Consider the following 144179-nt stretch of genomic DNA (forward strand, 5'->3'; position numbering starts at 1 on the left):
AAAAAAAAAAACTTCAGTGGTGTGGAAACATTATGGGTTCGCGGAGTCAGACGTGGATCAAGTAGACACAGTGTGTAAACTTTGCTATGGTGTCGTAGCTGCACCACAGAGCAACACTGCAAAGTTTACATTTTTCATTTATTTCTTTTATTGCAAACATTTGCACTGTTATCAGTATTTGCACACTATTTTATATTATTTTTTAAAGTCATTATTCAATACATTGTTATTGTTAACCCTTTAAAGCCGGTCAGAGCAGCATGCTCGTTTTGTATAACTATTTTTAAATCCCTGTAGAACCTGAACCGCTAAGCTAGCACAATAAATTTTTTTCCATATGAAACCAGAGGAGTTGTACTTACATCTTATGCCATCAGCTTGTCCTAGGTCACGGTTTCCTTCCACATATAGCTTTGCAAAAATTGCATAAAAAGCGCTTGCAGGAACAAAAACATAATATTCCAGAAACACGCTTTGCCGATCCGATCAGCTGTTCTTAACACTTCCCACATTGAAAAAGACGTCAACGCGAACTATCGCAAGTGACATCATTTTCGCGGAAAATGTAGTTTTTTACTTGTAGGCCTTAGAACTCGAATTGCACTGCTGGAAATAGTTTATTTTGATGCACATGCACATTCTTTGCAAATTTGCATCATAGGATTGTTTTTTTGTTTTTCCTGCAGTGTATATAAAAATTGCTGTATCTCCAAAAATAAAACTATGAAGACACTCAAAATAAATTTCCTGTTGTTGTAAACTATTTTTTGCAACTTTTTTGTATTTAAAGTTTTGAGGGATAAGCCTCTTAAATTTCTCCAAGTAGAAATATATGTAAAAAAAACAAAAACGATTTTCAATTTTTTTGTAGTTTATTGCACTTTTTTGCAATTAATGTAGTTACTATGGACTTAATACATACACATTTTTAAAATATGGGCTATAACAGTTGTATTGATGTATAGCAACTTGAAATGCTCCCACAAATGGCACTACAGCATGTAAAAAAAATATTATAAGCTCTGGCGGACTTGGTTCTATGGTAGATCTTAAAGGGTTAAATAAATATCGTCAATTAATCGTGATCTCAATTTCAGTGAAAATAATCGTGATTATCATTTTTGCCATAATCGAGCAGCCCTACTTGTGATGTTATGTTTTAATAATGGATTGCATTTATATAGCGCTTTTCGGGGCCCTCAAAGCGCTTTACAATCCCACTATTCATTCACTCTCACATTCACACACTGGTGGAGGCAGCTACTGTTGTAGCCACAGCTGTCCTGGGGCAGACTGACAGAGGCAAAGCTGCCATATCGCGCTCTGGCCAACACCAGTAGGCGGTAGGTGAAGTGTAATGCCCAAGGACACAACGACCAAGACTGTCCGAGCCGGGGCTCGAACCGGCAACCTTCCGGTTACAAGACGAACTGCCGATTCTTTGAGCCACGACCGTTTTAGCAGCTTTTCTATCCATGAAACTACATTACAGGGATACACTTAACAATGATTGTGAAAATAAAATTTATTTTTTATTCTAGCATTCAAATGTGCATCTACAATGCCTCCCAAATTTGGACACTCTCTCTACACTGCACACACACACACACATGGCACACACACACTCAGGCAGCCTTTCAATTATGTCAGTTCTGATCTGACCTGAGGGGATAGACAAAGAGAAAGAGGAGTCGGGTGGGGGTGAGGTGGCTTCCTCTTCCACAAACATTCCACTTTAATGTTCACACACATACAGATAGGTCCAGATATATTTGGACACTGACACAAGATTTTTTTTTTTTTTTTTACCAGTTTACTGAAACATATTCCAATTATAGTTATAAAATGGGCATGGGAATAATGTGTAGACTCTCAGCTTTTATTTGAGGGTATCCACATTCAAATTGGATGAAGGATTTAGGAGTTTCAGCTCTTTAATATGTGCCACCGTCTTTTTACAGGGGAAAAAATAATTCAACAAGTGACTCAAAGGCTATTTCATGGTCAGGTGTGGGCAGTTCCTTTGCCATGTTATTATCCATTAAACAGATAAAAGGCTGGAGTTGATTTGATATGTGGTGTTTGCATTAGAAAGATTTTGCTTTGAACAGACAACATACGGTCAAAGGAGCTCTTCATGCAGGTGAATCAAGCCATCCTTAAACTGCAAAAACAGAAAAAAAAACATCTGAGAAACTGCTACAATAGTAGGAGTGGCAAAATCTCCAGTTTGGTGCATCCTGAGAAAGAAAGAAAGCACTGTTGAACTCACCAACACAAAATGACCTGGACTTACACAGAAGACAATTGTGCTGGATGATCGCAGAATCATTTCCATGGTGAAGAGAAATCCCTTACCAACAGCCAGCCAAGTGAGCAACACTCCAGGAGACCCAAGTCTACCATAAAGAGAAGAAAATTGAAGTAATACAAAGCATTCACTCTAAGCCCAAAATCACTCACAAACCTCAAGAATACAAAGGCTAGATTGACCTAAAAAAAAAAACATCAAAAGGAGCCAGCACAGCTCTGGGAAAACATTCATTGGACAGATGAAACCAAGATCAACATCTACCAGAATAACGGTAAGAAAAAAGTATGGGGAAGGCATGGAACAGCTCATGAGCCAAAGCATAGCACATCATCTGAAAACACAGCACAGGCAGTGTAATGACTTGGGCGTGCATGGCTGCCAGTGGCACTGGGACACTAGTGATAAAGGACAGAAGCATCCAAGTCTGAGTGTTCAGAGACATACTGTTGGCTCAAATGCAGTCAAATTGATTTATTTATTATTAAATACTGAATAGAGATATAAATAAGAAAAAAGAAACATTTGACTGACCAGAGGTTATATTGTCTCTGATTGGTTGGGTGTGTGTGCTGTGCGGTTGGTGGGAGGTTGAAAGGGGGTTGGGATGGATCCCCCGTAGATGAACAACCACCATCTGCTGGTAAGATGACACCACCAATGGGGTGCAAGTGTCCAGCTGGGAGGGACACGAGAGACCAAAGAGCAGACACACTAGATTTTATCAATAAAATCTGGAGCTCCTTCAGGCATGTGATTTGCTATAATAATTGAAAAGCTAATTACTGGGAGAGTTGATTGTGTGTAGTTTAACTTTGAATTAGTAGTTTTATTACAATGCACAGGTTAAGAAAGATCAGGGCAGATAAACAATGCATACTTTGAGGCGAACCTTGAGGAATTTCTGTATTTTCCTTCATTCACACCAGTTTTAACTGATAGAAATGATCACTTTTAAACAAAATACTGAAAATCTTGGTGACTGTTTCTTCCTTAGAAAAAAATGCATTGATATAATTCATTATAATTTAGTATAAAAACTCTTTGTTGCTTGTTTCTCAGCTTTTTATGCATTAGGATTATATTACACTCATGCATGTGTATTTACTGTAACTTGTTATAAATGCTGATTGTTCCATTGGATCTTTACATGACATATTTCAACATCTGTGACTTAAGAATCTGTCTGTAGCTTATAGTTGTGAAGTGTCTTGTAATTTCACACTATCAGTGTACTGTATAAGTTTTCAGTCGTTTAACAAGCTGAGGTCTAAAGTCACCATCTGTAGTTTTTGAAATATTTTTTTAGAATCATCTTCCAAGCGTTGGCAGTCAGGGTGAAAGGTTCTGAGATAGGTTTGGGGTTATCACTGATGATAACTTAAAACTCAAAAGGTTAAACAAATAGTTAAATATTTTCTCCAATAATATGCTAAGATATGCTGCAAGGTGAGTGGAAGCCTTTGTGTGGACATCTGTTTGTACTCTGATCAAATGAACCAATGCTGCAGTCACACAAGGGAAAACTACTTGGACACCACAGTGGAAGCAAAATTAATACGAGCATGACCTTTGAGATGGTTACTTTGAAGACAGAGACCAGGCCTGTGACCACTCTCAGTTAGTTGCTGCCTTCAAAGTAACTTTGGTGTGTCAGATAACAAGAATAAAGATCAGTCTACCATCAGTTTGTAATTCAAGTTGGTGATTGCATTGCAATTAAATGATATTTAACTATGAAAAATTGGCAAAAAAAAAAAAGAGTTACTCCTCTAAAAATAGTGACATAGTTGTGTAATTAACAGCAACATAATAAAAACACTTAGCAGACTTGCTTTTATATAATCATAGCAAACCCAATTAAGTAGAGTCCTCTTTTGCAAAGGGACACGTCACAGATAAATGGTACTCTCTGGTGCAGACTCAGATGCATTGACTTAGATTTGGAAATAATTTGCATTTAATCATACACTGGGGAAATTCACTTCTTATAGCAGCTTTGTGAAGGTGCAGCAAGAAAAGGTTAATTAAAAATATATAAGAAAAAAATTATAAATAGAAAAAATAGATAACTAAGATAACAGTGTACAAAAAACCCCCAAAACTATGTAAAAGTGAATATATAGAGTAAAATACATCAATACTTTTCTTTTAATATGTACATCATCACCAGTGGGTGTGATAATGATACACCTGTGTTTTTAAACATTGCAGTGTCCTGGCAGTTGGCAGTCCTTTCACGATAACAAAGTTGGATGGCAGTTATGTGGAGAAACCCTCAACCCAGATGACCAATTGGATGCCACAACTACTTGCAACCATTTGCAAAAAGCAGGGAAAAAAACAACCACTGACTGCAAATTCACAACGTACACAACGTATAAAAAACAAAGAAATAAGAAATAAATAGAGATAATTTTTGTGTGCTAAACATATACAATCAAATGCACAGGAGAGACAAACAGACAGACTTAAATGCCAGTCAGTAAAAATAAGTTTTATGGGTAGACTCAGTGGAGGGAACAGATTTGACTCTCCTATGAATTTAAACCTGGAACCTGGAACCAAACCATGAAGGGGCAAACAGGAAGATCTTGAAATTGATTCTGAACCTCACTGGCAGCCAGTGGGGAAAAACTAAAAGAGGTGGGATATGATCTCTTTTTTGGGTGCCTGTGAGGAGCTGGCACCAGTATCTTGGACAAGATGAATATGGGAAAGAGAAGACTGACTGAGTCTGGTGTGAAGTGAACTGCAGTAGTCAAGTGGGAGGAAATTAGAGCATTAATGACAATTTCACGACAACGAGATTGCAATCCTGTTTTTACACTAGTGTGACTGATTCTTTACTCACTGGCATATGCATCCTTCTACTAAATGGACAAGCAAATAGTCATAGAGTAAATAGAAGCAGTAAAATAAGGGTAACTTCTGCTCCATTATGTATGCAGCTCTTGATGTGTCCAGCCATAAGATAGTGGAATCCTGCAATATAGGCAGGTAGTCAAAAGCTAAACACTAGTGAGATTATTGTACAAGAAGAGGAAATAGCTTTGATTGATACTTCTATTTACTATTTACAGAACAATCAGCTGTTCTGCATCAAATTTGATGCCACACAAATTATTTGTGTCACTCCAAAAAATAATTTCTGTCCACTATGAGATAAAGGGGAACAACAGCCTGATACCTTCAGGCCTGACAACAGGAGATGTATCACTCCTGTAACACCTGTAACATTCAGCAGTTGCCTCACTGTTCTGACACACACAACAAAACTATTGACTACACTACACACTAACTACACAAGATTTGCGCTAAACGTGGCAAATCTCTCATCTCAAAACACCGCCGTCACTCCTAAAACTTCCCCCTTTCCTAAACAACTAAATGCCACGTTGCCATGTAATTTTTTGATTAGTCAACATGGTAATTTTTTCGACGAATAGGAAAGGGTGGTGGTGGGGGGGGGGGGGGGGGGTTGGTTTTGTTTTTGCTTACAGGCGGAGAGTGTTTTCGAACGTTTTCCTTATAAAATGCAGTTTTTACCGTTTCTTACCACAGTAAATATAAACAAACATAGCATTCAGGAAAAACAAACATTGCAGATATTTTTATCATAACTCTGGTTTTACGTGGCCTATCAACACAATTTAAAAACTGGTATAAAGTCCACACTTTTTCCGTCAATTGTTCCGTCTGTCCTCCTCACATCTCCAATGGTTGTACACGTTGTCATTAACGTGGCTTCACTCCACATCAGCCACGACGCTTTGCTAGCTAAAACACCGGTGTCGCACATAAGGACGCTGTCATAGCCTGTCAACCACGCTGATTAACTGCTTATATACGAATGTGAATCGCATCATCGGCTGGACTACAGGATAAGGTGGCATCGTTCTAATCCCATACAGGGAGCAGCCAGTCACTTACTGACTACACTGCAAAACAGAATTGTTAAAGTTTTATTTTCAATTCAGGTTAGATTTTTTTTTTTCACAATGCAGTTTTTCCTGTGCGCAGAGACCGAGCCCGCAGTGCGCAACTGCGCATGCGTGCAGCTTAGAGGGAACATTGGTGAATGGTGATGGGATTTCCGGCTCTTTTTAGAGAGCCGGCTCTTTCGGCTCCCAACTGGCTCTTCAGGTTGTCTTGTTGCTTTAATTAATTTATTATTAACAATAATATAAAATTATGCACAAAAGGAATTACTAATGTAAAAAAAGTGGTTTTATTTATATATGTTTATATATAAATATATGCGGTGGCCCCTAGAGACAAAACACGTACAAACTCCAAAACACGAACAAACTCCAAAACACATTTCTAGCATGAACTGAACTTCCAAAACAGAGCTACCTAGATCACTTAAATTACACAATTGAAAGCATGTGTGTATTGTTTGTGTATTTATACACAAGCACTCATATGTATTGAAATATTTTTTAAAAAAAAAGTTCATTTACCTGTTACAACCACACACCAAATCTGGTCGTTGGTACTTGTGTAGCCACTAGGTAACAAAAGCTCAACACTGACACTAGCATCCTGGAGCATTGTGTTTTGTACGTGTTTTGAGTTTTTATGTGCTTCTGAGTTTTTACGTGTTTTGGAGTTTGTACGTGCTTCGGAGTGCGTACGTGTTTGTACGTGCTTTGTCTCTAGGGGCCACCATAAATATACTTTTATTTATTCACTCCACATAAAATCTAATAAATAAATCATATAATACAAAAACCAACTATTCATATTTCAACTTTTAACTATTTAAATTTTCAGCTTTTTCCTTTTAAACAAATTTAAAGTGAAACAGCAGAAAACACTGCAAACCACAACTCAATTAAATATAAATTAAAATATGAAAATAAAAAGAAGATGCATATTCTCTGTCATATGGGCCTGCATGAATAAACTTTCTGAATCCTTTATCATCTGCAAATGAAAATAGTTGTGGATGATTACTATACCTTTCTAATGTGAAGTTGTTGTCCCCTGCTCTCTTTCTCTCTCTCTCCCTCCCGCTCTGTTCCTGTGCTACTGCCAGTGTAACTACGGCCCCTCCCCCCTCTTCCCAGCGCAAAACACAAGGCTTGTGTGCAGAGTGAAGGGGAAAAAAAGTGCGAGAGAGAGGGTGAGAGAAAGAAAGAGAAAAAAACCCCACAGCTCGTGATAAGGAGCCGGCTCGCGTCGTTCACGTCAAAGACCCGGCTCTAAGAGCCATTTCGTTCGCGACCGACACATCACTACTTGCTAGTAGTCCTCACTGCTAACCAGTTTTATTCAACTGGCATAACCTGAGGCAATTTTGGACTTTGCACAACTTTCTTTCTCCTCAGCATGAGTTACCAGAAAGAAGCAAGCTGTAAAATCTCTGACTGTAATGAAATGTTGTTTTTTGTTCAGAATATGGTCTTACTGAGATCTAGTCAGAATAATGTGGTAGATGTGGTGAGCATGATCTGACTTTTGATTAGCGGACAGGAATTCTAGTTTGCTTTGGGGCCATTTTTAGGCTTTGGTGTCATTTTCCTATTGCTGTTTGTTTATATTTCTGTTTGAATCACAAAAAGTACTTGGTTAGAGTTAGAAAAAAAATTAAAACACATCTTTTTACAATGTGAACCACAAATGACAAGCCATATTTGACATACATTACTGCTTCTTTCTGTTAAAGGATACTTGGGGCTATAACACAATATACAATATATATCAGAATATGTTTAAATAACCTCCAAAAACAAATGTAATTTAAACCATATTGTGCCTGAAATTGCACTGGTATACTCATTCAAATCGACCACTCAGTATTTTTTCTACATTTAATACAACAAAATCTGAATTAATAGAAATGTTTTATTTTAACTATTTTAACTCGATGGTTACCATAAAGCTGTTTTAACCATGGTACGCGGCAAAACCTGTCTTACAATTAGTATATTAGATAGGTCGCCCAGTCCTAGTTTGAAACTTTAGTATCCTATAGTAGTTTTGCTTTTGAGACAAGTACTTTATTCACAGCACTGATGTACATATCACACACTGCAGTGTCCTACAGTAAACACTGACAGACAGGGATCTGACATCAAATGTTTTAACATTTGGTAATTATTACTTGGGTTCTCTTAAACAAAGAATGTTTAATAAATGTGCACTTTTCTTAGTGTGAAAGGTGGCGCCAATGCAAAAAAAAAAGCTTAAAACCTAATAGCCAGTGAAGGATGCCACATCTGGTGTCAACAAGCTGGTTGTATGCAAGTTTATGGGAAAATAGCCCTTTGCCTCCCTTATCTATGACCTCAATAAACACATTCCTTATGACTTTATGATCTCAGTCACAAGCTCACACGTCTTATTGAATACAATATGAAGTTTATTTTGGAAATATTACTGTCAAACAGAAGGATAAACAAGATTAGACTTTACCCATTTGATTGAAACACAGCTGAATATTTAGAGCCAGACAGTGTGTTCTACATCCAGTTTCAAAACACCACAAATATGGGACCTTACTAACCAGAGGCTGATGCCCATTGTTACAGTACAGATAGAATAAAGTTGGGCTAGTTTGGTAATGTGTTCCCAGGTTGAAAAAATCTAGGGAAGTAGCAAGAATAGGCTAACTAGTTAATAAAAGACAACGATTTATCTACGCAGAAGTGTGTGGAACAATGGCCACACGATGCTATTTTAGATGCAGAGTTAGTCTGATTGGCTGACCCATGGAAGCAAACATATAAACATCTAATGGCAAACATCAGTGACTGGAAGCAAAGCAGAATATTTCAACAATACAAATCAAACCCATGTAGCAGTAGGTTACATTTGTTATTTCTTTACTTAAATTATCATTAGACTTATATATATATAGACCAATTGTTGTCGTGTTTGCCGTCCTCCAATTTAAAATAACCTTAAGCATTATTAATATTATATCTAATAATAATAATAATAATAATAACAACAACAATAGTTAGTAGAAATAACTTTGTCAGGCTATAGCCTAACAATGTGGTTTCTACATAAAACAAACAAACAAACGAAACTAAACTATAACATCTCTCATACTTGGGTTTTTCGATTGCTATCCCCTCTCTCCTCACTCCCTCGCTCACTCGTTCTCTCTCTCCAGTTCACTCAGAGTCGCTTGACCAACTAGGAAGCGCGCAGTCACAGCTCTGATCCGCGCGCACCGACCTACCAACCGGCTAGCGAGGAGCTCTCTCTCGGACCCCCCTCTTTCTCTCCCGCCTTGCTCCCTCTTTATTCCTCCACATATATTCGGTACCGGGTCTTCCGCGGATAAATGTAATCGGAGCTCACAGTGGGGAGACGCTGTTGTCGCTTTTCCACCATGGAGGACTGTTGTTCCCTGGAAAACGAGAGGATGGAAGCGTGGCTGGACGACCACTTGGAGTTCACCCATTCCTACTTTGTCAGAAAGGCGTCAAGGTAAAAATAAGAAAAAAAAATAACAGTGGAGAGGTCAGTGTACGTTCAGCCGGGTGTATGTGACTTTCCAGGGCTTTTCTCTGCAAATAAACTATTTTATGTGCAGCCGCGCAGGCAATCAGATTCCCTTTGTTAGTTCTGACTGTTTCCATTGTAGGTGTCACTTTACCTCGCTGTTTATTCAGGAAGACTGTAAAACCTGCACTGATCGTATCTTGACACCAATCATCGTGTGCAGTGGAGGTGAGCCTGCTCAGGTGCGCTACCTGCAGTGTTTTGGATGTCACAGAGCTGCTGTGCTGGCGAGCTCCTTTCAGTCTACGACTTTATTTCGTTTCACCGTCCACGTCACAACACCTCTGAGAGTTAGACTGAGCCCTTTAATCATTAACTTTTACTGCTGCCAGTGATTCTGTTTAATTCTCATAGTTTGCTGTTCAGTGATAATTACACTTACCTTCCATATAAAAGAAAGCACTTCATTTGTGTTGTAGCGTTCAGTTTTTGAACCTCAGAGAGTGTGGTTTGGAACAAATTAGCCTTTCAATTTGTTCGGCAAACACAGAATCCAAAGCAGTCTTTCTGGAACTGTAGCGGCTGTGTAAGATTTTTTTACAGCATGCATACCTGGGAATTTCATCAGTGCACTTTATGTCTGTGTTTGCTTTAGTGACAAACCCCTTCAGACCTATTTATTCACTACCACCAAGGTAATGTCACTCAGTGTTTTTTCATCTGTCACAACATCCCAAGTCCATCTTGAAATATTTTCCATTGTCAGAGGACATTTTTTTCTCTCCCTCCTGCGTTTTTTGACCACATTACTAAAGCAAAAAAGTTGATTGGCTTGGAGCAAGAGGTTTGCACACATCAGCCATTCTGCAGTTCTGGTTGAGAGGCATTTCTTAGAGAGGTATTGATTCAGCCACACATCCCCTGGATACATTAGGGTCAGCCCTGTGGGGAGTCAGGCAGCTCAATGGGAGATGGAGGAGGAGAGGACCTCTGAGAAACTGCACATAACGAGCACTTTGTCTCCTACAAAGTTTTACTTGCTTGGATATGCCCAAGATACCACGGACAATTTCACAGCCAGCACTTTTTATCACCTTCTCAAGGTTCTGACCTTCCGTTCAGGTGAACAGAGCTTTGGTGACAGGCATAGAAACAGAATGAGTCACATGACCTTCGGCGCGTTTGAAAACTGGACCTGAAGTGGAGTGCATGCTCGAAATGTGTGTGGGTTGATTAGACAATGTGTTGGCTGATTGGAAAGATTCTCCATAATCACATTCAATTTAATGTTTCTGTTTACACACTAGCATACACTCTGTCTAATACACACACTCATATTTGATTTGTTCCAGTAAATGTCATCATTAGAGGCTTCCAGTGGTTATCTCACACACAAACACACATAAACACATAGCCTTGATAAAAGTATTCTGGCTACTGCTGCATTTACATTCATTCAATTTACATTGTTATCACTGTTTACTGTTATTTAATATCATATAATAATTTCATCTTCTAAGCATGTAAAGAGCACTCTGCTTGCTCAACATTTCATCTCTTTCTCACTCTCACTTGTACATTTATTTCTAAATCTTTTTGCAAGCTTTCTCTTATTAAATTTAAAGGCTAACTCTGAATACTTTCAAGTATTTGAGATTCATTTTGAAGGTGGTCTGGCTGTTTATGAACACAATTTCAGCTGTTTGTGTCCTGAGCCACAGTGAGAGACAGCCTGCTTTTAGTTATTTCTTTTGCATAAAGTTTGTGGTTAATTTTATAATAAGAAATATTGCAGGTTGTATAACTTACTGTATGCTGTTTGTTAGTGTACTTGGAAATAATTGGCAGGTCAGCGTGGGTAGTCTTCTCAGATATATAGGCTCAGATGGGGTTTTGCAAAAGTAGAGCCATGGAGGACTTTGGAATTCAGTGTTTTATCATTGCATTTAAACATCTGTAAACTCCTGACACTTTTATGTCGAGGTGTCTGCTGATACTGAGTTGATGTTGATGTGTGATGTCGTAAATGCAGAGAATAGAATTGAATTTCATAAATCTCCCAGCAGTCATTGAGACCCTGTCCAGCTTTCTTGAGTCAGGATTAGATTGCATCCTTAGAAGTAGACTTAAGAACCAACAGCTTGTTTCTCCAGCAAATTATTGACTCTTTTCTGTCCCACGTGCCCTCATGAATGTTGGTCAGCAAAACTTCCATTCTCCCTAAAGGATAGCATCAGCTTCAGACTTAAAATGCAAGAAGGAATAAGAAGGAATAGTTTTCATGAGTTATTACATTGAATGAAGAGCAGCTGAAGACGCATGTTTGTTTGTACATAATCAACAATTCTTTTGTAACTTTGGTCATTTTTGCACTGTTTTCATTCATTTGAGTTGGATTTCAGTTAGTTGATGTAAACAGGTTTTATGGAACCTCTGTAATTTATGTTCAGTCGATGCTGATCCTGTTCTTTTGGTGTGGAAGCTCTGTGATCCTCATCTCAACTAAGTCCTTTTGAAGTTGAAGCTTGTGAGCTTTGATTAGGTACAAAGAAGAGATTTTTATTAGATTAAAGTGTGTATAATGTGATCATCTGGTTAAATTTTAATGTTCTTCTTCTTTCCACTACACGGGCATGGAACTCATTTCATGATGGAAAAAATTTAAAATTCAGCCTGTAATGAGATGCCTAACAAATGATTTGAATTCGTATCGTTCTCCATTTTTATTCTAATTGCAGAATAAATTTCGGCAAACTGTTCTTGATTAATGTCTGTTTTTGTTTTGATGCAGTAGCAGACAAGAATTTGTGCAGGAGTTTGGCTTTGATTAGCAACACAGCACTACTCACAGTCTACCTGTCAATCAATTTGCCTTGTGCATTTACTCAAAAAGGCTTCATATATAATATAGTATATCTGCAGGTAATCTAACCCTATGAGCCAAAACAGTATGTCTAGTCACAGTTGAAGCAAATTAGACTGATTACCTCCTAACAATAGATCTAACAATGGAGCATATTAAGGTTTGAGATATATGTGTGGGTAAGTAAGACAGTTCTTCTGGTCAATATGTGTACTTGTGCAGGCAAGGCTTATGTGGTCTAAAGCTGTTTTGGTATCATGCCAAGTGCCAACAGCCTTTTAGTTGTGGGTGGTCATAATGTTTTGGAGATATTCTAAAAACTTCTGACGGACATTTTCTTTTTAATTTTGACAGGGAGATGGTGAATGCCTGGTTTGCTGAACGCATCCATTCCTTTCAGCCATCTGTGTCCAAAGAAAGTCCTTCACAGCAGCGAGCCCACCAGCCCACCACTGACCTTGGCCCTTCCTGTGCCTCCACCATCCTCCCACCTACCCTCAGCCACTTGGACAACCGCTGTCCATCCCCAGCTACAGTCTCCAGCCCGGCCCCTGGTACCCCAACTCGCAAAATCTCAGCGTCAGAGTTTGACCGCCCACTCAGACCCATTGTGGTTAAAGACTCAGAGGGCTCGCTGACATTTTTGAGTGACGCTGACCGTGAAATTGTCCCTGTGAGGGGCTTGGTGATGGGTGAGGGTGGTATTGGTGGGGGAGGTGGGAATGGAGGTGGTGGTGGTCTTGAGGGTGACCGCTGTGCCAGGCTGCTGGAGCTGGTGAAGGATGTATCGAGTCATCTGGATGTGACAGCGCTCTGCCATAAGATCTTCCTCCACATCAATGAGCTGATTGCTGCAGACCGCTACTCACTGTTTCTGGTACGTCAGGAAAGAAAGCTACAGTTGTAACTGATTTAACTGTTGCAGAGCACAAAAAGAAGATATGCCTCTTTATATGCTCACTAGTATGTTACAAGAAGCGTATTACATTGCCACCCTCGTTTTATTTAACAGTTTATGTAGAACAACGTAAATCTCCTGTCACTAAGCCTGTCACTGTGCTCCCTAACAAAAAGTTACATGTATGCATGAATGTTATTTCATTTCATAAGTTTATCATTAGCGGTAAGCTTAAAGCAGTAGTTACACATTTAAAAATTTGATTCTGAGCAGTGTTTTTCAGAGTTGGATGGAGCTTTAATACAGGTATCAGGTACTTGTGTTGCAAGCTAGAAGTGATTAGCATGCTTAGCTAAGTTAATTACCCTCTGGCTCTAGCTCTGCACGCAGTTGTTGTTCTTGTCTCATCTTGGAAAGAAAGGAAGTGACTATAGCGCACGGTCATCTGGTAAAAACAAAAGCAGGCTGTGGTTTATTTCATATTTCACAGTTATTGTGATGCTCTCTTAACACTGTGATAAAAAAAGAGTGTAGCAATATTACTTTGCTATAAATGCGATGTTGTAAATGCTAAAAATTCCTCTATATCATTTTTTTATGATTTAGTCTTTTGGAATAAAAAGTTAAACTCTAAATATAAGATGCTAACAGTCACCAAAACTGGAACATGCAAAAAAAAAAAAACACAATTATTTGTGTTTTTGTCATATGTACAGTATTGGCTTATAACTTCTATTTCAGTCATTAGTTTTATTTCAGTTGTGTTGCTACTTTTTGTTTTTGGTCTCAGGTGGGTGAGGATAGCTCAAACAGGAAGTTCTTGGTCAGCCGGCTGTTTGATGTGGCAGAAGGAACCACACTGGAAGAATCTTCCAGTAACTCTATCCGACTGGAGTGGAACAAAGGGATTGTGGGACACGTAGCTTCTACGGGACAACCACTCAATATCAAGAATGCTTACGAGGTGAGCACTTTTAAGTCTTCTTTAAAAACAGAGATCTTTAGCAGCATCAGTTAAAGTATCTTACATGAGCTGATTTGCCGTGTGTATGTGGGTGTTCAAAAACAGACTTACGTATGCTTTAGTTTAGTTTGATCATTCTTGCTGATAGAGCTCAGTGGATATGAGAGGAACCAAAGAGGGTGAGTAGGTCAAAGTGCTCCTCTCGAGTTTCAGCTTTTACCACACATGTGGACGTATGGACGTAATACAAACTAGCGATTTAATTTTTGGGAGGCTTGCAGTGCCTGTTGGCTTTGGTCATGTAATAAAACATACATTGGTTGTGTTTTTTCATATCACTCTGTATAGCCACATGGCAAAACAGCTGCTGACAACAACCAAACAAATAAAAAAGAAATACATACAGTCAGAAAATTATTTAAACCCCTGCTGATTTTGTAAGTTTGGCCACTAACAAAGAAATGATCAGTCTATAATTTCAATGGTAGGTTTGTCTGAACAGCGAGAGACAGAACAATAACCAAAAAATCCAGAAAAAAGTTAATAATTTGCATTTTCATGCAGGAAATAAGTATTTGATCCCTTTGAAAAAAGTGCTTGGTCGCAAAACCGAAGGTCAAACGTGTCTTGTAGTTGGCCACAAATTTTGCACACATCTCAGGGAGGATTTTGTGGCATTCTTCTTTGCAGATCCTATCCTTGTCATTATTGTTTTGTGGCTGATGTTTGGCAGCTTGAACCTTCAGCTGTGGGATTAAGGTCTGGAGACTGACTAGGCCCCTCCAAGACCTTAATATGCTTCTTCTTGAGCCAATCCTTTGTTTCTTTGGCCGCTTGTTTTGGATCATTGTCATGTTGGAATACCCACCCATACCCATTTTCGATGCCCTGTTCGAGGGAAGGATGTTCTCACCCAAGATTTGACGGTACGTGGCCCCATTCATCCTCTCTGTGATGTGGTGCAGTTGTCCTGTCCCGTTGGCAGAAAAACACTCCCACAGCATAATGTTTCCACCTCCATGTTTGACGGTGGGGACAGTGTTCTTGGACTCATAGGCAGTTTTCCTTCTTCTCCTCCAAACACAAGTTGATGCCAAATAGCTTGATTGCGGTCTCATCTGACCACAACACTTTCACCCAGTCCTCCTCTGAATCATTGAGATGTTCAGTGGGAAATCTCAAACAGGCCTGTACATGGGCTTTCTTGAGCAGGGGGACCTTGTGGGCACTGCAGGATTTCAGTCCTTCACGGTATAGTGTGTTACCAACTGTTTTCTTGGTAACTAGCGTTCTGGGCTGGTTCCAGACTGTTCTCATTGTCATTGAAACTCCACGGGGTGAGATCTTGCGTGGAGCTCCGGATTGAGGGAGTTATTTTATGGTTCTTCAATTTGCGAATGTTCGCACCAGCTGATGCCACCTTCTCACCCAGCTGCTTGGCAATGGTCTTGTAGCTCATTCCAGCCTTATGTAGGTCCACAATCTTGTCCCTGACATCCTTAGAAAGCTCTTTGGTCTTGGGCATGGTGAACAGCGTTCTTTTATACAGGTAACTAGTTGAGAAGGCTCCCAGTGTCAGCTTGTTACCTGTATAAAATACACCTAGGATCCAGAAATCTTGCTCACTAATAGGAGATCAAATACTTGTTTCATTCATCAAAATGCAAATTAATTTGTAACCTAATTTATCACTGTTCAAATAAACCTACCATTGAAATTATAGACTGATCATTTCTTTGTTAGTGGGAAAACTTACAAAATCAGCTGGCAGTTCAAATATTTTTTCCCTTACTGTATAATTAGTCTTCTTATTTTTTTGCAAGCTTTATGTAAAGCTTTATGTAATGTAACACAAAGCGACAGGTACTAATAGCATCAGTGTTTGATGAGCATTTATTTACAGATATGAATGACAGCACATTCATTTCTGCACAGTGACCCCAAACTGCCACTGCATTAAAAATTGTTTTGCTAAATATATTTACAAACATAAATTAGGCACCATGTTGTTAAAATATAACAACGTTATATAGAGCATATTTATAAAAATATAAATAACATTTCTTTTAAACAAAAGCTCATTTTGTATAAATGCTGTGTAGATGCTGTGTAAACCAGAAAACATGAATGCCATGTGGAGGTGCTGGATTGTTGAATTCTTGCCAATAGAACCTGTGTTTTGGCACATGAATAATTAGATGCCTGTTTCTACTGTCATGCATAAGCTGCTCTTCTTTTTTGCACCTGTGCACAGATAAAAGGCAAATTAGAGGCCTGATTACAGCTATATAGGACAAAAGCATCCATGTTCTACAGGACAAATCCCGAGTACAGGGGAAGCAAGTACCTGACTGTTAGCATGCTGCTGTTATGCTTGTACTGCATTGGCAGTGTGTTTGGTATCGTTGTCATACTGAAAAATGAGCATGTTGCTAATCACATACTTTCCAGATTGCATTCATAATTTGATCAATTTTGACAAGATGCCCAACACCACTCGCTGAAATTTAGCTATGAGTAGATGCATCTGAAGGGCCAAATGCATCTCCCTGTTGTTGTTTCTCTGTATTTTTTGATTCTGTCAATCTGCTGTAAATACTATACGCCACACACCATGATAAGATATGCCAAGTTTTCAGCTAATAGTTCTTTGATAATAATGTTGTTGGGGTAAAAATGCAGTTTCATGCCTGTCAGACTGTTTTATCTTTGTAATTTTTCAAAGATTCAGCTAAAGAAATTGGAATAACTGTGTTATGTGTTTTTGTGACAGGCTTAATTAATAATCTCTGTTAAGTGTCTCAATAAATATAGAACCATTCCTCTGAAAATAGTCCGGTACAAGGACTAGAGTAAAAAAAAATCCACCAATGCCCAAATAAACCCTTTGAAAGACCTTCCAAAAGCCTGGAATACTGCTGCCCAAGACCACTTTAAAAATTACAAAATGGTCTGGTAGGCTTGAAGCAAAATAAAGAAATGAAGGGAAGCTCAAGACTTTTTGCATGACACTGTAAATCAAAACATGCACAGCAGCAAATAAGATGGACTGGTGTGGTGTGATTCTGTGTGTGCAAAAAAGATTTCCTGCTGGGTACCATCCTCCTTTGATAACACTGTCATCTGGTTGCCTGCCAACCACAAGATGATGATTATGGAGCTGGAAGAGAAAGAGAGAGAGGAACAGATCAAGAATGACTTATGGGATGTGCATGTGTGTGTGTGTGTGTGGGTGTGTGTGTGTGTGTGTGTACCTGCTAAGTGTGCACTTGGGGGTTCAAGTGTTTTTGAGTGTGTCTGTGTGTGAATCAGAATCAGAGTTCTTTATTAATCCCAGAAGAAATTATAATTGTGTATAATTAATGCCTGCATGGATTTGTGTCATGAAATGTAAAAAAAAAAGTGCACATATGAGATTTGTTTTCCAGGTCAGATTTAATTTGTGCTTCTATGGCTGACCTTATTTGCTTTATAGTTCCTCGTATTTGTGTTCAAATATAATAATGCGTAATGTTTGTGTATGCATCGCCTCCCTGCCACAACTGCAGCTGTGTTGGTAAATGCAGTGTGTTAGTCTGACAGTCAGTGTAGATGTGGCAAGCTGTGTGTGTGTGTGTGAACACACATGCCTGTGTGCTGCTGCAGAACCTCGTACTGCTTCCAGGAAGTCTATCGACATCATCTGACGGAGTCCCCAACCCTCTGATTGGATCTTTAACTTCCCATTAGTCTGCACAGGATTACATTGACTTCAGCAGCACAGGCCAAAACAGCTCCACCTCTGCCCGTTTATATTAATACAGCTCTCTGTGGAGTGGACTAAATAATGTGTTTTCGAAATAGCCTGGACCAAACCAATTTACAAAGGAGCTTGTGTGTGTGTGTGGACGGTGATCAGCTTATTAGTGCTGCGTGCTGGATTGCTGAATTAAACTGGGAGCACCTTTTCAGGAATGGAACCAAATGTTTGCCAAAGTGCTGTGTCTCACTGAATGGCCTTTCACTGTGTAGAAAATGAGTCATATAATTTATACTGAAATTAAGGATTTCTGAGAAAATTAAAGCAACAGATTGAGTTTTGAGGTGATAATTCTTTCAAAAAAACTACTGAACAGCTCGAACACATGCTGACAAAAAGCAATACAACCTGTAATACTATTTAATTCAATTTTTTTTAAACTTTTATTTATTGTTTTATTTATATAGCACTAATTCACAACAGTCACCTCTAGGTGCTTTGTATTGTAAGGTAAAGCCTACAATGTTATAGAGAAAGCAGCAGCAATTTAACGAATTCTTCCTTATTAGTATCCCCCTCTTAACACAAAGAGATCCCTGGTAAAATCAGTTGAAGGGAGGAGCAGCGGTGAAGTGAAGAGAGATGAGAAAAAAGGAGCGTATACAGAGATAAGGACTAAACACAAACTATGGGAGAGAAAAGGTAAAAGTTGAGGGCATGCAGTAGTTGTATATAAAACACATGGGTAGCAAAAAGAGGCGAGGGTAGAAGAAGGGTAAAAGAAATCCTAAAAATAGAGGTGTTTGTCTCCAGAACCCAAACTGGGAGGGTCCTGATATCTGACAGCTCTGCCTCCCATTCTACCTTTAGAGAATGCAGTCTGAGACCAAAGTGCTCTGGCGCTCCCTATTATACTTTGTATTGCAGCACTGGACATGAAGCTACTACAGATTGTACATTGTTTGCATGATGCACTGTGTGCCTGTATTGTTTTCATAGTATCAACACACGGCGGTGTGTACACCACTGAGGGCTGAGCCAGTCATATAATCCATTACTTGCTGTGTTAAGAGTGTAACTGTGAAGTCAGTGTAGGACTCCTCTTGTATGTATGTTTTTGTCAACACACAAACACACAAATCTCTTGGGTCTAGAGAATCATAGAAATGGACATAGAAGCCGAGTGTTTAAAGGTCAGCTGGTGGGTGGCAGAGCTGCAAACAGGGGAATAGTTCTCTAAACAAAACATGTCTCCATCCGCGGTCCTAGTATGCTCTTGTTAGCCTCTTTGTCACTGATCCCAAACAATAAGAGTTCTAATGCACGTGAGGTGTTTGTTTTGGAGAAGAGCGAGGCATTTGTTTGCATAATGATTGTAGCTGCAGGTGTTCAGCTACTACAGAGTATCTGCTTCTTTATGCAAATTGGACACCCAGTTGTGGTGAGTACAGGTCACTGAACTGGTTGTTCAACAGATGGGAGTGCCTCACGCCTGCTTGTTCAACAGCTTGTACTTTGATATACTACAAAAACACAAAAAGCTGAGCATTCAGAGATGTTTGAAGCATAAACCTTTTGGCTCACAGGGTTAGGATCACAATATTGCTTTTGCATTTTCATTCAAAAGCTACAGCGCAAAAAACCACAACAGTGTCTATTGAAAGCTAATGTAAGTATCAAAATGTTTGATAGCAGCTCTTTGAAAAGGGTTATATGCATGTTCTTGTTCCCCCAGGACCCCAGGTTTAACGCTGAGGTCGACCACATCACAGGTTACAAAACCCAAAGTATCCTTTGTCTGCCTATCAAGAACCACAGAGACGAGGTGAGATGCCATGATCAATATAATTTGTTATGGTTTGTTTTAAACCTTACTTTACCTTTACATAGATAAGATGTTTAAATTCTAGTGGAGCTTCTTGTCCAGTGTGTGCTGGCTATTACAGCAATCAAATCTGAGATCTCGAATTATCTGCTTGAGAAAGCGTTTCTTTTTTGACAACCTTTTCTTTTTTTTCTCCAGCGTACTAGCAATAAGACTCTCCACACACAGCTTAGCAGTTTGGCAGAGTTTACTGTACTTATTCGTTTAAAAGGCACATTCTTTTATTCTTTTTAATTCTTTTAGAGAAGCCCCTTACTGAGCATGCATCTGGACGATGATTGAGCATGCATCTTTGAGAGAAGCTAAAGATAATTCATGCATTATGACATGACTCGTGATTTGCAGTTGTGTGAGCCTCTGCAGCCATTAAAACATTACATAGATTTGTGCCCCCATTCTCCATTTAAAAAGAACCTTGATACGTCTTATCCAAACCAAACTTTCAGTTTTCCTATTAGTATAACTTTTAATAACATTAATTAGCAGATAATTTAAATGTAATATGAATGAAGTATGCTCACATCAGTGCACATTCAGACTGATGATGTTTCCCTTCTTATTGCAATACTAGTTTAATATGTTATTTTGCTAAGATTTGCTGGTTTTCACTTAACATTTTCTTTTAATTTATCGCAGGTAGTTGGAGTGGCTCAGGCTATAAACAAGAAATGCGGGGACGGTGGAGCCTTCACTGAGCAGGATGAAAAGGTTACATCATGGTTCCACCTAAAATAACACTTTTTTCAATTTAAAAACATTTGAATTTTCACCAAGACATCATCAAAGTGTGTTACTTTGTACTTGTGTTGGACAATATGACTTATATCTGTTAAAATATAACTGCGGATCAGATTTTAAGAAGCCATCCTTTAATAAAATCCTTCTTTCTCCATATTTCCCTGCTCATGTCATCCTCTCGTTGCTCTCTAATTTGCTAATTTATCTTTTTGCGTACATTTTTCCCTTTATTTTTCCTCTCTTTCTGGTACTCAGATGTTGCTCTGTTTCTTTCCAACAGGACTTCTCAGCTTATTTGGCGTTTTCAGGCATCGTACTACACAACGCACAGCTGTATGAGACGTCGCAGCTGGAAAACAGACGCAATCAGGTGTGTGCGAATGTGTTTTTCTGAAGGTTAGCGTGAACATACAGTCACGCTCAGATCCATAAATGATGTTTATGTGTGTGTATGTGTTTGTAGGTGTTGCTGGACCTGGCCAGTCTGATCTTTGAGGAGCAGCAGTGTCTGGAGGTTTTACTGAGAAAGATTGCAGGAACCATCCTGTCCTTCATGCAGGCCCAGGCTTGTACCGTCTTCATCGCTGACGAGGACTCAATGGTCAGCACACACACACTAACACACATGCTCGCAACATGCTAATGTTTCTGTACTTGGTGTGCAAAATCTATTTTCAAAGAATGCAAACTGAGGTGATACGATTTACTGGCTAAATGGATGTTCGATCTGTACGATAGTGGTTGTTTGAATGCAGCGCATTAAGAGCTCAGGGCAGGAAGATTTTGATTTGATGTCATTTAAAGTGAGGTTACAAAAAAGCAGCACCTCAAAGAGTTCATGTGTTTCATTACAAGACATGATTGATATCTTGTAGACAGGTCATATATAATATGTGTAAATTATTTTAGCTGGTTGCATTTTTTATTATAACTGGACATTTTGTGTGTGATAGATTCTGGCAAATATATTGGCTGTGCGTGTCTGACAAAGAAGAAATATCAGATGATATATTGGAATATTGGATTTTTTAAATTCGTTTTAAAAATCCTATTGTAGTTAGACTTTAGAACTTGAGCTATTGGTTTGAGTGATTTGAATCTTTCTAGTGTCAGTTACTAGATCACAGAGATTTCAAAAAAGAAGAGAGAGCAAAACTCCCACATAAAGTGGTGTAGTGTTTAATGATAGATTTATCAGCATGTAAAACTTGCTTCTGGTTTTATGTGTAGTTAAAATAGACATACATTGAACTGATGCTGCAGAATGCCTTCTTATGATATAAATTTAGTGCAATAAAAAGTGTGTTTCATGGTAATTAGAAAACAATTTAGTACATGTCCCATATTTACTGTCAGAGAGAAAATACAATCTGATAAGGCAGGAAAAATTTCATGAATAATTCAGTGGCACAAAGAAAGACAAAGTGAACATTTCTTAGTGCCACTCTGTCCAAACATTAAACTACAGTACACAGCCTCCAGAGAATAAAGTCAAAATTAAAAAATGACAAATGCACCAAACAGGAAAGTGCAGTGAAGCGATTTGGAGGAAGAATACACTTACAGTATAGTGAGATATTAAATAAATAATAAGCTTTACTATCAAGTACAAACACATTGTAAACTTACCTTGTTGTTTGCTATATTCCTTAAAATATTTAAAACATTTTCAGTTGTGCTTTGTCTCTAACTGTAGATGACAAAACAAGTTAAGGTTATAAAACAGCAAAGTGTGATTTTGAGCAGGGCGATATGACCAAAATTATTTATCACGATATACATTTGAAAATTTGCGATAACGATATAACTGACAATATAATTGACACTAGACAAAATACTTTACAACTCCACAACTTTATTAGTGCAAAAAAACCACTTAAACAAGCAGCTGTTTTCTAAGTGCATTAAAGTTATATAAAATTTAACAGTGCAAATGAAAATTCCTTGCTGACAGTTTAACCAAAAGGCATTTCCAGTGGAAATTGGCCGACATATCCTCAGCATAACCATGTATAATATCCACAAATCTTAAAAAGGGGTTATACACACAACACGGTAATATTATGTTGAAGCTTAGCAAAGTCGTACTGAAACATTTGACAGATTTTCGAGCGCCGTGTACATAAAATCGTTTCAAGGTCAGTAAACACAACCAGAGTTCATACATGAGGCACACGGGATTATAACTTTTATAACACTGTCGATTTTCAGAAAAATCAAAGGATTGATTTTAAGTGTGCCGTATTTTCCAAACAACACGGTAATAATGACGGCCCGCTGGCATGCTCTACCAAAAATAGTGCTTTGTTGTGTATCTGACGGACGAAAGCCAACCCAGTTCCACACCACTGAAGCTGCAGCATTTTTACAAACCAGTTCTGGTTCATCTGTTTCATTCAACAATCCGCTTTCGCCCTTCTCATTCTGCGTCGCCGACATGCTTTTTCTGCCATGTGCGTATGAAAACAAAGGCATTGTGCATGTGCGTTTTACCCACATTCTATCACGATATTTCATTTTCTTATCGTTGCCCAACATTATGCCGGTAATTACTGTGAATGGTATGATATGGCAAAGCGCTAATTCTATTTTAATTGTTAATTCCAGCAAGCAGCGTGTCAGAGTAGATTTTAAGAAGGACAAATCATATTTTATATATTTTATATCTTTTTAAAGATATATCTGGTACTAAATAGCTGTTTCAAAATAGTTAGATTTCAAAATTGGCTATTTTGACTTCCTTGTTTTAAAGACTCACAGTGTCAAGCTTTCAAATGGAAATCTGTTGCATTGCATTCTCCATTGTCTTTTTTTTTTGGCTCCTTGTGATCATTCTCGTGTTAGAAATATCTCTTATTACCTTCCATGACCTGGGATTATTAGTTGCTTTACATTTTTTTGTGATCTTTAGACAGATTGGTGCCTTTCTTCAGGATTTTGTCTGTGCACTACTTTGTAGTGTGGTGACTGTTTTATTTTTTCACCTTATTCCCTTACCTTTTCTTCAAAAAAAGATATCCACCTGGTGTAACAAATGCCTGATTACCTGAAGTGTTGCTAAGTCAAGCTTTGACACTATTTCTAAGGGGATTATTGGCACACCTTTAGGGGCACCATGCATATTTACTTTTTGGATATTTACTTGGCTGGTTTACACAAATGAAAAAAGGGTTGCAGTTAGCAACCTTAACATATTGTGTCTATCCATGTCACAAATTATCACTGTCAACCTCAAAGAAAATGCTAATTCTTGTTTAGCACCTTTAAAATTTATTTTATATGTAGTTTTAGGCTCTAGTCATCATCTTTGTGGTTATTTTACCTCCACCAACATGTTTTTAGTAATGCGTGCATGCAAATCATCGTTCTGTCTGTAAACAGAATCGCTCTAAAAGTTTTGGATGAGTTTGGGTAAAACTTTGTATGGTTCTACAGTGTGTTCATTATAGCAATTCATTAAAACTGGCCTTGCAGCACCCAAGGTCTTTAAGGTCAGCTAAATCGTTTATTGGTCAAAAATTAACAAAGAGCCCTAAAACTTACAAACTATGATTCTTACAACTGTGGTGTGTATTGTCAACATATAGAAAGTACCATAAAGATATAAATAAATAATTAAGGATTTCAAATATCATGTCACATTTGACCTCTGACCCCTCCTTCAAGGTCAAATAAGTTAAACCTTTCATAAAATATATTACATTTAGAACTATGCTTAAAATGCCTTTGTTTGTATTGGTAACATTTAGGAAATGATACAGCTATATGGTGACTTTAAATATCACATTATAAGTATCATGTCAACTTTGACCAAATATCTGACATCTGCCTTTCTTTGAAGTTGACCCCAAAACGTGCTATTTTACTGCACTACAAACTTTTAAAGATACATATTAAAAAATAAAACAAAAGTAAAAGCTGCTGTGAGCAGCCTTGGTGGAGGTTTGCACTCGCTGAGTGCTTCTTGTTTATTTTTCTTGTTTGTGTATGTTTTCAGGCAAGTTGTCCTCAAGAAGTGCAATGGATACTCTCTTTTCATATTATGTCTATTTGAACAGGCCCTCTGTCCTTTTGCTTGACCTATCCAAGAGCAGTAATTCATTGAGAAGATTAGAGGTGTGGTATTGCTTCCAAAACATCATGTTACACCCTACATGCTATTTTTATCACCTTTTTTAAAACTATCATGGAGTTCCTTTTATGGTCAGAAATTTTCAAAGCTAACACTACTGACAGACACTTCAGGTAGCTTATATAGGCCTTATGTAAGGTGCTTTATGTTAACATTAGTACAGTGGGGAATGTGGCAGATCAACCTTTGAACAAGAGATATTTTGGGAGATGGAAGAAACTTTTACAAAGCAGGTGCTCCAGGGAAATATTCCACTGCTGAATGAAACACTGCATTAAACAGTGGTTTGTTAGTGTTCCCATTCCTCTGTCTTGAACAAGACCATTCAGTTTTTAGTAAGGCAAAACATGTAAAATATTCTTAAGCAAGAAAAAATAGGCAGTGGAATAATTTTTTTAATTCATTTTTTAATCATAGTGGTGCAAACTTTGGAGAAAATTAGAAGTTTTGATATTTTTTTGTTAGTTTGTTTCCTTTTTCAACTTTTATTTCTGTCCAGCAGTCAAGTGGTAATTTGTTTTTTTTTTGAGCAATGACACCTATTGTTAGAAAGTGAGGAACAAGCTGAATGCACCTCCAGTGCAACTCTAAAGAGATGCATTGATGTCACAGTACATATGCAAGCAGTGACCTATACTGTAATATCAAAAATCACTACATCAGTGTAACTTGTTAATTTGTAGCTATGCTTTTATGAGTAATAGTTATTTTTAAAAATTAGAGTTAATATTACATGACTATGCTACTTAACTAAGATGGCACAGGGTTCTGATGAGTAGAAAATGGCCTTTGGTGCATGACATTCATCTTTATGTCTGTATTTTTAATGTAGAATTAAAGGTTTTAATAGATATATTAGTATATATATCAGTCGAATATATGTGGTAATCACATTGCCACCATCGTCCCTGCCAATGCGCAGCACAGAATGAGACCCTAGGGCTGGAAGATAATCCAAAGATAACACAAGAAAACTTGGAGCAATGAGCATGAGGAAGCAGGCAGGCTGGCAGCTGAGCAAAACACACAGTATTAAACTACAGGGGTTCCAGTGACTGGGCAGGCACAGTGGGATTGTCTATACAAGAAGTCACAGAAGCTTTAGTCACAGGAATATTTACGAAGGATGAATGGTGACCTGTCAATGCGTTACCGGTGTTTGAAAAGAGAGCACTGCCTTTAGCTAAGACACATGGAAAAAGGTGTGGATCTTTATGTGTCTAGGAAGTTTTAAATGGACAGTCACAGGATTAATCTATGAATTAACTTCAAAGGGGCCTACAAAACTCCAAGATTGTTTTCTGGACTAAGCACATAATTGACTGTGGTTACCCATCTTCTGACCAGGACGGTAGACATGAGCAGCAAGCCGGTGCTAATCGTCCAGGCATTTTTTTTTTGTACGTACAGAGGAGAGCCGCCTGTGTGATTCTACATTGATGATGGCAGCGATAGAGGTGGTGTTCTCCTTCTTGCAAGCAGAATAGGGTGGCCAGGTGGTCCATTTCCAGGATGTGGTTTGGAGAGCTAATCACTTCTTATTTGGCACTCAGTTTCCCAAGTAAGAGTTCCCACCACAGACGTTGGTGAAAGGATAGTTTCTGGCTTGGAAGAGGTGTCCTTGGGGGAATATCGAGCATCTGGCTTTACATTTTGTGAACATTGGCGGTAAGTTATTTTGAAATTTAAATGGGTACAGAGCAATGCCCACCTGGCCTAACAAGAATTGAGATGCTTGACTGCTTGGATGTATGCTAGGTCCAGACATTGAATAGTTTTTCTGTACCCTCGAGCCAGTGCCTTGACTCCTCTGATGCCAACTTACTACAGTCAACAGCTCACAATCACCCACACTGTAATTTTTGCTCCTTGGAAGTCAAACAAAAGGAAAAGCAGGCCTAGGGATGCATTTTTGTTATGATGATGTTGACAAGGGAAAGGATCAGGATCAGGTGTAGGACCTGATTTTGGGGTTCCCCTGCCACGATGAACTTGCCCTGGATGTTGGGTTCTGTGAGGACCAGGGCAAAGGAGAACTTGTCCTTCGGGAAGTTAAACGTACGTCGGGCCGTCAGCTCCCACTGAAACAGGGCCTCGGTAGATGTTAAACAGGTAAATGAGGAATATTCACGATGGTCAAATGGTGGCCTGTCAATACATTACAAGTGATAACACGACAAAATGGCATCAACTGGAGAATTTCCACAGCCTTAAGAATGCTGGGAGAAAGGTGAGTGACCTGAGACCAGAGGCCTGCTGCCAGGTGTGTCCAATAAAAGTGGACACAGGGCACAGCAAGGCAGAACCTCCGGAGACAATTAAACAGAGAACCAAAGAGAGAGTGACGGAGTGCGAGACAGAGAGCGAGCAAGGACGAGCAAAAACCACCACACACACCAAAACCCAGAGCCCAGTAGGGCTGCCCAGGAGGACAGAAGAACTTCAATGCTGTGGATTTGGAGTTGGAATAGCTGTCTGTTGTTCTGGATTAGATTAGATTATTTTGGCTTAATTCAAAAAAGGTTGATTAGATGTATTTTACCAAACTTTGAATTGTTTCTTAGCTTTTCTATATCTTGCAATTGGTCACTTGACTAGCCCGGGTTCCATGGTTCCAGAATTTCTGCATCTCAAAAGGTACAAGGACCTCAAATCACAATGTGTGGGTGCACACAAACTGAAATTTTTGTTTTACTATCAGCAGATTCACACAAACATCCAAAGATTAGGGGCTGACGGCCAGTGACCTCCACTGGTCATGGAAAAACAGAGCAGTGAATGTGATTAACCCCTGGTTAATGATCTGACTGGAAGTCAGATCATTACAAGAGCAACATTAAAAGCAGTCACACTGACCAAGAGAACTGTTCTGATTGAAAATGTCAGATCCTTCTGTTTATTATTCCAGGAAAAAGAGGTAGCGTATTTAAAAGTGTTTTCTCCTAATTCAGTTCTGTATTGTGAGAGTGTAGGTAGTACTGTTTTCGCTTTTGTACACATATAAACACACAGATAAGAATGACCATTCCCAAAAAGAGATGTATTTACAAAAATAACTAATAGGCAAGTCTGGAAGCAGAGATGACAGCTTAGCCGCAGCATAACAATGATGTACATGATTTTGACAGTCAGTAATAAAACATAAAGCACAATTATAGTTCTTATTAATCTCTGGCTCTCTTCGACAGCATGTCTTTTATTCCGTCTTTTATTTTATTCCTTCTCTCACTCCAACCAGCAGATGGCCGCCCCTCCCTTAGCCTGGTTCTGCTGGAGGTTTCTTCCTATTAAAAGGGAGTTTTTCCTTCCCACTGTCGCCAAAGTGCTTGCTCATAGGGGGTCATATGACTGTTGGGTATTTCTCTGTATATATTATTGTTGGGTCTTTAACTTACAATATAAAGCGCCTTGAAGCGACTGTTGTTGTGATTTGGCACTGTGTAAATAAAAGTGAATTGCATAGAATTGAATAGACATTATCCAGCTTCTTTATGTGCTGACCAGGTGCATTCCTAAAGAGCAGATCTAATATCACCTTACTCTAGTAAATTTAAAAACAATTGCAGAAAAGAAGTGCTCTTAACCTGAGGTAAGAAAGGGAGTTTTACCTAAGGATGGAAAATTGATAAAAATTCAAAATCCATTACGATATCACTTTGATTCAGTTGTCTCATAATTACCATCTAACATTATATACCTGTAGGCTACAGTTCTAGGCACCAACAAAAATCTCTATGCTAATGAGGACACACAAATAGTCTTTCTCTTAGTATTTATGTATGAACACGAAGCCAACAGCACAAAGCAAAAATAAAAAACAGCACAAAGAGACTTTAAAGTGATCACCACAATGATTCTATGTTACAAACAAGAACAGGTAGAAACAGAGGCTCCAGCCTGACTGCTAATGACTATTTTTTGTTACCTGTTGAAAGTCCAGGTCTGGCTACTGGGCTGTGGTTGGCATTCACTCAGCTCTATCACTCTGGGTTCTTGGCTAGCTTAGCGTTAGCATGAGGTGTGTGGAAGTGCTTGCAAAGAGCCGAGGTTTTGTTATCAGCATAATGCAGATATTTCTGCCTGGATACAGTTTTCAACTTTATCATTGCACTCTTATCTTTGAGTGCAATAAAATATAAATAAAATGTTCATGTCCAGACTGTAGACTGTGCCACTAATTTCTTCCTCCGGAAAACAGCAGCAGATTTGCAATCACAGTTCATCACCATATAATTAGTTACTTGACAGGACTGAATCAGAAATTGATTCCAGACTGACTCCTCCTTTCTACCATCTTTATGCACCAAAGTCAAAGGAGCTTGCAAAGAAAAGCGTCTGGACTTCTTTAAGTTGCTTGAAGACGTTTCACCTCTCATCCGAGAAGCTTCTTCAGTTCTAAGGCGTTAAGGCGCCCACTCACATCCTGGGCCATCTGACCTCAGGAATTCGCATGATAAGGTGGGGCCAGGTTTCACAATGAACGCACCCGAAACTCTGGCTGATTGGGACCCACGCCCAGTTTCCCACCTTGGCTCAGGCGATTAGAGGATCATCAGGGGGTCCTTTTGTCCCTCTGTGGGGGGAAACTCCCACTAGGTTTATATCTGGGACTCTCCACCATTTGACCTTAGAACTGAAGAAGCTTCTCGGATGAGAGGTGAAACGTCTTCAAGCAACTTAAAGAAGTCCAGACGCTTTTCTTTGCAAGCTCCTTTGACTACGATGACCTGGATGACTGAGAACATTCACAGATTTATGCACCAAAGTTGCTATGAAGACAGCAACTGACTGGAAGTGCTCAGAGACCTGGTTCTCTGTCTTCAAAGCAAAGCTTTGTTTCCTTTGAAATAAGGAATCAAGTTCATTGCACGTGGTTGCACTAATTTTGGTCATGTTGCACATGTTCCAACCACTTTTTCCCCCTAGTACCACTGTAGGTTGATGCAGTGAGTGAGTGGACAACAACAAAGATGATGCCAGAAAGAGATGTTACTACAGGGACCACAAGGAGGAATTCTTTGGTAGGAAAGCTGTGATTCAGGGTGATTCAGAGAGGAGAAAATAAAAAGATCTAATTTTGTTGTTGAAAAAATAATCTTTTGGGGCTTAACGTTGTCCAGCAGACGTAAGGCTCATCAGAATAGCTTTTCCATCATTAAATATACCTGGTAGTAATCTATGATATGTTCACTCTATAAAAATACATATTAGCAGCTGCAGGCTAAAAAATAATATAAAATAATATAAACCACATTTAGGCACAACATTCTAACTATTACAATATCTAGTTATTTTATTTAATATTTAATTAATTGCAATATTTTTTTCATTTATGTGTAAAATGAACCCATACTTAGTAATATAACAGCTTTTTAACAGTATGTACTAATGTGTAAACATTATGTGCATGCCTAAATCTGGATAAAGCTGAAACCATTAATACTTTAAATCACTCAAGTCAAGGCAGCACCAATGCAACCTTTAAACAGCCACAACATGATGGATACTCTCATGTGCTCTTCTTATGACCTGTCACCATAATGTCAGAATATATTGTCTTGTTGATATCTGTGATATGTATATACTTTTATATATAGTGAAGTGGATGACGGAGCACCAGATGTGTTGGGTGGACTGCTGGGTTGGGTTTATTTTTCAGGAACGATCCGAGCATGTACAATGTCTTATATTTCTCATTAGAGATATTTTTCAGGAAATAGATTTCAGCATTCATTTATCTTCACTTACCTACATCACTGCACTTGGCTAAGCAGTGCAATTCCAATCTCATTGCCAGTCCCAACATCAACAGATCAGTTTTATATTTCTTTCCATCTGGCTAGTGGGTAACTGTACTGAATGTTGAGTTTTTCTACATATTGGTTTTGTAAAGCATCAACTGCACAGTCAGTTCACTGTTTAATGATTGTGTTTAGGCCTGATTTAACTGGCTTAGGAATGATGAAATGGTTTGCATTAGGTTACAAAACACTGGTGCTTTACTTTGTCTGGTATTTATTGTAACCCAGTTAGCCCAATTAAGATGATTGCTTGTTCTGAATGTTATCCAGACAAAGAAAGCAGCTGTCATAACGATTTCAGAATAACCATTGTATGGAAAATAGTGTAAAGCTATGTCTACCTTGGACTTCACTATGAGGAGTATAATAAAATTACTTTGCACAGAGGGAGAGATTACCCAATAGGTCCCAAACCCTCACTTTGTTTGAGACCTCATGCAGTATGTCCTCTTGCAATTTAAAGGCCAGAAGATAATAAAAATATAATCTTTTACTTACCAGGTTCTGGATTTCTGCTACAAAAGCAGTGAAAAACTAACCTAAGATTCACTAGCTTGTAGAACTATTTTTAGCAGCAGTAATCTGAGTAACTTGAAATAATAATTTTCTGTAAAACTTTCACATCAGTGGGGAGGGATTTTGGTCCAATCTTCTCTATAACATTGCTTCAGTTCGTTGAAGTTTGTGGTCATTTGGGTCTCACTGTGGTGAGACTACAGTCATGTTGAAGGTTGAAAAGCAGAGGGTTTCTCCTTGCAGCCCTTCCAAACAAGCCATTCTTGTTCAGTGTTTTTATAATTCTACTGTCACAAATTTTAACATTGTAACTGAGGCCTGTAGAGTCTGAGGTGCGGCTTTTGGTTTTTTTGGGGGTTTTTTTTGCAGTCATCAACTGACTTTGGGGTGACTTTGCTGGGATGTTGATGCCTTGAAAGACTGGCAACTATCTGTGAATAATCTTTCACAGTGTAAAATGATGGACTTCAGACTACAGACTACAGGACTGTGATTGCAGCCATTACCCAACTCTCTGTGAATGGTACTCATGGCCATTGATCAGTAGGCTTTGATCAGTGGTTGTTGATCAATGGTCATGAGAATTTGCATAATTAAGATTAAGGAACTGACCTCCCAGCCCACTGTTCCTTCAGTGGGCTGTTTTCAGTCATTGTGGTGATCGTGGTTCAAGAGTTAGCAGTTCGTCTTGTAATCGGAAGGTTGCCGGTTCAAGCCCCAGCTTGGACAGTCTCAGTCGTTGTGTCCTTGGGCAAGACACTTCATCTACCTCTTACTGTCAGTCTGCCCCAGGGCAGCTGTGGCTACAACTGTAGCTGCCTCCACCAGTGTGTGAATGTGAGAGTGAATGAATAGTGGGATTGTAAAGCGCTTTGAGGGTCTCGAAAAGCGCTATAGAAATGCAATCCATTATTATTATTATGCAAATGTACTGTTTATAAGATTTGGGGAAACCTGCAGTCAGCTGAGATTGAAGAAGTCACCTGGATGAGTGACGAAACGTTTCTCCCACAAAACGCTACGTCCAAATGAACAGAATCAACTTTTGGAGATTTACTTAGCTGGATGATTGAGCGTGCATCAAGATGGACTTCAGATAGTGTGGAAATGGCTTTATAACCTTACAATGATTAACTGAATTTCAAGGGTTAAAGAGTATCTCAAAGTGATTAATATGTCAAAACCACTTCACCCGCAATTCTCTCAGGTGCTCTCGATGTTTTTGGGTAAAGTGACTCCTTTTTACAAACCACTGCTTAAGTTTGCGTATAGATTCTGGGCATGTGTGTGTGTCTTTGTCCCTCTCCTGACCTCACAAGTTGTCAGACTAGCTGTCTCCCTTTCTTTTATACCAATCCCCCTTTCTCTCTTACCTCTTTCCTTTCTTACTAAACATTTACTCTGAGAAGAGACTTCTTCTAACCTTATCTACAAGACAGCCCTCTGTATACACGTGTCAGTGTTAGATATCTGTACTTTTTCAAGCAGGACACACAAGTCTTTGGATTTTAACATAACATTTTGTCTAGGAAAGGAGCTTTCCTGTAGGAAGTCTACTAAATGAAAGTGCTGTTCTTAAACACTGACTGTACCAACAATAACATGGAACTTTTTAAGATGTGAGCCTGCATTAGCTCACTTCATTTTACTGCAGTACATGGTATCTCTTTGGACACAGTGCTATATATTGTGTGTGTGTGTGTGTGTGTGTGTGTGTGTGTGTGTGTGTGTGTGTGTGTGTGTGTGTGTGTGTGTGTGAGAGAGAGAGAGAGTCTGCTTGTATGTGAGCGCCCATATCTAATATATGGGCTCTCGAATGCATGCACTTGTATGGTGTTTAGCATTTTGCATGTAAATATGTGCACAGTAGATGTTCATAGTGTGGAGATGTGGATGTTTGGCTTGGTGCGGGAGTGTGATAGGGTTTGACATTTGGCACACCACCATAACTATGTTGTTGTTCTGTATAGTTTAGCTCTCCCCAGTAGAAATAAATCTGAAATTGTTTCCTAAAAACATATTACGCCATTAGCGTGAGTGAATTTGTGTGCGTAGAAACCAGCCAATGTTTTAGACTTTCTTTTTATCATTTTCTGATTTTCCCATTTCCGACCGTCTTATTATTTTCCTATCTGAACAACAAAATAGGGCTTTTTATATCAACATAAACCACCACTATGATTTCTTTAATGACTTGTATGTTTAATCTGTTTAATCTATAATCTGCTGTAGTTAACTATTTCTTCGTCTTTCCTTCACATGATGATGCTTCGAATGAATATAAGACAAACCTAATTTATTCCAGTGTTCCCACATGCAGGAAAACATTCCACTATCATGTGTCATCCTGTTATAAACTATTCCACTTGCCAAAGACCCCAATAAATGTCATAACATCGTTTGGTCCTATTTATGTTTAAAACAGCTTTATTACACTCACCTAAAAAGATCAGTTACCCAAGAGCAAAACTATGTGTAAGTATGTACAATAATGGGGGCAATCTTTCCAAATGAAGAAAGATCATTCGTCTTTAACATCCTGTCCCAACCTTTTTAAAATAGAAAAAAAAGTATCCTTTGTGAAGGGTTGGGAGTGCAGATTGAGAGAAACAAGTCCCTATAAGGGGGGAAAGGAGAAAAGAGGACTGGAATGTCAAAATAAACTCTCATTCTGGCAAGGCTTCATAGGTAATAGATCAACATCCCTTTTTCATGCTAGGAAATCTGTTTTAGGCGCTGTGCACAGTACCTCTGTTTAACTTGAGGCATCTGGATGCTGGGTTTTGCTTTAGTAGCTTAACTGAAGGGCAAGAGGAAATCAATATAGCCAGAAAACACACAGTAGACCTGCAGCAAGTCATAGAAATGTTTATGTTTATATTAAACCACAAAATTCTGAATGTTTTTTTTATAATCTTGCTTCTAATAGCAACTTCTACCTCTTGTTATCCCCTACACCTCACCAAACTCCACCATCCAAATTAGTCATGTTTTTGACATCTCAGAGAAGTAAACTGTCTTTCATTCTTTTTGCAGAACACTTTCTCCAGCGTCTTTCACATGGATTATGAGGAACTGGTGAAGGACTTTACTGGTGAAGTCCTAGATGCCCCAAAAAGGTAAGAGGATCACCCTCAGCACAAGCCTGTTAAAATGGCATTCGAGTGTTAATGACTTTATGCCTTCAGGCATACTCTAGCTATTTTCATCAGTATTTTTGCAATGTTGAAAACTGTCCTTTCTCTCTCCCTAAGAGGCCTTTAGATGATGTTTGCATAATGGACACTTGCACAAAGATCTATTATCATCATGTAGAAGGAGATGTTTTGGAAGTAATGAAAGTCTTATTATGCCCCTTCAGTCACACTGAATTGATACAGTGTAGACAAGAACAAGGGGTTCAATACTCTTAAGTTTGCTGAGCTGATTTGCAGCCTGTTGGGATCTTTTTAAGGTAATCCAAATTCTTCACCTGCCATGTTCCTAGATATTCAACTGCAGGATTTCAGTACAAAGCTTTTGGTCCTCATTAGCTGGGCCCTTTTGGCTTCATTGCACTGTCCTTAGGTTAAAGTTGACAGATCTTGGGTTACAACCCATTTACCATGATGATGTGGACGCTTTTACTGACTTGGAGGCCATCTGAAGCCTTTCTCAGACACCATCCATTATGAACATTGTTTTGAGATACATGTGCACTCCTATTACATCTGACAACTCAGGTGGATGATGGAGATTTTGGTTGCTGTTAGTTTGTTGTGTTCCCTGAATTAGCGGTTTTTGTGGCGTTGTAGGGCACATGGTCATATTGGTGGAAACAGCTGCCATTTCCATGAGCTGTGTGCTTGGTCTATAGCTCAGGTGGTAGAGCAGATCACCTACTAACCGGAATGTTAGATGGGAAGCACTTAGGAACAGCATAGAAAAAAGTGCTTGTGCAATTTGGTGTGAATATGTGAATGTACAAGTTGTGTAAAGCGTGTTGAGTGTTCAGATAGAGTAGAAAAGTGACATATAAGAACCAGTCCATTTAACCTGCAACTTTCCAGTTAGTACCATTGATCAATGGGGTTTGATGAGTGGTTGTTGACCAGTGGTCATGATAATTTGCATATTAATGATCGAGGAACTGACCTCACAGCCCATTGTTCATTTAGTGGGCTTGTTTCAGTCATTGTGAAAATATACTGTTGATAAGATTGGGGAAACCTGCAGTCAGCTGAGACTGAAGAAGTCACTTGGATGAGTGGCGAAAAGTTTCTCCTGCTGAAAACGCTGCGTCCAGATGAACAGAATCAACCAGTCCATTTACCATTTAACAGTCATTAGGGGTAGTCACATCCATAGCAGGACATCTCTGTCATGGTCCTGGGTCGTTGATCCAGCATTTTGTGTTCATTATTATTATTATTATTATTATTATTATCATCATATGTTTGGGGGGTTCTGTCTATATGTATTTGGGGTTGGATGTTCTAGGTCTTTGGTTATAGTTTATGCTCCCGGTTAGGTTTCGTCAGTGTATACTTCCTGTTTTACTTTGTATATCCATGTATGACTCCTCTGTGTTCAGTTTTGTGCTCTCCCTGCCTCGTCTGTGTAATTAGGATCAGCTGTGCCTCCCTCCGGTTTGCCATTTTGTGTTCCTCAGCGTGTGCATACATAGTGTCTGGTTACCTGTGTTCCCCGATGGTTCGTCTGTGTTATTCTGCGTCATTGGGTCATCTTTGCGTCTCTCTGCTCCACATTCTGCTCTCCATTTGCAGCTCTCCATCCCCTGTGTACCTCTTTATGTCTTTCCCTGCGTGTGACTTTGTGAGTTATGGTTTCGTGTTTTGTTATTATTAGTGTTCCCCAGTTTAGGTTTATGTTAAGTTCTGCCCTCGCTTTTGTTATTGTGCACTGTAAATAAACTCACTCGCACCTCCGCCGCTGTCGGCAACATTCACTCCACCACACGACTGCTGCCCCAGCCGTGACAATCTCACTCCAACTAAATAAACAATTTCATTCACAGTATTCTCAAACTTGGAGACTTGAAGACGGGTGATTGGTAATAACAGTGTGTCCGGAAGGGATGTGACTGGGAAGGACCTAAACCCAAGTGGCGTTCTTTTATTGGACTTATGTGCTAACCACAGTTTGTCCATTATAAACACCAAATTTAACCATAAGGGTGTTCATAAGTACATGTGGCAAAAGGACAGTTGCAGGTCGACAATCAATTTTGTAAAAGCAGGTTTGCAAGCTATATTCTGGACACTAAGTGTAAACAGGCACTCAATTGTGAACTGATCATCACCTAGTGGTGAGTTGGCTCATGTGGTGAAGGAAAGGCCTGGTGCATCCAGACATATAGTGAGGGTGTACTGGCTTCATCTGGAAGAGGCCCAGTAAGCAAGGTATTCGGTTCCCACTTCCAACATGTTCTGCACCTCCTCCTGTCATGGTCCCATTTCAAATCAGATAGAGGTTGCTGGAGGTGACGGGAGCCATCAAGCTGAAGAAGAGGTTGTATGGGGGCTCGGATTGTCTGTAGAACTCTGGAGGGAGCTGGCAGGCACTGGCAGGCCAAGTGGAGTGCAGTTCTTGCAATAGCTCAAACAAAAACTCGGGTGTGGGAAGAGCTCGGTAAGGTTATGGAACAAGACTTTTGATTGGCCTTGAAATTATTCTGGTAAACCACCAAGCAACTAAGAAGTGAAAAGTAGTGCTTTACTCACACAGTGTATGATGTGCTGCTGACTTCCACTGAGCATGTATTTGGGCAGTGGAAGGAATACTTTCAGGGTCTCCTCAATCCCACTGACACATGTTCTGGAGAGGAAACAGAGTCTGGTGACGAGGGGGGGGGGGGGGGGTGACTCGTCCATGTCAAAAAGCTTCCACTTTGATGGCCTCATCTCTGCTTTTGGTGAATAATGTGGTCCTGTCAGCTTCATTGGTTGGTGCTGACTTACACTTAATTGTCCTGGTCTGTTGGTCATGAGTCAAGGGAGAGAGGAGCAGGTGATTGAGAGATGGATTCATGAAAAAGTAGATTCTATTAATCTGGATGTAGGGTTTTTTAGTGGGAAAACTAAAATTGCTAGATGAACGGAACAAACTTTTTTGGATTTCTTTACCTGGATGATTGAGCATGCATTAAGAAACAGATGGATTTACAACCTCTGAGCAATAACAGAAAGAATTACATTTTGGATACAAAAAGCAAAAATTAGCTTTCTCCAAAGGCTAGCCGTTCCTTAGAGATAGAGTGAAAAGTTCAGTCATTCAGGATGAACTCAGAGTCACTCCTCCTCCTCACTAAAAGGAAGTAACTGAGTTGGTTTGGGCATCTGACTAGGATACCTCTTGGGTGCCTTCTGGGCAAGGTTTTCTGTGCATATCCTACTCATAGGAGTCCCCACGGTGTTAAGTGACGGCTGTGTGCAGACAGGAATAGGACCCAAGGTGCAGACTCCAGAGACAAACTTAAACCGAAACAGCTTTAATGCTGAACTCAAACATAACATAACTGGAAAAAATCAAACTAAACTAACACCGGCGGACTGACAAAACACACAGCAAAATAAATGGTAGATCACGACACGGACACAGCGAAACACAGGGCTTAAATACACAGAGGGAGCAATCAGGGAATGGGTAACAGGAGGGAAACACAGCTGGGGCAAATCAGGCCTAACGAGACAAAGGAAGCAAAACACGAAATTAACATGAGACATGGACTTTCAAAGTAAAACAGGAAACATAACAGAGATGGAACAAAAGACACAGACTCACATGCAGTCACTACAACAGAGGGAACAGAGACGTGGGACCAGGGCAGACACAGACACTGACTGGACACAGGGATATAGCAGACAGGGGAGACAGCAACTAAGGATTACACAGACAGAAAACCAGAACACTAAAACTCTAACCAAACCCCACCCAGAGAACCTTAACTAAGAATAATCCTAAGACCCGTAAAGCAAAGCTAGAATATAATGAAATAACAAAATCAAAGAACCAAAAACACAAAACACTGGGTCAACGACCCAGGGACCCTCACACACGGTAGACCCAGGGAACACTGGGAAAGATTACATCTCTCAGCTGGCCAAGGAATGCCTTGATGTTCCCTCGGATGAGCTGAAACAACTGACAGGGGAACTATTGAACTGTTCTATATATGGTTTTGGTTGCTCATTAAAAGTTTGTGTACATTATGACTACTAGTGCATTCTTATGCTACGTCACTGGTTGCCTGTTAATATGATGCAATTATAATATGTCATGCATAATTAAGGTTTTGTGGGTCTAAATTGGAAGTTATTTTTGTGATATTAAAATTATATTATACATTTATAAGGTCTTACAGGTGCATAAACTTTACAAATAAGCCACTTTAGCAAGTTGTGTATATATTTGCCATGGCAGGAAAAAATTAATGATCAGTAGTTTTTATCTCTGTGTCCTGTTTGTTCTCTAGAAATGATAAAATGTCGCAAATAGTATAATGGTCATTTGTAAGGGAGAAACGGGAAAATAAGAGTCGTGAAATGATTAGAAAGGAAACACAAAGAGGTGAAGACTGAGTTCCCAACACAGGGTTAAATGGTTTTAGTATTTACAGCCAGGATGAGTAGAGGGCCATGGTACAAGGGAAAGGATTTGGGAATCTGCAGTTGTAGACTTGGGTTGCAGCCAAGAGGGGTGAATAAGAACTAATCTGATTTAAGATACAATGAGATAGAGATCCTTCCCCTTTACTCCCTCCCACTCACTCGTCTTTTGGCATGCTGCTCTCTAGGGCGGCCTGACCTCCACAGTTGCTATGTAGCATCTAAAATTCAATCTTAATCTCATCCTAAGCAATACAATTGGATTGCATGTTTGTATTTGTGTGTGTGTTTGTGTGTGCAGTTAAGTGTGCATTCACTACATTTTCTGTGTATCAACATATCCATATATAACCTATGCATATATGTTAGTGCTTTATGTGATTTTGATTAGTCAGTTTGGTTTGCCTGGGGTAAGAAGAAGAAAAAGAGGTATGCTATAGTTTGATGGACTGCATATTTATAGGAGAAGTGAGAATAAGATTTTATACTAATAAGAAGCAGATAAAATTGGATTTTAGTTTCTGATAAGTTTCTAATTAATGACAAGTTTCTGAAAATAAACTCTGCATGAAGTGCAGCCATATCAGCTTGCAGCCATGGATAAGTGTAAAGAGCTCACTGAGATTGAGTGTGGTACTATAACGGGATGCTATTCCTAGATATTGTGCTATCAACTTTCTAAATAGTATTACTGCAAAGTGAAAGTATTTAGGAGGCATAGTACCTCAGACACAAGGCTGAAACCCACATAAAATGACAGAGCATTATTGTCAAGTGCTGAGTCATATAGTGCATAAAATTCACCAACACTCTGCTGCTAAGAGAAGTGTGAAACCCCAAAAGTAGGGATATTACTATTTTCCACCAAAAAACATTAAAAATGTAGCTTTATGAAAATAAATACAATATGACAGAACAAACCAACTCAATAAGTAAAATATTAATACAGAAAAGTTAGGAGCTTAATAAATTAAGATCTAAATATGATTCAATAGGGAGCTTAAAATGAATGCAGGTATTGTGGTAGTAAATATACAGTACATGAACGTAGATAAAACTTTAACCAAACTTTAAAGTAGTTCCTTAACTTTAACGTAACTCTTTAATTCTGTGATATTATTTAGTAATGTGTGTATTTTTTATTGCATATTTCATAAACATTCCTAACTGTAAAATTGCAATATAAGCAAACAAATGAAGCCTGAATATAACATGCTATGTAATGTATTAACACTGCAGTTTGTAGACCCAATTTGAAGCTAATCTACATAAGAAAATATACAGCTCAAGAATCGAGAGGAAAGCTCAAATCACACATGAGATTTTGACTGAAATATTCAAGTTGAAAAATATTTTATGGCGTGGACAACAAATTGATGTGACAACATTACATATATTTCCTACAATATACAAGTTTAAGTTTTTTTTTTTAACAAAGAAGTCAAATTATTTTGAATTCAGCTATGCTACTCCAAATAAAAATCAAAAGGATGTCATGCACTACTCAACGACTCACTACAACGTTTTTGAAAATTAATTTAAAATCTGAACCACATATTTGTGGGTTAATTCCAAATATTAGGAGGGGCCAAAGCTCTTTGTGCTGAGAATCACAACAAGAAAGGCATGTCATAAGATTCTGAGAAATGGAATAACACACTGATTAATGTTCATAGGATTTGGTGACGATAATAATGTAAGTGGTCTTTAAATGTAACCTTAATGCATTTAAAATAAAGAAAACTAAAAATACAGAGAATTCATGGTTTGGTATATTTTTATTTTATTATTATTAAAGATCAGGTAATACATAAAACATGCTTTTGATCAGACTTTAATCACTTTTTCCATTACTTTTCCCATTCTGTGTCTCTTAGCTATATCTTTATAGCTAAGACACAGCTAGGACACAGTAAAGGAAAGTTTGGTGAAACAAATGGACCTGTGAGTTTCAAAACAGAGTTTTAACATCCTTTTCTTGTGTGTGACTGATTTAAACCCAACGCACAGATATTCTTCTTACTAGGTCTTTTATTTTTTAGATATTCTGCTCTCCAGGCCTCCTATTTTTGTGTCTGAAATTGAAATAATTGGTAGATGGACCAGACACAAACCAGACCTTGCCTTGTCTTCTATAGGGTCTCATTTTGTATATCCCACTTTCATTCCAGTTTCTCCTAATCTAATAATTCTGTTTAAATGCTGCTGTGTGTATGTGCTAGATTTCCTCTGGGACAGCTGCGAAATGGCAAAAATGAGCAACTCCATCTGGGCCGATGTGGGAAGGGAGGGAGGAGCAGTGCAGGATGTTAGCTTTGACTGTCTGGAACTGCTGGAGGCTTTTTATAGTGACATTAACTGCCACGGCTGTGGCTTCCCAGTGACACGAAATCTTTTTCGCTAAAGCTGGAAGTTCAGTCATGCTGAACTGATGCTGTAGATACAGCTCACAGGAATGGCAGGCAGATGATTTCAAGCAGACAAAGTGGGACAATGAAGTTTGTGTGGGTCTGGAGCTTGATTGTTGCCCGGAATCAAAACCCAAAATTTTCTGTCATGGTTTACATGATGCCGGCAGGTTTTCTATGACCTTGTTTAAGTCAGTCACAGGGCAAGGGAGAGGAAGGGTGGATTTTAGTGTGGATTTCAGTTTGAGTGATTAAACCCAAACACAAATGCACATAGTCTGCTCCTTTTCCATCTGTGTGTGGGTGTATACTGAGGTCACTTTGGATAGGACACATTGAGGTAATTAGCTTGAAGGATCAAATTTATCCAAATTTAAAGGCCTACCATGCATTAAATCTTGGAAATCAAAGAAAAACACTAAAAGACTCACTTTTACTTGAGTAAACGAATGACTATCAGAGACTTAAACACTCCATTGTGCTACAAATCTGCACACACATACACACTACAAAATTCATGTTTTAATGTTAAATGTTCTATTTTTGCTCTTAATAAAAAACTAGACAAATAATTTAAGTAAGTAACTTCAAGGGCCAAATACATTATATTTCTTTACGTCAATATAGTAGGGGTGTCGTGGACCGTAAGTGGCCCCCGGGCCACGAGTTTGAGACTCCTGCTCTAGTAGAACCAGGCTTAGGGAGAGGCAGACATCTGCTGTGTTGGGAGGAATTTGCCAATAAGTGTACTTCAGGTCTACTTCACTGGATGGTTAAGAGTGTAAAGAGTCTCAGAATCTGTGGGCACAGTTGGCTGGAATCACTTGCCCATAATTTTACCTCTAACCCTAGCCAGCCAATGGAAGAACACCCACTGGTTGAGGAATGTCTTCTCCTGATCCACAGAGATGTTCACTTGCCCTAGTGCCCCATATTAATCATTTGCCAGTAAAGCCTTGCATAATGTATAATGGGCTTCTAAACAGTTCAAAACACAAAATACATCAATATTCAGTTTTTTGTTTTTTATTTATTTATTTATTAATCAATCGTTGTTTTTTGGGTCACGGCCTCCCTGATCTGAACCCGAGCGGTGCTCTGTTATTGGACTTCTGTGCTAACCACAGTTTGGCCATAACGAACACCCTGTTCGAACATAAGAGTGTCCATAAGTGCACGTGGCACCAGGACGCTCTAGGCCGTAGGTCGATGATCGATTTTGTAATTGTATCAGCAGACCTGCGACCATATGTTCTGGACACTCGGGTAAAGAGAGGGGCTGAGCTGTCAACTGATCACCACCTGGTGGTGAGTTGGATCAGGTGGCGGGGGAGGACGCTGGACAGACCTGGTGCACCTAAACGCGTAGTGAGGGTGTGCTGGGAACGTCTAGCAGAGGCCCCAGTCCGCGAGATCTTCAACGCACACCTCCGGCAGAGCTTCGACAGCATTCCGAGGGAGACTGGGGACATTGAGTCCGAATGGACCATGTTCAGAGTCTCCATTGCCGAAGCTGCTGCATTGAGCTGCGGCCGCAAGGTGGTGGGTGCCTGCCGTGGTGGTAATCCCCGAACCAAATGGTGGACACCAGAGGTGAAGGGAGCCACCAGGCTGAAGAAGGAGTCCTATCGGGCTTGGTTAGCCTGTGGGACTCCGGAGGCAGCCGACAGGTATCGACAGGCCAAGCGGAATGCGGCTCGGGCAGTGGCTGAAGCAAAAACTCGGGTGTGGGAGGAGTTCGGAGAGGCCATGGAAAAAGACTTTCGGACTGCCTCGAAGAGATTCTGGCAAACCGTCAGACGTCTCAGGAGGGGAAAGCGGTGCTCTACCTGCACTGTGTATAGTGCTGGCGGAGCGCTGCTGACGTCGACTGAGAAAATTGTCAGGCGGTGGAAGGAATACTTCGAGGACCTCCTTAATCCCACTGACACGTCTTCCGAGGAGGAAGCAGAGTCTGGGGATGAGGGGAATGACCCGCCAATTTCCGGGGGCGAGGTCACTGAGGCAGTTAAACAACTCCTTGGTGGCAGAGCCCCTGGTGTTGATGAGGTCCGCCCCGAGTTCCTGAAGGCTCTGGACATTGTAGGGCTGTCCTGGTTGACACGCCTCTGCAATGTTGCGTGGAGATCAGGGGCAGTACCTGTGGACTGGCAGACCGGGGTGGTGGTCCCCATCTTTAAGAAAGGGGACCGGAGGGTGTGTTCCAACTACAGGGGGATCACACTCCTCAGCCTCCCTGGGAAAGTCTATGCCAGGGTGCTGGAAAGGAGAGTTCGTCCGTTAGTCGAACCTCGGATACAGGAGGAACAATGCGGTTTTCGTCCTGGTCGCGGAACACTGGACCAGCTCTTTATCCTCTCCAGGATACTTGAGGGTGCATGGGAGTTTGCCCAACCAGTCTACATGTGTTTTGTGGACTTGGAGAAGGCATTCGACCGTGTCCCTCGGGGTGTCCTGTGGGAGGTGTTGCGGGAATATGGGGTGTCTGGCCCATTGCTACGGGCCATTCGATCCCTATACAACCGTTGCAAGAGCTTGGTTCGCATTGCCGGCAATAAGTCGGACTCGTTCCCGGTGGGTGATGGGCTTTGCCAGGGCTGCCCTTTGTCTCCGGTTCTGTTCATAATTTTTATGGACAGGATTTCTAGGCGCAGCCAAGTGGCGGCGGGCTTTCGCTTTGGTGGCCTCAGAATCTCATCTCTGATTTTTGCAGATGATGTGGTTCTGTTGGCTTCATCGGGTGAAGGCCTCCAGCTCGCACTGGAACGGTTCGCAGCCGAGTGTGAAGCAGCGGGAATGAGGATCAGCACCTCCAAATCTGAGGCCATGGTTCTCAGCCGGAAAAGGGTGGAGTGCCCACTCCGGGTCGGGGATGAGTTCCTGCCACAAGTGGAGGAGTTCAAGTATCTCGGGGTCTTGTTCGCGAGTGATGGGAGAAGGGAGCCGGAGATCGACAGACGGATTGGGGCTGCAGCTGCAGTAATGCGGACGCTGCACCGGTCCGTCGTGGTGAAGAGGGAGCTGAGTGTAAAAGCGAAGCTCTCAATTTACCGGTCGATCTACGTCCCTACCCTCACCTATGGCCACGAGCTGTGGGTAGTGACCGAAAGAACGAGATCGCGGATACAAGCGGCAGAAATGAGCTTCCTCCGAAGGGTGGCTGGCCTCTCCCTTAGAGATAGGGTGAGAAGTTCGGCCATCCAGGAGGGGCTCAGAGTAGAGCAGCTGCTGCTCCACATCGAAAGGAGCCAGCTGAGGTGGTTCGGGCATCTGACAAGGATGCCCCCTGGGCGCCTCCTGGGTGAGGTGTTCCAGGCATGTCCCACCGGGAGGAGGCCCCGGGGCAGACCCAGGACACGCTGGAGAGATTATATCTCTCGGCTGGCCTGGGAACGCCTTGGTATTCCCCCGGATAAGCTGGAGGAGGTGGCTGGGGAGAGGGAGGTCTGGGCCTCTTTGCTTAGGCTGCTGCCCCCGCGACCCGGCCCCGGACAAAGCGGATGAAGATGGATGGATGGATGGATGTTTTTTGGGTCATCCACAGGATTTTTCTGCTGGATTATTTGAAAGAAAATTGGAAAATTCACAAGTAGGCGTAGATTTCACTGTACTTTGTTGGACATTAATAGCAGATTAACACAACGGATGCAAAGACTATGCAATGCTCTTAAAAGTTAGTTAAAGAACCAAATTCTTTAACTAACTTTTACCACATGAACATGAAACCAGCCAGTGTTTGTGTCCACTTTTTTGACAGTGTTACAGCAAAGAAATAATTTAACACTATAAAGCTATATAGTAATCTACCGGAGATGGAACGGTCTCACCTTACTACACAACAACAGCAACGGGACTTGAGGCTAACCTCAAAACTGCTTTCACCTTGCTGTCTGATCACCCCATTTTTTTCTGCTTCCTTTGAGATTTAAGCTTCTCTCTTGCCAAGGTTGTGGTCTTTGGCAGGGATAGCTCAGTTGAGGCAGGAATAGCTCGGTAAGGAGAGTGGTGGTCCCATGATCGGAACATCGGGGTTTCAAATCTCCTAAACAGCTACTCTGAGGTACCCCTGAGCAAAGTACCTACACGCTGCTCCTCAGGCGCTAGATTCGGTGGCTTCTCACTGCTTTACTGAGTGAATGGGTTAAATGCAGAGAGGAATTTCCCCACAGGGATCAAGAAAGTATACAATTTTTATTTATTTATTTTGAGTTTCTCATTTTAAGGACGTAAGAGATTATATTTCTGTCCTTAACCTGATCCATTTCCTCCCAAGTCTCCCTCTAGTAAACCTCTGACCTGATGGGCAAACAGAAACACAAAAGGTGAAAAACCTGTAGAAACCTGAGGAAACTTACAATAGACAAACAGGAGAAGGTCTACCAGGTCTGTAAAAGGTTTACCTGTACAGTTATGACAGATAGTCTTGTCTGATCATCAACTGATGCTAAATGCTCTGGTCTTGGCACATAACACAAAACCAGAAGCTCTGTATATCTTAACTGGACAAACTGATATGAGCTATCTACACCCATTATAATAGACTACTTCTGCTGTTTCCTTTGGCTGGGTTATGTTTCCCTTGTGTGAAGTAGATAAGTTTGCTAGATCTAGTCTAAGAAAATGAATTACTGAAATACTCCTTGACCCAAATCGTTATCAGCTATTTTGAAACAAAAAAAAGACACTTTTTATCCATAACAAGAACTCCATAAAGCAAATGAACTGTACAATAGAAAATGCAAATGCTATTTATGGTCTCCTCACAACAATGATAAGAAAACTAAACTGGGCCAATATGGCATGTTTGTTAATAGAGGGATACACATGTTAATGTGATCTCTGGTCTCCCACTCAGAGACACAGGACTCCGAGCATCCAGCATTCAGACGGCTACCTGAGGACACTCATGTGAGAGAAAATCTGCTCACACAGATGTGTAGAACCAAATACTGTCAATAAGACAGTATTTGGACAGTTAAACTTGTCAGGTAGTGATTTCCAGCTGGTGAAAATGCAAGCTCCATGAACACGCACATATATGGATTCCAGCTGCTTTGATGTTGCATTAACTGGCATTACCGGGCATTTTGACTAGAGACCGGCCCACCAGGTATTAAAGCCATAAACTCCACCTAAACTTGGTTTATATCTGACCCAGATAGACTGCAGGTCATAACTTCTCACCTGAAGTTCAGTTCACCCGACACTCGGACCGGCGGCTGCCTCGAGTCTCTCCTCTTGCCTCCCCTTTCTCTCATCCACCCGCTGGCCTCCACCACTTGCTAATGTTACTGAATCTGTGGAAGCTACGCCATAGCCACCACCAAACAACTGAGTTGTTTTTACACACCGACCGGCATCTGGCCAATTCACCACCTTTCATTGTTTATACCGTTACAAAAAAATAAATAAAAAAATCATCGGCCCACCGAGCAAGCAGCCTGGTATGCCTGATGGCCAGTCCAGCTATGGCCGTGCCATCAGTTAACCCTTCGCGTGCCACAGGTTGCCGACCCCTGCTTTAGATAGAGCACTCTGAGATACTAGCCTAGGACAAGAGCTTCCATCATCCAAGACCGTTCTCGTCCATGATGCATTCACACTCGGTCTTCACGGAAGGTCTACTTTGCGCAGTCTCCTCTGAACAGTTGATTTAGAGATGTAACTGCTGCTGGAACTCTGTGTGGCATTTATCTGGGCTCTAATCTCAGATGCTGGTGATTTCTGAGGCTGGTGACTGAGATGAACTTCTCAGCAGCAGAGGTGACTCTTGGTCTTCCTTTCGTTTGGTGGTCCTCGTGTGAGCCAGTTTGGTTGTAGTGCTTGATGGTTTTTGCAACTGCACTTGGGGACACATTCAAGTTTAGCAACTTTCCGGACTGACTGACTGTTCCCATCTTCCCATTAAGAAGGCAAAAAATTCCACAAATGAGTCCTGACAAGGCACACCTGTGAAGTGAAAGCCGTTTCAGCTGACTATGTCATGAAGCTCATTGAAAGAGGGCCGAGGGTTTGTAGTGCTGTCAACTAAGGAAAAAAAACATATTTAGGGGCGATCGTGGCTCAAGAGTTGTCAGTTCGTCTTGTAACCGGAAGGTTGCCGGTTCGAGCCCCGGCTTGGATAGTCTCGGTCGTTGTGTCTTTGGGCAAGACACTTCACCTACTGGTGTTGGGCAGAAGGGCTGATGGTGCAATATGGCAGCCTCGCTTCTGTCAGTCTGCCCTAGGGCGGCTGTGGCTACAACTGTAGCTGCCTCCACCAGTGTGTGAATGTGAGAGTGAATGAGTAGTGGAATTGTAAAGCGCTTTGAGGGTCTCGAAAAGCGCTATATAAATGCAATCCATTATTATATTTAGAGTTATTTATCAATTTCTTCTTTGCTACATAATTCCATATATCTTTCCGCATATATTAGATGTCTGTAGTACATATCTACAATGTAGAAAGTAGCTAAAATGAAGAAAAAACATAAATGAAAGAGCACATTAAATGTTTATATACTGTCCAGTATGGTGCAGAAACGTAAATAAAGACTTTCCAGTGATCCACGTTCACTGTTGACTATAAGGAAAAATCTGTAAGGTCCATCCTTGATCATTTTCATAATATAATTGCTAGATTTCATCAAAACATGCTTAACAGTTTGTGTCTCTCATCATGGGGTCCTTTCTGTCATTTGCTAACACATGCTCATATTCCCTCCCAGTCTTACTCACACACCACTTACACCACAGCACTACAGCCAAAATCCATTGGCTTTAACTTTAGCTGACTTTAAGCTTGTGCCATGTTTATATATCCTTTTTCCATCATTTCTCATGCAGTATTATAGCTGGACTCTGTGGTTAAACTTGGAGAGACAAAAGATAACAAACAGGGTTATTAAGTGGTGACAGACATGACTGATGGCTTTAGCTCCCAGGTCTGAGCCAGGGCACACTGAACTCAGGTGCGGCTCTCTAGCTCCCCTAGTTTTTATTAGCCAGCAGCTATTTTATTATTCAGTGCTGTTAGCCTAGAGCAGGGGTCGGCAACCTGCAGCTCTTTAGTCTTTAGACTGCGGCTCCTTGGTTTGAGAAAATAAATTGTAAAAGTATTTAGCTGAAGTGTATTTTATTTGTGTTAGTTCTTTTTATTTATTTATTTTTTATTTAACTTGTAGTTCTAAATTGGAAGATTATCATGATCTTGAAATATAAAGTAGTACTATGTATAAATACATAGTAGTGTGCCACTACTATGTCAAAGTTGATACTATACATACTACTTAACTGCTTGTTGCTAATTTTGGCTGTTGAAAATACTCAGGGCTGCTGTTACTTCTAAAAGTCAAAGTACTGATACAGCACCACAAAGTCCCCCCTAGTAGAATTAATAGAAAAGGTTGCGCATTTTAAGAAAAAAAAAACTATTAATTGAGGAAGCAAAAATACTTAATACACATTATGCATGCATATTATGCCATGACCACCACATAATAAATGTTGCCACCCCATAACCAGTAGCAAAGTATGATAGAAACTGCATACTAGAACTAATAACTGTTATTTCTCTGCCAGAAATATTAAAATTGATACAAGGCAGAATCCATTTTATGTTGTTTATCCCAAATTCTGACCCTCCCTATTGCAACAGAGACTCATCAACCCAGAGAATGTCTTTCCTATCCTCTGTTGCATAATTTTGGTGAGATGCTCTTCTGCATATCTTGAATGTGTTTTGCTTTCCTATAAACTCAAAGTCATCTGGGTATTCTCCTCTGACCTCTGGCATCAATAAGGCATTTTCTCCCGGACAATTGCTTCTTACTGGATATTTTCTATTTTTTTGATCATTCTCTGTATAACTTGGATAGTTGTGTGGGAAAATCCCAGTAGGTCAGTGGTTTCTGAAAAACTCTGGTTAGAACAACCATGCCACATTCAAAATCACTCAAGTCCCCTTCTTTTTCCAATCTGTTGCTTGGGAGATCTTTTGATATCAGCGTCCCTCAATTCATTGAGTTGATTGGCTTATTACGCATTTGTGTTAATAAGTAGATGAACTGGATATACCTAACAAAGTTGCTGGTAAATGTATAAGAAATTATAAGAGTGACCGAAAAATGTGTCTTCTGCTTTCAGTGATATGTGGGCCTATGTGATAAACCGTTCTACCATAGCAGTTTTTGGACAAAGCTGTGTCTGTTAAAAGAAATGCTTTTTTAAAAATGGTCGTCAGGCACATTTACTTAACCGCCCACATCTTGTTTATTTACCTTTTCACAAACAGTAATGTAGAACTTTCAGTTTTTGGTTTTAAGTGCAGTTAAATGGTGTAAATATTTCCTGACAAACACCAGTTTCACCATCTGCCCAACAGGCTGCCAGCAGGGTGGTGGCAAACCTGGCAGGGTAATAAATCCCACTCCACCCCCCAAATGTATTTTTTTAACATCTGTTTTACATTTCATTTGGAGCACTTGAAACCAACAACATTAGTCAGGTTGTTGGTAGCTGTACATTTAAACAGAGCCTTTTAGACGAATCCAGCTCCAACTGGGAGCTAATATGGTCAGTGCATTGCAGTCAGCGACAAAACACAGGCTGCAAAGCCAGTCAAATTAACAGTCACATGGCAGAGATGGTCCCAGTCATGATGGAATTATCATGACTGGGACCATAATGTTTCAGCTCTTTTTTAGTCTTAAACCCTTGAAATGCAAATGTTTTAACATTTTATACAGTTGTTGCACAATGTTTGTATTTATTTCCGCTTCTTGGAAAATGTCTTCATTTTGGGGGAATATTATGCCTTTTCTCTTTTGTGTTTTATGTTTGGTTTTGAGGATAGCCCTTCTATGGTATCATAGTGTCCACAAGGGTTCAATGGATTATTCCAAGTGAGCTTGATACTAAATGCTTAGTTGTGAAGCTCTTTCTCTTTGTGTGTTTCTTCTCAGGGGCCACGATAACAGCCAGATTAACTATATGTACGCCCAGTATGTTAAAAACACCATGCAGCCTCTGAACATTGCCGATGTCACCAAGGACCAGCGCTTTCCTTGGACGGTCTGTACTCTTTTCTTTTCTTTTTTCTCTCTTTTTTTCCTTTTCCAAAAGTGAGTAATTATCCATCTTTTTCTCACAGAGTGAAAACCCATCTCACTCCAGCAATCAGATAAAGAGTTTGCTCTGCACTCCCATCAGGAATGGCAAGAAGGACAAAGTCATTGGTAGGCTTTGCTTTGTTGCCCGAATACAATGTTAGCATTGAAAGCATTAGCAGTTAGAAAGTAATATTGTGTTCTATGTCCAGATACATAAAAGGGAATATTAATTGTATATATTTTTTTGATAATGTAATCAGGAAAAGATTTTTGCATTACAGCATGTACTGTAGACAAAGTGGCTTATCACTGTCTTCAATTAATACCTTAGTTTTGTTTTTCTTTAAAAGTAATATAAATTATTTCTGTTTTGTGAAGCTATAGCATTAGCTAACCTTAGATTTTATGAGTTGCACCCTGAGTCAGTTGCATGCATGCAAGGAGAATACTAATGGCCTTACAATTAGTGTAGACTTTGACCATTATCCTACTCAAAACAAATGAAAGCATAAAGTTAAATTGAAAGCTTTGAAATAACTGACTAACTGGTAGCATTGTAGAAGTGCTTGTGTTTTGTGCTTGCAGGGACATTCTCCTGGTACTATGGTTTCCATTTTAAAACATGCTTGTTTGTTTTTTATTAATTACATAACACAGAATGATAATAAGATTTGGACAGTACAGATCCTGCATTAATATGGAAGCAATCCCTAAGAAATTCTGATCAGAGAGGGTTTTTTTCTCAGCAAGTTTTTCTCAAGATCGTTCTTACCTAAATTATTAGCTAGTTGTTTGTTAGTTGGTACAAACCATCATGAGATGGGATAACTATGGGCAAACTCATGACCCTGAGTCAGATGTTAGGTATTTACAGATTTTGTTGGACGTTGTTCATTGACTCCAATTCTGGAAGAATGAACTGATCCAATGACAAGATAAAATTGTTGTTATTCTAAAGCTCATAATCTTACCTGAAGGTTTGCTCAACTAACCTTTATATTAAGGCCTATTTAAAGTGAAGTGTTCTATACTAGACATTACCAAATATAAACAGTAATGTGTTTGTGTTTGCATGTAGGTGTTTGTCAGTTGGTGAACAAAATAGATGAAGTGTCAGGCAGCGTCAAGGCATTCAACAGAAATGATGACCAGTTCCTGGAGGCGTTTGCCATTTTCTGTGGTCTCGGCATCCAAAACACACAGATGTATGAAACCGTAGAGAGAGCTATGGCCAAGCAAGAGGTCACGCTGGAGGTGAGTCAAGCATAAACTAGGGCTGCTACAAACGATTGTTTTGATAGTTGACTAGTCACGGATTATTTTTGTGATTAGTTGGCTAATCAGATCATGCATCCATTGGACGTAAAATGTACAGCTTATTGCACCAGCAGCATCTGCTCTTATATAACTATTATTAGCTTACAGCTTTAAGTGTTTAAGGTATGTGCTAACTAAAAATAAAGACAAGATGATAATTTATTAAATTTTAATGAAATTTGCAGATTGTTTCAGTGGAGTTTAATAAACTCAGCCGTATGCTCCTTGCTATCTAACATATAACAGGACACCGGAGTATATTCTCGAGCATCTCACACTTCTGATAATCAGTTGTCTGCTTGACGTTTATTCAGCTGTGTGAAAACTTAATGTAATAACTTTAATCTCAGCCAAACCGATTTACTCAGGAGCAAATAAATTACTGAAAAAAGCCAAACAATAACATTTCTAAGTTATCTAAGTGTATTATATATCATGTTTAACCTGAGTAGCGAAAAACGGCGGTGGGTTTGAAAACGATTTCCCGGGAGTCCGGTGTTCTCACCGGCTCTAGTGAGCCTTGAACCCCAGCTAGCATCAAGCTGGTGGGTAACAGACGTCTCCGAAAACGTTGGAGCGCTTTTGAAAATATGTGGTGTCTTGATAAACTGAGCAGATATTTGAAGTTTACACAGCTACATTCTTGCCTGAAAGAATAATAAGAGTAATATTAAAACTAAGGAGCTGCCGCCATTGTTGGAAACTGAGCAGGACTGCGCTATGAAGGATGGGCCACGAAGTATATACCCGACCCATCCTTCAGATCTGGGGAAATGAAGGGCGCATTTGTCGGCCGCATTTGTCGGAGTCTTCGAATGTGGACAGTCTTCGTCGTGTCGCTGTAACATAAACGCCCTACTAATGCGGGCACAGGAGGATGCGGTTCCTTAATTTGGACACAGCTACGATACCGGACACTGCTTCTTCTTCTTCGGGGTTTAACGGCAGCTGGCATCCTTGTACATGCAGTGTTGCCATCTTCTGTTTCAGTCCGTTATTACACTCTTAAATCCTTCTACTTATTCCTGCGTCTTTTGGGATCTTAGAAAGCTTCAAACCACGCGCCGACTATTGAATTAGTCATCGACGATTTTGACTAGTCGACTCATCGTGGCAGCCCTAGCATAAACACACATATTGTACAAGTCTGTTTCTCCTCCTTTCCAACTCTTAGAAGGATATTGTAGATTTTCTTATTGTTAGCAGCCTCGCATTTGCATTTGCAAGGCCATTGTTTCAACTAGTGGTTTGAAAGGACGTTACAAAAAAATAAAGGAACGAAAAAAAGGAATTTTAAGCCCCATTTTCACTAAAATGAATCTTTGTAGAACTTTAATTCACATGAATACTTTTCAGGGGGAAAAAAGTCTTTCACACTACATTCTCTAGATGAGTAAAGATAATTTGTTTGAAAAAACTGAATTTCATCTTGCTATCAAAAGGGATGACAACCATTACCTATATATAAATATTGTATAGTGTTCTGAGATTTCCCTTCATTTTTTTAGTGAAGTGAAACCCTGAGGTATCTTCTCATCTCTCTGTTGGAGACACAAGTATCTAAGCTGATGTTAATTTTGGTGAACTGCATTTATCGATGGCTGTCAGCCCCTTAGTTCACTGCAGAATCACAGAAACTGCATCTGAAATCTCTTACATTCCACTTTTTTTGGAGCACTAGAATTATCTTAATTTGTTCTGCATCTAAAGACTGCAATCAGATCTTCTTCTTTATGCCCAAAATCACACGATGTAATGTGGATCATTTTTCAGATGTTGGTATTTGACTCAGCAGCTGGTTGGCTGGTGATGACAGTTAGTTACCAGTGAACTTTGAACTGTAAACATGAGTTAAAACCACACAAGTATTAGACAGCTGTAGCCTTAAAATGTTGAAAAATATTACATTTTAAATGCAACAAACAGGAGATGAAATCATTTCAAATTAGTCAAAATTGTCCACAAATCCAAAATGAACACTGGTCATTTGGACTCTGAGTCAGGACGCCAGTCAGTTGCTGTAGATGGCACAGCAGTGAGCTGTGTTGATGAGGAGGTGAGCAGATTAATCTTTTGTGACATTTAACTGTCGGCTCTGTCCTAAAACACAAGCAATCACAGCATGTTTTCTGGACTTCAAAGACATGATTTAATATTTAATATCTCTTCCACATAGAGAGGATCAATGAGCACTTCTACTAGAACAAACATTTTTGTCCAAGTTCCAGTGTCAGCAATCACGTGACATCAGACACACTTTTGATTCTAAAGGAGATCACTGTCACAGTGGGGAGGCTTTGATGACACAACAACACATTTATGTGGACAGTTCTGAAAGCATATGAAAGGCAGCCACTGGATTACAGGCAGGGAGAAATAATAAGTTTTGCAATGTTTGCTGCAGGGCATGAGTAGGAACAAAATGGATAACCCTGTTCCATGTCCTTCATCATGTTCTCACTGAGCCATTAATCACACTATTTTATGTTTTTAAGCTTGAACAAAACAAAGGAGCTCTTCTTATTTTTAGGAGAATGCCATTGTGTTTTCACATATGTGAATATGTGATAATATATGTGAGACAATGACATTTTCATAAAAATGCACTTCCATTCTGAGCTAAGAAGCTACAGTGAAAGATCTTTATTTGTAAATTTGTATCAGTTATAACAGTGACAGCCAGTGCATGTTATGTTTACGGGCAAAAGAAGGAACAACACGTCTACATGGCTTCTGTAATAAAACAGCAGTCAATGAATTTGCTCCAATTAAAGCCACATGATACTGAAATATTACAAAAAAACATGTCTAATTAAAAGCTGATGAGCTCTGAGAAATTCACCTGTATTGTCATGTAGCGAGCGGCAGATAAAACTAGAAACCACAGCTTTATTGCTGGCACAAAAGGCAATGGGGAAAAAAGCTAAACTATAACAGAGCATGGAAGGATCTAGCTGACTGACTACAGACCAACAACAAGCTGAATTGACAAACAAACTGAATTCACACACACAATGAGGGAGAATGTGATGATGAACAGAGGGAGATGCAAACAATATACACACGGAGGGTGATTAAGGAAAGCGGACACACCTGGAGAACACAGCTTAAAAGAATCATAACTAACAAGACAGGGGAAGCAAAACAGAACATGACAAGACACGAGACTCAAAAGAAAACAGGAAGTAACACTGACACAGACACACACACACAGACACTCAAGACTAAGACGTGACGTTGACACTGGGACTGGGAACATACACAGAGACGTTTACAAACTGGGGAGACAAAGGGACGAAACACAAAGAGATGAACATGGGAACAGGAAGGGAGAAAACACAGGGCCAGGACTACAAAGGTATTCACAGAGACAGAACACAGAGAGACCAGGTAGAAACAGGGACATGACTGGGGAGAAAGGAAGTAAACAAACACAGGGACACTGATGACAGGATACTGAGATGAGACAGAGATAGATTGGAAACGAATGGGAAGAAAGATAAAACAAGAACCAAGAGTTTAAAATAACAAACTTGCAACACTAGTGAAATACAGAACTCAAACCTAATACAAAATTTGAATATAAACAATTAATACATTTAAAAGAATGAATAAAGAGTCCAGAACAACCTTAAAAACTGGGTCGAAGACCCAAGACAATGACACGTATCAGAAGATGTTCTCTGATCTTCTTTAGGGTCCTAGATCCAGTATCAACAAAAAGAAGAGCTGTAATGTGTATGGATCCAAAATTAACAAGACAACATGCATGCATCAAGTGCAAGAAACACACAGCAAAATGAAATGTTATGACTATGATTTCTGTCCCCTAAAGGAGAGAAATGAGTTGTCGTTGCCCCCACACTTGGGGGCTGACCCTTATAAATTTCACCTCTCAAATGGTAAACAGCCACCACAGTTCTGGGTGGATCATCCCTCTTCCCACCTGAGAGAGGAGGTCCCTGTAGAGACTGATTATCTCTGCATATCATGGCCACTGACAAGCCTTTAGAATCAGAAAACAGCTCCGCTGACACACTCTCCTTTGAATTGGTGGTATCATTTACACTGGGGGAAATGCACACAGCAGAGAGTGATACAGCTTTAACAGGGAAAGGCGTACTTACTGAAGCTGCTATGAGTCCTATCATGCAGAAAGGCTAAGGTGCTCCTCTCTCAGTGAGGAATTAATGCTATCTTCGTAAAGATGTAGGGAGCAATAAGATAACTTCACCAGGCAGCAGCACCAGGAATTTGTAGGATTATGCTGTTGAATGCATATGCACATATCAGCAAGTGTTTGCGGTCTGGATCTATGGCCACTTGAAAGGAAGTATCTGTTAGATCAATTGCTTTATACCAATCCCCTGGTCCAACTGCTGTTGGACTTGGAAGGAGCTTCCTACACTCAGAAGGGAGAAGGTCCACCCGACCGACAAGCACTGCACAAAACACTGATTGTATTTTCATCTGTTGGTAACTAAAAATAGTAAACACAAGATTTAGTCGCTGTGTTTGACAGTGCACTCCTCTTCATAAAGGATTCTTTTTTATTTTGGATTTGACTGACATCTGGTTGATGAGTAGTGCCACTTTTCTTTTTTATAGCCTGTCAAAAGCCTGTTGAGCTGTCCGTTTCATTTTGACAGCCTGCAAGTATCAGAGCCCACTTTTTTTTCTTTATAATTTCCAAAAGTCTCTGAACATGGCATGTTTACATCTTGTCTTTTATACTGATGTCTATTAACATGCACTGTGCCTGCTAAATAAAAGAAAGGTCATGCAGAATGTCCAGTCAGTCAGACATATTTGTATTTGGTGAAATAATTACTTGTGCAATAATCATATCTTTTTTTTCTGCAAAACTCATCTTTTTTAAATACATGTGTTGCAGGTCTTGTCGTATCATGCCTCTGCTGCAGATGAAGAATCACGGGAACTCCAGGTAGCTGAAGTAAATTGAAATGCATTAATTTAACATTATACACTTAGCATGGAAAGAGAGAAACACAGGCAGGTGATGTTGTTAAGAGAAAGAAGGCTTCGTGTAGAAATAACATCTTTGGCTGAATCAGTAAGAAAGTATGGGAACTACATGGGCCCAAAGATATTTGGCATGTAGACTGAAGCAGACGGGGATCAAACCACCAGCCTTCCAGTTAGTAGGTGATCTGCTCTACCACCTGAGCTACAGCCATCCATGACTGAGTATCTCAGAGATAAGCTGAGATACTCAGTCATTTGGGAGAGGCTTAAAGTAGAGTGGCTACTCTTCCACATCAAAAACAGCCACTTTTGATGGTTCTGGCATATCCTGGATTCCTCTTAGGTGACATGTTTTGGATATGCTAAGGATATGCTGGATAGATTATCTATCTATCAGTGGGATTTGTAATGCCACAGTTAGGGATGGGTATTGATAAGATTTTCACGATTCCGATTCCATTTTCGATTCTGTTTAACGATTCGATTCTTTATCGATTCTCTTATCGATTCTTATTTTTAAAAAAGGAGAACACTAAGGTCGATTAGCTTAGAACTTTGTTTTATATCTTCTCTTTGAACAAGACAGACATTTAGGAGTAACATGGCCTTACAAACCCAACAGTGAGATCTTAAGAGATCCACAGCCTACGGCTCTTTAATGGGGTGTCACAGGGTCCCCAGGAAAAAAATTGTAAATGTAAAATAATAAAATAAATATTCTTCTGTAGCAATAACAAAGTATAGCATAAATTATTCTGTAGCAATTACACAAGAATATCCAGTAATGTCCCTGCCTACAATTAAACACATTCACTTACTGAAAATCGGGGGCATCTGCTGTGGCAAAGCCTTTTATCACAAACTTAGTCACTGCTCGGTGACATTCGTCTATCCTGCCTGAAAGGAGACGCTACCGGTAGACTGCAGCGAGAACTGCCAGCATCTGAGCCAGCCAGACTCTGTCTGTCTCTCTCATCATGGTCACTAAATGCACAGTAATGGCAGGTTTGTAATAAGGCAGATCTCACTAACATAATATGCACTGTTAGTTGATTATTTATCTGCCACATTAACGGGAGAGGACGTGCAAACGTTACCGCTGCTGCTGGGTTGAGATTTACGAGTCCGGAGCGGAATTAAAAACACGACATTCATTTAAGGTTATCACGTGTTTTGTGAGCAAATGGTTTTGCATATTCGTAGTGTTTCCTCCCTTAAATGAAATATTTACTTTGCAAGTATTGCAAGTTGCCCTGTTGTCATCCGTTCTCGTAAAGTATAATCAAACTTTTGAGCGTTGAGCTTAGGCGCCGTGTTTCCTGTCAGGTAAATGACGCTCCGCAACGACTGGAATCGATAAGGGAATCGTTTGCAAAAATGGCAAACAATTCCAAGGAATTGACAGTGGGAACCGGTTCTCAACAAGAACCGGGTTTCGATACCCATCCCTAGCCACAGTATCCCCCTGGAACACATGGAGGAGAATGAATTGATGGACGGATGGAGTTTTGAATCCATGTGTCTTGTTTATGGGGACATTAGCACTTAATTTGATAATGTTGGTGGTAATATATCTGGTGATAATATATACTTCTCTTCATTGGGATTGGATCATTAATATGATTCTTTCTACTATTAGTATTTTGTGTCTAATTTAAATATTTTTGAGCAAATCGTGTATGAATGAACCCCACAAATCAACCAAAAAAAGAATAAAGGATATTCCAAGTGATTTTGAGTAGCTCATTTGTAGCATCTAACTGGCTCATTGACTTCAAGGTACCTCTTAAAATATGAACCAATTAGAGCAACCCATCTTCCCCACCAGCACTAACAGTGGCACTGCTTGACCATCTGAAAGGATCCTGCTCTCTTCCTCTCTCCTTATAGCAAACTGGCTGAACTAATAGCGTAGTGTCCTCCCTTGGGCACAAGAGAGAGGATGTGTCACTTGGTAACTAGGACACAGAATTGATTATTTTGGTAGTCTCTACTCAAGAGGTAGCTACATACTGTATATTTGGCACATTGCACACCTCATAACTGCATTTTAAATTAAAGTTGCTTCTGTAACAGCAACAGAATTAAGAATTGAGATTTGAATCTGATTAATATTTAATCATTAGTCTTTAGTTCAACTATATAATGCAGAATTTCTGAATTTGAAGCCTGTTGTTTTTCCTGCTGTTTGCATGTATATATTCTGTGTGTGTTTGAAGTTAGCAACCATTCCATCAGCCCAGTCGCTCCATCTTCTGGACTTCAGCTTCAGTGACTTTGACTTGTCAGATAGTGAAACCACGCTGGCTACTGTGCGGATGTTTGTTGACCTCCACCTGGTCCAAAACTTTCAGATGAAGTACACGGTAAGAACTGACCTGGGATTTTACACAAACAGGTTAGACTTAACATGTGCTCCATTAAAATCCATGAGAACTGCAAACTTGCTTTAAAAATACCACTCAGGCCTTTGTTTCAGAGGTGATGCTCTGTTCCCACTGCTCTTCTGCATAGGCCTCAACCACCTAAGCCAGCTCATCACTAAGAATGAATACAGATATAGATTCAGTACTGATTTAGGTCAAGCTGAGTGACCACTAGTTACCTCCTGTACAAGCTCTATGCCAGTAAGACTTACTGATTCACCTCACCAGCCAAATGTTTGCAAAAAGAAGAAAGGGGATCCGGATTGAAGGGATGAAATTCTCAGAAGGGAGAATAGCAGATGTAGAGGACAGCTTCAACTACCTGGGTATCCCACAGGCCAACAGGAACCATGATGAATATGCACTAAGTTAAGCCACAGCCAAATAAGGTAAGACAGGTGCTGAGAAGCCAGTTGAGTGTTCGGAATAAGAATCTGAGCCATCAGTACATACATCCTACCAGTCATCAGATACCCTGCAATAATAAGCTGCCAAAAGGAGGTTATTACTATGTCAACGCACAAGAATTCCCCACAGTGCATGGTAGTCTTCAAGCAACAAGCAACGGAAGATGTCCAAGCTACAATTCAGGATGAAACACTGATCATGCACAAATAAATCAGGAAGATGACACCCTGAGTTGAGCTGCTACAAAATGCCTCAGGCAGCTTAAGACAGAGAGTGACAGGACGTGGAACAGAATAAAAACAGAGTTGGTCTAGTGTTCCACGACCGGGATGAAAACCGCATTGTTCCTCCTGTATCCGAGGTTTGACTAACTGACGGACTCTCCCTTCCAGCATCCTGGCATAGACTTTCCTGAGCAGGCTGAGGAGTGTGATCCCCCTATATTTGGAGCACACCCTCTGGTCCCCCTTCTTGAACATGGAAACCACCACCTCACTCTGCCAATCCAGAGGTACCGCCCCAGATCTCCTCAAGACATTGCAAAGGCATGTTAACCAAGACAGCCCTACAACATCATGCAATGGAGGCGCTCAACATGCTCCATTCGGACTCAGTGTCCCCAGTCTCCCTCAGAATGTTGCCGAAGCTCTAACAGAGGTGAGAGTTGAAGCTCTTGTGGACCAGGGCTTCAGCTAGGCATTCCCCATCTGAGGTGGATCAGTGAGTCTTGCTCAATACTGGCATACAGCTTGTACAGGAGGTGACTTGGTGCTCATTCAACTTGACCTACGATTTAAATAGAGCTAAAGCGTTTTGGGTTTTTTTGGGTTTTTTTTAAAGGCTCAGCTACTGTACATGCACTGCAAGCCAAACCATTCATAATCTTAAGAGAACTAGCCTTAAAGTAGCTCTTATTGTGCAACAACAGATATTTTACTCAGAGTAGAAGGTTTGACTTTAAAAGGGCAGCACAGAAACAACCAATATCTTCAGTGTATATGATGAACTGTTGCAAAAAAAACAACCTCCTTTTTGTCAGCAACATTAAACCATTACATTATGAGCAAATGTGTCGGAGGACAAATAAATGCATTTACAGCTGAAGAAGTATCATCACACAACAGTATCACACAACAGTATCATGCACATAAAACAATACCCCTCCAAAAGTCACCGACACGAGACTGTGTCGGTGACTCTGTCATCGCTGTCTGTTAAACCCAATTCTCTGCTCATCTGACTTTTAATTGGCGCCAGCATCAGCAGATCATTGGCAGGATTGGCTCTCCACCTTTAGGTGCTCTTGGTGGCTGACCCCTGGGTGCCTGCGGGGAGAGGCCTCACAAAAAGAAACTTTGACTGGAGGAAGTTATGGCCCTCCAGCAGTGCAGGCTGTCAGTTTAACTGTCACACCAATAGCTGACAAACTGGCCATCCCAGAGCATCACACCCTGGAAGCTGAACTGCACACCAAGTCATGATTTGATTGCAATCCTAACATGTTATACAGACACTCATTCAAGTCTGAGATCAAATTATAATGTTTCCTATAGAGAAAATGAGCCCCGATTTGATTAGATGAATAATAATTTGGATTCTCGTGGTGCCTCAGATTGGAATTAGTTTTATTCACAGTGTGGTCATGACGAGCGTGCAGCTTAGCACCCTGCCAGCAGATCAGGGCTCTCTGCTTTGTTCCTGCTAAGTGTTCACTTTCGGAAATGGCAAAGAAAATGACCCTGTGCTTGTCACATTTGCCTTTACTTTCAATTGCTAAAATTGTACCCCACTTACAATGTACTGCTTTAGTTTGTTTTTCATTTTCATTTTGGTCCCATTGTAATAACAATAATAATATTTAATATTTATAACAAGGTGCAATAATAACAGTGTGCGATACACATACACTTATTCTTCTTTTTTATACTAAGTTAATATACTGTGTTGTGTTGTTTGTTGCGTTGTGATGTTTCATATCGTGTCATGTTGTCTTATATGTAGTGCCGATGTAGGACAGTTTTCCAATTTCATTGTACTACTGTACTATGTATGACTGTGCAATGACAATAAAGAGTTATCTTATCTTATCGTATCTTATCTTGTACGTGTTGTGTTCTTGAAAAAACATTGTTCCTCTAGCATAAATTCTGTAGAGAATAATTTAACTTTAATTTATAATTCATTATTATTTTCTTAACTTAAATTAGTTTGTACTAGTATTAGTTCGTAAAGACATGATGGCTTGGCTGTCTGTGTCAGACATCTTCTAAGTGCTCAGCACATTAAAACCACACTGACTGTAGTAAGATCTTATTGACATAACATGGACATAAATGTCAACCCTTTTTATTTTAACCTGTGTCACAGTTTGTATCTCAGTGGACACAAATTTAAAAATTATCCCTGGTTGCTGTTGCTGTGGCCTTAGCCTTTTTCACCCCTTAGAAATGTGTCCCTTGTTGTAGGAAACTTACTTTCAGACAGATAGAAGCAGGGTAGTATTCTGCATACAAATAGCAGTCAATTTAGAATGATTGTCTCTACAATCAGGCGATGCAAAGAACAAAACCAAATTAAATTTTGTATATGCTTTTACTTTGCAACATTTTTATAACACTGGCTCTCTTCTGCAGAGTTTATGTCAGTGGATTATGAGTGTTAAGAAGAACTACAGGAAGAATGTGGCCTATCATAACTGGAGACATGCCTTCAACACAGCCCAGTGCATGTTTGTTGTCCTCAAGTCAGGGCACTTACAGGTAAGTGCAGTCAAAAAATATAGTCATTGATTCCCAGAGCATTCTCATTCCCAATAAGTAACATACCGAGGATTTTCCAAGGCATCTCACAGTAACAGTAATCTTGCTGCAAAGGGCAACCACTTTTTTTCTAAGTAATCCAACATGTTTTATTGACATTTTACATAGTTACAGTTTGTCAGAGCCACTTGCTACTACATTTGAAAGCAAAGTGTACCTTTTTAAAATTAATTTTTAATGTGTAGTAATGCAATGTGACACTAGTCAAATGTCCTCTTGTACAGAACTTGTACTGAGGTAAAGAAAAATGATAGAGAATATTTTAGCAGATGCAAGAACTTTGCTGTTTCAGATAGTTAATAAAGCCGTGAATGGTTGTTTTTAACCCAAACCATTCTTTTTTCTGACCATGCATTAAGTGCTTCTGGTGCTAAAATGTAAAAAGTACCGGTAGTCGTTGCCTGACAAATTCAAATCAAACCTCACCAAACTTAATATGAAATCAAAGTCCAAAACAAAAGTCTAAAACTTAAAATGAAGTAAAATGCTAACACCCCCTCATTCACCTTTTTTCAGTTATTTGTGCGTTTTTGGCTCTTTTTGAGGTGAGGTGAGACATAAAAACCAGCTCTCTTAAAAAGAGCCTAAATTCCAATTAAGAATCCTTGGCAAGGACTCCAGAATACCAATATCAAATAATTTTTGATTCGGGAATAATTCACATTATAAAAACTAGTGATTTTTGTGTGCAAATTTGGCAGCTGGCTGCATAAAAGCTTTTGTGTCATATGCAGAACCAGCTTTGATGTCCACTCCAGGGTGCATGCTGAGCACACACACTGCCAAAAGTGTATTATAACAGCATTGTGTACACAACTGTATTTTTTGGTTTGGTTGTGGAGGCAGTATGTCATCTGTTAACCTGCTGCCATTTTTCCCGCCTTCCTTCCTTGCCTTAATGTACTTATTCATCTCCTAACAGAGCTATATGAGTGATTTGGAGGTGCTGGCTCTAATGATTGCAACACTCTGCCACGACCTGGACCACAGAGGAGTCAATAACTCCTACATACAGAGGTACATCAGAGAGCATGAGTCACAGAGGTGTGTGCATGATCATATATGCATGCGTGGGAGCACACTATTCACCCTCGGTTTCTTCTTCTCCAGGAGTGACCACCCACTGGCCCAGCTCTACTGCCACTCCACCATGGAGCATCACCACTTCGATCAGTGCCTCATGATCCTCAACAGCCATGTAAGCACACTCACTTGCTCACTCACACACGCGCTCATATGTAGGAAGCCTTCTAGTCAGACTATCATTCTTCTCTCTACTCTATCCCTCTACTTGCCACCTGTGTAATTACATAAAACATTAGTACAGAATGGCTTCTTACTTTGTCTAATAAGCAGCAGACAACTTATATTGTGGGCTTTTTACATCCCTTCAGAAAGGCCTTCAGGAATAAAGATGTGGTGTGGTTCAACCATTGCCTCACAATACAATTCTCACACTGCATCCACAAATGCTAATTAAAAATTTCCCAAAATAAACGTAAAATCCATCCATCCATCCATTCGCTTCCGCTTATCCTTTTCAGGGTCGCGGGGGGCGCTGGAGCCTATCCCAGCTGTCATAGGGCGAGAGGCAGGGTACACCCTGGACAGGTCGCCAGTCTGTCGCAGGGCCAACACACAGGGACAGACAACCATTCGCACTCTCATTCATTCGCACATTCACACCTAGTGACAATTTGGATTATCCGATTAACCTATCCCCACAAGCTGCATGTCTTTGGACGGTGGGAGGAAGCCGGAGTACCCGGAAGGAACCGACGCAAACACGGGGAGAACATGCAAACTCCACACAGAAAGACCCCGGCCTGATGGTGGAATTGAACTCAGGACCTTCTTGCTGTACGGCAACAGTGCTAACCACGGTGCCACCGTGCTGTCCTAAACGTAAAATATATAGAAAGAAAAAAGAAAAAAAATCCAGAAACACATTTTTTGGTGCCAGGAATGTAGACATTTGGATATTTGGTCATGGACACAAACAGCTGGAGACCTGACAGCCGAGTAGTCAGTCCTGTTATCCCGTCGTTAAGTGATGACGCAACGAATCCTACTTCCGGGTCTAAAGTAGTCTGCGTTTAATGTGGCTTTTGTGTTGTTAACATGTTTAATGTTATGTATTTTCTTCTATTTAATCTCAAAAAGCTCCTAAAACAGTCAGTGATCACTGTTGACCTCCCTCTGCTTTTATTACCGCTAATCATTTATTTAAGCTCAGTTTTTAAAACCTTAGGATGTAACTACAGCCCAGCCCATGCAGCAGTATATGAATGACTAACCTCGTATTGTGGATGGATTATCTCAGTTGTTCTCCTGACTGAAGTTTGGTCCTTTTACAGCATCCTGCCATGCGATTACATTTGTTCCTGACCACCGAGAACACTCACGTTAACTTTTATCGAGTGGAAAAAAAGTTAGCTTGTTTATATTATGCTAACATAGCTGTGTCGCTAGCGGTCACGTAGCACATCATTATATACCAGCTAGCCCAACTTCAGTAACCCTACAAATGTCACTGCTGTTTAGTTTTCTGTCTTCATTTATGTTGGAAGTGATAACAGAGCTGTACGTTTTAATTTGTTTCCAAAACCCCGCAGTCAGGACATGGTATATTGTATTTAGATAGAAGCTAGCGAGCTAACTTCCTGCTAACTTCTAACTCCGTTAAATGTCATAAATTCCGTTTTCATGGATGCCTGGATGTTAAACTCAATTGTTACACCTGGTAGAGCAGAACGCTGATCATTTTATTAAAGATGAAAGACTTTAGACAGTTTTTCAACTCTCAGTAATGCCATAGTGATCGTTTGATATATGGACCTGCAGCGGAGTTTAGGTCCAGACACGGCTAGTAGTGACGTCAGACTGAACAACCGGATACTTTTTTTGAAGTCCGCTACTTTGGGTGCAAGCATAGTTGGTGCACTGTGATCTAAATTCTTCACATACAAGTCTCTATGGTCACAAAAATAGGCAGGCATCTCGACCTCCTCACAGACCCTTGTGCTTACTATCTGATTAAACTTATGTAGTTTAAACTTATATGGAATATTTCATAGCAAGGAAATTTCATACCGACTGGGATCCTATCCTATGGTACAACGCTGGAATTCACAGAGCTCCTGAGACTGACCCATTCCTTCACAAATGTTTGTAGAAGCACTCTGCATCGCTTGATTTTAGACACCTGTGGCCATGGAAGTGATTTGGATGGATGAGTAAATACAGGGAGTGCAGAATTATTAGGCAAATGAGTATTTTGTCCACATCATCCTCTTCATGCATGTTGTCTTACTCCAAGCTGTATAGGCTCGAAAGCCTACTACCAATTAAGCATATTAGGGGATGTGCATCTCTGTAATGAGAAGGGGTGTGGTCTAATGACATCAACACCCTATATCAGGTGTGCATAATTATTAGGCAACGTCCTTTCCTTTGGCAAAATGGGTCAAAAGAAGGACTTGACAGGCTCAGAAAAGTCAAAAATAGTGGGATATCTTGCAGAGGGATGCAGCAGTCTCAAAATTGCAAAGCTTCTGAAGCGTGATCATCGAACAATCAAGCGTTTCATTCAAAATAGTCAACAGGGTCGCAAGAAGCGTGTGGAAAAACCAAGGCGCAAAATAACTGCCCATGAACTGAGAAAAGTCAAGCGTGCAGCTGCCAAGATGCCACTTGCCACCAGTTTGGCCATATTTCAGAGCTGCAACATCACTGGAGTGCCCAAAAGCACAAGGTGTGCAATACTCAGAGACGTGGCCAAGGTAAGAAAGGCTGAAAGACGACCACCACTGAACAAGACACACAAGCTGAAACGTCAAGACTGGGCCAAGAAATATCTCAAGACTGGTTTTTCTAAGGTTTTATGGACTGATGAAATGAGAGTGAGTCTTGATGGGCCAGATGGATGGGCCCGTGGCTGGATTGGTTAAGGGCAGAGAGCTCCAGTCCGACTCAGACGCCAGCAAGGTGGAGGTGGAGTACTGGTTTGGGCTGGTATCATCAAAGATGAGCTTGTGGGGCCTTTTCGGGTTGAGGATGGAGTCAAGCTCAACTCCCAGTCCTACTGCCAGTTTCTGGAAGACACCTTCTTCAAGCAGTGGTACAGGAAGAAGTCTGCATCCTTCAAGAAAAACATGATTTTCATGCAGGACAATGCTCCATCACACGCGTCCAAGTACTCCACAGCGTGACTGGCAAGAAAGGGTATAAAAGAAGAAAAACTAATGACATGGCCTCCTTGTTCACCTGATCTGAACCCCATTGAGAACCTGTGGTCCATCATCAAATGTGAGATTTACAAGGAGGGAAAACAGTACACCTCTCTGAACAGTGTCTGGGAGGCTGTGGTTGCTGCTGCACGCAATGTTGATGGTGAACAGATCAAAACACTGACAGAATCCATGGATGGCAGGCTTTTGAGTGTCCTTGCAAAGAAAGGTGGCTATATTGGTCGCTGAGTTGTTTTTGTTTTGTTTTTGAATGTCAGTAATGTATATTTGTGAATGTGGAGATGTTATATTGGTTTCACTGGTAAAAATAAATAATTGAAATGGGTATATATTTGTTTTTTGTTAAGTTGCCTAATAATTATGCACAGTTGTCACGGCTGCTGAGACGAGCCGTGTGGTATTGAAGGGAAAAAGGACCCAAAACACAGGCAGTAGATGATAACGCTGGTGATGATTTATTTACACAGTGGTGAGAAGGCAAAACAGGCAAGAGGGAAGACAAAACTAAAGACCTGAACTGGGAAAGCTAAATGACAAACCTGAGAAGATACAAAAAGGGATGAGAGGCAGAGACACGAGCAGGACACCGAGTAACACAGACTGACACGGAGGAACACAGACAAACCGGTAACAGGCAGGTGAACACACAGGGCTTAAATACACACACCAGTAATCAGGGGATGAGAGACAGGAGGGCAACACAGCTGGGAGGAATCTGGGCTGACGGGACAGGGGAAACGTAAACTGATCACACTCACATACGACACGGACCTTCACAATAAAACAGGAAACTCAGACACATGTAACCAGACAAGACATTGAACTAAACAGACAGATTCACAAACAGATGGGGTGACACCATAGACAGACAGATACAGACGCAGACTCAGAGGCAGACCGAATATAACACAGAACTTAAACAATCATCATCTAGAAAATGATAACAAACTAAAAGCGCTGGGTCACCGACCCAGGACCATGACAATAGTAATAGTCACCTGCACACGCAGATATCCCCTTAAAATAGCTAAAACAAAAACAAACTAAAAACTACTTCCACAAACATTCAGCTTTGATATTAATAAGTTTTTTGGGTTCATTGAGAACATGGTTGTTGTTCAATAATAAAATTGTTTCTCAAAAATACAACTTGCCTAATAATTCTGCACTCCCTGTACTTCTAAAGCCCTTGTTAACGTGTACCATCTTCTACTGTATTGTTGTGTTTTATAGCCCATTTAGATAATCAGACATTCATCAACTCCCACAGGCAGCAGAACCAGCATTAACAAAAGAAGCCTACAAATTTGTTCTTTGGTACTAAACGCTAGCTATTCTGCCTACACCTGAATGCCTCCTCTTTTAAACTGCACTGCATACTGATAGATGGAAATACAGACTGTAGCTAGCATCACTAATACAAGAGCAATACTAGGAAGACAGAGGGAGCAAATCTAGATCTTTTTCCACACCCAGATTTTAACCCCAATACTGTTATGTAAAACATGGCTTTAGCTGGCCTTTCACAGCTGCAGCTCATTCTTTATGCAGCAGCTGAGCTCTTGGCAGACTCAGTCCAGAGAATCCATCTCCACCCTCTGGTGTTCCCACATGGCTCCCTGCCAGCAGAAATAATTTCAAACTTTATAATCTACAAGGTTCTGTGTTATGTCCCACAAGATCAGGATGTCCAAAGTCTCCCATTTATGTTCTTTTGTGGAACACTGAAAAAAATTGCCAAAAAGTCACAGAAGAAAATGATAATTTAATAACTACCTCCTGGTAATGCAATAGCATGCCCATAATCCAATAAAAATACTGAGCATATAAAGTAATACATTTTTATGTGTAATGCAATAAGCATAATGTGTGTCTTCACTGAAAAAATTTAGCACAAGGAAACATTCATCTAGGCTCATTTCCTTAACTGGCGAAAGTTCCTAGTGTAAAAACAGGATATTATCTCTAACTGGCTTCCCACCCTCCACCTACAAACCCTGGCCAGGTTTTATGACTTCCTGCCAAAGACTAAAGTCAACTCTTGTGAGTCCTGTGAATTTTGATCTGTGTTTCATGTGAGGCCTGATTTAGATTTCTGGTAGGAAACATTGTAGAGCCTACGATGTAAGCTATGTAAGTGGCCGACGCTATTGCATTTATGGTTGTGAGTGGTGTATTATGTGTTAATTATCAAGTGTTTTACATGCGGTGCTGCCTCATAGAAACAAATAAGATGCTGGGACCTTTGCCACCCTTGTGCCCACTCTTTGTTTCTGAAATAAATTGCTGATATTTGTGAGTCCTTATATTGATGCTATGATTAGTATTCTCATATTGAGGCAATGATTGTTATTCTCTCACTGATAAATTTAAAAATTGTGAAAAAGTACCCAGAAATAGACAGAAGGAATCAACTGAATAGTGTAATCACTATAGTTTCGGGCTGCGTTGATCCAATGCGTAGTTATCTTTCTTGGGAGTTTTACATTAGGTTGTCCTGTAGGTTATGTACCGATAAGCCCAAAGTAGAGATGTTTGACAATAATGCACAGTGCCACATTTGGTAAATATAGCATAAACATGTCATACCAACTGCCTAGCACAGTGGTGGAAGGGTAATGATTTGAACTTTGCAGTCATTAAATCAGCTTTATTCTAGAGTCAAATATGACGCTAGTTGTCTGACAGCTAAAGATTGGGCAAAACTCGGGCATGCAAGCGAACAGTGATCCCAGCACACCAGCAAATATACAACAAAAGGGTTAGAAATAAAAGAATTAAGGTGTTGCAGTGGCTCAAAATCGAGACCTCAACCTGATTGAAATGCTGTGGTGACACCTTAAGAAACCTACTGTATATGTAATCAAATACCCACAAACCTCAATGAACTGAGGCAATGTTGTAAAGAAGACTGGGGGAAAATTCCTCCACAACTATGTGACAGACAGATAAAGTCATAATCTTTAACTTATTGCTATAGGTGGTTTTACAGGCTATTGAATCTTGAGGTATATTTATCTTATCAGAGAACTGAATATATATTTCAGTTTTACATGACTGTTTCACCCTGAATGTGTAGAGAACAATAGGAGATAGCATTATCCTAACAAACTCCATATCCTGAAAAATCTCAAAGTGTAAACTCCCCTCGCTCAGGGTTAAGTCAGACACTGGGATGAAGACATAGATACCAAATCAAAATCTTAAATGGGGTTCTTTATCTTGCTCAAGAATACTTTGGCATGCAGAGTGTCACAATCTGGTTGTAGGAATTCAGGCGCAGAGCGGTTAGACGTCTCCAAAAAACAGTTTATTTACAGCACCAGTGCACAGTATATACAGTGAAGGGAATCCAAAACTCCAGGGAATCACAGGGTAGCTCTCTCACACTCGCTCACGTCTTCTTGCCCGCACTCACACATGTTCACACGGCAGGGAGGTCAAAGGTCCGGGGAGAAAGGTCTGAAGCAGAAGAGAAGGGAAGTCACAAACTAATCACGAATCTCAAATTACTAAGCACAAGTCTACAGGAGCTGCGAGAAACACTAACGTCAGTAGTACAATCATCCAGCGACGAGAGGATCTGTGTTCCAGCCTCAAATAGTGCTCCCGGTGATGACAGGTGATTGTTGTCAGGTGTGTGGGCCAAGGGCGGGAGCCCACAGTGAGCTCAGCCCAGGCAGAGAGGGAGAGAGAGAGAGAGAGAGAGAGAACCAAAACAGCACATGTAGCCTTGTGGGGCCAGCCGGGCAGGCACGGAGACCATGGATCAAACCACCAACCTTCTAATTGGTGGAAGACCTGTTCAACCTCCTTAGCAACAGCTTTCCTTATTGAGATACCTAGATGTTCCACAAACTTTTGCCCATGCTCATAGCGTAATTCAGTGAAGCTCAGACACATATACATTTACCATTTCACTGCTGCACCTGTTGGGAGGAAAATCATTTTAAAGTTCTTGCAATGAACTTTGTTTATTATGCGAGAATCACTGCACAGTACTACAGAGTACTACAGTTTTTTAATATTTTAAAAATCTTTTTGGAAATCAAATGTGCAGCAGGTGCTAACTTGCCTGAGAATATTACAAATGGTACTGTGTATTACTGCGGCTAACTATTTATTAGCTGTAGAACTGCAGCTTCACTACTTTCAGTCTTTTCTCAGAAAATTGCATTGAACACAGTATCATTTAATTTTAATAATTACGCAGAGAATCAGACAGAATCAGACAGCTAACCCTACCCTGACCTTTAACAAAAGATTTACACTGTAGACCCAGTTGCTTGATAGTGGATAGCTATTTTAATGCCATTGCCCTCTTCTGCTGAATATCCCCATTTTATTTATTACGCGTATTATTCCGGTCATTTTTGAGCTGCTAGCCTACCACATATATTTCAAATGGTCCAATAAAATGCAGAGAAGTACACCCTGCTCTGATTTCTATGGCCTCAAAGCAAACTCTAAATGCACTCCCAACTTCACAAACACCACTTAAGGCCACTGCTGCTGCACACATAAACACAGATGGAGGGATACAGACACCTTATCATATGTAGTGTGATAAGCCGTAATGCAAGTAATCACTAAACAGTGCTCAGCATTGAAGGGACATGTAATGATGTGTCAACATTTGCATATAAACACTCTGTTTATAGTTTTTGTGCAATCATTGCAATTGCCACAGTAAAACCTTAGTAGTGAAACCTGCAGTTAGCTCTGTTGCTACCTTACTGCGAGGACATGAAAATTAAACTCCCATCCAGCAACTCAGTATGAGTATAACTCATGATATAGCATGCAGAGCTTTTCCTGCACTTACACTGTTTTCTCTCTGTCCCTCTCTCTCCAGGGAAACCAGATCCTGAGCGGCCTTTCTCTGGACGAGTACAAGGCCACTCTGAAGATGATTGAAAGGGCTATTCTGGCCACCGACCTCGCCCTGTACATGAAGTAAGTACTAAACATCAAGCCTCAATGGAGACTGAATGAGAGGAAAAGAACGGAAGAAGAAAAGCAGTATTTTAAAGGTTTTTAATCAGTGCAAAATTGAGTACAATTGAGATTACACTCACCTTGTGACTGTTAAAGCCTTCATTACTTAAGTTCTACTCACTCCTTATAGTAATTCTGTAGGTCTAGATACAAGTTTAGTGTTTAAAAGTTGTGTCTTTCTTCTGGTGAGTGTGCATTTGTGTGTGGGTGTGGTGGTGTGGGTGGGTGGATGGAAAGGGGGTATTTTCTTTCTTTGTAATATAATTGGCTTAGAACTCACGTATGTCTACAGCCCCAGAGCAGCTAAAAGTTAAAATGAAAATAAAATACAGACTGTATAAGTACTCAAGCAATTTACCTGCCAAGTACATTTGAACTGGTGGGATTTTAAGGGTGGCTCCACAGAAAATTTATAGTTTTTCAGTCTTCACAGTGTTGGTTGTTATACCCAGTCTTCTGAAAAGAGGGGTGACAATTTTTTACTACATCTTAATGCATTCATGTTTTTTCTTAACTCCCTCCTACTACCTCAGTGACTTCAGCTCTTATCTTAGCCCACTTTTAGTCTAGACAGTGGGTGGTTTGGGGGCTAAGTGGGTTATATATGAGGATAATTACCTGCTGTGACATTGTTCATGTGGGTGTGTGCTGTCAGGAGGCGAGGGGAGTTCTTTGAGCTGACCAAGAACAACCAGTTTGTTTGGGAGGATGAACACCACAGAGACCTGCTGAGGTGAGTATAGAGTCTCAGATGCCTGCATTAACATTTACATCAACATAAGATAAATGTTCGTGAGGGACAGGCCACCTGCTGTGCAAAGTCTGAAAAGTAAAAAAGCATCATGACAGCGTGATGATTAACACTTCTATTGATCAACATATAGTTGTAAAAGTTATGTGTTGAAACCATTTCTTCAAGAAAAATGGTTTAGCCATCAATGCAGGCATTCTTTGCATTATAGGTTGCCAGATATGGGTTAAGACCAAAGTTTTAGGTTTTGCTATACAAACCTTATATTCAAACCTGGCAATACCATGGTAACAAGTCCAGAGTTTCTACTGCTATGAGAAACTAGTGTGTCTGTGGAAATTTAATGTCTGTAACTTTGTCACCCCCTTCAGGTCAATGCTGATGACCGCATGTGACATCTCTGCCATCACTAAGCCCTGGCCAGTACAAAAAAGGGTAAAAAACAAACAAACAAACAAACAAACAAACAGAAAACCCCGCAACCTTTACCTGTCTGTATGTTGGTACGCTGCTTTTCTGTGTATTTATGTTTTTACTGTGGTATACACACACATCCCCTCATTTCTGTTTTCTATAGTTACATAGTGTTTCTATGAGATATAAAAAAAAACAGCTGAAACTACTCACTTTACATATAAAGGGAAAATGGCAATGAGTAAAATATTAAAATGTATTTAAAAAATATAAAAATGTATCAAAAACTCAAAATGAAGCAAACAAACCAAATTTTAAAAATAGATTATAACTGCTAGTTAATTTGTTTAATGTAATTTAAAATCTTAGTTAAATTGATGATACAAAAATAATTAAGTTCCTTAGTATCAAGACAGTTAACACTTCTGCTTTGCAGAAGATGAGAGAAACTCAGGGAAAGAGAGTTAACTTCAACTCTGTGTCAGTTACTGGGGTAACAGAGTCTGAACTAAATTTTTGTCTCTGACTCCTCCCCTTCTGAGCTGGCTGTGTGACATCCTGATTCATTCATTCATTCATTAGATTACAGTTTTTTCTGATTGCTTAAGCACATTTTTTGTAACTATTGGCTAATTTTGCAAAACTCTTCACACAAATAAGAAAACCTGTCACCCAATAATCAAAACATTGTAGTTCTCTTGCAAAAGCAAACACAGCTAGATTAACTCTTCACACCTTCGTAAAAATGGTGTTTCCGTATCGAACAGTACACACAAGCCATCATCTACTAAGCACACAATGCGCCAACTGCACACCGATGGTATGAATACAAAACACATCTGGCGTTTGCCTTCCCTGTGCACAAGGTAGGCTATGTCAGTTTGAGCTCATACTTCTGTCATAGATCCATAAGCATGGAGGGATCCAAACTTCAAGTACTGGTGTTTAGTCAAACACATCAAAACAAACACAAGTGTTTATTTCCAAGTATAGGATTATTTGCAATCGCCATAATGACTATATGGGTTACGTGGTCTGCAGTGAACATGCTTCCTCTGCCCCCTCCTCGTCTTCCTCTTGCTCCTCCTTGTCCTTGTCGTCCTCTTCATCCTACTTCTTCACCTCCACGTCCTCTTCCTCGGCCTCCTCTACTTCTCACTCTTTCTGCTCCCACCATTGTACTCCGCACACACAGCTTACCTGTATTATAGTGCTTAGGCTGATTGCAAAGTGAACTAATTATCTAAAAAAGTTTTCACATGTGAAAGTGTGCCAGACAGTTGGCAAATTAGTGTTAATGATAGCCATACATGTGTATACTTTTGCTAGGAGTGTGTTGGAAATTTGGAAATTGAGTGTTGTGCAGTGAATTGTGCCTACAGTCTTGCAAAGTGTGTGTTACAAAATTGCAAACTGAGTGCAAAGCAGTTTTTGTGCTTTTAGTTTTGCAAACTCAGTGAGTGGTTTTGCTATAAGTCTGAATAGTTTTAGAGATTGTGCTACAGGATTCACAGTTAGTGTTTAGGCATTCGGTAAAAACTGTAATAATAACTAATGATTAAATGAAATGAAATCTAAAAAGGTGAGTAAAGAAGAAACAGGAAGTACATCACGAGAAACTCCCAGCAGCCTAGACCTATTGAAGTGTAACTAACTGAGGATTCAGGGTCACCTGATCCATACTTAACTATGAGCTTTATCAAAAAGAAAAGTTTCAAGTTTTATCTTAAATGTAGAAATCCAGGCCTGGAAGCTGAAAGCTTTATATCAGTATAAATGGTTAAACTGGGCAACATTAAAGCAGAGTTTTTCTCTAAATCTCATGGAGCACTTTCATTCAGTAAGTACAATTCTGTCAAAGGATGGAAGGAACACATTTCTTACATTTTTACTGATTAATTATTGGAACAAGAAAATAATCAGACTCATAAAAGCTGATTCGAGGGTGGATCTTCAGGTTTTATCTTCAGTTTCTGTCACCTGCATTTTGTCTCAATTGAATCATTACATTTAACAAATCAAACATAAAGAAACAGAATTCCAGCTTCATCTTATGAAAATTCAAGTTGGGTAAATGATAACAGCAGACACCATAAAAAAAAAAAATTATATTATATTATATTATATTATATTATATTATATTATATTATATTATATTATATTATATTATATTATATAACAAGCTTCCTGGAATAGAGCCCTGCTGACTGTGACCTGAGGTGCAACGTGCCTTAAAATGTATTCTTTGTTATTCATATCTGATCCTACAATTTCTTACTCTAATTACCTTTCAGAGCTCCTCCTTGTTTTCTCTTTTTTTCTTAATCACTGACCTACTACACACACACACGCACGTGAGCGTGCACTATATTCAATGCTGTAGTGTGCCTGCTGTCCCCCAGTGACCTTCATTAGTCTGTGTCTTGTTAGGAAACTCAGGCCCAGAGGAATTGTTATACAGATAAACATTCTGTGTGTGTGTATGAGAGTGCTGATAAATGAGAGCTTGTTAATAAAAACAGCTGGGCCCTGTCCTCAGATGACAACTCTAAAAAAAAACATTCAGGGCAGCAAACAAGTACATACGTTCCCTGGCTTACACACACTCTGGCAAATCACCTGCTCCTCATTAACAGATTGCGCTAAACCCATACCCCTCCTTCCCTGGTCTGTTTTACTTTCACAGCCTCCATCCATAGACTTTATATAAAGATTAACATATTCACTGTGACGTCACCCAATGGTTTTGGATTCTGGACTGATTCTAATGGTGTTTTCCTAGCATTTAGGCTGATCTGCCATATTGTTTTTGTTTTTTAGACTAGCTCTAAATCTGAAACTTCCAGTCATACTTTTTTCAGTCAGGTAAAGTCATTATAATCATTTAAGGTTATCACTGAGGCTTAACAACATAAAATATCATAACGAAAAAGTTGTATTTAAAAAATGCAGTAAAGTCACCACGATTTACAAATATAGCATTCTTTAATATCATGCCATGTTTTTTACTTAAGAAATACATTCTGGTTGGTTTCCACTTTTGATTTTGAAGACCTTAAATAAGTGTCAGTGTTGATGGTATATTTGCACATAAACCACTACATTGGACACTGATGTGTCACTCCATACTCTGCCACACACTCCAAAAGTGATGTTGTTCACCTAAGTGGACAAGTAAAAAACTATTTAAAAAGTACCTGTTTAAAAAAATTTATTTCAAAAATCTTTTTTTCATGCCTAAACAAAAATACTTTAACAATAAAGTATAATCCTGATTGAGGTTGTCGTGATTCATGCATGAAAGGGTTAAAGAAATGATATGAGTTTGTGAAAGTAACCTCCATAAGCACTGCTAAAATATTTTCATAGATCATGGAGGAAGTAAAGGCAAAGCTTCTTAGTCTCAACAATTAACAACTGCATCATAGTACTTACGTTCCTTGCAGCACCACCGACTCAATCAAGAGCTGAAGACGGCTTCAGCAACACGTTCACACAGAGTGATGTTGATTGATCTTCTTTATCTCTTTGTTAAAAACTTGAGAACACTAACTTTGTGTGGCGCTTTTGGGAGAGCTCTTGCTATTCACTTGTTTCATTTTCCTTCTTCCTTCCAGCTGTCACACAGGCTGTCAGTCTGTCTGGGTCATTCCCAGTCATTTCCTCAAGATTAATGTTCTAACGATGCTGCCTCCAGCAGCAGTATAAGCATTTTGTTATTTCCATGTAGGAGACCTCTTTCTTATTACTCAAACTGCCACAATATGCCACAAAGTTTCCAAGGTTGCAATGACACTATGACTTGCATAGTATACAATTCACCCAACTTAGTCTTCTGTCCAACAATAAATGAGGATTTAAAATTGATGCTTTCAGAGCAAATTATAAATGGATTGATTCTTATAGACCTGTATATATATATATATATATATATATATATATATATATATATATATATATATATATAAGCGCTATATAAATACAGTATTCAAAAACGGTCATTCATCCCTTCACACAAGCACTTTTTCTTTACTTTCTATTTAATTCATACACATTTACACTCCAATGAACATATCAGAGAGCAGCTTTGCATTCGCTATTTTGCCTAAGGATACTTTGGCTCACAGACTAGAGCAGCTAGGGATCCAATCACCAACGTTCCAATTAGTAGATGCCCTGCTCTAACTCCTGAGCTACAGCCACCCCATCGTAAAAGCTTACTTTGCTTCTATCTTTGGTTTTACATTTAGTGTTATAAAATTTGCCTTTTAAGAACTAAAAGCTCATAAAATGTTTCAATGTTTCTGCATTTGGTTTCTGATGCAGATAGCAGAGCTGGTGGCCACTGAGTTTTTCGAGCAGGGGGATAAGGAGAGGCAAGAGCTGAACATTGAACCAATTGTAAGTAATTTCAGGGTTCATTTGAATGATATTGGATAAATCCTTCTCAACAGTGCAACATTTGCCATCGAGTGCCCGGGAATCTGTTCTGAATCCTCTGGTATTTCATCCTACTGCATTTAAATATATTCCCTTTCAAATCATGAAGTATCACAACACATTTTCAAGAACTGTGCTGATGTTACAGCCATGTGAAAAGAATGTTTTCTTAGGACTTTATGCAGTCTGTATTGGAAGATCTTTGTCCTACAGTATAAAGTGCCCTGGGATCACTGTTATTGTTATTTGACACTATTTAAACAAACATTTGCATTTACAGTCATGATTAGTTAATCAATTGCATTTGATAAGCAGCACCTGGCCTCTACTCACTCTTTTAATTACCTTTTTAATTCCTATTGAAGCAGTGGGAGGGTACTCATTCTTCACAGACGGTGCATTTATGTGACAAATTTCTTTTTTACATGACTATAAATACCTGTGTCTTTAATTGTCTCAGTTATTTTGTTTGTAAAATGATGTTGGACACACATAAATTTAACTAATTGTCATATTTTGTGGTAATCTCTCTCTCCCTCGCTCTATATATATTCTCTCTATATCTATCTATATATAGATATAGAGAGAGTGAGAGATAGCTATATATAGCAATATATATATGTATGTATGTGTATGTGTATGTGTATGTGTACACACATATATATATATATATATATATATATATATATATATATATATATATATATATATATATATATATATACATATATATATATATATATATGGCACTTTATATGCCATAACCAAGTGGCCGGCATAGTGTACAGGAACATCTGTGCCGAGTATAACCTGGAAGTCCCAAGGTCAAAATGGGAGATGCCCCCAAGGGTGGTGGAGAATGACCGAGCTAAGATCCTGTGGGACTTCCAGATACAGACGGACAAAATGGTGGTGGCTAACCAACCGGACATAGTGGTGGTAGACAAACAGAAGAAGACGGCCGTAGTGATCGATGTAGCGGTTCCCAATGACAGCAATATCAGGAAGAAGGAACACGAGAAGCTGGAGAAATACCAAGGGCTCAGAGAAGAGCTCGAGAGGATGTGGAGGGTGAAGGTAACGGTGGTCCCCGTGGTAATCGGAGCACTAGGTGCGGTGACTCCCAAGCTAGGCGAGTGGCTCCAGCAGATCCCGGGAAAAACATCGGAGATCTCTGTCCAGAAGAGCGCAGTCCTGGGAACAGCTAAGATACTGCGCAGGACCCTCAAGCTCCCAGGCCTCTGGTAGAGGACCCGAGCTTGAAGGATAAACCGCCCGCAGGGGCGTGCTGGGTGTTTTTTTTTATATATATATATTTATATATATATATATATACATTTTCTCATAGATTTGTCTGTTTTGGGGATAAACAGTTAACTTATATAAAGTTTACATCTCATTTTTTCAATCCTTTCACAGGACCTGATGAATCGTGAGAAAAGGGATAAGATACCAAGCATGCAGGTGTCCTTCATTGATGCCATTTGCATTCAGTTGTATGAGGTAATTCAGCCCTTGCTATTTTTGCTGACCAGTGTAGCTGATGAATAGCAATTCTTCCTGCATTCAGTTCTGCCTCTGATTTCCCATGCTGAATTGTCTTTATCACTGTCACAGACCTTGGCTGGCTTATCGGAGTATTGCTCCCCGTTGTTGGAAGGATGTCAGAAAAACCGGCAGCAGTGGAAGTGTTTAGCCGAGGAGTGTGAGAAGGGGCTTGTCAACGGCTTGGTGTGATCCAAACACCAGTTTGGTTTTCATCCAACTCAGATTTCCAGAGTTCTACATTTTCAACCTAGTCTCATTAAAATTATCTAATAGCGTATTGTGTGGACTGACAGTGAGGTAGAAAAGTAATTTTCCTATCATGAAATAAAACACTAGCTATGGTCTGATAATAGAAGAGGTCACCTGCCTTGAGCAGTCTTAATACTTTAAGACTTAATCTATTACGGTTGAGGTGCCGCAGTCAGGTTTCACAGCTTGTCTTTCTTTTCCTTGTTGTAATCTGGAGTTTACTCACCCGGCAAAGCGTTTGCTCAGATATAGGAAAATTACAAACGATCATGCATAGCCATGCCAATGAGTACAAGTTAAAAAATAAAGTAAGATAGAAAAACAACTGTAAAAACATCTACAAGTCAGTGAGTTGACTTGTTGGTAATCTGCATAGACTTGTCAGCACTTTTCCTGTCTCCCGGAGTATCAGTAATTCTTGTGAGTACTTTTCACAACAGATAAAAATAGATAAACTATGAAATAACATCAAAGTTGTACCTTTCCACCCCCACTATCAAACATTCGTTAAAAAGTTGTATGCTAGTTTTACTAGCTGTACCATGAACAGAAAGGAATGAAATGTGTCCATAACAAGAAATCATGGTCATTTTATCCTGTCACCACCATTTTTTCTCACTCACCAGAGATAATAACAAAGTCAGCACTAAGCTATATTTATTACCATAGACATTGTTATTTTTGCATAGAGTGGCTTTCATATTGATGGTCTCACCTACACTATCTGTGAAAGGTAGTGAACTTTAGGGAACACTGAATGGTTAAGCTGCATACACTGGAAGCTCTACATATTTACTTCCAGTTCATATGTATTCTTTATTCCTATTGGCAGTTGCTTCGGTTAAAAAAAAACAAAAAACTTCCCTTAGCAAATAGGAAATGGTAAACGGACTGATTCTTATTTAGCACTTTTCTACTCTGCCTGAACATTCAAAGAATTTGCCTGTGGTTATTTCATCTGTAATCACTTGAAGTTGTGGGATGTGATTCACTTTGAATGGTCTGTATTCAGTATGTCGCTTCCAGTGTTCATGGAGCTTTAGCACCATTAGCACCATTCTAGTGGGATGAAAACAATGCAACTACTATATACTTAGTAGTATACTAGTGTCACCATAATCTTATAGACTTGTTATATGTCTTCACGGCACACACACACACACGACGTGGGTTTGAGTCTTTCGTACATTTTATTCACTGTCTTAACTATTGCATATTTATTTTTGTTTTATATATTTATTAGAGTCTATATTGTAAGGTCATTCTTTTGTCAAAGCACACAATTATCTAGAAAATGTTTTCATATGTGGAAAAAAAATCCCGTCTTTTTTTTTAGGCCCTTTCTTAGGAACAACTGCTTCTTCTGATGACATTTGGAAATGTACTGTATTGTGTTATTTGGAATTTAGATTTTCTATTTTTCCAGCTGTAGGAAGAGCCAAAGATTAGATCTGTGATTTCAAAGGAAAATGGATCTAGATGTTGCCACTGCCTTGTTGCGATAAAGTAGACAATTCAGTTTTACAGAACCACTTATTTTTATTTATCCATGTCCAGTAATGCTGTTTATGCATACCAATTTTACAAACTGAACGACGGAGTAATATCTACAGAATATAAAGTATGATTTACTCACCGAGGGTGGCATCTAGCTCTGATACATTGTGACGGTGTATAATTTCTATTTCTGTAAACCTGATTCTCTGATGGGTAAATGTAAAAATCTGTTCAAACAAGATATTTGCTACAAGGGGGCAAAAAGGATTCTTTAACATTTAGAGCAGTTTCTGTTGCACTACAAAGACTGACTAAACAACAGAATTTGGCAGAAAATTTCAGTGTGTAACCCAGAATGTATCCAGGAGCAACTTTTTCATTAGATAAGATATTAAGTGTTTCAGCGTTTTGATGTGTTTGGGTTCACTGCTGTCCACCCTTTAGAGGCAGAGGTTTTCAGTCTGTAGTCAGAGGCGAGGTGTCATCACCAACACATTTAAAAGAACAATCTGGTACCTTTGGACCTTGTGAAATGCAGGTTTTTGTTGATCCTGCAAGAGGGAACAATTACTCCTCAATAAAAGTGATTTCAGCATGTCCACACTAGGAATAAATAGAAAATGCAACATTACTATGACATTTTTCTCTACACCTAGAATGTTTGTTAATATCTAGTTTTGAAGGATGCTACTGTTACCCTTCAGAACTTCTTTTTTTTTTTTTATGCAGAAAAGAAAAAGTTCTGAAATGTTTTGGTAAATGAAACTGCTGAATCAGCAGAACTGGTAAAACAGTTAATTGTCCAGCCAATAAACTGTTGATGAGGAGCCACATAGGTGCATTTAATGAACAGCTTACTAATGGACATGACAGACTCATTTAAACTCAAGCACTTTTGTAGATGTACATGCTCAGAAAGTTAATTTGTGTCCGTGGTTGTCATTTGTACATTGAATAAGTCTCCAGGACTATTTTACTTGTGCCTGTAGCTTAGCCTCTGTGCTCTCTGGAGAAAAAAAAAAAAAACCCTCACTGCTTGGTTGTCAGTTTTTTCTTTTGCATGTATATGAGAGGGCATTACACGACAGATGGATGGATTTTTTTAGGTAAGAGAATTGTGGGTTTTCTTTTGCAAAATGTAATATGCTGATACGGTACTATGATGGTGTTACACATCTGCAACTGTCGACACCTTTCAACACTGTGAGCGAAGTGAATAGTATGTCCCATTAAATAATACTTATTTACTATGTCTGTGTGCTGTCTATAATTTCTCAAATGTACTAAACAAGCAATGAATGGATGGATGGATGTCAGTGTGCTTTCCAGTTATTAAAACACATTACAAAAAGAGTGCATTCCAAACCAACTTCTCTTTCTTGACCTTGATGAAAAGATCAGCTTATACTATTGAAATGCACCCCAAGACGGCATCGTCTCAAGGCTCCAAAAACCATGTGATCTCTTTTATATAATGCTCCAAAATAAATAACACGATGAAAAACCTTGGCACCTCCTGAACAAAAGAAAACCACAGAATCACTTCTTTGGGAAAAAGCAAAATGCATTTATTTATGTCATTTTATAAAAGTTCAACATATATACCACTATCTTCTAAAACAGACTGAAAGAATGAAAGAAAGCAAAAGACTAAAGAAAAGACAGTTGTTTTCTACAGACAAATGCCACGTGGCAGAAATATTTACATCAATGTAGAAAGAACACATTTCCTTCATGTCCTTATCATATTGACAAATAAGACACAGTGAAGCTCAACAAAGGAAAACAGGTCCTCGTTGTCCAGTCACGCACAGGCAGTGAACAAAGACACGGCAGTGTTAGATCTACTGGTTTCTATGAGAATCAGTGGTCGGTGCTGTAACAGCTCATGTGGTTTAGAAGTTTAAGCTGACTCAGTCTTCTTGTACGCCACCATGCTGTTCACCTTGTGGATCGAAGTGGTGAAGGAATGCAAACGCACCTCCTCTGGCTGGTCAATGGTCTGCGGCCCTGATTCTTCCCATTTATCTGGAACCACCAGGTCCTTGTCTGTATAAACCAAGAGGTCAAAAGCACCTGAGGGGAGGAGTTGAAATTATTACCCAACCACCACATCAAAGGCTCAAATGTCAAAAGTCTCATTACTCACATGGCGTCTCCAGCAGGGGCAAGAAAGTAACAGTGGCTGTTATCTGTCTGATAACTGAGCGGATCTCATGCTGAATTGTCTTAATGGACTTCTCTCTGGGTGCACTGGGAGACACATGAGAACTCAGTTAACATGCATTATTTATTAGTCAAACAATAGTCAGTTGAGTGTAATGACAGATGCTCATTTAACCAAATTACATAATCTGTTGTAAAGACTCTTCTAAAGTACAAATTTCATGTCATTTTATTGCAAAAAACCAAAACAAAAAAACTAATCCACTGCAAACATACAAATTCACATCTGTGTTGACAAATCCGCCAACCAACCCAAAGTCTGCACCATTCAACTCCTGTCAATAAGTGTAAGTAAACAGATCTGTCCAGATGCCTTAGAGCAGGGGTAGGCAACCTTTCTGATGATGAGTGCATCTAAAATGTCCTCAGAAGTCAGTGTGCCATATGATTGTATTAGCAAGAAATTGAATAACGCTCTATATTAACAGTTACACACTATATAGAACCACTTTATAGTTCGCAGCTTTCAGCTATTTTGAAACAAAAAAATAAAAAGACACTTTATCCATAACAGCAAATGAACTGTACAACAGAAAATACAAATGCTATTTATGGTCTCCTCGCAACAATGATAAGAAAAATAAACTGAGCCAATATGGCATGTTTGTTAATACACTCTGATCTCTGGTCTCTCACTCAGAAACACAGGGCTCCGAGCATCCAGCATTCAGACGGCTACCTGAGGACACTCTTCATGTGAGAGGAAATCTGCTCACACAGATATGTAGAACCAAATACTGTCAATAAGGCCTCTGTAATGTTTTGAAGACAGTTAAACTTGTCAGGTAGTGATGTCCAGCAGGTGAAAATGCAGCTCCATGAACACGCACATATATGGATTCCAGCTGCTTCGACGTTGCATTAACTGGCATTAACTCAGCCAGTTAATGTGAGACAAGTCTAGCTGCTCATTAAAGCTTTCTGGTTTGATCAGAAAATAAAACATTGGTCCAAACACCTGAAAGTCCCAAAAACACATTGTGAATTCTGTCTCAAATCTACAGATGTATCTGTGTATTTCTTCCTTCCCTTATAACTTCCCTTCAGCTCATTCATGTCACCTAAAAGGTAAACCTGTTTCTCCATCACCTGTTCGGCTCTGATGATTCAGTAAGGACATCTCCTGGTTTCATCTTCATGTTTCCCTCTCACCACATATCCAAACCGACACCATGACCAGCAGCTTTTACAGCTGTGGCTCCAGCAAACATCAGCTGATAGTAGAAATTAATATTAAATAAATTCTAACAGCTGATCAAGCTTAAACATGCTGCTGTTGTTTAACGCGACATCCGGCAGTTTCCTCTTTCTGGCGCAAAGTGGGCAATAAAAAACAAACAAGAGAGACGATCAGCTGATCATTGATCAGTTTCATGATTGAAGTAGCAACAGGAGAGGGAGGGGAGCGGATGAGAGAAGAAGAGGCAGCTGTACAGCGTAACGACAGAATAAATCCAGCTTTGTGTGTTTATTTTTTCATTGTAGCTGAAGTACGGGACAAACTGTGCTCCTTTTCAGCTCAATACGAAACGCGTAATATTTTCTCTGAATGCGGGACGATTCTTTTTTTTAACGGGGCGTTTGGCAACTCTACTAACTAACCTTATGAAGAAAATAAAGTTCACTATCAGTAACATCATAGCATCCACCCAGCTGTATAAACTCCGTCATGCTAGCTAGTAGCAGTACGAGTTATACTGATCTAAAAGATCCAGTGCTAATTGAAGAGGTCAGAGGAGAATTACCAAATTGGGTGAAGTTGACAGAACACACCTAATGTTGAGGCTCATGGGATGCAACCTAAGAAGCCAACAATGGATTCTCTCTTGCAAGCCACGGAAATCTGACACTGCAGTGGAAAGGGCTTATATAAAACTGAACACAACCTGGTCAGATTGCTACTGAGGCTGCAGATGACACACAGCATGAGTTCATGCTGCTGCAGGGGTTGACCTTAATTTGCCAAATACCAGTTAAGGTTTTAATATCATTGCTTGAGTAACAACAGCATGAATGTGCATCTAAGAACTGTGCAACACAATCATGTCAAGATATAGCAGATTCTCAAAAACTGTCCTTAAAGAGGAAGACGACTCCAGCAGAACCAGGCTCAGGAAGAGGCAGTCATCTGCTACAACTGATTGGAGAACAGCCTGGCAGCTCCTTCTCATACTGATCACACCAGCATTTGTTGTAAGCCAGCCAGCTTAATTATGTTGATCACTTTGGCACAAACAGCACAAAACTAAACGACAATTGGTTAGACTGTAGGCAGACCATTGCATCCTCCCTACTCCCAAATTCTGGCGGTAGTTTGATAAACCACACTCTTCGGTGGGCTGAGCATTATCATCTTTCATGTCCCAGATTGCCACTGGTTGCAGAATCTCATCTCAATATCTCTCTGTAATGAGACAAGCTAATCACTGTTGCAGAGTCCATGCGCACAGGTACTGCCAATCAGGAACCTGATAGTCCACACCTGGGGTACCTGAAGCTCAAAACAATTTATATAATATATCACTCCACTCAAACTGACGGTGGGGGAAGTACAAGTGCAACATGCCAGGTGTTGGAATTAGAAGACAGCAAATTAATGACCATTAGCATGGAGCCTTTAAAACAAAACAAACAAACAAACAAAAAAGGTAATAGAGGTCCTGACCTGCTCTCTTTAGCCGACTTGTCACACTCAATGTCAAACTGCCATCTCTCGAGCACCTCGTTGGTTTCCAGACACGTGATCACCAACACCAGCTTTTGCACAGTGCACTCAAACAGCCACTCTGCAACACCAAAAGAGCAAGCAACACTTATTAAAGTTTGTTATGCAAAGTGAGAGGTAGTTAAATACCCTAAAAACATAATACAAACATGCACAGAATTTTGTATCCACAATAGTTGTGGATACAAAATATTGATCTCTTGGATATAGTATCCAAGAGATCACAATTTCTGTGAGAAAAATGATGATTGATTTGTATTCTGTAATTTCACTACTCTTAGCATTACACAATTGAGAGCTTGAGTGATTTGACATATGCACCCAAAAATATGAATATTCTGGTACGAATTACATTAAACTTGAACTGACAATTCAGAGATATTTACTCCATTTAGTTTTATTTACATTGCACTAAAAATCACAACAGTTGCTTCAAGAGACTTTATACTTTAAAGTAAAGACCCCACAGGCCTAAAAAGAAAAACAATCAGATGATCCCAGAACAGCAAGCACTAGGCATTGATGGGAATAAAAAAAACTTCTTTTTAACAGGAAGAAACCTGAGGAGGCAGCCATCAACAGTTGCATTGCATTGGATTTAGGAAAAAAATAAAATATTACAATGGCATCACCTTGGACAGAAAAGGGTGCACCGATCTCCTTCCTCATTCACATACATAAGTATTTATGGCAAAATCAAAAATTGGTAAATCAAAAATTAAAAATCTAGCGTTTTTAACCAGAAATAGCTTGTAGTTCACCTGACAAGAGCCTAAGAGTAGCTTAACACAAATTTGTGTAACATGGGAATGGAAACTCACGTGTGCTGCTTTGTATGTTACTTAACATTGATCATAAGATGCCAGGTCATACCAATTAAAATCTCAGGCATGAGTCTCATAGGCATCTGCGTTCATCTTCAACATCATGCTGCTCTGCTGTACGTTAATTGCCCCTTGGGGATAAATAAAGTCTTTCCGATTCTGACTCTGATCTAATTCAACGCAACAAAAAGGGGAGGGGGAAATGCACCACCACGTGGCCCTACTCAGCAATCGCAACTAACAAGTTACTATTTATTGAGTAAAGACGATCACCGAATTAGCAAAATAAATTGACAAAATCATTCATTGTTCACAAACATCATCTTATTTTGTACTTCACTACGGATTTTGCCTTTACTTTGCCTTCTCCATAAAAATCCAAAGTCACTCCCCACCAAGCTGTGAGCTCAGTTCTCACCAATTACGTTTTTTCTTTTCTATCTGGTGTTCAAGGAAATCCACTTAAAGTAAAGTAGACTGAAGTTTTGTTTTTTTTCTTAAGTACAATATGTCCACATTTTTTTCAAGGTCTAAGAGTAAATATGTAAAACGAAGAAAAAAAGCATCTCCATAGTGACCAAAATAACCGTGAGTAAGATTTCTTGCCGTAAGCCAGCAGCCTTGTAGATATAGCTACAGAACTCGAAGCCCAAAACTACAACTGGAGTGCCTTCAGACCGCAGTTGGTTAGCTCACTCAGTTCCACAGTTATTCCACTTTCTCCTTAGTTGTGTCACGAGTGGGGAAGCCCACTATTGAGATACCTTTAAGTTGAGACACCACGTTAGTCAGATAGCTCTTCAGCTTGGGGTCGGTAGTTAGTAGGAGACTCAGGTCATAGTGGGTAACTCTGGTGAATGTCTCTGGAGGATAGATGCCCCGTTGGTACAAGATGCTGTTGATGCCGAAAGCTGTGAATGACAATGGGGAAATCAAAGGCTTCAAATACGCCGGAATTCCAGTATTCGTAAACTTTAGAGGCTTATGATTCAAACTTGAAAGGCACAGAAGATTACAAAAACAACTACACAAGAAAGCGAATAACACGAGAGAAAACTAACTGGGAATCAATTAATATATTAGCTCGGTAGAATAGAAACGATGTATGGTGTACGTTCACGATTCTCAATAGAAGGGCAGACAACAAGACAGTCTTTACAAATTATTCGGTTTGAAGTTGTGAGTTGACGCTTATAGGACACATCAGGCTTAAACACTTTATTTTTCATCAACTGGAGCTATGCTTGCCATGTGAGTGCATACATGCTGCGTTGATGCTAATATGTTATCGGGCACTATGTAGGCCCAATAGCATATTAGCGTTACATGCATGCGTGTCGAAAACGAGCGACTAAAAGACGAAATAACAGAAATACTTACAAAAGAACTCGGCTACTAACTCCGCGCTTCCTTTGAGAGTAATTCCCTTCAACGTGCTTGTCATTTTCTTAACGCTTTGGTCTAGCTCTCAACAGTAAATATATTGTACTCTTTATTTTCTTCTTCTAGGTCTTCCGACTTCAACTACCCGCCACCCAGTTTGAATTTTGTCACCTTCCACACTATTGCGCATGCGTGTGAGATTGCGGCGCGATTTTGATGACGTTTTAGGTTACGCTTACAATTTTTCTACACTAGAGTGCAGTGTAGAATAATTAAAGACCTTTCTACCTTGTAATTGACAGTATATTAATTTATTTTATCTAAAACTTCAGTGCACGGATGCAGGGACAAGCTGACACAGATCGCTGGCACAGGCTGGTTAGTTATTTAATGGTTTCGGCTTAGTTTATTTTATCTAAAACTTAGTGCACGGTCGCAGGGATCAGCTGACACAGATCCCTGGCACAGGCTGGTTAGTTATTTAATGGTTTCGGCTTAGTTATTTAATGTTTCAGCTTAGTTTATTTGATCTAAAACTTCAGTGCACGGTCGCAGGGACCAGCTGACACAGATCGCTGGTACAGGCTGGTTAGTTATTTAGTGGTTTCAGCTTAGTTTATTTGATCTAAAACTTCAGTGCACGGTCGCAGGGACCAGCTGACACAGATCGCTGGCACAGTTTGGTTAGTCATTTAATGCTTTCAGCTTAATTTATTTCATCTAAAACTTAGTGCAGGGTTGCAGGGATCGGCTGACACAGATCGCTGGTACAGGCTGGTTAGTTATTTAATGGTTTCAGCTTAGTTAATCCAGGAAACGGAATACAGTTATCATCTCTTATGTGTTTATTTTTGTTGGATAATTAACACAGAGCACCCTAAACCAAATGTTTCTCTATAATTGCACTCACCTGCAGATGCAGTGAAAGTAAGACATCAGCAATCACATATATACCTCTTATACAGTTTTTTTGTGTCCCCTGCAGTACTCAAACATGGCAGCGTTTTAGTCTTCAGATGATTTCTGCAAACATTCGTCACATGTAGATGCACAAACACATCAGCCGAGGTTTACCAATGCTAACAAGAGCTTAATTTATGATTTAATCACCTCTTCTCTGTGCTTTCTCTCTGCCTCAACACTTCAGTCTGGTGGAATCCTTTTATTTCCCTGAAGACATTACACTGGCTACACATGCTCCCTCGGAAGATTTTAAAAAGAAATCTGTTCTCATTTTCCTGTAAGTCAACCTCAGAGGAGGAAGTGCAGCCTTACAAAACATGTAAGGCTGCACTTCATCCCCGGCTGCCTCCCTCTTCCCGCTCCAACACACCCAACCACAAAAGTAGGGCCTTGGGGTGCAGGTGTGTCACCAGGGTGCAGGGGAGGCATTCCCCCCCCCTCCCCCCTTGGGGGTGGGCACGTTTTAAATCCATGTAGACATTGAGGGTTCTCGGGAGGGGCCGTGCTAACACCTGCTGCTCTCTGGCAGCAGCACCATGCTCTCCCGTGTTTTAAATGCACCTTAGAACAACACGCAGCAACACTACACATCAGCGAGAGGAGGGTGGTTTGGGGTCTTCACACACCCCCTGTTCTCTGCTTGCCATCGGGGCGGGAGGGCTGGGAGGAGGTGTTGGCCGTCTGATTGGGATCTGGGATGCGGGGCCTCCCTGCTGCTGCGGAGCCTGGGGCGGTCTGCTTGCTTCCACCCCGGGGGAAAGTGTAACATCTCCTGGGTCTAGGTGCCGTTTCCCCCTCCAGGGACGAGGGTACCTGGACCTGGGGTATAGAGTTTGTTTGGGGAGTGTGATTATTTGTACATTGTCCATGTATGTCTATCCCTACATTGGGTGAGTGCTGAGTATATTTGTATATGTGTGCATGAGGGTGGGAATGCATGTTTGTGTCTGTGTGTGCCTGTTTGTCTGTGTTTATATGTCAGGTCGGGTCTTACACTCCACCTCTCTGGGAACTCCCAGGCCCTGAAAGGCCTATCTCCCCTCACCACACTGCCTGCCGGTAACTGATGCCCTCAGTGGTCGGTGGGTTGGTGGTTCTTGGTGTCCGGGGCTGGGCGCTCAGGTATGTACCAGCTCACTCCCGGTGACTACTTGGCAGGGCCTGGTGCCTGTTGCTCGGTCAGGCCTCTTCCGGGGCAAATGGGGCCCTCGGGCCTCCGGCCTCTGGGCCTGCGGCTCGGTTCACTCTGGCACAACTGGCTGCCGGCAGAGCCTGCGGGCACGCATATCAACAAAATGATAAAACTCCAGCAGAGGCATGTTTTACTCGCAGCCATCTTCCAGAAAGGCATTATAAATAATTGAGAAAGTAATTTTGTTATGGTTGCTTCACCAGCATTTGCTGCTGGCTGAAAAGACTGTAACTTTTCAAGAATGGAGAAAGGCAGCTTTGTTTGCAGCAAGTAAGGTCAAGGTGTGCAAAGTTCCCTCTGAGCAAGTAAATCCTTCAATTAAAGGAAAAATTTTAAAATCACTCTAATGAGAGGTTAACTAAGAGCAAATGATAATGAGCTGCTTAAAAGGCAAATAATCTTTTAGGCTTAATTACTTGTTGCTTGAAGAAACTATTAAATGAGCAGCTGTGATTTGAAAACTCGCAAAGCAAAAAAGATTTGTCACCAACGTGAGGTTACACTTCCATCGCCAGGGAAGAGACTTCTGTGAACACCACAGCCTCCAGTTTAGAGAACAACTCGGGGTTGCTGTGGTTCAGCAGATCGAGCAAGAAATCTACTAAGCAGGTGGTTAGGGGTTCAATCTCTTGCTGTTCCAGTCTGCATGCTAAAGTGCAAGATACTGAACTACAAGTTGCTCTGTGATGTTTTCAAGTAAGCTGTGTAAAGCACTTTGCACCTTTGAGTAGAAAAGCACTACATAAGAACTTCTCTGTTGTCTTGAGATGATCAACATTTGTTCAATGGCTTGTCTGCAGAACTAAATACACAAATGAGGAGCTGGTTTATTTAAAAAATAATTAGTTCTTCTGTGCATCCCAAGACACCTGATGGGATTTTTGTTGACAGAGATAGAGATAAGAAAGAAGCTGCCACATTTCACTTTTGGTTTTCATCAGGTGTTATTCTGGTCAGAGCTACATTTTCACCCATGGAGGGGCATTTTTACCTTGGAGTCTTTATTGGGTTTGGGAACCTTGTCATGGTTTAGGGTTTGCCTGGATTTCTTCTGTGGGCTTTCAGCTTTCCCCCCTGCAGCTGACTATGGGTGGCTCTTGCTCCGAGCTTCACCCAGTGCTGGAGCCTTCCCTGTTCACGCTTCTTGCTCATCATGCTTGTGGACCATCTGGTGATCAGTGACCATCAGATTTGCATCAATCATCATGGTAATCAGGCTACACTAGCTCTCAGAGATTGCTCGATTGCTATTCCTGCACTAAAATCTTCTTTCTTTGTCTTCATACCCTTGAATTACATGTTGAGCAACTCATCTAAGAGAAAAACTTATCCCAGGATTGACAAGATGGTCTGTATTTAATGAAAAGGGAACTAAGGGAAGTTACCTGCCAGTCGCACCTGCCTGTCCTTCCTCCGGTGCTCCAAGTTATCTGAGGAACCCAGTGCAGTCTCTAGAAAACAGCAAGAAGCATGATTAAAGTTTTCCAATTACACCTCAGAATATTGTGTAAATAAACTTGCTGACAACAGTCTGTCTTGTTGTTGGGTTGTGAATTTAGGGTCCAAAACTTTAGAGCCAACTTAGGCTCATGTCAAGCCTAATGTTTGTGACATCGAGCATTAATACTTGCAGAGCAAAAGCCTTGTAGCTGTTCCTTTAAATGCACTGGAAATTCTAGGAAAAACACTTATTTACTCTTTTCTTGGTGAGAGAGCTAAACGTTGTTATAAATAACAATTTGTCCTCAGTGACTTGCCTGGTTAAAGAAAATAGATTAACCCCAGCAGAGGCTACTTGTGTGAAAACCTCTAAATCACAACACTCATGGCAGGGATTTAATATGTCCTCAACAAGAGCCAACTCAGTGAATATCGCTGTACTAACTAATTAACAAATCTATAAGCCATGTGAGAGGACAATAAGCCACAAAATCCATAAAATCATGAACCTCACTATGTTGTGCAAGAGCACTTTTCAAGTACTGCTCAAAGTACATTTGTGCATGACAGAGAGAGACACCAAATGTGTGAGGACACTGTTACATGCCCACAAAGTCCACAATAGGAAGTCAGTGGCAGGTTTGTCAGTGTGACAATCCAGGTGTGCTTCTAGCTGTATTTGTATAGCAAATGAGGCAGCACGAGGTGGGAATAAAGTAAATATTCTTCACAGTTTAAAAGACAACGCCACCCTGGGGATTTCACCCAGAGAATACTGGATGTAACACTAATCATCAAGAAGGCACTTAGGTTCGCTATACTCAGTACAGAGACAAGGTTCAATGATAAAACAGTTGGACAATTTATTAATAATTATTTAAAACAACATATAAAAGCACAATCATAAATATCAATGTACAAATATGCTTAAAAAAGGGTATTCAGAGCCGAGGCTTACCAGTGGAGGGGCAGGGATGCCACGCACAAACTTAAAAAAAAGAAAACTCACCAAGACACAAGTGCAGCACACTATCACACACTCACACTAATAAACTAAAAAAGGCAGGTGTGTACACTCAAAGGATCCCACCACCAAGGCACCCTCGTCTCCTCCACGTCGGCATTCCGCATCTGGATAAAAGAAACAAAGAAAATTTTAATATATTACAACAAAACTAATATAACCCAACTGCAGGACCACACTGGTGATCTGCAGCTAGAAAAAGGGCCTCCCACCAGTGGCATAACAAAAATCAAAACAACAGAAAAACAACATACAATCTAGATAAAACTTTAAAATATGGAGCAGGCAGAATCGCTGTATTGCTCCAACTTGCCGTCTGCCCGACTATAAGTTAATCATCCAGTCAATCACTATGCACGCCAACCGACTCCCATAACCGGCATGCATATAGCCGCTGTCCACGCCAACGTCCACTTTAAAAAGCTGGCAGCAGCAGGAAAAGTAACCTCGCAACAGGAACAGACAGTAAAAGCAAAGCAGCAGCACTTCGGTTAGCGTAGCGTTCTGTAAAACTAAGGGCCACACTTCCTGCAAAGCATAATAAGTATTTACAATAAAAGAACAATAAAAGGCAGAGATCGTAACAAAACTGAATTACGTACTGAGTAAACAGCGTCATGAATCATGAATGGAGTGGCTCATAGCAGGCTTCTACAGCTATGACCTAAAAACAATACCTGTTTACGACCAAGTAAATGAGTAAACACCTACCAGCCACGATGGAGGCTTCAGAAGGGTAACCTGCAAATGATCTCTGCAACACCAAGGGAAGTCAGGTGACCAAGAAGGAGATCACAGGTAAGCGATCCAGGAATGCTCAAATGGCCATTATTTATACTAGCGCCTCCCTAATGTGCCAGGCCGAAAGTGGGCTGAACCGAGAAATAACATTCATCCTGCCACACAAACATTTATTTAGAACCTGGGACCATTTCGTGGCCTTTCCGTTTTTTAATTCCACGCCATTTCCACTGTGTTTAATGGAGTATAGCCAAATTTTCAAACATGTATTTTTTTCCCATTTTATTTTAAAATTTCAGTCTGAGTTTTTTAAATGAGCTTAAATGGCTGAATAAAAGGCATACATCCACTATCGAACCTCGTGGCCGATTTGTGCCCCATTGAAACCCATTATAAACGCTATTTTTCACTGTACAATTATTACCATTAACGTAGTGGCGATGGCTTAACTTTCACTTTCATTCTGGACTCAGGGCCTTAGAATTGTAATTTTTTATTTGGCCACCGGGTGGCGCCCTTGTTCCACATGTGACGCCTGCTGGAACATACACACCTTCTCCAGCGGCCTGCTCGAGACAGATACCCGGAAAAGGCAGACTAATTTCCCGCGTGCAGCAGCAGCTTGGCCCGCTGCTCGTTCCGGACCATTTTCTGCCCTTAGGATCGTTTGAGGGTGCATTAATTTTTTTTAATCAACAGGAAATGACGTATTTGTTTTCACGTGGTAGCGGAAGTGTGTGCTGCAGACACGGGAACCGAACCATATGCTCCGGCGCTGCGCGAAACACACCCGCGGCAGAGGCACTCCTCCCCTGGGGAGCAGGAGCAGCAGCGCCGCCTGGGGACATTTTCGGCTTCTGCAAAAAAAATTAAAAACGGATCGAAATTAATGTTGGTGCCAATCTTTTGTCCATCTAAAGGCCTAATTATAATAACAATAAAATATTACTTCAAATGTTTTTTTTGGAAAATATTTTATGTTTTATGTTTTATGTTTTTGGGGCAAAAAAAGCAGTGCGCTCATGTGACGAAACCGGGATATAAAGGGTTAAAATCCGCGAAATGTAATTAAAACTTGACATGAATATTTCAAGGAGAAGTAGGTCTAAAAGATTGGCTAATTTAAAGTGGAATAAAATATTAATATATAAATTTTTTATAGCACTTTTTGGGCGTGGTCGATAGTGTGCATTTTATGAAATGCGCTCCTGGAAAAAAAATAAAAGGCGATCGAAATGACTGTTGGTGCCAATCTTTAGTCCATCTAAAGGCCTAATTATAATAACAATAAAATATTACTTCAAATGTTTTTTTTGGAAAATATTTTATGTTTTATGTTTTTGGGGCAAAAAAAGCAGTGCGCTCATGTGACGAAACCGGGATATAAAGGGTTAAAATCCGCGAAATGTAATTAAAACTTGACATGAATATTTCAAGGAGAAGTAGGTCTAAAAGATTGGCTAATTTAAAGTGGAATAAAATATTAATATATAAATTTTTTATAGCACTTTTTGGGCGTGGTCGATAGTGTGCATTTTATGAAATGCGCTCCTGGAAAAAAAATAAAAGGCGATCGAAATGACTGTTGGTGCCAATCTTTAGTCCATCTAAAGGCCTAATTATAATAACAAACAAATATTACTTCAAATGTTTTTTTTGGAAAATATTTAGTTTTTTTGTTTTTTGGGGCTAAAAAAACAGGGCGCTCATGTAATAAAACTGGGATTTAAAGGGTTAAAACAATGAAAATATAATTAAAACTTGACATGGATATTTTAAGCAGAAGTAGTTTTAAAAGATTGACTAATTTAAAGTAGAAAAAAATATTGATATATAACATTTTTAGAGCACTTTTGGGGCGGGACCATTTTTGGTCCCGAGGTTCACGAAAGGATGGGATTTTGAGGTTCTACCAAAGGTTAAACAAATATTAGAACATTTGTATTCTGGGATGATGAACTTGAACAGCAAAGTTTGCAGTGAAAAGAAGAAGTCTGGAAACAAAAGTAAAGATCCCAAAAAGTCCTGCAAGAAGCTCAAACAGTGGCTGCATTAAACAGGCCTCGAGCCTATAGAGGGGTCCTTGATTATCTGGAAATCACCAATCAGTGAGGGAGAGCCTAGCTCGCTGGTGAGTGGTCACTGGGGATGAATCACAGTCACTCTGAAATTAATTGCTAAAGCCCAGTCATGCAGAACTGGAGACCAGTCAGTGACCTCCTTGGAGCCACAGGTCACCAGCAAGAAAACTATATCCCCCAACCTGTTGGTGCAACTTTTACTTTGAAAGCGAGAACAAATGGTGGGGAATATTTAATTTCTTATTGGTCTGTTAGGCCTTTAGAGTCATTGAATGAGTCCATAGTCTCCACTGAGGACTGTGTTGAGGCCTAAAGGAACATAATTAAGGGTGTCAATATTACAGTCATATCTGTGACATTTTGATAATCAAGCTAGCCATGCAGTGTTACAATAAGCTAATAGCCTCCTGCTAGACCCGATTTTCTATATATGGTCATGTCCACAATGCCTAATTCAAGGCTTCAAACTTCAATCAATTAACCACACTGTCAGCATCTCTCTTTTATATGGATTTGTTGCTAATGCTGTTGTTTTTGTTCCAGCATTTAGACATTTAGATAATATTCCCTAGCTTCGGCTAATCGTAAAAATGGCAACGAATAGTTCATTCAGCAACCATAAAAGAAAGCCTTGAGATGTGCCTCTGTCATCTTTTGGTTCCTTCCCACTTCTGTAGCTGATTTAGACATTATACTGTATGATATACTAGCTTATGTCTATAAACTTCTTAAGTTTAAAATCCCCTCCAAGAGCTCCTTGGTGTCCTTTTTGCCTTTGAAGTGTGTACAGAGAAGTCAGTTACATATGTGCTAAAATCTGGCACAGATAGATAATTTGTCAGGAACTGATGTCTTCAGCCGTAATGCAGACTGTCTGATACAAAGAAAGCCTCTAGAAAACAGAGGACATGCAGACAACCCTTGCAACTATTGCTGTCAGAATCCGGTTTCATAAATATGGCCTGCATGCGGGGTATATCACGAAACAGCCTTTGCTGTCCAACAAAAAATACAGTTTGCCCTTGAAGGCAAATAGCACGCTCAGGACAAATGGATCAGTAGAAATATATAGCTGCTTTTTGGGTGAAGAACTGTGAAGCACGGAGGTGAAAATGAAACTGTTTGGGGTGGCTTAGCTACCCGAGGGACTGGCCAGCTAGCAGCCACTGAGTCAGTTATGAATTCTGGATCATGTCAAAGAGTGCTTGAAAATATTGGGAAGCTATCTGTCTGAAAATTGAAGTTGAACCTGAAATGGATCTTTCAACAGGATAACAATGCTAATCATGGTAGCAAATCCAGCAAGGAACAGCTCAGAAAGAAAAAGAAATGTGAAATGTTGTGAAGTATTATTATGGGTGCTACATGCATGTCATACATGTCATTAATATATATATAAATCAACAAAAACCTTTAAAATTTAGGAAAATATTTCAGTTTCTTTAGGATGAACTTTTATTAATACAGGTTAGCCAAATTGATATATGTCATATGGTCAAAAAGTAAAATGTATTTCACAAGGTAAATCTTAAAACCTTAGAATACAATTGAAATTAAAAATGCTTTCTTTTATTATTCATATATATATTCATTTATTAATGAATTGTGTTTAATGAATTTAAACTTGTGTTTAAATGATCTGTGTTTTGAAAGATTCCAAAGTGGGTGAATATTCAATATGCTTCATTTCATTTTCTGCCCACTGTTGAGTGCTTTAATTAAGATATTTCAGCTTGCATCAGAAAACGTAACACTGTAAATTTGAAGTGTTTAATATCGAGCATTTTGCTCATGTGTTCTCCAGTATGTGGTCTTTTACCACATGTTTGGGTAGGCAGGCTATAATCTGAAAACAAACAACTCTTCTTATAATGATGTATAGAATTGCTTGACTTTTGACAGTTTGACTTCATGTTTAAAATTAACACTTGCAGCTTGAAAGAAGAAATGCTAATGTTAAAGTACTGTCAGATTTGCAAACAAGCTAAAAAAAACAACAGCAATCCAGTTAGCAAGTTAGAGGGACTTTTCAAAAAGCGATTCAATTGTAAAAAGTTAAAAAATGAAACACTGTACTTTATTGGCACCATCGAAATTTACTATACACAACACTGGCTTTGCTCATAGGCAGTGTTGGTCAAGTTACTTGAAAAAAGTAATCAGTAACTAATTACTGATTACTTACCCAAAAAAGTAATCCCGTTACTTTACTGATTACTTATTTTCAAAAAAAAAAAAAAAAAGAGAATGGTAGATATTATTGCTTTAAAATAGCTGGCAGTCATCATTTCCAAACTAGTCATCCAGCCCACACACATATTTTTTTTCTTTGCATAAAGATTTGTCTGATAAACTGATTACAGACCATGATTTTTTTCTACCTATCTTTTATATTTCTTTCTCTGGCAGCAAATAGTTTAACATAACATGTTAATAAGCACTTACCAGGCCTGCTCAGATTGTGGATTGGGCCAGTCCAAGCGGCACATGCGGCCCACAGTACCATTATGCCTTGGGAAACACCGGATAGGGCACCATGATTAACAATGACACCACCCAGGTAGCAGCGATGACGCGATAGGCGTGAGATCGGGTCTGCCATGCACGGGATTTCAGTGGGTTACAGATGGCACTGTAACTTTCGATAGCAATGGCCACCAGGCTTAAGTTGGAGATGCTGACAGAGACTCCTGAAAGAGGAAAATAAATCAGACTAAGAAAACATTTGCAAAGCCAGAGAGACACATTGTTGCAAAATATACATTCTACATTCGTACTCCTCAATAGATAAATCATTTGATTATCCTTCAGTTTGGACTCTCCACAAGGTTCTCCGGGTGCCAGCCGGAGATACTGAAAAAAATCTGAACTGAACAAAAACACATAAAGTGAAAAAGTGGAAAAAGAAGGCAGACATATTTGTTCATTCATTTGACTGAAAACATGCTTTGCTCCTGACTTTTAAGTGGCACACCTGGCAAAATCATGTTAAAATTGCATTTAACATTTTGTATTGTTATGCTTAATTGGATTCCCTGTGTCCACAAGAGGAAAACATGAGAAAGAGAATATTACTTGAATTATTTTTTATGACACAACCTATCCCCTTGGATTATCTCACAAACTGTGCCATCACTATTACTCAGTATAACAAATATCAACCTGTTGGCAAGAAACATGTCCATGTACAGATGGCACATTTTGGAAATAGAGCAGTACTAAGCACATACATTTAAGTCTAATATTTGCTCATCTTTTAGTTAACACTAACAAACAAATTGATCAAACTGTTTAAACATGTCAAAAGCAGCTGTGACTATTTACAGAGCAGAAAAGTATGTGAAAGAACACACCCTTGCAATACAAGAGCCTCCCAGTTCAATAAATGTCAGGCTGCTCCATCAACAGTAGCAATGAATGTGGCCTAGTTTTCTATGGACCCAAACTGACTGATGGCAGCAGTTCAGCCACAGATCCAACAGGATACTTTTCAACGCTGTAACTAAGTGCCAAACATCGCCCAGATTAGGTTTAAATGTCTCTGCTATCTGGATATCAGTCAGACTAGAAAGCCAATTCAATTTGTGGGCTTTAAGCACACTTTTAGAGATGTGCATGCACTATGCACTTTAGACGTGAAGCATACAGAGCATAATTTATGCGATAGCAGTGTTAACAGTGTTAACAGTGATGCCATCTTCACTGCCTAGAGAGTGACATCGCTACCCAGACTGCATTCCAATGTAAGCAAGAATTGTAGCTTAGGAATGAAAGGACCTTTACAAGTCTAACAGGTTTTTGGTATGAGTTTTAAATAGCTAGTGTTAAAATCCAGGTTATGGTCACATTTTGTTTTAGACACATGGGAAACAGGAAAAAAGGCTAAAGGATGTTACATTTCAAATGAAGTCTTGTAACGAGTGAGAATCAGCTAAACTCAAACTTTACCACAAAGCCTAACCCAGGTCGCCTCAAGGCGCCTTACATTGCAAGGTAGACCCTTTGACACAACAAAGAAAGGGATGCGACCCCCACGTGGGGGTGTGAGGGAGGCCTCCCATATTCAACGTGCTGGGACCTGATGAGTTTGTTGTTGTTGTTGTGTGTATGTGTGGCTGGCGGCTGAAAAGCTGCAACTGGGAAAAAAAGGGTGTCAAAAGTGTGAACTATGTGGTCGGGTCCGTCCTTACTGCCATAGACACAAACCAAGGCCAAGTTGAATTTGCATGTATTTGTATCCATAATCAGCTGAGGGGGAATGAAGTAACTTGTTGTGTGTCTGTGCTTGAAGTGTGAGTCCAGATGAGACAAATAGCACACGCACATACCTGAGTGTCACAAGCAGGAATAAATTCCCTGCGCTGATCATGTGTCGCTACGAGAGGCAGCAACCTCAGTCCTCCATTTCTCTGTCACGCAGCATATTAATCCCCATTTATTGTTCCTCCAGGACGGAAGAAGATATCCTGCCTAAACCCGGGCTTTACGTTATCACTCATGGGAGGAAGTCATTCTGCATTCTACTGTGAGCACGGTGCAACTCAATTTACAGAAACAATACTAAGCTTTTGAGTGATGGTCAGAAACTGTTTCCCTTCATCCTTTGGTGCAGGCTTTTCCTGCAAACCTGTGATTAAAAAAAATAAAACTGTGTTCCTTTCTATTGTGATAAGCTTTTATCTTATCAATGGTAAAAGATTAAGGATTTAAGTATATGTTGAGTGGAAAATGCAAGAATTGAAACCCCCAGAGGAAAAAAAAGGGGGAACAGCAAGGATAGTTGGTGTTGGATTTGGTGTGGATCTGATGGGAGCAGGGAGGAGCTGTATCTTATTCCTGCGCCACCAGAACAAAGGAGCTGACTGGTAAAGATAATCAAAAACAAAGAGAACATCAGCTGCACAAAAAGACGTCTGAATGCCTTTTCTGTTCCATGAGCTGTAGAAAAAAAGTATTTCAGCTCTTTGCAAGACGGGTAACTTTTTGATCGCTGCTTCACTTGCATGAAACCTGAAGGGATAACAAAGCTGCCCCTTGATAATCAGGCAATCATTAGTCCAACCAAATCAGTAAACCCAGTGCAGTAAAAATGTATTTTTCCCTTCCTGATTTCGTAGTTTCTTGGTATATTGGCGAAGCTCAGCCACAGCACCGGCTTACACTGATTGCAGAGAAAGGGAACACAGAAAGGGAGGAATGTTGTTCATTCATTCTTTCACTGCAAGGCAAAGAAGAGGTATAATCAAATAAACAATGCAATGAGTAGATGGAGAAAAACAAGTATTATTTATAAAGCACATTCAATGATGCATTAGAAAGCAAATATGTGTGTGTGTGTGTGTGTGTGTGTGTGTGTGTGTGTGTGTGTGTGTGTGTGTTATAGTTAAGTTAGAAATGAACACATGGTTGGGGACCCTGCCAACAAACATGGAAGATGCAGGTTTTGGGAATGAATGACTGCAGGAGTGACACTTTCATATGTAGCCTGTAAACTGCATGAGGACTTGGGCTTTCTGAGGACATATTAATGAAGATAAGTAGGTTTATAGGCCTCAGTAATCTGAGGCCTGTAGAGTCACAAATTCACATGAGTGATGATTTTAAACCCTACACTTATAGTAACTGATGGCCGTGAGGCTCTGTAGATCCATTCTGACAGGAAATACACTTTCAGGTGATGTACAGCACCGATCCTTCAGTGATTTAAACTGATGACACTGTTACACAGACAGCACAAGGAAATTCAGACCAGACTAATGTGCTCTTAATCGGAAAGTTTGGCCCTAATCCTTCAACCCTTTCAACATTTCAGAGAAAAAAATATCAGACCATCTGTTTTATTACAGCCACTAGAAGTCAACACTGAGATGAGATCAGCACCATCGATGGACCAATTTATGAAACCTCTAAAAAAAAATTAAACTTAAAATTAAACTCCAACCAATACTGATGGGGTTCTCCCACACAGGCTGCCCAGGTATAATACTGGCCTCTGAGATGTATTTTTCATTTAGCATTTTTCAGGTTTTTGACAGGACAAAGTTACCTACAATGCCCCCTTCTTTCTTATTTTTAAAGTTCAGTCCCTCCTAACCAGGTAGCACTGCTTATTTTGGTTTCGTAATAGCTGGCTTGTTAGCCAGATTTTAGCTGTGCTCGGTATCATTCACTCAGAGACCCTACTTCAAAGAGGATCTGTGCTGTGAGTTGTAGAACCTGCAGCAAATAGCAAAATGGGTAAGCCATGCTCACCAAGGCTAACAAGTAAAACAAGGACTACCAGCTGCAGCCCAAAATAATGGAGTTGAAGCTCTTTACTGTGTCCAAGTCGTCCCCTCAACCATCCCAAAAGAGAATTAGAAAAACTCTCTTTTTTGGCTTATTATGCTTGCTTATTTTAGCCTATGACAGTACTGTTCACAACCAGCCATAACATAAAAACTAATTGACAGCTTGGATTTATAAAACTTGTGTCTTGACATTCATATCATCAGCATTTTATCACCTAAAACTCAACCAGACATTGTTCCAAATTAAGCTCGCCCCCTCACAGCTTTCCACAGCAGGAAAGTATGACCTGCCACACCACAAAAACTGCAACTGCCTCCAAAATTGTTAAAGTCCAATCTGGCCGAGTGTTGGAACAAACCTAATCCACAGGCGTCGAGGTGAGGACAGAGGTGTGTGTACTGGGACTAATGACTCTCTCTCCTCTATATACAGTGATGACAAAAACAGACAGGAGAGGAATGTGAGTCGAGCAGCTAGGGAAGTAAAAGCTCATAGAGTTACCTGTGCTGAAACACAGGAGAAACTGCTGTTCAAGCAAAATAAAAACTTTCACTAGCACAGAAATCCTGTGTGGGTCCTTTGTCAGAAATATGTATGTGCATATATATACACACATCCATCCATCCATCTATCCATCTAGATATATATATATATATATATAGATATATATATAGATATATATATATATATAGATATATATATATATCTATATATATATATATATATATATATATATATATATATATATATATATATATAGATATATAGATATATATATAGATATATATAGATATATATATATATAGATATAGATAGATTTATATATACAGCTTGAAACCTGGATCCCCTGTAGCCGGTTACCAAGATTACGTGAAGTACCCTCAGAAGGTCTGCTAGATGATGTTAATGCAGCACTACGGACTATACCTACAACCACGATTACCGACACTAACAAGCTGATCTACAATACGGCAGCAGTGATCAGTGAGATGCTTGGCTACAAGTTGAACAGCCACAAGGGGCAGTACCCTCCATGGAGAAGGAGGCTAGAGAGCAAAATCAAAGTAGCACGGAGGGAGGTTAGCCAACTAACGGAGTTGCAGAAGGGTGCGGCAAAGAAAGTGCATAAGAAATACAGCAAACTGTCCATACCTGAGGCCTTGGATTGGCAAGAATACCAGAGGTGCAAAACACCAGCTACTGGTAGACAGAACAATCAGCCGAGACTGCAAGACCAGACTGACCAACCTGTGCACTGCCTGGATTGATTACAAGAAGGCCTATGACTCAATGCCCCACAGCTGGATACTGGAATGCCTAGAATTGTACAAGATCAACAGGACCCTAAGAGCCTTCATCAGGAACTCAATGGGTATGTGGCGTACAACACTAGAGGCCAACTCCAAGCCCATAGCACAAGTCACCATCAAGTGCGGGATCTACCAAGGAGATGCTCTGTCCCCACTGCTGTTCTGCATAGGCCTGAACCCCCTCAGTGAGATCATTAACAAGACTGGTTACGGATACCGACTACGGAACGGAGCAGTTGTCAGCCACCTCCTGTACGTGGATGACATCAAGCTGTATGCCAAGAGTGAACAAGACATCGATTCACTGATCCACACTACCAGGCTATACAGCAATGACATTGGAATGTCGTTCGGACTGGAGAAGTGTAGTCGAATGGTAACAAAGAGAGGGAAGGTAGTCAGAACTGAGGGGATTGAACTACCAGAAGGCAACATTGCAGACATAGAGGACAGTTACAAGTACCTGGGGATCCCGCAGGCGAATGGGAACCATGAAGAGGCCGCTAGAAAGGCTGCAACCACCAAGTACCTGCAGAGGGTCAGGCAAGTCCTGAGGAGTCAGCTGAACGGTCAGAACAAGATCCGGGCCATCAACACCTACACCCTGCCCGTGATCAGGTACCCTGCTGGGGTAATAGGCTGGCCAAAGGAGGAGATAGAAGCCACTGACATAAAGACAAGAAAGCTCCTTACCATGCATGGAGGGTTTCACCCCAAGTCCAGCACCCTGAGGCTGTACGCTAAGCGGAAGGAAGGGGGCCGGGGACTGGTGAGTGTCAGCACCACAGTCCAGGATGAGACAACGAACATCCAAGAATACATTGGGAAGATGGCCCCAACTGACCGAGTGCTCAGTGAATACCTCAGGCAGCAGAAACCCAAGAAAGAGGAGGGAGACAAGGAACCATCATGGAAGGACAGGGCCCTGCACTGGCAGATAGAGGAGGTGGCTGATATCCAGAAATCCTACCAGTGGCTGGACAAAGCTGGACTGAAAGACAGCACAGAGGCACTAATCATGGCAGCACGAGAACAAGCTCTGAGTACAAGATCCATAGAGGCTGGGGTCTATCACACCAGGCAAGACCCCAGGTATAGGCTGTGTAAAGATGCCCCAGAGACAATCCAGCACATAACAGCAGGGTGCAAGATGCTAGCAGGCAAGGCATACATGGAACGCCATAACCAAGTGACCGGCATAGTGTACAGGAACATCTGTGCCGAGTATAACCTGGAAGTCCCAAGGTCAAAATGGGAGATGCCCCCAAGGGTGGTGGAGAATGACCAAGCAAAGATCCTGTGAGACTTCCAGATACAGACAGACAAAACGATGGTGGCTAACCAACCGGACATAATGGTGGTAGACAAACAGAAGAAGACGGCTGTAGTGATCGATGTAGCGGTTCCGAATGACAGCAATATCAGGAAGAAGGAACACGAGAAGCTGGAGAAATACCAAGGGCTCAGAGAAGAGCTCGAGAGGATGTGGAGGGTGAAGGTAACAGTGGTCCCCATGGTAATCGGAGCACTAGGTGCGGTGACTCCCAAGCTAGGCGAGTGGCAGATCCCGGGAACAACATCAGAGATCTCTGTCCAGAAGAGCGCAGTCCTAGGAACAGCTAAGATACTGCGCAGGACCCTCAAGCTCCCAGGCCTCTGTTAGAGGACCCGAGCTTGAAGGATAAACCACCCACAGGGGCGTGCTGGGTGTTATATATACACACACACACACACACACACACATACATATATATATATATATATTGTCATGATTCGAGTTTTTGAGGAGGAGACAAAACGACTGCATGGTCTCTCAGTAGATGTCAAAATAGTGATTTTTATTATACATATGTACATATGGGGAAGATGAGCATCACAAGCCTTTTGGAGCCGATCTCCCCCGAACAGTCTCTTCACTAGGTTTTTATTGCAATGATGACGTCAAGTCACATGATAAGTATCAGTCAGTTCTCACTTCTATGTCCTTCTATGGCTAAGAACAACAACATGTTCCAGATGTTTCCACTCCGGGTTTCTGGGAACTTAACCAATAGTGTGTAGAATGTGTAGTTGTGTGAGAGTGTCCATTTCCGGCCAACAAAAGTTCACCGTGTCCTCATATGACTTTACTGGGGCCTGACTGGACCCACAGCTTCTGCTGGTGTTTTCGCCACATCATAGAGTATTACTTCTAGAATAGGTTTTATCCTGCGTGCTCTGAAATAAATGATAAATGATACATGATAAACTGATGATAAGTGATGCAGACTAATGAAGTAATGATGAAATAATGACGGTGCTTTATGCATGATATATAGTGACAGTAAAATAAGATGTTTTTCTCGACAATATTTATATATATATATATATAACAACATCGGAGATCTCTGTCCAGAAGAGCGCAGTCCTAGGAACAGCTAAGATACTGTGCAGGACCCTCAAGCTCCCAGGCCTCTGGTAGAGGACTCGAGCTTGAAAGATTGACCGCCCACAGGGGCGAGCGGGTAAAGAAAAAAAATAAAAAAAAATAAAATTATATATATATATATATATATATATATGTATATAAGATTGACCGCCCGCAGGGGCGAGCGGGGAAAGAAAAAAAAAAAAAAAAAAAAATTATATATATATATATATAATTTTATTTTATTTTTTTTCTTTCCCCGCTCGCCCCTGTGGGCGGTCAATCTTTATATATATATATATATATATATATACACATATATATATATATCTATATATATATAGATATATATATATATATCTACAGGCCTTTGGAGCCGAGGATCGCAAGTTTCATTCCCGCCTGGGATGTCTGTATCCAGTAAGGGTCCTGAGGCTAGACCCCCTATGCTAAGTGAGCCTACTGCAGACATGAGCGAGACAGATTTTTTTTTATAGATATATATAACATATCAGAGGGGCTTTTAATAAGATATATATATTAAAAAAACCCTCTTTACATCTGCTAATGAAAGTGAAAATGAATGAAAATAAAATGCTAGAGAAAGGGCTGTGTGGAGAGCTGTTATAAATGCATGATCTGTTGATCTGTTAGAGTTTAAGTTGAGTTTAAACTACATACATCTTATGTAATACTCAATACAAATACACTATGAACACCTTCATCTTGTTGAATTTAATATGCTGTGTGTATTATATTCTGACAAGATGAAATGTAAATGTAACTGATTTTGTTCAATAATGAGTTTGAGTGGGTTTTATTTCTTTTATGTCATTTTTGATTTCGTTGTTAGTTATTATTTTGTTTTGTTTATGACTTTGAATAAATAAAGTTTGGAGGAAAAAACACCAGTGGTTGTTATCCTGCTGGGATTTGTGGTTCATTAAATACTTGGTGTTGATTTTTAAATTCACTTCTGGAACCTTATGAAGTGGAGTCAGCTTTGGATACCATGGGAACCATTGGTGCATCTCTCAGAGTTCAGTGAAGGCAAGCATTAAGCAGGACCAAAACAAATGTCCCTCACATGCCAAGGGTAAGAAAAAAACTGGTGGTCAGTGGTAGTTTTAGTAAATCAAAGGACATTCAGTGTTTTTTTTTCCTTTTAATTGTGTTATTTTCAATTGAATTCATGTTTCAGGTCCAGTTTATCTTTAAAACTAGGCACAAACACGAGACGGAATGTCTGTAAATTTGTAGTATCTAACTTGATTATCTTTCTTATTGCTACTTTAAAGTATTTAATCATATTTTCAAGCTAAATTTTAAAGGTACATATGTTGTTTTTCATTTATGTGCTTGGATGAGAAGTCTTAACATCATTGTTGTTTTTAAGGCAGTATTTGGATAATTTTTCTCTAAACTTATTATCTTTATGTTTGTCAGAGCTGATTCACTGAGTAACACCAGCAGCCAAATGCTCACAGTGGCAGAGGTAAGTCACTTTAACGTGACACATTAGATAAGGAAGAGACATGGCATTCCAAGTGTAACCCACCTAAAATTGCCTCATGAAAATTAACTGCTGATCCCGAGGAATGCCAGGTAGGTGGCACTATGAGATTATGTAGTGCTTGTGAATTTAAATAGCGAAGGAAAACGACGTTAAGGCTGTATCCCAATTCGGGGTCTGCAGCTTTAAAGTACGCAGCCTTAACGGTCCTCAAGGTCCGCGTACTCAAAGACCGTTAAGGCCGGAAGTGCGAGGCTTGGAAACGTTTCATACAGCTTTGTTTGACAGAAATGAAGGAGAACATATTTTGTACATTTGTTTCTACATGAGCTCTGTGTGATTTGATAAGAATCTGAGGCTGAGACCACAGGACTGTACAAACATGATTGTTGGGCTTCATTTCTGTACTGAACAGTCATTTTAAGATTAGCTAGTAAATAACAATTAGATAGTGTTGTTCATGAGACTAAAATCATCTCACTTTGGTAATGTAACTATAATATGGCCAATATTATAGTTATTATATTAATCATTATTAGTTATTACAGCAGTGAGTTTGAACTCTGTGTCAAATACTGAGCTTCAGTAAAGATTCAAGTTGCAGTTATTTATTTATATCACCTTAAATCTTCACTCAAAGACAAGTATCTGTTACAGTGTATATATAGATGTATCATACATAAGAGACAAATGTTGTTCTTTTAATGTGTTGGCATTACTAAATTTGGCTCAGTGCTTACATATATGTGTAAAAAGAAAATGTACGAGCTGTGATAACTGTTTCTGATAGAATGAAGAGTAGACTTTGCTGCTCTTAACTTTTTACTGTCCACTTTCTGCTGTGAACAAACAAATTTCCTATGTGTGGGACTAATAAAGGTTTATCTTATCTTATCTTATGTGAAGGTGAAAGGTAAACTTCACAGTGACATAAAAATGTTCCCAAAGGGGCCAGGGGAACAGTTAATTTAGCATTTTTGGCATTACAGGTACAGCCAGGATATATTTTTACTTACCTTTCACTAAAATTGCAGTTTCCCTGCTGACTCCAATTATGGAATCAGATGGGGAAGCACAGAGTTTCCGTTGTTGAATAGTGGGTTTGTGTATGCATTTGGTGACGTGTGAACAGGATTACTTTGCTTACTTGTAAATAGCCTGTTTAAGTTACATATAAATGGGTAAAAAACATGTATAATTAATATGCAAAATATTGTTGGGGTAATGAGCATGCTGACTGCATCAAAACATCTTCTGACTACAAACACGTTTTTCATCCCTCACCTGGCGGGAGGAGTTTATGAAAGAAGGACACAACAACTCTTCAGTAATTTCCCATTTCCACTTTTTCACAACACCTCAGTCTTTGTAAGGAGGAAGTCTATCAGATCAAATGGTTGTAGATTGTTGTTACTCTGTCCATCTCTTCTTTCTCTTTATATACAGACCGGGAAAATGCAAAGAAGACCTCACCATAAGAAGGGGGTAGATTCAACTGAAGAACAGCTGGATCTGCGCACAAAAGTTCACACCAAACGATACCTCTGTGAGCAGTGTGGGAAAATGTTCAAAACACTATTAAGTTTGAAGGTCCATCAGCGTCTGCACACTGGACAAAAACCCTATTCTTGTGATCAGTGTGGCCAGAGCTTTGCCCAGTTAGTTCATCTTCAGGTGCATCAGTTTGGGCACAGTGGAAAAAAACCATTCCTCTGTGAAGAGTGTGGAAAGACCTTCACTCACCGAAGTCCTTTGAAAAGACACCAATACACCCACACAGGAGAAAAACCATTCCCCTGTGATGAGTGTGGAAAAAGGTTCTCTCACTTAGGGAACTTGAAAATGCACCAGCGTATTCACACAGGAGAAAAACCATTCCCCTGTAATAACTGTGGAAAACGCTTCGTCCAAGCAATTCATTTACAGAAACACAAGTGCATGCCACAGGTGTAGGAAGCATCCTGCCCTACATCGGCACTTCCACAAATGTTTATCAACCCATTAAAATAATTTGCAAGCATATTAACATGTTGTCATTCTAATTTCATTTTCAAATGAAAGCCAATGACAGGGAGATATTTTCTTTCTTTTCTAAGTGCATGTCTCATGTGTCTTAGTTATTGCTTCTTTTGATAGAGTTTTCAGATGCACTGATCAAAGCTTCACTCTCTGCAACTTGGCAGAATTGTGAGGATTTTGTTTGACTAGAGGATTTTGTGCTGCAATTCTGGATGAGGTGCTGACAAATTAATTATCAGACAACTAACTGAACCAAATGTTTACATTTTCCCCTTGCACTGTCTCTGCTCTGCTCCAAATGAAGATGCTCTAATTCTTTTTTTTTTTCATTAAACCTGACTCGAGTCAACACTCACAGCCTGATAACTGGCTTTTCAAGCTCTGAAGTTTGGTGTTGCAGATCTCTCGGCACACCTCAGCCTGGGAGAAAAGATTTGCATTCCTCAGGTGAAACCATGCGTGTTTATTGTAGTAACACCTAATTTTCTGCTGAAGGATGGCCTCAAGAAGTGCAAAGGTCTTAAAACTGTACCAGTGGAATTAGTGTGTTACAGGTGCCAGATATCCTTACAGCTGTTTCTGTTCAGACGTTTACTGTAAGCCACGAACGTCCCAAACCACAAACATGGATGCCTAAATATGATTGAAGATTGTGCTCGTACATGAAAGCATACTCTCTGAATATTACAACATCAATCTCATAACTGCCATGGAAACAACACAGGGGCTATTATTCGTATGATTACCGAGCTGGAGCAGATCGGTGGATGCTTAGATGAATGGGCAAGTAGAAGGATGCATGGTGTATTATATGTCTAGTGGGTATGTGTTAACAGATGGGATTGCAAAGCTTAGATGAGTCCCTTGAATTGGTTTGTCATAATATCGATAGCTGAGGATAGGCACAGTGATGCTGTTTATTGATTGGTTTTGGCTAGATCAGGGGTCGGCAACCTTTCTATCTGTTAAGAAATATACTCTAAAACACTTCTTCAGTAAAGACTCAGAGAAGAGAAACACACAGAACTTCTTGCTAGCAAGGGCAGTCTCCAGAACAGACTCGCACTGAGAAACTGCCCCGGTCTTTATTTATATGCTTCAGTGGGCGTTTGTTCCATACATTGAAATGTGGAGCTGTACGTGTGTGTGGTGTGTGTAGTGTGTGTGGTGGGTCAGAGTGTGACCCCATAAATGACTTCCCTACACCTGCTGGTCTCGAAGTCCAGCAGTTCATCAAACCAAAAGGCACTTAGACTAAGACAGATATAGCTACGTTAATTCTACCGTAAAACAATAAGACAAGGTACGACCTCTCCCATACTCCTAGGATGTGGGTGTGAACACCCTGGAATGTTACAGACATTCTTTCAATATGCCACCAACTATATACTTCTAAACACAAATGATTACATGCAGTATTCTACCATATGCAAACTTATATCATTAAAAGATTATACTGACTACTAAGTACAATTTTCCTATTGACACGATCTAAAAGCCATCTAAAATTTTCTCAGAAGTCAATGTGCCATATGATGTATTAGCAATAAATTTAATAATGCTTTATATTAACAGTCACACACTATATAAAACAACTTTATAGAACTATATTTGTTCGTAGATGTTGGTGTTACACCCCTGAAAACAGGGGGGAAAGAATTACGAGAGTGATTATGACTTGCGTCTCTCATGCAGTAGTTTATTGCAGTGAGGAGAACGCGCGAAAGCCCTCTAGTGGAGAATAGAGACACTACTAATCGATCCCAGAAAAGGCTTACTAGCCAATCACTGATGTATAGATTGTAGTTCTCTTAAGTAATATGAAAGCAATTAATATAACATGAAAAATAATAAACTCTTAACCATTTTCTTACCATATTTACATTATTTTCGTCCTCATATCAACTGATATGAATTTGTATTAACTGAACAGCATATGCAGTAGTCCTTCAACCTGTCACACTTGCAGCTATCAGCGAATAGTTATCTACGGTGGCCCCTAGAGACAAAGCATGTATAAACTCCAAAACACTTACAAATTCCAAATAGCACGCACAAACTCCTCAACACATACAAAATCCAAAACACATGCAAACTCCAAAACACATGCAAAATCCAAAACACATGCAAAATCCAAAACACATGCAAAATCCAAAACACGTACAAAATCCAAGACACGTACAAGCTCCAAAACACATACAAAATCCAAAACACGTACAAAATACAAAACACGTGCAAAATCCAAAACACGTGCAAACTCCAAAACACGTGCAAACTCCAAAACACGTACAAAATTCAAAACACGTACAAAATTCAAAACACGTACAAAATCCAAAACACGTACAAAATCCAAAACACGTACAAAATTCAAAACACATGCAAACTCCAAAACACATACAAAATCCAAAACACGTACAAAATCCAAAACACGTACAAAATTCAAAACACGTGCAAACTCCAAAACACGTACAAAATCCAAAACACGTACAAAATTCAAAACACGTACAAAATTCAAAACACGTACAAAATTCAAAACACGTACAAAATCCAAAACACATGCAAAATCCAAAACACGTACAAAATCCAAAACACGTGCAAACTCCAAAACACATACAAAATCCAAAACACATACAAAATCCAAAACACATACAAAATCCAAAACACGTACAAAATTCAAAACACATGCAAACTCCAAAACACATACAAAATCCAAAACACGTGCAAAATCCAAAACACGTACAAAATTCAAAACACGTGCAAACTCCAAAACACATACAAAATCCAAAACACGTACAAAATTCAAAACACGTGCAAACTCCAAAACACATACAAAATCCAAAACACGTACAAAATTCAAAACACATGCAAACTCCAAAACACATACAAAATCCAAAACACATGCAAAATCCAAAACACGTACAAAATTCAAAACACATGCAAAATACAAAACACGTACAAAATCCAAAACACGTACAAAATCCAAAACACGTGCAAAATCCAAAACACGTACAAAATTCAAAACACGTACAAAATTCAAAACACATGCAAACTCCAAATCACAACGGAAGTGCTCCAGGACGCTAGGGGCAGTGTTGAGCTCGATTTGTAAAATAAACGGCAAGTTTGTTGCAAACACATGGGCTCTAGTCTCCCTTGCGCTTCCCAGGTTGCCTAGCAACTATGATACTAACAGCTGGAAACGTGTCATACAACTTTTTTTGACAGAAATGAAGGAGAACATATTTTTTTTTCATTTGTTTGTTTGTTTCTACAAGAGCTTTGTGTGATTTGATAAGTATCTGAGGCTGAGACCACAGGACAGTAAAACATGATTTTTGGGCTTCATTTCTGTACTGAACAGTCATTTAAGATTAGCTAGTAAATAACAATTAGCTAATGTTGTTCATGAGACTAAAGTCATATCACTTTGGTAATGTAAATATAATATGGCCAATATTATGGTTATTATATTAGTCATTATTAGGTATTACAGCAGTGAACATGAACTCTTTGTCAAATACTGAGCTTCAGTACAGATTCAAGTTGCAGTTATTTACATGTCTTACCACCTTAAATCTTCACTCAAAGACAAGTATATAGGAATGACTGCCAAATTTATTTGCCACTGAAGCCGAAGGATGGCATCTGAATAAAACCTCTCTTGACATGCCTAGATGACATTAAAGCTTGGTTGGCTCTAAACTTTTTAAATTTGAATGAAAAGAAAACAGATTTGTTGGTGTTTGGACCCAGTGGCCCCTGTGAGTCCTCTTCTTTTCATTTGGAACCCCTGGAGGTTTATTTTAAACCTGTTGTTACTGCCCTTGGTTTTAAGTTGGACCAGTCCATTTTTATCATTTAAGGCGACTGGCAAGAGTGAAATCGTTTCTTTCTAGGCAGCACTTTGAAACCGTGATCCATGCTTTTATTTCTTCCCCTGTGGACTACTGTAACGCACTTTATGTGGGGGTCAGTCAGTTGTTACTCTGACATCTGCAGCTGGTTCAAAATGTATATTGACAGTGCATAGGTGTATCATATATAAGAGACAAATGTTGTTCCTTCAGTATGTTGGCATTACTAAATTTGGCTCAAATGCTTACATACATGTGTAAAAAGAAAATGTACAAGCTGTGAGCTGTTTCAAATCAAATCACTTTTATTGTCACATCACATGTGCAGGTACATTGGTACAGCACATGTGAGTGAAATTCTTGTGTGCGAGCTTCACAAGCAACAGAGTTGTGCAAAATACAATAATGTAAACAAGCAAAATACAAGAATGGCTACTAATAAATATTTGTACAATATATAATAGTATATATATGTTTCTGATAAAATGAAGAGTAGACTGATGTATTAAATATTCCTTTATTGGGTGAGAAAATCAGACCATGTCATAACTGCTTTAAGTCATACAGAATAGATATCAGAGCTTTAAACAGGCTGACGTCTGCTAAATTGGTCAAACTGGGCAGAAAGTATACAAACACATAACATCCTTATAGAATATGATGTAACACTATAGATCAACTTAGCTCAGAATATATAAAGCATATAAACAATTACAGCAATATGATGCAACAAACACAGCAGTGCTACTGATCCAAAATCCTCAAAGCTTCATAGAACTGAAACAAACATTTATTTTTAGCTCCATTCTGCTGCTGATACATACTTTAGGTTTCTGAACATTGAACTTGTTGCTGCCTTTCATAGTGTGTAACTTGAAGGCCCTGAGTACTTTCTCTCACACTGAAAACACTGGGATGATAACATTATTTGAACATTACCTAATAAGACTGATTCAGGACAGACAATTAGTTATTTTAAACTTTTCTAGCAGTCCTTCACAAACAGGGAACAGTCTGTCTATTCTTTCCATCTGTCAGCTGCTGCTGGCTCTTCCTCCTCCTCTTCCTCACATACTGCTGAGATTGTCCTGGTGGATCATCAGGGGTGCAAAGCCTCACAGATGATGTAATGCAGTGGGTCCCTCAGTCTGTCCTCACTCTGGACACTTGCAGGTGTCACACATAGAAATCAAATGTGTGATAAGCTGCAGGATTCAAACACAAGTGTGACTTATAAATACATGTTCATACTTTTATTCCACAATCAGAGAGAAAGAAACAGAGAGAGAGTGCAGGACAGACAGGTGACAGTCTCAGGTGTACACACTGCTACAAAACAGCACCAGAGAAGGAGGATTTAGTGTTTGTGTCATTACGAGTGCTAAACAAGAAGAGTTCCCAGATGGTACAGTGGACACATGTGTGACTCCTGTGATTAAAGCATCTTTCTTTCAGCTTAAGGAGTGAACCGTCAGCTGACTGACATGACTGACTTTAATTACGCATAAAATCATCACATTCTCTGTAAGATTAAAGTCAGCTATTGAACGGCAAATATTTTGAAGTGAAGGCTTTAAAACCAAGTTAGTACAAACGTCGCTAATGTCACATAACTTTCCCGACATGTTGCCAACAGTAATGTTTTAATGTTCTTCATTATAAAAACATTTGCGCATAAATAAGTGACATAATATTCAGTACTTACTTCTGGAAGTTTACTCTTCGTCCGCTCCGCTTCCGCCGTTTTTTTTCGGCAAAATTATCCAAACCACCGCCGCGCTATGAAGTCTGGGATATGTTGGGCCATGAAGGCTACACAGACCCATCCTTAAAATTCAGGGAAATTAAGGACACATTTGAGGGCCGCATTTCGAGCAGCCTTTGAATTGGGACAGTCTTTGTCGTGTCGCTGTGACATAATCAGCCTTAAAATGCGGCCTTTAAGGCTGCAGACCCCAAATCCGGTCATTGGTACTTCCTGGCTTGTGTAGTTACTAGGTAACAAAAGCTCAACACTGCCCCTAGCGTCCTGGAGCACTTCCGTTGTGTTTTGGAGTTTGCGCGTGTTTTGGGGTTTGCGCGTGTTTTGGGGTTTGCACGTGTTTTGGATTTTGCACGTGTTTTGTATTTTGCACGTGTTTTGGATTTTGTACGTGTTTTGTATTTTGCATGTGTTTTGTATTTTGCACGTGTTTTGTATTTTGCATGTGTTTTGGAGTTTGCACGTGTTTTGGATTTTGTACGTGTTTTGGATTTTGCACGCGTTTTGGATTTTGTACGTGTTTTGTATTTTGCATGTGTTTTGGATTTTGTAAGTGTTTTGGAGTTTGCACGTGTTTTGTATTTTGCACGTGTTTTGTATATTGTACGTGTTTTGGATTTTGTACGTGTTTTGTATTTTGCATGTGTTTTGTATTTTGTACGTGTTTTGGAGTTTGCATGTGTTTTGGATTTTGTACGTGTTTTGGAGTTTGCATGTGTTTTGTATTTTGTACGTGTTTTGTCTTTTGCATGTGTTTTTTATTTTGTAAGTGTTTTGGAGTTTGCACGTGTTTTGGATTTTGTAAGTGCTTTGGAGTTTGCACGTGTTTTGTATTTTGTACGTGTTTTGGATTTTGCATGTTTTTTATATTTTGTACGTGTTTTGTCTTTTGCATGTGTTTTTTATTTTGTAAGTGTTTTGGAGCTTGCATGTGTTTTGGATTTTGCACGTGTTTTGGATTTTGTAAGTGTTTTGGAGTTTGTACGTGCTTTGTCTCTAGGGGCCACCGTAGTTATCAGCTATTTTGAAACAAAAAAATACACTTTTTATCCATAACAAGAAATCTATAACAGCAAATGAACTGTACAGCAGAAAATGCAAATGCTATTTATGGTCTCCTCACAATAATGATAAGAAAAATAAACTGGGCCAATATGGCATGTTGGTTAATACAGAGATACACATGTTAATGTGATCTCTGGTCTCCCACTCAGAGACACAGGTCTCCGAGTGTCCAGCATTCAGACGGCTGCCTAAGGACACTCTTCATGTGAGAGAAAATCTGCTCACACAGATATGTAGAGCCAAATACTGTCAATGAGGCCTCTGCAATGTTCTAAAGACAGTTAAGCTTGTCAGGTAGTGATGTCCAGCAGGTGAAAATGCAGCTCCATGAACACACACAGCTGTGGATTCCAGCTGCGTTCGTAGTTCTGCAAACTTCGACCCCCACAGAGTCGAGCTCTTTAGTTCAATCAGCTGCATTTGGATGTCCTCTGTGTCCAGCCAGTTAATGCGGGACAAATCCAGCTGCTCATTAAAGCTTTCTGATGAGAGCATGAGGGTGGGAATGGATGTTTGTGTCTGTGTGTGCCTGTATGTCTGTGTCTATATGTCAGGTTGGGTATCAGACGCCACCTCTCTGGGGACGCCTCAGGCCCTCCAAGGTTTGGAGGCCTATCTCCACCCACCACCACTTCCCCTGCCAGTGGCGGACTCCCTCAGGTGTCGGTGTGTTGGTGGTTCTTTGTGTCTGGGGGTGGGCGTCCGGGTACACACCGGCTCACTCCTTGGCGGCCGCTTGTCGGGGCCTGGGGCCTGGGGCTCGCTCGGGCCCCTTTGGAGGTGGGGTGCCCCCGGCCTCTCGACCTGGGGCTCGGTCACTCAGGCGCAGCTGGGGGCCGGCGGAGCTCACGGGCGCGTCACTGCAACTCCCCCTGACTTCTGCTCCGCGGCTGCTGGGCGAGCCCTCATCTGGGACTCTCCTCAGCTCTTACTGGAACAGTGGCGCGGCTGCCCCTCTGTTGGTCTTCCATGGTCTCTTGTGTTCTGGGGGCCTCTGGATGTCTGGAGTTTTGATCTCCTCCATACCCGCTTCACACCCTGGAGGACGGGGCTGTGGCCCCCCCACACTCCCTAGCAGATCATTACATGGAGAAACCTTTGGAATGCAAGCATGCTGATCCACACAGGTATTGAAGGATACAAAAAAACAACAACAGCAATAGAATAATATTAAACATAAAGTGAACCCGTCTTCCTTCATTAAATAGGTTCTTTTAGATGTTAAGGAGGAATTGACTTAACCAGGCTGGCGGAGAATGAAGACAACCGGACACCTGCGGCAGATGGGGAATCAGTGAACTTTTATTGAGACAGAGACAACCTCTCAACACAGCTCACATCAGGAGATTCCTAAAATTTGCTGTGAGGATGGGTATATATTCTCTAAAACTTACAGGAGGGGGTTGTGAGGAAAGTGCTGCATTAGCAGAAAAAACAACTCCATAAAAGGAAATCGGCCTTGGGTGTTCTAGTCTCTTCGCTTGCAGATATCTTGCACCTGCAGGATGAGGCGATCGCTTCTTATCGCTCTCAAGGCCAAAGTCGTGAGCACATTTTTATTACACAGTTGCACAGTAACTTTAAAGCTGAACAATATTTAAAGCTGAATAATGTTTGATCAGATTATATTTTCTTCAAATCCCCCTTTTGACCCATCTTAAATGGGTCAACACACAAAAATAAGTAACATTCAAAGGAACACAGAGACGTGTCGAAGCCTGGCTCGAAAAACTCCTCGGGTCTTATCATTTGTCTTTATCTGTCATTGCAGATGAGGAGAAAAGAGTCCAGGCACCACCCTGCCCAGGGGTCGGCTGCAAGCAGTCTCGGTTCCCGACGAAAGCAGTAACAGCTGTCCTGCAACCAAGGATACAACGAGTCAGTGCAACCAGGGTAGTGACACAAAATTAACAGTTCCTGTAACCCAGCAACCAAAAAACATAAGTAATGATAAAAATGTGGAGAGTACAGAGTATACTATAATAATGAGAGATATAAACGTGAAAATGTGAAAGAATAAATCAACCGTAAAATAAACCCAGAACGGTAACTACTAAGGACATTCAAAAGTGAATATGGTAAAACGTGAGGAAGGGGTGTGGAAAAAAACAATTTATATCCAGTGGTGGGAGTACACATTCGCTCAGGCTTAAGTCCGGAGACCCTGAGAACATCGCTTAACCCTCACAACCCGACCAGACAGAGTTCAACCAGATATATCCTTCAAGAGGAAGTGGGTGAGGGAAACAATTAATAACAAGCCTAATACAAAACACCACAGAGAAACAACCATTCTAGAAGCATTTAAACAAGAGAAAGACGATAATGTTCGTCACCCTCACGATCAGAGTTTTCATCATCCGTTGGCGAGGAGGTCAAGGCCAGATCCTTTAGGGTAAAAATTAAGCCTGAAAGATCCGGTTTTTTTTGCTATTCTGAGCATATTTTGGTTTCTCCAGTGCAAAGCCTGACCCCTAGAGTGCTTGGACCAATCGAGGTCCGTTTCTGACACTAAACTGGACCACTTCCACTGATGCCAACCTCCCAGGGTTATATACCACACTGAGGAGGAGAGATGTACCGCAAGGTTAAAAAGATCCCCCCCTTGGTCTTTGGTGACGGGAGTGACTGGGAAGCTAGCGAAATCTATTTCGACTACCCAACTTTTATTGTTGGGGACACAGAGAGTAATCATTCTAGTCGTACTTGGGGTACAGGAGGTAACCGTGTCTCGTTTCTTTCTAACTGGATCGGGCGTGGGCAAAACTGGAGAGGAAGTGGTGGGCAAGACCCTAGGGGCTACATTTGTCAGATTGGGACTGTCAGAAGGGGGCGAAGCTTTTGAACTTGAAGGTGTCAGAAGTGTCGGGGGCCCTTCACAGATCAGGATTATGCCAATGGGAATGAGACCCAGGGCCAGGAAGCAAACAAAGACGCAACATCTTTGCCTGCCTGTCATTTCAGGGGGAAAGGGCCAAGACATGTTTACTTAGCTTGAATGTCTTCTAATAGAGGATGATGGGGCACAGAAAGGTGGTCCAGTTCCCCCACCTCGCCAAGGGCGTGTTCTAGGAGTTAAAGAGCAACAAAAAGTATCAGTGACACAACTTTAAATGAGCTTTCAGCGGTTAAAACTATTGCAATGTAAAATGTAAATCTTAAAAACTCAAGCCAATATAAAAGCAAAGTCATAAAAGATGTTAAAAATAGAAAAATAAAAATGTTTAGTTCAGTATGAAGAACACCCCCTTTTGTAACCAGCCGGCTTGTAGGTTGAGTTTTGGCTCCCTCAAGTGGTTGGTGATGCTGTTGCAGCTCCTTCTGACAGGTCCTTCTGCACCTCTCTCAAGGTTCTTCCTGGTTCGGTGGCAGCAGCGCACTGTGTGTAATGAAACCAGGTGTCACCTTTCCCTTCGAGCCTGACAGCGTGGGAGGTCCGCTCTGTTATGCGGTAAGGGCCTGTCCAGCGAGGCTCAGCCCACTTTCTCTTTGTGACTTTCAGGAGGACGTAGTCCATTCCAGGTGTAGCCGCCTCTTTCAGCTCTTGCTGGTTTCTTTCAGCGACCTGTGAGGAATACTGGGCAACAAAACTGCGGAGCATGTTATAATATGTCCTCGGATCGAGGTCTGAATCAGCTTCATCCGACATTAACAGGCGAGAGGAGGGGCCAGGAAAAGGCCTGCCATGCTCCAACTCAAATGGAGTGTAACCAGAGGTTTGATTTACTGAGCATCTTATGGACATTAATGCAAGAGGCAATGCCTTAACCCAATCTAATTTGGTCTGTGCACAGATTTTAGCCAATTTAGTTTTTAGAGTTTGATTCATCCTTTCCACTTTCCCCTGGGATTGGGGGTGGTAAACTGAGCCAAACTTATGTTTCAAACCTAATGCGGCTTCAACCCTCTGCAGATCGTGGTTCCTGAAATGTGAACCATTGTCCGACCTTATGACCTCGGGAAACCCATGCTGTGGTATATAATGATTAATCAGACACTTCACCACAGTTCTACTGTTTTCACTTGCTGTCGGCCAGGCTTCTGGCCAACCTGAAAATGCATCCACAGCCACCAGCAGGTACCTGTAACTACCTACTCTGTCCACCATGTCTGTGTAATCAATGATTATTTCTTTCCCTGGGCAAAGTGGGATGGGGAAGTACCCTGCTATTGGCTTGAAGGCGGGCTTGATTCCAAATTGGTTGCACTCCTTACAGGTTTTAACCATGTATTTTGTCATGTCTTTTAGATAAGGGTGCCACCAGACGGCTAAGTTCCTCATCATTTGTGCAGGTCCCACATGCCCCACTCCATGTGCCTCTTCCATTGCTGTCTGTCTGACCCCTGGCGGTAGAATGGGCCTTCCATCTGGGCCACGCCAAACATCTGTGTTTGTGGCCCCTCTTGTTACCCATAATGATTTTTCCTGGGGGCTGGCTTTGTCCTGTAACTCTCTGATTGTGGCTAGGCCTAGTTGTATGGGTGGTCTTTCTGGAGGGGGTGTGGCTTCTGGGTCCATTACCATAATCAGGGAGGGTAAGTAACCAGCTGTCTGCTTAGCTACTAAGTCGGCCTGTTTGTTACCTAATGCCACTAAGTCCAATCCGGCACTGTGTCCTTTGCATTTTACCACTGCCACCTTAACAGGTAACAACAGTGCTTCCGCTAATTCCCTCATTTCTATCTCATGTTTAATAGGCTTTCCGCTGGCTGTCAAAAAACCAGCTCTTAGCCACTGCTTGAGCTCCACATGCACTGCTCCCACAGCATAAGCTGAATCACTGTATATATTCACTTTCTGTCCCTTTCCCATCCTTAAGGCTTCAATCACCGCTCTCAGTTCAGCTCTCTGTGCAGACTGTTGTCCTGTCAACTGCTCTGCTTTCACTGTTTTCCATCTCATGTCTGTCTGTTCCACTATTGCCCATGCAGCCTTCAACATTCCACTTTCAGTTCTGAAACAACATCCATCTGTGAACCAATCTTTTTCTGCATCCATTAGAGGTTCTGCCTGCAAATCTGGCCTGATTTTCTCCTGTACCTGCACAACCTCTTCACACATATGTGGTTCCCCTGATCCCATGTGATCAGCCATGTTTATGCCTTCATGTGAGTAGGTGATGTGTGGTGCTTCCAAAATGGTACTGAGGCGTCTCTGCCTGAGTGAAGTGAGTGTGAAGGCCTGTGAGGAGACGTAGGCCACCACACTGTGTGATGTCAAAATTTTTAGTGGGTGGTTCATCACTATGTGTGCTGTTTTCTGAATGATTTTTGCAAGTCCAGAAACGTGTTGTGTGCACGGTGGGTGGCGTTTTTCAGTGTTGTCAAGCATTACGCTTACATATGTCAACACTTTTCTCTCTCCCCCTTTTTTCTGGAACAGGATACCATTGATATGGGTTCCAGTTCCAGAAACATCAAGATGAAAAGGCAAAGCATAATCTGGCACAGCAAGGTCAGAGGCGACAGAAAGCTGTTGTTTTAACTTTATAAACGCCTGTTCTGTTTCTGTAGTCCATGAGAGGGGAGCAGAGAGGTTTCTCATGCCTTGTTCATTTACCAAAACGCGCAAAGGGGAAGTAAGGCCAACATAGTCTGGGACATAGGTCCTGCTGTAACCAGTCAGGCCCAAAAATGACAACATGTCTTTTACAGTTAGAGGTTTTGGATGGTGCAAAATGGAGTTCCTGTGTTCTGGGGACAAGGAAATACCGGACTGTGAGACCATGCGGCCTAGAAAAGAAACCTGTTTTCTTGCAATCTGTAGTTTGTTTTTGCTCACTTTAAAACCTGTGTTGGCCAGGTGGTGAAGTACCACTCTGGTGGCCTCCAAACAGATGTCAGCCGTGGGGGCAGACAGCAAAAGGTCATCCACATATTGTATTAACATACAGTCAGATGGTAGTGGGCTGGTTTGTAAAAGTTCTTTCAAACACTGATTAAACAGTCCTGGGGAGAGGGCAAATCCCTGTGGTAAGCGAGTGTAACGCCATTGTCGGCCTCTAAATGTAAATGAGAAAATGTCACGCAGTGACTCACGAAGTGGGAGGCAGAAAAAGGCATTAGCCAAGTCAATGCAGGTGAACCAGGCATGAGATGGTGGGAGGTTGGTCAAGGCAACATAAGGATTAGGCACAGGCAAAGTAGGAGTGCCAAGTAAGGCATTAATCCTTCTCAAATCATGTGCCATTCTGAACTTCCCCGTGCCTTTTTTCTCAACGGGTAGGATGGGCGTGTTCCACTTAGAGCAGGAGGGCTCCAAGACACCGGCAGTGACCAAACCAGAAATTGTTTCTGCAATCCCAGCCTCAGCCTCCGGTTTGTGTGGGTACTGAGGCTGCCACAAAGGGGTAGCAGATGACAGTTGAAAAGAGACTGGCTCCACATCAACTAAACCTACATCTGTGGGTCCAAGGGACCACAAACAATCTGGAAGAGAGTCGAGTAAAGGCGCAGCATCACAGTGGTCTGTGTGTTCTCTTCCATGTGACCCGCTGACCACTCCATGTTGCAGTGTTGAGGAATTAAAGCAATCATTTAAAATTTGGTATGTCTTGGTAGATGGAGAAAACAAAACCTGTGGGAGTTTTGTAGGTGTCCAGTCAGTGGCCGCAAGGGAACGTTTAACCATTCCACCCAGCTCCTTAGCCTGGTGTCCAGGATGTAAGGCCAGTGACACATGGGGAGCTGCCTCATCAGACATCATGTACCACTGTAATTGATCTGTTGTAAAAGTAACCGCTGCTGCCACTCCCTCCGGTGCCGCAAAAATGCACGACATGTTCAGAGACCAAGCCCGCCCCTCACACTGCTTTTGGAACATGTGCTGGTACCAGGTGGTGTCATGCCTGTCATAAAACAGTGTAACATGAGGTGGGTCAGGGGGAGGGACATAAGGATGTAGGAGTGAGAGCCACGGCCGCCATTGCTGAAAAGCAGTCCAAACTCCTGGTTCAGCAGGTGTTTCAACTTCCAATAATGCCCAGTAGATGTCAGCAGAGTCCGCCAAACAGGAGGAGGGTTGCAGCAGAAACTGACCACCTCCCTCTGGCCCATCAGAGCAGGGAAGTACAACCCCAGTAGGGAGAGTCACAGTTAGGCCTTGTGAAGAGCAGAGTATTGTGGCTCCTAATTTAATCAACAAGTCTCTTCCCAGTAAATTCACAGGCGCCTGTTTTGAACAAACATAGCTGTGTAACAAGGTCTGATCTCCAACCGTTGTGGGGAGGGGCACGGTGTAAGGCAGAGTTTTAGGTTCCCCAGATATGCCCACCACTGTAATCACTCTGTCAGTAAGTCTTTCACGAGCAACATCCTTAATGGTGGAGTACGTAGCTCCAGTGTCCACTAAAAAGCTGCTTCTTCTTCTATCTACAGTTATGGACAGCATAGGGTCCGCCGTTGTCCCTTCACCGTCCTGGGCAGTCTGTGGGGTGTCCTATAGCTGGGGACCACCCTCGTAGTACTCCCACCCCATCACAGGCATCTGTGGGGCCACTCCAACTACAGCACCACGAGGTCCACCTCTGTGGCCAGGATGCTGATAGGGCCCACCACGGGCTCCCCTGCCTCTTCCAGCAGCCGGGTTCAAAGGGCACGCTTTAGCCCAGTGTCCAGGTTGTCCACACCGGAAACAAACATACATCTGGCCTCCCCTACCACCTCCCATCTGACCCCTTCCCCTGAAACCACCTCTGTTTCCTCCAAATGGGGAACCTCTCTGCCCATAAGGGGCCGGGGAGTGATAAGCACCATACTGGGGGGGCTGTGGATCAGTTGGCCATGGGTTCGGATACAAATCAGGGGCAACTGGACCAGGAGGGGGAGCCGCAGCGGCCACAAGCTGCTTTTTAGGCTTGTCACCTTTTCCACCCAGGTCGTTTTTAGCTTTCTGCAGCTGAACCTTCAACAGTTGCAACTGTAAATCTTCGACGCTCTCCGCTTTATCATCAGACTTAATCTGCACTTTGTTAAGATTAAAAATCAAATGTTTCTTCCAGATTGCAAAGTCACAGTCCTGCAAATCAGGATTATCCTCCATTTTCTGGCTTACTGACTCCGGAATGCCCCTCAGCACCGCCCTTCTAAACCACATGCTCTGTGAACAAGTCCTACTGGGGTGATGACCTGTATGGTTCACCCAGTCTTCAACAGCCTGATTTAGATAATGGGTGGGATTTTGCTTTCCCTCCCATTTAAATTTCTGTAAGGTGCCTTGATTTTTGGGTGGGAATTGTTTGCGCAGGGCCGGTCCAATAAACCTCAAGGCCTGCATTAGTGGCACCTCGTTCTCATGCATGGTAGTACCCGCATTTTGTTCCAGGTCCGCTGCCTGAGATCGGGATGTGCACCTAGTTATAATAGCTCTAAAATCTCCCAGTGCGAGGTCCTGTCCAGCTGTGTATTTATCCAAACCAGCCAACCAGGCATTCCCTCCCTCCGTTATGTCAGGGAGTTTGTCCACTAGGGCCTGGACATCTCCGAATGAATAAGGTTGATACACTGGTCTACGTTGCGCTTTAGTCTGGACCAGGGGAAATATGCCTGGAGGCTGAGGCACAGGGCCCTTAGATCTAGTCTGATATCCTAAACTGGGAGGGGTAGAGGGGGGTGTATTGTTAAGGTCACTGAGTTCATCATCAGTATCCTCAGTTTCTTCCCCGCCTGGTGGGGTAGCAGTGTCAGCAAAAACGTGGGCTAAACTCATCTGTGTTTCCGGATCCTGACGGCCCACCAAAGACATGGTAACTGTGACATTTGGTGAAGTGCCAGGCTCAGTTTTTGCAGTAGCGGTCAGATCTCCTTTAACAGCGACAGGAGTGCTGGCAAAGGGGTTGGACCGGGAAAGAGGGGCTGACGCAACACGATTATTCACCTGGACCACTGACCTATGTTCATTTAAGCAGCTGCGTAATGCTGCTTCTTGATCAGTTAATTGTTGTTCAGTGGGTTCCTGTCTGTTCATTCGAACCGCAAATGGTGCGCTCGCAGGGGGGTCAGTTAGGCCCTCAGATCCGGTTCCAAAACAATGGGACATAGAAGAGGGGGCTCTACTACTAGCTGAGGATGTCGCCGACAGAGAGGAGCTTCCTGGGCAAAAATGCTTGGTATCTATGGGAGTTGGAGCTACGGGCGGTTCTTCTCCAATAGTCATTATTCCACCAGAGATATTAAGTACCGGATATATGCCTGCTGAGGGAGGAGTTGAGGCAGAATAGGGAGGTGGCTGAGACCTATTTTTCTTCATGTGTGGTTTTGCAGTTTCCCATAAACACACCCAGTGATTAAATTTAGCTTTGCGGCCTGCGTGCTTATCTGCTTCCTTTCTGTGTCTCACCCCGCTCATCACACCTGCACCTGCTGCTGCTGAGTTGGCTTCTTCCTCTTTCTCTTTTGCCTGCATAGCCTTATTCTGCCAAATTATTCCCCAGTTACCACTACTCCCCTCGTCCTTTCCCTTTTCTTTCATTAACCTTTCAGCTGTTTTCCTCAATGACTCTTTCTGCTTTTTTGCTTCTTTAGGCTGGTGTGTGGAGTTGATGACTGTCTCAACACATGTTAATTGTTCTCCCAATGTGCTAAGAATAACACCGGGACCCCAACCATCATCATTAATTTCTCGATCTAATTCTCCATCCATTTTACTGTCAATGGAGGAGTGTTCTTTTATTGATTTTAAAGGAGAATTTGGGCCAGCTGGGTTTCTGCCTCTGTTAGGCACTAACAGCTGGGGCGCTGCTTTAAAGGTGAGTCAGCACTGAAATATCCCTTCAGGTGTTACCAAGCTTCTACCAAACCGGAGTCTGGCGGGTAACCTTGCCTAGAGCTTCCTGATAGGGGTGCTAGTTGGTTGTCACCTTGTTCACACGTCTCATTCACACTTCATACATTACCTGCAGTCACTCATTACCCTCCTTATGTATGTAATAAATGTGTAAAAAAAAATTCTATGTGTGGTGTATTATTTTAACCAAAAGAGGAACCTAGTTCCTTTAATTGTGTAATCTGTGAACAACGGAGAACCAAACTGTCCTGCCCAGTGTTCCACAGCAAGCATTCAGCGTGTATTTATGTGTGTCCAATATCAAACAGAACATCAAAACATTTAAAACACTAAAATCATCGGGGTTTTAAGAAGAGATCCGTTTTCTCCTATTGATCAAAGGGACCCCTCCTTTGGACTCCAACCAGTACTTCTCCTTTTTAAGTTTTAGAGGATCTTTTCTAATAAAGTCCTCTGGGCCTTCCTAACCCTTCTGTAGTTTAGAGAATATTACTAAAAAATATTCTCAAGGCCTTTAACCTTTTAATTTGTTTAGAAAGGCGTTACTAATAAACCCTTTCAAGGTCCCAGACCTGCACTGAGGTATGTATCCGACACCGGAGAGCAACCCGTCGGCTGCAACCGTGGTCAGACCTCAGTTCACTCTTATCTTTATTCACTTATTCACTTATTTCTTATTCACTTATCTCTTATTCACTTATTTCTTATTCACTTGTCTGATTCTCAACAAGCCTTAAGTAAGCCAGACAATTTTGGTTATGAATTACTAGGAGTTTGGACACTAAGTATTTTTATAATGTTCAATATAGCAGAAATAAAAGGTCTGCTTACCTTGTTTTTGTGTGCACACAGCTTTTGTCCAAACTCCGTTCACTCAGACCACGGCCGAAGTCCTCCCATCCGTTCCAGTTGACCTGGAGCGGATCCTGTTCGTGACGCCAATTGAAGGATACAAAAAAACAACAACAGCAATAGAATAATATTAAACATAAAGTGAACCCGTCTTCCTTCATTAAATAGGTTCTTTTAGATGTTAAGGAGGAATTGACTTAACCAGGCTGGCGGAGAATGAAGACAACCGGACACCTGCGGCAGATGGGGAATCAGTGAACTTTTATTGAGACAGAGACAACCTCTCAACACAGCTCACATCAGGAGATTCCTAAAATTTGCTGTGAGGATGGGTATATATTCTCTAAAACTTACAGGAGGGGGTTGTGAGGAAAGTGCTGCATTAGCAGAAAAAACAACTCCATAAAAGGAAATCGGCCTTGGGTGTTCTAGTCTCTTCGCTTGCAGATATCTTGCACCTGCAGGATGAGGCGATCGCTTCTTATCGCTCTCAAGGCCAAAGTCGTGAGCACATTTTTATTACACAGTTGCACAGTAACTTTAAAGCTGAACAATATTTAAAGCTGAATAATGTTTGATCAGATTATATTTTCTTCAGTATGCACACATGGGTATTCACAGACGCGGACTAAAGCTTTCTTGGCTGCTACCTCAAAGCACACTGTGCGCTGTCTATCTTGCGTGCTGCACAATATCGTTTATTATTTAGTAAATATTGATATCTATGGCTAGCTAGTTTATTGTGATGGTGCTTTGTTTTCTCTATTATTATGTTGCTCTTTGTTGTTTGCTGTCTCCTCTGTTTGTTTTTTTTGTTTGTTTTTTTTTTTCTCCATACAGGTGACCCAGGAGTTCTTTTTTTTTTTTTTTTTTCTTCTCTCTCTTCCCCCCCCTTCTCACCGTCTCTTCTCCCCTTTGGTTTTCTTTCTTTCTCTCCCCCTCTTTCTCTCATTCATTCCCCCTGTCCTATTTATTAAAATCACGTAATGTCGCATACTGCTGTTTCTGATGTCATTTAAAAGAAAAAAAAAAAAAAAGCTTTCTGATGTGATTTGAGAAGAAAACATTGGTCCATACACCTGAAAGTCCCGAAAACACATTTTGAATTCTGTCTCGAGTCTACAGATGTATCCGTGTATTTCCGTGGTGCTGATGCTGCACTGAGCTGAAAGCTCCTGAAGCATTTGAAGTGTCGGAATGTGGAAATTTCAACATTGCTTGAAAAAACTGCCAGCTAGCAACGTCCCTCTTATTTTTAGCCAATTACAAGTTGAATCTGGTAGTTGGGCTTGTTAGCTAAGATACTGTCATTAAGAAGCGGCACAACTAATGTGTCTATGCGAGCTAATTTGCGATGTGCACCGCTGGCCCGGCCATTTATTTTTTAATGCACCTTCTCAGATTACTTCACTGCGTGTCGTGCCCAGGGCTGGACTGGGACAAAAAAAATCGGCCCTGGCATTTTGACTAGAGACCGGCCCACCAGGTATTAAAGCTATAAAGCCTTTGAATGAAAACAAACGCTGTTGTGACAGTGATGTACAGTCTTGTTGGTATATGTATATATCTATACATTTTACATTAGATAAAAACTGCGATTTGATTATCTTAAGATAATTATTTATTAAAAGCTAGACATTTTAAATGAGAATAAGAAAAAAAAAGTATTTCTTTGTGCCCCCCTTTCCCTGTTAATGCCCTACCTGGCCCCCTGGCAACACTTTGCTAGACCCGCCCCTGTACACATAGCCGTCAGCTACGTACAAAATGTATTACCCTGCTAAAAGAGTTCCCTCATCATCTTTTAAGACAGAGCTTCCCAAAGTGTGGGGACCGCCCCCTAGGGGGGGGGGGGCGCAGAGCCATGGCAGGGGGGGCGCGGTATGAAAAGGAAAAAGCAAAAACAAAGAAACAATGCTTGTACACTGCTAGCACGGGGCGCCCACACAAACGCAAATCAGGAGATGAAGCATCGCTGAATATGTTTCCAAACCAACTTCATTCTAAGCCAAAGACTAGAAAGCATATCTTCCCTTTGGCTTCACCTGCACAAGTGCCAAGGTAGGTCTCCCCTGCTTAATTGGTTTTACCTTCGTCGTGAGCACGCGCTGGGCTCTCCAAATTATGGACAAACAGTATCCCACATTCTTGATTTTTAGTTCACAAACACTTCTTGTAATGACTAACTACTCCTGACATTTTGGAGATGTTAGCTCTTTATACAGTAAAGTTACAGTGGGATAGTCAGATTAACAGTAACAGTATTTTGTCATTCTGTCTGCCATTCTATCTGCCATTCTGCAATTCATCTCATGTAAACAATAACGTACCGCACAGCGTGACGTGAAAAAAGGCACATACCTTTGACGTTGAGTGACGAACTCTGTATTCCTCGTCCACACGTAAACGCAAAAAAGGAGTTTAAAAAAAAAAATCTCCGTTTTAGGTGATTCCAAATGCCATTTAGGTGTGGACGAAACAGCTGCATTTTCAAAAATACCTGTATAGGTGTTGTTTGTCGTTCAATAATGACTCAGGGTTCGTGAATATCATCGAGCATCATTTACTTCGAAACAAAGCAACCATTACACGTTAATCATTCCATTCCCGGGGGCGGGTTCCCTCCTCTTGCTTCCCGTCTCACTGCGTGCATGCGCAGCATACTAATACGGAACAGGTATATTAAAGCAGCATTAATGAACAACATTGGTCAGATGTTCTACATCCCCTCTCTTTAGCTTATGGCTGTATAAACTGCTAACAACACCTTTAGCAATAACACGTTAACAACATGTCCATATCATAACATTCTAGCCTAAACATTAACAAATTACTTCACACCTTGAACTGTGTCATTGGTAAGGACACGGAGAGCATTTAACTTTGCTGACATCACATCACTTGTACTGTCCACTTTTTTTTTTCTTTTTTGTGTTACTGTCCATCTCTAATGCCTTAGTGTTCATACTTGGGGTTTGGTTTGCAGACCCTCCCAGATCGTGTGATGTAAGCATCACGTGCCGGGCGACAGGGGGACTGGACTGGGGCTTGTGTGAAGTGTTGCGTGTGGCTATGTGTTTGTTCGTCGGTTTGTGTCACGGGTTCTTGGATGTGCTGTGGGGAGTCAGTGGTAGGTGGTTGGGCTGCGGTGTAATCATCACGGGAATCTCCGTGTGGTGGTGGCGGTTCAGAGACTGGGAGGATATGTCTGCGGTTTCGCCTGTACTCTCCAGCTCCTGACTGGACGATGTACGATCTGGGCTCTTCGCGGGCTTCCTTGATGGTTCCTAAGGAGTCATGTCCTTGACGCGTTTGCATCCGCACAACCTCACCTGGCATGAGGGGGCGGAGGGGTCTGCTGGACTTGTCATAGTATCTCTTTTGTGCCTGGCGCTTGTGAAGTAGGTTTGTTTTAACTGTTCTGTTGCTTTTGGGGCTGGGAACGAGCAGACGTCTACACACGGGTAGGGTCGTGCGCGTCTGTCTTGACATCAGCCTTTCAGCTGGGGAACCTAATGTGTTGTCTCGTGGCACGTTGCGGAGATTGAGTAGGTTAAGGAAGACATCCGTTCCATCTCTCTTTGATCTTTCCATCAACTGCTTTGCACTGCGAACCGCACGTTCAGCCAATCCATTGGCCTGCGGGTATTCTGGGCTACTTGTCACATGAACAAAGTCCCATGCTGAAGCAAAGTCTGCAAAGCGTTGGCTGGTGAACTGAGTGCCGTTTTCTGATATTACTTTGTGCGGGCTGCCATGGACAGAAAAGTGTCTTTTGAGCTTTGTGATGACAGTGTTGGCGGTTAGGTCTGGAAGCAGGTCTACTTCGAACCAACCTGAGTAAGAGTCGACTACAACCAGGTGATGTTGTCCGTTCCACTCGAAGATGTCGGTGGCGACGGTTGACCAGGGTAGGTCCGGCACTGGATGTAGCTTTAACGGCTCTTTCTGTTGATGTGGCCTTGTGCTGTTGCACACTGGACACGCAGCTGTTTCTTGCTCAATATCTGCTGTCATTGTGGGCCAAAACACAATGCCACGGGCCCTGCGTTTAGTAGCTTCCATGCCTGGGTGCCCTCTGTGGAGGATGACGATATAATCTTTTTGCAAAGATTTAGGAATCACTGTTTTCAGCCCTTTCATGACAATGCCATCTTCTAGAGTGAGTTCGTCTCGATATGGGTGGTATTGACGAAGTTCTGTGGGCAGCTGAGTTTGTCTGCAAGGCCATCCTCTCATTATGACAGTGCTCAGTTTCTGTAGCTCTGGATCTGAGGCAGTATGTTCCTTTAGCTGCATCAGCCTGTAAGAAGAGATTTGCTGGATCGACATGATCTCGTAGTCAGCTGTTTCATCACTGTTCTGATCCGTCGAGGTTGTGGGAGCACGGGATAAAGTGTCGGCGAGGTACATCTGCGAGCCTTTTTTGTACACTATCTGAAAGTTGTACTTTTGCAGCCTAAGCATCATGCGTTGCAGTCTGGCTGGAGCTGAATGTATTGGCTTGTTCAAGATAGTGACTAATGGCTGATGATCGGTTTCAATTTGGATTTGTTTCCCATAGATGTAATCATTAAACTTGGAACAACCAAATACGACTGCAAGAAGCTCCTTCTCAATCTGCGCATAGCGCGTTTCTGTCTGTGTCAGAGTACGAGATGAGTAGGCAATCGGGGCGCCTTCTTGGAGGCATGCAGCCCCGAGTCCATGCTGCGATGCGTCACACGTTAGCGTGACGGGTTTCTTTACGTCGTAGTATCTGAGGGTAGGAGGACTGATCAGGCTTCGTTTTAAAGCATGGAATGCATCTTGATGCTGCTTGAGCCAACACCACTGTACGTCTTTGCACGTTAGCTCCCGAAGTGGGGCTGAAAGCTCGCTGAAATTAGGAATGAACTTTCCTAGGTAATTAATCATCCCTAAGAAGCGTTGGAGAGCTGTGACGTTTTCAGGTGTGGGCATCTCTTCAATTGCTTTGGTCTTTGCTGGGTCAGGCTTCAAGCCCTCGCTTGTGAAGACGTGGCCAACGTAGCAGGCTTCTTTGAGACTGAATTTGCACTTCAGGGGGTTAAGTCTCAGCTTGACTTCCCTTGCACGGTCGAGTACTTTTCTGAGATTGTGTTCATGCTCTTTCATATCTCTTCCACCGATGAGTATGTCATCGACAATGATAGCACAGGGGTATCCAGCAAAGATCTGCTCCATTGCACGCTGGAACACCTCACTGGCTGAGTTTATTCCATATGGCATTCTTAGAAAGCGGAATCTGCCAAACGGTGAGCTGAAAGTTGTGAGCATGGATGATTGGTGGTCAAGTGTTATCTGCCAAAAGGAGCATTTCCACTTCCTTAGTCACATGGTGGACTTCTTTGTTTAGTGTGATTAATTGTAAGTGAAGTGAGTCTGGTAAGCCAAGTAGGGGTTGTACGTCTCGTTTCACTATGAAGAACTGCAGAGGGTAGTCCTTGCCTGCAGAGTGGCATGAGAGTGTTGCTGTGCCAGCTGTTTGAATTTCCTCTCCCCCATATGCCACCAGTTTAGTGTTTCGTGATGGCATGAGTTTTTCATCATGTCTCAGTTGTTCAAAAAGGTTAGCTGGCATGACATTACATTTGGCGCCAGTGTCCACTTTGAGCTCTAAGGGTTTTCCATTAATATGCACCGTGGTGAAAATGTCATTCTTGTATGGAAAGCAGGGATTTATAGTGTCTATGTCAATTCCATTCACATAGAACATTTCTTCATCGCTGCCGTGCGCCTGCATTTCAATGTGATTTACGGGTCTCTTTTTGAATTGCCGTGTTTGTGATGACTTGCAGCATTTCTGGAAATGATTCCATTTTTGGCACTTATGGCATTGCTGGCCATATGCTGGGCATTTGTCCCTTTTTGCCTCGTGGCAAGGGGGGGCGCAGTTGTTACAGTTTGTGATTGCGTGAGCGAGCCTATGTTCTGGATGCGTTGCACGCCGTTCATTGCCTGTCTTTGTCTTGACTTTGTGTGGATTCTTTTTCTTTATTGTGTGATGCAAAGTGTCGACCTTTGCCGCCATTTGCTTTGGAGCCGCTAGAGCTTTCGTATGTCGATCTGTCTGCTCGAATATCTGGCACATTTCAATTGCTTTACTCAAAGTTAAGTCGCTGTCGCGCAGCAATTGCTTTCTCATGCTGTCGCTGTTTATGCCACAAACGAGTCCATCTCTGATGAGCTCGTCTTTAAGCTGGCCAAATTTACAACTGCCTGCCTTATTTTTTAAGTCACTCACATAAGACTCAATTGTTTCATCTGGCCGTTGGTTTCTGGTGTTAAACTTGTGCCTTTCCATTGTTATGTTTGTTTGGGGATTACAGAGTTCACGAAATTTGCGCTTTAGGCATTCCGGGTCTTCTCTCGATTCTGCTTCGGTCACCAGTCGTCTGTGTTCTCCTTCCCCCGCGTGCACAGCGGGTGCATAAACGAATGCGCGCTCCCGCTCGATGGCTTCAGAGCCGGCTAGGTTTAGCAGGATGAACGCTCTGGTCCGAGGATCCTTATCAGAATGAGCAGCGGCTATAAATATGTCGTATTCCTGCTCGAATATACGCCACTTCTCGGCGATGTTTCCACAAAACACCAATGGGTCTGGTCTACGGAATCCGTCCGACATGGTCGTTGACGTTTAATAGCCTCTTGCTACGATAGCCTAGCAACGCTAGCTGGTTACTTGCTTGCTTCGTCCGTAAAGTGCTGGGAAAACTTTAGTCTTACCACTCCGTCGGCAGTGCTGGAGTAGATGACTGAACCACAACTTCTGACACCATGTTTGTCGTTCAATAATGACTCAGGGTTCGTGAATATCATCGAGCATCATTTACTTCGAAACAAAGCAACCATTACACGTTAGTCATTCCATTCCCGGGGGCGGGTTCCCTCCTCTTGCTTCCCGTCTCACTGCGTGCATGCGCAGCATACTAATACGGAACAGGTATATTAAAGCAGCATTAATGAACAACATTGGTCAGATGTTCTACAGGTGTGGACCTAGCGTAAAAGTGTTGGTAGTTTATTTTCTTACTACCTGTAATTTATTGCAGATTACTTGTATTTGCTTAATTGTTTACTAAATGTTTGCGGTGTGAAATAAACCGCAATGGAGCAAAATATGGGTGTGTGTGGTTGGAGGATGTGTTCGTGCGTGCGTGAGCGCGCAAGGGGGGGCGCGAACATTTTTCTTGTAAAACAAATGGGGGCCCAGCAAAAAAAGTTTGGGAACCACTGGTTTATTTGATGTAAAACTTCAGTGCATGGTCGCAGGGATCAGCTGACACAAATTCCTGTTAAGGCTGGTTAGTTATTTAATGGTTTCGGCTTAGTTTATTTTATCCAAAACTTAAGTGCACAGTCGCTGGGATCAGCTGACACAGATCTCCGGCACAGGCTGGTTAGTTATTTAATGGTTTCGGCTTAGTTTATTTTATCTAAATCAACTCAGTGCAATCAGTGCACTGAAGTTGCAGTTGCAGTTGAAGTTTTAGATCAAATAAACTAAGCTGAAACCATTAAATAACTAACCAGCCTGTGCCAGCGATCTGTGTCAGCTGATCCCTGCAACCGTGCACTGAAGTCTTAGATCAAATAAACTAAGCTGAAACCATTAAATAACTAACCAGCCTGTGCCTGCGATCTGTGTCAGCTGATCCCTGCGAACGTGGACTGAAGTTTTAGATCAAATAAACAAAGTTGAAACCATTAAATAACTAACCAGCCTGTGCAAGGGATCTGTGCCAGCGATCTTTTTCAGCTGATCTTTGCGAACGTGCACTGAAGTCTTACATCAAATAAACTAAGCTGAAACCACTAAATAACTAACCAGCCTGTGCCAGCGATCTGTGTCAGCTAATCCCTGCAACCGTGCACTGAAGTTTTACAGAAAATAAACTAAGTTAAAACCATTAAATAACTAACCAGCCTGTACCAGGGATCTGTGTCAGCTGATCCCTGCAACCGTGCACTGAAGTTTTAGATAAAATTTACTAAGCTGAAACCATTAAATAACTAACCAGCCTGTGCCAGCGATCTGTGTCAGCTGATCCCTGCAACCGTGCACTGAAGTTTTAGATCAAATAAACTAAGCTGAAACCATTAAATAACTAACCAGCCTGTGCCAGCGATCTGTGTCAGCTGATCCCTGCAACCGTGCACTGAAGTTTTAGATAAATTAAACTAAGCTGAAACCATTAAATAACTAACCAGCGATCTGTGTCAGCGGATCCCTGCGACCGTGCACTGAAGTTTTAGATAAACTAAGTTGAAACCATTAAATAACTAACCAGCCTGTGCCAGCGATCTGTGTCAGCTGATCCCTGTAACCGTGCACTGAAGTTTTAGATCAAATAAACTAAGCTGAAACCATTAAATAACTAACCAGCGATCTGTGCCAGCGATCTGTGTCAGCTGATCCCTGCAACCGTGCACTGAAGTTTTAGATAAATTAAACTAAGCTGAAACCATTAAATAACTAACCAGCGATCTGTGTCAGCGGATCCCTGCGACCGTGCACTGAAGTTTTAGATAAACTAAGTTGAAACCATTAAATAACTAACCAGCGATCTTTGTCAGCTGATCCCTGCGAACGTGGACTGAAGTTTTAGATCAAATAAACTAAGCTGAAACCATTAAATAACTAACCAGCGTGTGTCAGGAATCTGTGTTAGCTGATCCCTGCGACCGTGCACTGAAGTTTTAGATAAACTAAGTTGAAACCATTAAATAACTAACCAGCCTGTGCCAGCGATCTGTGTCAGCTGATCCCTGCAACCGTGCACTGAAGTTTTAGAGAAAATAAACTAAGTTAAAACCATTAAATAACTAACCAGCCTGTGCCAGGGATCTGTGTCAGCTGATCCCTGCAACCGTGCACTGAAGTTTTAGATAAACTAAGCTATACCGATATGAATCCGATATAGTGTTTTTTAATCAACAAAACTGTTTTTTAAAATATCTTGCTGCATTTTGCAAGTCTGCAAGTTCATACTCAAGTTTAAAACAACAACTACACTAAAGCTATTCTGTTATACCTGTATACAAAAAAAATATTTCATAGTTCAGCAATACTGATCAATCTAATAAACTTACACCTACACCATCCTCCCTATTCTGGTATTTTAAAGAGTACGTAGCGTAAATATTAAGCAACCTAACTAATAGGGTTCCAACTCCCAGCAACAACAAAAATAAATAAATAAAAAATAGGGAACCACCCCTCACGCTCCACCTCATGATGCTTAATCGACGTAATCAACCTTAATTTGATGCAGTGTGAAAAAAAAATGCACAGAAATCAATTCTTTTTCAAGAAATATTAAATAGATTCAACATCTTTCTTCAACAAAATTGCAGACTGCACAGATGGTACCTTCCCAAAGTAAAAAGTACTATAGCTTACTAGGGTATATATATTAGACTTAATAGTCACTATGTACAGTAATTGACTTCTATTCATTTTACATCAAATTAAAACTTTGGGTGTCAGATAATTATTTATTAAAAGCTCGACATTTTAAATGAGAATAAGAAAGAAAAGTATGTCTTTGTGCCCCCTTTTCCCAGTTAATGCCCTATCGGCCCCCCTGGCTAAACTTTGCTAGATCCGCCCCTGCACAGTTACCAGCGTCAGCTACGTAGAAAAAGATCCTCGAGTAGAAAGTAATATTAAATAAATTGTAACAACAGCTTATCAAGCTTAAACGTGCTGCTGTTGTTCAGCCGCTGGTTTGCTCTTTCTGGCGCAAAGTGGACCAAAAACAAACAAGAGACACAGACTCACGACAGAAAAGCCGATCAGCTGATCATTTAAGCAGTTTCACGATTGAAGTAGCAGCCGGAGAGCGAGAGGCAGTCGCTCGTTAAGCTTAACGTGGGAATGCTTTACAAACATTCAGAGATGGACTTACACACGTGTTTTACTTCTCTCGGGGATAACTTTGTCGGAGATGAAATGCCAGGTTGCTAGCGAAGCTCCAAATGCTATCCAGACCACCGTCCCGCATGCCACAGCCGCTCTATCACGTGACGCATACTGCTCCGACTGCTAACGTTCTGAGGTGAGTTACGGTGTGTTGCAAGTTTTGTGAGGTGCTTTCGTGATATTTAATGGATCGGATTACATTTTTTATTTTTCTCCGATATCCGATCCAGTAATTTAGGTCAGTATCGGACCGATACCGATACGTAATATCGGATCGGTCCATCTCTAGATCAAATAAACTAAGCTGAAACCACTAAATAACTAACCAGCCTGTGCCAGCGATCTGTGTCAGCTGATCCCTGCAACCGTGCACTGAAGTTTTAGAGAAAATAAACTAAGTTGAAACCATTAAATAACTAACCAGCCTGTGCCAGGGATCTGTGTCAGCTGATCTTTGCGACCATGCACTGAAGTCTTAGATCAAATAAACTAACCTGAAACCATTAAATAACTAACCAGCCTGTGCCAGAGATCTGTGTCAGCTGATCCCTGCAACCGTGCACTGAAGTTTTAGATCAAATAAACTAAGCTGAAACCATTAAATAACCAACCAGGCTGTGCCAGAGATCTGTGTCAGCTGATCCCTGCAACCGTGCACTGAAGTTTTAGATCAAATAAACTAAGTTGAAACCATTAAATAACTAACCAGCCTGTGCAAGGGATCTGTGTCAGCTGATCCCTGCAACCGCGCACTGAAGTTTTAGATAAACTTGGCTGAAACCATTAAATAACTAACCAGCCTGTACCAGCGATCTGTTTCAGCTGATCCCTGCAATCGTGCACTGAAGTTTTAGATAAAATAAACTAAGTTAAAACCATTAAATAACTAACCAGCCTGTGCCAACGATCTGTGTCAGCTGATCCCTGCAACCGTGCACTGAAGTTTTAGATAAACTAAGCTGAAACAATTAAATAACTAACCAGCCTGTGCCAGCGATCTGTGTCAGCTGATTCCTGCAACCGTGCACTGAAGTTTTAGATAAACTAAGTTGAAACCATTAAATAACTAACCAGCCTGTGCCAACGATCTGTGTCAGCTGATCCCTGCAACCGTGCACTGAAGTTTTAGATAAACTAAGCTGAAACAATTAAATAACTAACCAGCGACCTGTGCCAGCGATCTGTGTCAGCTGATCCCTGCGAACGTGGACTGAAGTTTTAGATCAAATAAACCAAACCTAAACCATTAAATAACTAACCAGCCTGTGCCAGCGATCTGTGTCAGCTGATCCCTGCAACCGTGCACTGAAGTTTTAGATAAACTAAGCTGAAACCATTAAATAACTAACCAGCCTGTGCCAGCTATCTTTGTCATCTGATCCCTGCAACCGTGCACTGAATTTTTAGAGAAAATAAACTAAGTTGAAACCATTAAATAACTAACCAGCCTGTGCCAGGGATCTGTGTCAGCTGATCCCTGCGAACGTGGACTGAAGTCTTAGATCAAATAAACTAAGCTGAAACCATTAAATAACTAACCAGCCTGTGCCAGCGATCTGTGTCAGCGGATCCCTGCGACCGTGCACTGAAGTTTTAGATAAAATAAACTAAGTTGAAACCATTAAATAACTAACCAGCCTGTGCAAGGGATCTGTGTCAGCTGATCCCTGCAACCGTGCACTGAAGTTTTAGATAAACTTGGCTGAAACCATTAAATAACTAACCAGCCTGTACCAGCGATCTGTTTCAGCTGATCCCTGCAATCGTGCACTGAAGTTTTAGATCAAATAAACTAAGTTAAAACCATTAAATAACCAACCAGGCTGTGCCAGGGATCTGTGTCAGCTGATCCCTGCAACCGTGCACTGAAGTTTTAGATAAACTAAGCTGAAACCATTAAATAACTAACCAGCGATCTGTGTCAGCGGATCCCTGCGACCGTGCACTGAAGTTTAAGATAAAATAAACTAAGTTGAAACCATTAAATTACTAACCAGCCTGTGCAAGGGATCTGTGCCAGCGATCTGTTTCAGCTGATCTTTGCGAACGTGCACTGAAGTCTTAGATCAAATAAACTAACCTGAAACCATTAAATAACCAACCAGGCTGTGCCAGAGATCTGTGTCAGCTGATCCCTGCGAACGTGTACTGAAGTTTTAGATCAAATAAACTAAGCTGAAACCACTAAATAACTAACCAGCCTGTGCCAGCGATCTGTGTCAGCTGATCCCTGCAACCGTGCACTGAAGTTTTAGATCAAATAAACTAAGCTGAAACCATTAAATAACCAACCAGGCTGTGCCAGAGATCTGTGTCAGCTGATCCCTGCGAACGTGGACTGAAGTTTTAGATCAAATAAACTAAGCTGAAACCACTAAACAACTAACCAGCCTGTGCCAGCGATCTGTGTCAGCTGATCCCTGCAACCGTGCACTGAAGTTTTAGAGAAAATAAACTAAGTTGAAACCATTAAATAACTAACCAGCCTGTGCCAGCGATCTGTTTCAGCTGATCTTTGCGAACGTGCACTGAAGTCTTAGATCAAATAAACTAACCTGAAACCATTAAATAACCAACCAGCCTGTGCGAGCGATCTGTGTCAGCTGATCTTTGCGACCATGCACTGAAGTCTTAGATCAAATAAACTAACCTGAAACCATTTAAATAACTAACCAGCCTGTGACAGCGATCTGTGTCAGCTGATCCCTGCAAGCGTGCACTGAAGTTTTAGATCAAATAAACTAAGCTGAAACCATTAAATAACTAACCAGCCTGTGCCAGCGATCTGTGTCAGCGGATCCCTGCGACCGTGCACTGAAGTTTTAGATAAAATAAACTAAGTTGAAACCATTAAATAACTAACCAGCCTGTGCAAGGGATCTGTGTCAGCTGATCCCTGCAACCGTGCACTGAAGTTTTAGATAAACTTGGCTGAAACCATTAAATAACTAACCAGCCTGTACCAGCGATCTGTTTCAGCTGATCCCTGCAATCGTGCACTGAAGTTTTAGATCAAATAAACTAAGTTGAAACCATTAAATAACTAACCAGCCTGTGCCAACGATCTGTGTCAGCTGATCCCTGCAACCGTGCACTGAAGTTTTAGATAAACTAAGCTGAAACAATTAAATAACTAACCAGCCTGTGCCAGCGATCTGTGTCAGCTGATCCCTGCGAACGTGGACTGAAGTTTTAGATCAAATAAACCAAACCTAAACCATTAAATAACTAACCAGCCTGTGCCAGCGATCTGTGTCAGCTGATCCCTGCAACCGTGCACTGAAGTTTTAGATAAACTAAGCTGAAACCATTAAATAACTAACCAGTCTGTACCAGCGATTCTGTGTCAGCTGATCCCTGCAACCGTGCACTGAAGTTTTAGATTAAATAAACCAAACCTAAACCATTAAATAACTAACCAGCCTGTGCCAGCGATCTGTGTCAGCTGATCCCTGCAACCGTGCACTGAAGTTTTAGATAAACTAAGCTGAAACCATTAAATAACTAACCGGCCTGTGACAGCTATCTTTGTCATCTGATCCCTGCAACCGTGCACTGAATTTTTAGAGAAAATAAACTAAGTTGAAACCATTAAATAACTAACCAGCCTGTGCCAGGGATCTGTGTCAGCTGATCCCTGCGAACGTGGACTGAAGTCTTAGATCAAATAAACTAAGCTGAAACCATTAAATAACTAACCAGCCTGTGCCAGCGATCTGTGTCAGCGGATCCCTGCGACCGTGCACTGAAGTTTTAGATAAAATAAACTAAGTTGAAACCATTAAATAACTAACCAGCCTGTGCAAGGGATCTGTGTCAGCTGATCCCTGCAACCGTGCACTGAAGTTTTAGATAAACTTGGCTGAAACCATTAAATAACTAACCAGCCTGTACCAGCGATCTGTTTCAGCTGATCCCTGCAATCGTGCACTGAAGTTTTAGATCAAATAAACTAAGTTAAAACCATTAAATAACTAACCAGGCTGTGCCAGGGATCTGTGTCAGCTGATCCCTGCAACCGTGCACTGAAGTTTTAGATAAACTAAGCTGAAACCATTAAATAACTAACCAGCGATCTGTGTCAGCTGATCCCTGCGACCGTGCACTGAAGTTTTAGAGAAAATAAACTAAGCTGAAACAATTAAATAACTAACCAGCCTGTGCGAGCGATCTGTGTCAGCTGATCCCTGCAACCGTGCACTGAAGTTTTAGATCAAATAAACTAAGCTGAAACCATTAAATAACTAACCAGCCTGTGCGAGCGATCTGTGTCAGCTGATCCCTGCAACCGTGCACTGAAGTTTTAGATCAAATAAACTAAGCTGAAACCATTAAATAACCAACCAGGCTGTGCCAGAGATCTGTGTCAGCTGATCCCTGCAACCGTGCACTGAAGTTTTAGATCAAATAAACTAAGCTGAAACCACTAAATAACTAACCAGCCTGTGCCAGCGATCTGTGTCAGCTGATCCCTGCAACCGTGCACTGAAGTTTTAGAGAAAATAAACTAAGTTGAAACCATTAAATAACTAACCAGCGTGTGTCAGGGATCTGTGTTAGCTGATCCCTGCAAATGTGCACTGAAGTTTTACAGAAAATAAAGTAAGCTGAAACAATTAAATAACTAACCAGCCTGTGCCATGGATCTGTGTCAGCTGATCTTTGCGACCATGCACTGAAGTCTTAGATCAAATAAACTAACCTGAAACCATTAAATAACTAACCAGCCTGTGCGAGCGATCTGTGTCAGCTGATCCCTGCAACCGTGCACTGAAGTTTTAGATCAAATAAACCAAGCTGAAACCATTAAATAACCAACCAGGCTGTGCCAGAGATCTGTGTCAGCTGATCCCTGCAACCGTGCACTGAAGTTTTAGAGAAAATAAACTAAGTTGAAACCATTAAATAACTAACCAGCGTGTGTCAGAGATCTGTGTCAGCTGATCCCTGCGAACGTGGACTGAAGTTGTAGATCAAATAAACTAACCTGAAACCATTTAAATAACTAACCAGCGATCTGTGTCAGCTGATCCCTGCAACCGTGCACTGAAGTTTTAGATAAAATAAACTAAGTTGAAACCATTAAATAACTAACCAGCCTGTGCAAGGGATCTGTGTCAGCTGATCCCTGCAACCGCGCACTGAAGTTTTAGATAAACTTGGCTGAAACCATTAAATAACTAACCAGCCTGTACCAGCGATCTGTTTCAGCTGATCCCTGCAATCGTGCACTGAAGTTTTAGATCAAATAAACTAAGTTGAAACCATTAAATAACTAACCAGCCTGTGCCAGCGATCTGTGTCAGCTGATCCCTGCAACCGTGCACTGAAGTTTTAGATAAACTAAGCTGAAACCATTAAATAACTAACCAGCCTGTGCCAGCGATCTGTTTCATCTGATCCCTGCAACCGTGCACTGAAGTTTTAGATAAACTAAGCTGAAACCATTAAATAACTAACCAGCCTGTGCCAGCGATCTGTGTCAGCTGATCCCTGCAACCGTGCACTGAAGTTTTAGATAAAATAAACCAAACCGAAACCATTAAATAACTAACCAGCCTGTGCCAGGGATCTGTGTCAGCTGATCCCTGCAACCGTGCACTGAAGTTTTAGATAAACTTGGCTGAAACCATTAAATAACTAACCAGCCTGTACCAGCGATCTGTTTCAGCTGATCCCTGCAACCGTGCACTGAAGTTTTAGATAAAATAAACCAAACCGAAACCATTAAATAACTAACCAGCCTGTGCCAGCGATCTGTGTCAGCTGATTCCTGCAACCGTGCACTGAAGTTTTAGATAAACTAAGCTGAAACCATTAAATAACTAGCCAGCCTGTGCCAGGGATCTGTGTCATCTGATCCCTGCAACCGTGCACTGAAGTTTTAGATAAACTAAGCTGAAACCATTAAAAAACTAACCAGCCTGTGCCAGCGATCTGTTTCAGCTGATCCCTGCAACCGTGCACTGAAGTTTTTTATGATAAACTAAGTTGAAACCATTTAAATAACTAACCAGCCTGTGACAGCGATCTGTGTCAGCTGATCCCTGCAACCGTGCACTTACGTCTTAGATCAAATAAACTAAGCTGAAACCATTAAATAACTGACCAGCCTGTGCCAGCGATCTGTGTCAGCTGATCCCTGCAACCGTGCACTGAAGTTTTAGATCAAATAAACTAAGCTGAAACCATTAAATAACTAACCAGCCTGTGCCAGCGATCTGTGTCAGCTGATCCCTGCAACCGTGCACTGAAGTTTTAGATCAAATAAACTAAGCTGAAACCACTAAATAACCAACCAGCCTGTGTCAGAGATCTGGGTCAGCTGATCCCTGCGACCGTGCACTGAAGTTTTAGATAAAATAAACTAAGCTGAAACCATTAAATAACTAACCAGCGATCTGTGTCAGCGGATCCCTGCGACCGTGCACTGAAGTTTAAGATAAAATAAACTAAGTTGAAACCATTAAATAACTAACCAGCCTGTGCAAGGGATCTGTGCCAGCGATCTGTTTCAGCTGATCTTTGCGAACGTGCACTGAAGTCTTAGATCAAATAAACTAACCTGAAATAATTAAATAACCAACCAGCCTGTGCGAGCGATCTGTGTCAGCTGATCCCTGCAACCGTGCACTGAAGTTTTAGATCAAATAAACTAAGCTGAAACCATTAAATAACCAACCAGGCTGTGCCAGAGATCTGTGTCAGCTGATCCCTGCGAACGTGGACTGAAGTTGTAGATCAAATAAACAAAGCTGAAACCATTAAATAACTAACCAGCCTGTGCCAGCGATCTGTGTCAGCTGATCCCTGCAACCGTGCACTGAAGTTTTAGAGAAAATAAACTAAGCTGAAACGACTAAACAACTAACCAGCCTGAGCCAGCGATCTGTGTCAGCTGATCCCTGCAACCGTGCACTGAAGTTTTAGAGAAAATAAACTAAGCTGAAACCACTAAACAACGAACCAGCCTGTGCCAGGAATCTTTGTCAACTGATCCCTGCAACCGTGCACTGAAGTTTTAGATAAACTTGGCTGAAACCATTAAATAACTAACCAGCCTGTGCCAGCGATCTGTGTCAGCTGATCTTTGCGACCATGCACTGAAGTCTTAGATCAAATAAACTAAGCTGAAACCATTAAATAACTAACCAGCCTGTGCCAGCGATCTGTGTCAGCTGATCTTTGCGACCATGCACTGAAGTCTTAGATCAAATAAACTAACCTGAAACCATTAAATAACTAACCAGCCTGTGCGAGCGATCTGTGTCAGCTGATCCCTGCAACCGTGCACTGAAGTTTTAGATCAAATAAACTAAGCTGAAACCATTAAATAACCAACCAGGCTGTGCCAGAGATCTGTGTCAGCTGATCCCTGCGAACGTGGACTGAAGTTGTAGATCAAATAAACAAAGCTGAAACCATTAAATAACTAACCAGCGATCTGTGTCAGCTGATCCCTGCAACCGTGCACTGAAGTTTTAGATCAAATAAACTAAGCTGAAACCATTAAATAACCAACCAGGCTGTGCCAGAGATCTGTGTCAGCTGATCCCTGCGAACGTGGACTGAAGTTGTAGATCAAATAAACAAAGCTGAAACCATTAAATAACCAACCAGCCTGTGCCAGCGATCTGTGTCAGCTGATCTTTGCGACCATGCACTGAAGTCTTAGATCAAATAAACTAACCTGAAACCATTTAAATAACTAACCAGCCTGTGACAGCGATCTGTGTCAGCTGATCCCTGCAAGCGTGCACTGAAGTTTTAGATCAAATAAACTAAGCTGAAACCATTAAATAACTAACCAGCCTGTGCAAGGGATCTGTGTCAGCTGATCCCTGCAACCGCGCACTGAAGTTTTAGATAAACTTGGCTGAAACCATTAAATAACTAACCAGCCTGTACCAGCGATCTGTTTCAGCTGATCCCTGCAATCGTGCACTGAAGTTTTAGATCAAATAAACTAAGTTAAAACCATTAAATAACTAGCCAGCCTGTGCCAGCGATCTGTTTCATCTGATCCCTGCAACCGTGCACTGAAGTTTTAGATAAACTAAGCTGAAACCATTAAATAACTAACCAGCCTGTGCCAGCGATCTGTGTCAGCTGATCCCTGCAACCGTGCACTGAAGTTTTAGATAAAATAAACCAAACCGAAACCATTAAATAACTAACCAGCCTGTGCCAGCGATCTGTGTCAGCTGATTCCTGCAACCGTGCACTGAAGTTTTAGATAAACTAAGTTGAAACCATTAA

The 144179-nt window shown here is 40.8% G+C and overlaps 2 protein-coding genes and 3 long non-coding RNA genes across 5 annotated transcripts; 2 read left to right on the top strand and 3 right to left on the bottom strand.

Annotated features, from left to right (window-relative positions):
* Positions 1-1462: 1462 nt before the first annotated feature.
* On the bottom strand, positions 1463-7331 carry LOC147336248 (uncharacterized). Its single transcript, XR_015128642.1, has 4 exons — positions 7279-7331; positions 2846-2990; positions 2273-2399; positions 1463-2164 (listed from the first exon to the last, which is right to left on the bottom strand). It is a non-coding gene; the product is annotated as an uncharacterized LOC147336248 (long non-coding RNA).
* A 1963-nt stretch (positions 7332-9294) lies between these two features.
* On the top strand, positions 9295-81768 carry pde5ab (phosphodiesterase 5A, cGMP-specific, b). Its single transcript, XM_086285308.1, has 22 exons — positions 9295-9760; positions 12993-13515; positions 14327-14500; positions 19975-20064; positions 20761-20832; positions 21143-21232; positions 21326-21463; positions 34348-34430; positions 50269-50377; positions 50457-50541; positions 51494-51669; positions 56627-56677; positions 58938-59084; positions 62186-62311; positions 63294-63388; positions 63482-63569; positions 71477-71577; positions 72275-72352; positions 72742-72805; positions 77111-77185; positions 78644-78727; positions 78842-81768. The coding sequence occupies exons 1-22, from the start codon at positions 9663-9665 to the stop codon at positions 78959-78961; spliced, it is 2667 nt and encodes an 888-aa protein (XP_086141434.1). The 5' UTR covers positions 9295-9662; the 3' UTR covers positions 78962-81768.
* Positions 81769-82061: 293 nt separating this feature from the next.
* LOC147336250 (mitotic spindle assembly checkpoint protein MAD2A-like) lies at positions 82062-87856 on the bottom strand. Its single transcript, XM_086285315.1, has 5 exons — positions 87674-87856; positions 87058-87204; positions 85410-85530; positions 82668-82771; positions 82062-82594 (listed from the first exon to the last, which is right to left on the bottom strand). Exons 1-5 carry the CDS (start codon positions 87735-87737, stop codon positions 82422-82424), a joined length of 609 nt encoding a protein of 202 aa, XP_086141441.1. The 5' UTR covers positions 87738-87856; the 3' UTR covers positions 82062-82421.
* A 1330-nt stretch (positions 87857-89186) lies between these two features.
* Positions 89187-91753, bottom strand: LOC147336251 (uncharacterized). Its single transcript, XR_015128264.1, has 3 exons — positions 91217-91753; positions 89634-89911; positions 89187-89458 (listed from the first exon to the last, which is right to left on the bottom strand). It is a non-coding gene; the product is annotated as an uncharacterized LOC147336251 (long non-coding RNA).
* A 14014-nt stretch (positions 91754-105767) lies between these two features.
* Positions 105768-108676, top strand: LOC147336252 (uncharacterized). The gene is made up of 3 exons (XR_015128256.1): positions 105768-106221; positions 106572-106620; positions 108085-108676. It is a non-coding gene; the product is annotated as an uncharacterized LOC147336252 (long non-coding RNA).
* The last annotated feature ends 35503 nt before the right edge of the window (positions 108677-144179 follow it).

Source organism: Aulonocara sp. 'chitande type north' Nkhata Bay, linkage group LG3 (genome assembly GCF_057382095.1).
Source record: "Aulonocara sp. 'chitande type north' Nkhata Bay isolate Kocher_YH1m ecotype deep benthic linkage group LG3, A_spYH_male_GT1.1, whole genome shotgun sequence".
NCBI lineage: Eukaryota > Metazoa > Chordata > Actinopteri > Cichliformes > Cichlidae > Aulonocara > Aulonocara sp. 'chitande type north' Nkhata Bay.

Coding starts and splice junctions, on each gene's coding strand:
- pde5ab (XM_086285308.1), top strand. CDS start 9,663: ATGGAGGACTGTTGTTCCCTGGAAAACGAGAGGATGGAAGCGTGGCTG. Junction 14,501..19,974: donor ATATCAAGAATGCTTACGAG/GTGAGCACTTTT, acceptor TTGTTCCCCCAG/GACCCCAGGTTTAACGCTGA. Junction 50,542..51,493: donor CAAGAAGGACAAAGTCATTG/GTAGGCTTTGCT, acceptor GTTTGCATGTAG/GTGTTTGTCAGTTGGTGAAC.
- LOC147336250 (XM_086285315.1), bottom strand. CDS start 87,737: ATGACAAGCACGTTGAAGGGAATTACTCTCAAAGGAAGCGCGGAGTTA. Junction 82,772..85,409: donor AAGTCGGCTAAAGAGAGCAG/GTCAGGACCTCT, acceptor TGTGTCTCCCAG/TGCACCCAGAGAGAAGTCCA. Junction 82,595..82,667: donor GCCCCTGCTGGAGACGCCAT/GTGAGTAATGAG, acceptor TCCTCCCCTCAG/GTGCTTTTGACCTCTTGGTT.